The sequence below is a fragment of the Mustela putorius genome, unplaced genomic scaffold, assembly GCF_011764305.1.
Source record: "Mustela putorius furo isolate JIRA1106 unplaced genomic scaffold, ASM1176430v1.1 tig00003846_pilon_pilon_pilon, whole genome shotgun sequence".
NCBI lineage: Eukaryota > Metazoa > Chordata > Mammalia > Carnivora > Mustelidae > Mustela > Mustela putorius.
In genome coordinates this window covers 7491152-7635330 of record NW_025421999.1, presented here as the reverse complement: position 1 = coordinate 7635330, position 144179 = coordinate 7491152, and the positions used below count along the sequence as shown (strand labels likewise).

Genomic DNA, 144179 nt, shown 5'->3' with positions numbered 1-144179 from the left:
CTCTCCCTATGGGCTGCAAGCTGCCCGAGAACAGGGTTTGTGATTAGTCACCTTTGTACTCTCAGAGCCAAGTGAAGTGCCTGGTGTCCTAGAAACAGATGCCAAGTGTTCACTGATTCACATTAGAGATTAACTCACAAAGCTGTTTTGATTTCTCAAGAAATCCATATGTGAGCAAGTTTCCAGTAAATAACTATAAAGAGTTTAGGGTACAAACCGTCCAGCTTCTGAACTGGTATAAGTGCCTGGGGAAATAATTTCAGATGATATGTATTCTAGATTTACTATGTACCAGGCATTGGGCTTAAGCAGTCGGAGTGCGCCCTCTCCTTTAATCTCCACTAAACCCCAAGAACAAGTACAATGATGATCATCCTTATTTTACTGATGAGTAAAGTTAAGACTAGAGCAAGTGATTTTCCATAAAGAAGCAGAGCTGGGATTCTGACCTTCCATCTGGCCCAAGTTCACACACTTAATCCCTACATGCGACTGCCTTCCTTCAGTATCAGAAATGGCTGTGACCATCTCATCGCAGGAGAACTGCTCATCTTTACGGACAGCGGGAAATCTGAGTAATAATAGGTCAAAGAGAAAGAGGTGATTAAAATGAGCAATGGAACTTACTCTTTCGGGCAAACGCCAGAAAGACGAAATTCATTTGAAAACGTGCATGACGTATCTATGATTCAGTAGAAACATGGACCTGAGGGAGGAGATGAGGTTGTGAGAGCCTTGATGTTCTGTGCTAACCATCAGTCAGCATAAAAATTACCTTCTGAAGAATTGCAGCCAGGGACACACACACACACACACACACACACACAGCCTGAAAAAATTCATTTTTGCAAACATGTTTGCTTTTCCAAAACATTCTGTGCGCCTTGCATTTTCTCAGCACATTTCTGGGTTAAACAGCAAGAAGTTGGAGAGCTTTAGAACAGCCAGCACGATGCACTTTGGAGCTGACTATCTGCAAATGTGGCACTTCCTTTGGGACAGCCTTGCAGAACTACGATCGATATGTAACTTTGAGGGGGACCAGCAATTCAATTGCACCTGAGATAAATTTCAAATTGTCTAAGACACATTCCAGAGTGATGGCTGGGTGGCGGACTTCAACATATAGAAAGCATAATTAGCATAAGCCTTGGGCTTAGCCAGCTTCCAGAAGAGAAGAGAGGTATTTAAGAGCCAAGATGATCCTAAGATCACTTCCACTTGAACTATTTCCTTCTGAGAGGCCGTGGATAGAGCACCAACCTTGCTGACGTTTTACAACCTCTGGGAAGGCTGAGGATCAGAGCGGGGGAGAGGTAGGACTGGGGTTGGTGACTTCTGACATTGCTTAACCAATGTGCTGTCATTTTTCTTGCTGTTATGCAGGTTTTTAAACTGAATTTCAAATACTCAAGCTCATGCCTAGAAAATATAATCAATCAGAATTGGGTATACTTTAACACATATGATGAAAACATGCTATAAGGGTGATGCGGTGAGAATAATTGTTGATTAATGATGTTTTCTGTGAGGAGGAGCATCCAGAGGCCCACCATGTACAAGCTCTGGGTCCGAGGTCACTTCATGAGGCTGGATGTAGAGGCAGGAGGCCACTGCAGTAGCTGAAACTAGAGCTGTACCAGACAGTGAATTGCGTGAGGGGTCCGGAGCTCAGCTTCCTAGCGGTGCCCTGTCCCATAAGCTCAGAAAAGTGACTTCATGCACTTCTGTCTCCGCAACCTTAATGACCTATAAAAAAACATTTCTATTGCTCCCCTATACCTATGATCCTTGAACTTTGGACAACACTGCAACTTGGTTTGACTTCACTGAGATCCCAAAAAGTAAAAAGAGAGAGAGAGGGAGATTGCCCTTGAAAATGTGGGTGGGACTCAACCAATTCATTGAAGGCATTTTGAGCAAAATCTGAGCTTTCCCAGAAAAGAAGAAGGAATTCTCCCTCAAGACTGTGACAGAGAGATCCTGCCTGAGTTTCCAGCCTGCCCGCCAGCCCTATGCACTTCCAACTCAGCTTCCAGCTCATGGCTTGCCCTGCGGATTTAGAATTTGCCAGGCCCCACAATCACATGAGCCAACTTCTTAAAATAAATCTGTATCCATATATTTTTTAAAGTTCCCAAAGTACTCTTCATGCCGGATTCCCTCTGTAATCTTTTTCTTAGAAAACTATCTTTCCTTTTGATTGAACAAATAAATGAAACAAAAAAATCTCAAACAAACGAAACAGCAAAGGCCTTCAACTTCATATTTGTCTCCCTCATCTGTACCGGGCTGTGTTCACGATACCATTTACTCTATTTCTAGATTGTTTGCTTTGTGATTGTCTTCTGTAATGTTACAACAGAACCAGGAATGAAAGCACAATCCTAACTGGTTCAAGATTAAAATCACCACAATGTGTGTAAATACATGTAAGTTAAGCAATCACTGAACAAAAAAACTGACATTTCATTTGCTAACCATTAATCTGTAGCCCTGCAACTGCAGATAAATGTTTGTATTAGGGAAAGAGCTATGAATCAGAGAGTTTGATTTCATATTTGTTATAATCTAGAGTAATTTAAACAACCTTCCCTTTCATAGTTCTTCTTTAAGATTTTATTTATTTGTTTGTTTGTTAGAGAGAGGGAGAGAGAAAATAACCTGGGGGAAGAGGGCAGCAGGCAGAGGGAGAAATAGACTCCCCTCTGAGCAAGGAACCCGAAGGGGGACTTGCTTTCTGGACCCTGGGATCATGACCTGAGCTAAAGGCAGACGCTTAACAAACTGAGCCCCCCTACCAGGTGTCCCTCATAGTTCATTTTGACTTCAAACTAATATCTGATGATCATATATAGTCAGAGTTGTAGTGAATATAAAAGGAAGGAGTGTGTACTGGGTATTTACACAAAGATACAAATGTAGTGATCCTAAGGGACACCTGCACCCCAATGTCTATAGCAGCAATATATACAATAGCCAAACTATGGAAAGAGCCCAGAGGCCCATTGACAGATGAATGGATAAAGAAGATGTGAGAGAGAGATATATATTCATGGAATACTACACAGCCATCAAAAATGAAATCTTGCCATTTGCAATGATGTGGCTAGAACTAGACGTATTATGCTAAGAGAAATAAGCCAATCTGAGAAAGACAATTATCATAGGATCTCACTGATAGGTGGAATTTAAGAAACAAGGCAGAGGACCATAGGGGAAGAGAGGAAAAAATGAAACCAAAGAAGGAGACAAACCATAAGAGAGTCTTAATCTTAGGAAATAAGCAGGGTTGCTGGAGTGATGGAGTAATGGAGTGATGGACATTGGGGAAGGTATGTGTTGAATGAGCACTGGGTATTATGTAAGACTGATGAATCAGAGACCTGTACCCCTGAAACAAACAATATGTTAATTACTTGATATTAAACATTAAAAAAAAATTTTAAAAATGAAGGAGTGTGATGAGTTGAACTGTATCCCTCAACAAGATATGTTTATATTATCACAATGAGCAAATGAGGCTGAAACTACTAATATCCATATTTCATAGCTAATAAAATTGTGCACAGACAGCTTACAGCCAAGGTCATATTAGCAGGAAATACAGGGTATTGTATTTTTTAATACAACCATCTTAAGTCAAACACAAAATAATAAAAGAAACATACTGGCCTTGGGAAAAAAAAATACAATACCCTGTATTTCCTGCTATGACATGTTTTGTCTTTAAAATTTATTAAGTGAATGCGAAAACATATGCATGTTGACACAGTCATTCATTGGTTTTGTTTCTAGTATTGTCGTCCTCTTGAAATATGAACTCAAATGATCCAACAGAGGATTGAGAAAGAGAGAAAGAGAGAGGGAGAGTGCGTGGTGGGGCCAATGCAATCCTCAACAGACTAAGAAATAGAAGTACAAGCCTGTCGTATTCCTCATGTAATCATCACAGGAGAAGAATTCATAATCTCCAGAGTCACATCAAACTTCTGTTTTGAGGTGATTTTCTAACGTAACATCCATTCTTTTTCTTGAAATTCTTCAGTTCTTTGTGGATTCGGCATAGACTTGCCTCCTTCCCATCTTCTGTGTTCGCCCTGGCAGTGAGTGAAGATGGGCTTCGTGAAAATGATTCATTTCTTCCTGATAAAATGGGAGGAAATGTTTTTCATTCTTTTTGCCAAAAATCCTTTCTGCTTATTTTGTTTTGTTTTCTCTTCTTCGTTAAACGTGTGGGATGTCCAGGACTTTTTCCTGGAGTTATGGCTGTCTTTGGCAATGCTAACCCAGCGTCTTAACCAATTGCTCACCCTCCACTCCTTCCAAGGAAGGAGGAGACAGAGATGAACATCTGTTCTTCCCCACCATTTCTTTCAAAGCTCTTTTTTTTTTTAAGATTTTATTTATTTATTTGACAGACAGAGATCACAAGTAGGCAGAGAGACAGGCAGAGGGAGAGGAAGGGAAGCAGGCTCCCTGCTGAGCAGAGAGCCCCATTCAGGCAGGACTCGATCCCACCTGGGATCATGACCTGAGCCGAAGGCAGAGGCTTAACCCACTGAGCCACTCAGGTGCCCCCTAAGTTCTTCTGTTACAGACTTTCTTACCCATGGCCTTCCCTTCACCTAACAACAACTTCTTGAATTTTCTAAGCCACATTGTATAAGCATTTGTCTATGATTCTCTGTTTACTTGCATGTCTTAGCTCATTTGATTCTTTCAGTATTATGATGACAAGAGTAATGACTGCTCCAAAGTAACTCCAATTTTTCTGCTTCACAGTGACCAAAAATATGATTTTCAAAGCTTTTAATTGTCCCCCCCCAAACAACTGAGACAAAACTACTTGTATTCAGATTTATGATCTCAATGAAATTCAGAGTCTCAGGGTGACAGCCATGCAGACTCACAGCTGTGTATCCTCCATCAGGATTTCATATAGAGCCTGGGAAGGATTATTTAATAAGGTCCCTGAAAATCAAGACTCATTTCTAACTTTAGCAAATTTCTTTCTTTTTTTTTTTTTTTTAAAGATTTTATTTATTTGATAGAGAGAAATCACAAGTAGACGGAGAGGCAGACAGAGAGAGAGAGGGGAAGCAGGCTCCCTGCTGAGCAGAGAGCCCGATGCGGGACTCGACCCCAGGACCCTGAGATCATGACCTGAGCCGAAGGCAGCGGCTTAACCCACTGAGCCACCCAGGTGCCCCCTTTAGCAAATTTCTAATGAGGTAGCTCTGGAACAGAACAATGACTAATTCAGGCTTCATGGGTCAGGAACTGGATTCTGAAGTGCACTGAATACATCTTGGATGGTAGATAGATCTTTCATTAGCAAATATTTATTGGGCATTTCCCTGTACTAGAGGGACTGAGCTAAGAACCTTACGCACACTATCTTAATCCTTACTCAGCTCCATGAGGTAAATAATATTATCTTTATATCCCTTTCACAGAGAGATAACTGAGGTTTAAAGGGGTTAGTAGTCTACTGGAGGTGGAGTCAGGACTCAATCCTGGACAATTTGAAGCCAAACTTTTTGCTCTGAACCACCGTCCTCTAGTGCTGTCTTTTACTAGAACTCCACTGAGGGATCAGAAAGCCCGCTAGTGCATTTGAGACACATTTAATTGCCAAAGTAACAAAGGCAGTCACATTTACACCAAATAGTTTCCTGCTGTATTTTCTAGTGTGAGAACCTCAGAAGGGAAGATTTCACCAGAGATATGCTGGCCAAGAAATGTATCTCCTGGAGCACCTGGGTGGCTCAGGTGTTGGGCAACTGCCTTCAACTCAGGTCATGATCCCGGCATCCTGGGATCGAGCCCTGCTTTAGGCTCCCTGCTCAGTGAGGGGCCTGCTTCTCCCTCTCCCTCTCCCCCTCTTTGCGTTCCCTCTCTCACTGGGTCTCTCTCTGTCAAATAAATAAATAAAATCTTAACAAAAAAAAGCATCTCCCTGGAAGTCATTAATTGCCCTGCTATTTTTAAGTGGACAAAATAAACTATTTTTCCCATTGCCAATGTTGAAAGCTAATTCACACATTTCTTACTTTGGCTTACACAGTTTCACAAGTCCACCACAGCCCTGCCTCCCAGGCTCACGTCTCACTACCCACTGACTGCCTCTACCGCATCCTCACACCAGGTCTCTTTCACACTCGGATGACTCATGGGGCTTCAGACCTTCATGCCACTACGTGTACATTTCTTCGTGTTCCTTCTGCCTTCTTAGTCAGGGTGCAAGCCCTCTATTCATCCTTCAGGATCTGCTATGAGATCATTCCCTCTGTCCAACCTCCCTCGACTCCCCAGTACAGAATTAATCTCTCCTCTTACTATCATGCATTTTTATGACTATCACAATCATTGCTCTTATTTGCTTTATTATTATCTTTTCAGTTATCTCTTGTCCCAAAAGCTTGCCAGTACATACTGACAAGATTGTAAACCCCGCAAGAGCAAATCGTGATTGCAACTGTTAAGCTCTGCATTTCAGTGTCCCCCTTGCTGATGTAGGCCTCTCTATTTTTCATGCTTGAGAAACAGAAGTCTTATACCCACAAGATAACAGATGCCTTTTTTCCCTATCCCAGTTTCAACCAGTCTATTGCTTTTAAAAATAAATTTATTTTTCACCTTCAAGATCATCACCAACCTCCTGTGGGTGGATAGTTTACTTACAACTTAATAATTAGAACTCAGAAAGCCATTAAGGAAATTTGTCCTGAGCTGTGTGGGTTTGAGTGAAGCCAAATAAATATTTTCAAACATTGTCCTATTCCCAAAGAACCGTTGGTTTTTTAATATAACCACAGCTGTTAGCTAACAGAACCATGTCTTTAAAAGAGCAAAGTTCATTAATGCCTTCACATAATAAATGTTTAGACTGTCTGCCATGTGCCAAGCATTGTGTGAGATCCTGGGGAAACAAGAGCTTCATAGTGTACTGTCTAGAGGAAAAGAAAAAGAAAGGTTTAATAAGCAATCACTCAAATAAGCATGTATTTCCAAATGTGCAAGCACAGTAACAAGTAATATGGGTCCTCTGAAAAACAACAGCAGGGATTCTCAGCAGGTCTCTCAGAAAAGGACATTTAAATTGAGGCAGGGAAAGTGAGCAGTAGTTAACCAGTCAAGAGCAGAGAGAATGTCCCACCAAAAAGGGGCCAGCCATTGGTCCAAGATGCCAGCTATACACATGGCTTATGTATATATTTAGCTATGTGTATAGATATGGCCTCTAAATGCAAAGAGGTATTTCAGAGACACTGAACAAAACTCACCTTTTTTTATTTTTATTTAAAGAAAATATTTGGGGGTGCCTGGGTGGCTCAGTGGGTTAAGCTTCTGCCTTCGGCTCAGGTCATGATCTCAGGGTCCTGGGATTGAGCCCTGAATTGGGCTCTCTGCTCAGGGAGCCTGCTTTCCCCTCTCTCTGCCTGCCTCTTTGCCTACTTGTGATCTCTGTCTGTCAAAAAAATAAATAAAATCTTTAAAAAAAATAAAGAAAATATGTTACATTTAATCATTCCTTAATTAGGTGATTATTATTCAAGATAAAAGATAGTTACACAGAAAAGGAATGTGAGAAAGAAACATAGGAAAAGAGAATACAGAGATGATAAAATACAAGAATCTTCAACTTTTTTTCTTTTCATTTTTTGGGGAAAGAGAGAGCAACAAGGAGGGGCAGAGGGTGAGAGAGAATCTTCAGCAGGCTCCACACCCAGCGCAGAGTCTGACGCAGAGCTCCAGGTCACAACCCTGAAATCATGAACTGAGCTGAAATCAAGTGTGTTGTTTAACCTACTGAACCACCTAGGCATCCTGATTTTCAACTTTTCATATTGCGGGCCCTGCTCCGGGCCTCCCAGGGAAACTATACTTTTACCAAGGTCAAAAAGATTCCTCAATGTCAAAGCATGGGCTCAATTTCTGCCCTGGGCATACACTTTACATCTGCTTCATTGAAAAAAAATAACCAAGAAGGAGCATTCCAAGCATAAAGGAAAGGAAAAAAAAAGAAAAAAAGAAAGAAAGAAAGAAAGACCCTCCCTGGTTCCCATAAGATTGAAGACACAGATTCTTGTGCGCAATGTAAACATTAAGAGAAAGTCTTTAGCTTTCTGGAGTGTCCTGTGTTATAACAATATGTAACTCTTTATGTTTAAAAAAAAAAAAGTATTTAGTTCTGCACCAAATGTTCCTTCCCTGGAGCATCCTCTTCTCTATGAAGATTGTGTATTCTGGGCAGCTGTCCTAACTTGGGCTCAAAAAAAATTTTTATTCCAGGGATGCTAGGGTGGCTCAGTTGGTTAAGCCTCTGCCTTCGGCTCAGGTCATGATCTCAGGGTTATGGGATCAAGCCCCACATCAGGCTCTCTGCTCAGCCGGTAACCTGCTTCCCCCTCTCCCTCTGCCTGCCTCTCTGCCTACTTGTCATCTCTCTCTGTCAAATTAAAAAAAAAATCTTAAAAAAAAAAAAAAGCAGGAAGAGGAGTACGTTCAATACAAAAACAGATACACACGTGACCAGAAAGACTCTACCACTGAATTATCAGAAATGTCTGCTCTTGGCAACTTTCTTTCTTTCTTTCTTTTTTTAAAGATTTTATTTATTCATTTATTTATTTTTAAAGATTTTTATTTATTTATTTGACAGAGAGAGATCACAAGTAGGCAGAGAGGGAGGCAGAGAGAGAGGAGGAAGCAGGCTCCCTGCTGAGCAGAGAGCCCCATGTGGGATTCGATCCCAGGACCCTGAGATCATGACCTGAGCCGAATGCAGCGGCTTAACCCACTGAGCCACCCAGGTGCCCCAAATATTTTATTTATTTATTTGACAGAGAGAGAGATCACAAGTAGACAGAGAGGCAGGCAGAGAGAGAGGAGGAAGCAGGCTCCCCACTGAGCAGAGAGCCTGATGCGGGGCTGGATCCCAGGACCCTGGGATCATGACCCGAGCCAAAGGCAGAGACTTTAACCCACTGAGCCACCCAGGTGACCCTCTCAGCAGCTTTCAATCAAGCTTTGGTTAATCTGATGCTGACAATAGCATCCTGTAGATGTCTACATGAACTGGGAGAGGGGAGACTATTTCTAAGGGATAGTTTTAAAATACAAATTGATGTCATTGGATTAAAGATAACTTCACTAAAATGACTCTCCTACTAGTGAATTCCCAAAGAACATACTCTTTTTTTTTTTTTTTTTTAATTTAGGTTATCCTTGACAGGCAAAAGAAACTTTCCACATTTAATGTATAGATCTGGAAGAGTTTGACCCCAAGTATACACCAGTGAAACCACCATCATAAACACTACCATAAACATAAGCATCATCTCTAAAAGCTTTCTTTCCTCTCTCTTTTCTCATAAAATAATTTCTATCTCGGGATGCCTGGGTGGCTCAGTTGGTTGGACGACTGCCTTCGGCTCAGGTCATGATCCCGGAATCGCAGGATCGAATCCCACATCGGGCTCCCAGCTCCATGGGGAGTCTGCTTCTCCCTCTGACCTTCTCCTCGCGCATGCTCTCTCTCACTGTCTCTCTCTCAAATAAATAAATAAAATCTTAAAAAAAAATAAAAATAAAAATAAATAATTTCTATCTCATATTGTAACTTTTGGAGACCAGGAGGTCAGGGCATGGGGATCAGATTGATGTGAGGTGGAATGTGGGAACTGGGCTGGTGAAAGGAAAGACTTTTCAAAAGAGGGTACTGGGGGCGCCTTTTGCCATGGGTTCCTGAGCAAGTGGCAATAATGGAGAATATGTTGGCATTGTCTGGAACACATTCTATGTAAGCCTCTTGCTGGCTTGGCAGCCACAAAGAGCACCCACTCTGAGGACTCACGAGTGAGACCGCCTAACCTAAGTGGTCATATCACTACGGATGGGAGGCGGAATCGTAAGAGGAGAGTGTTTGAGGAAAGCATAAAACTTGCATTTTCTGCCAACCTGTAACCTTAGACGAGGTGGGAATTTCAGGGAAATTGTTTCACCTTCAAGAAAAGAAAGTGCTGCAGGGCCATCCCTCACAGCTGACAACCTCCTGATTGTGATAACCCAGGCTGGAGAGGCCTGGAAACCAAAGCTCACGCCACCTGAGAACACCATCATTTCCTTTACCTTCTTCTCATTTATCTATCTCAAGGGTGTTTCTTTTCCAAATGGCAAAAAAGGACTTCCAGTCTAAGTGGTGGACTGAGATCATGGGGGAGGGGAGCGGAATCACTCTTCTGAAAACGTGAAAATTCTGGAGATCTTATAAGAAGGAAGTGTTTAGAATACTCGCCTGAGTGCAAAGGGTGTGAAACACTTCTCGGGCACATTTTAATCAAAGCCAAAAGCGGCTGCCAGGGCAATGAGCAGAATCATAGCCAGAGAAGCCTCTGGATCTTTGAGCTAAACTAGAGACTCAGGTTGGATGTGAGCTTTGAGCTTCTGTGAGATGATAGTCCCCTCAATATGGAGGGGATGGGGTGCTCGACTGAGGGATTTTTCCGTGCAAATCCAGAAGTCACAAAAGGCCACCCCGTCCCAAGACTGGGAGTCTTTCAAGTTCTAATCTTAGTTTAGAAACTGACCCACTCACAGTTTCAGGCTCAGGGACACAGCATGAAAGGTCTTTGGGTAGAAGAAGACTCGGTCCTAAGGAATCAGACATCACACCTCCGCCCCGTAAGAGTGTGGGATCAGACTTGGCACAGACTTGCCCAGGCAAATGTGAACCTATCCCTTAAGGACACTTTCGCAGCCCAGTGTATGGGACATGTAAAATGCCCATGTAACATGTATGTCTCTAGTCCATTTTTGAAGATTATATGGAGATTTATTATATGAAAGTAAAAAGAAAATGTTGACTTTATAAACAGTGCCTTTCCTTAATAGAAATTTTCAACCTCAAGCTTGGGTTTGAACCATTATCACTCCAGAGCGCCGATATACCAACATAGGAATATCTTATGGCGCCATCTAGTGTCTAAGGATTACATAGCCAATCTGCTCTACTAAGAATAAGCAGCCAAGTGATGAGTCACTGAATTCTACTCCTGAAACCACTATTAATTACACTGTATGTTAACTAATTAGAATTTAAATAAAAAATTTTAAAAACAGTAAACATCTTTATCATAGGTATCTAGAGATTTCATGAGCCATTGTTTGGAAGGACTATGAATGCCTACAATGTTAGGTTATCGGTTCTATATTTCTGTTAAAATCACGTTCTATACATATTACCAGTGGAATCCATGTGTTTTTGCTGCCCACATGTCCCTACCCATTTCCACTGTCTGCACATGCCGGAATCCATTCTCACTCATGTCTGTGGCTGCCATGCTATATACAAACTAAGAGGTAAGTCAATCTGCATGGATGAGAGTAGAAATATCAACAATTTGATAGAATTACACTACCATTTAAAAGGAAAAATTTTGATGCCCAAAGAGATTGTCTTATAAGTAAAATGTGTATCTTTACAAAGAATGGCAATAGTCTCTCGTGGTAAAACTATATATAATAATTTCTTCTGTAAATTGCTCAACTGAGGCTTTCAGCATTTGGGGCTTGATAGCCTGCTTATGTTGTCAAGGGTCCTTCCTTATTCACAGAAAATGCCTCACATTTGTCTGGTGCTCTGGAGGGATGAACTGGTGTCAGTGAGAGCACCTGCCCAATGAGAAGCATGTGATCTCTCTCCTTAGGACCGGCCTGCCCACTTTCAGGGAAGAAGAAACCCATTCACTTCGTTTGCCTGGGCTGGCTTGTTTGTTTTTCAGGGGTAGGAATTGGCTTCCTAATTATAAATTGAACTGTTTCCGATATTTCAACAAAACAGAGTAAAAAAATTGATATTTTCATCTCTTGTGAGAAGTTGCCAGCTACTGGTAATAAGGGTTTTTACATTTTCCATTTCTTTCATAAAAAACTGCCTGTTAGAGACCAATAACTTCCCCCCAATTGAGTAAAGACACTTGACCGAAGCTTACCTAAAAGTATACACTAGTTGTCAGATCCACAAAACCGGGTGAGAACAGTGGCAAACACTCCACAGTAACAATAAGGCCAATTCCTTTCAGCTCACACAAACGTGGGAGCAAAAAACGGGCTAATCCTGCCGCTGCCTCCAAGTGAAGGTCATGAACCACCACTGCTAATGTTCCTCCAGGCCTGAGTTCAGACAGGTCTCTACCTTGACTAGGAAGTGCCTCCTTAGCCCCATCCAGGCTCTGAGGTGTGAGGCGCACAGTCAAAGGCAGGACAGGGTGTTACCAAGAATACCTCTTGAAAATAAACCATTCTGTACTATTTGTCAATAAATTATAGAATAAGCTATTACAGGTCTGGATTTGTTTGTCTTATTCCTGGTAGGCTAACAGGGGTAGAGGTAGAATTTTAAAAGCTTGTCAAATTATACATTATCCTTTCATACATGTCTGTCTTCTGTTCTCTACCCTCTAATTCATCTTTGGGATCATTTGCAAGTGGAATGGAAAAGAACCCAAATTAAATCAAGATATCATTTATCATTTATTTGAGTAAGATTCTTTTTCAATTACTAATACCCAATATTTTGGCAAGGGTGCAGGAGGTATAAATTTATACAAGTTTTCTAGAGAGTAAAAAAGCGCATGCCCTTTGACCCAGCAATTCCATTCTGGAGATGTATCCCAAGAACAAATGTGGAAAGAACAGCACCAGAATTTTTATTGTACTATTATTTACAATAGAAAAACTTTGGAACAACCTAAATCCTCAAAATTAAGATAATGGTTAACTAAGGTATGAGGTGGCCACCATGCAACCATTTAAAAAATATATGGAAGATTATTTAAAGAGATAGAAAAATGTCACAATATAAAAGTGGAAGGAAAAAAACATACCACCAAACAGTGTGTACATGTTAATAAAATATGGCAATGTGAGCAATAGATATCTCTAGGTATTGGTATGGGCAATTTGATTTTCTTCCTCGGGTTTATAGATTTGTCTAATGAGCATGACTGCCTACTATAATCTGAAAAATAAACAATAGGTTATGTATAAAAAATGCCAAAGTAGAAGAGTCATGTGGTGGATAGAGTCACAAGCCTGAGTGAAGAAACAAAAATATCCATTGTTCTTCCAAATAATCATGACTTTGTAATTGCAACTCAGCAACCATCACAGGGGCCAGCCAAGTGTCATTGCTAATCATAATTTATGTGATAAGATTCCAGGAATCTACTTCAGATTTTCTTTCATAACTTACACTAGAGTCCTATGGAGAACTACATTAAGGCATGCAGATGTGTTAGATAAATTCGATTCGGTCGTGGTGAACCATCCTTTTAATATACTGTTGGATCCTTTGGTTATATGTTGGTGAGAATTTTTGCATCCACATTCATCAGGGCTATTGGTCCATAATTCTCCTTTTGGGTGGGGTCTTTGTCTGGTTTGGGGATCCAGGTAATCCTGGCTTCATCAAAAGTGTTTGAAAGTTTTCCTTCCAGTTTTTTTGTTTGTTTGTTTGTTTGTTTGGGGCTTTTTTTTGTAAAGTTTCAGAAGAATAGGTATTAAACCTTTTTTTAAATGTTTGGTAGAATACTCCTAGGAAGCCATCTGGCTGGCACTGGGCTTTTGTTTCCTGGGGGATTTTTGATGACTGCTTCAATTTCTTTGTTGATTATGGGCCTCTTCAGGTTCCCTTTTCTTCCTGGTTCAGTTTTGGTCATTTCTAGGTTTCTGGGAATGCATCCAGTTCTTCGAGACTCCCTGATTTGTTGACTCAGAGTTGCCATCCTATGTTCTTACAATTGTTTGTATTTCTTTGGTGTTGGGTGTGATCTCACCTTCTTCATTCATGATTTTATTGATTTGGGTCCTTTTCTTTTCTTCTGGAGAAATCTGGGGTGTATCAATCTTATTAATTCTTTCCAAGAACCAGATCCTAATTTCATTGATCTGTTCTACTATTCTTTTGGTTTCTACTTCATTGACTTCTGCTCTAATCTTTATTATTTCCCTTCTCCTTGTGGGTGTAGACTTTCTATGCTGCTCTTTCTCCAGCTCCTTTAGGTGTAGGATTAGGTTATATATTTGAGAACTTTCTTGGTTCTTGAGAAAAGCTTATAGTGCTATATACTTCCCTCTCAGGACCCCCTTTGCTGCATCCCAAAGATATTGAACAGTTATGTTTTCATTCTCATTTGTTTCCATGAATTTTTTAAGTTCATCTTGAATTGACTGATTGACCCATTCATTCTTTAGTAGGATGCTCTCCAGCCTCCATATATTTGAGTTCTTTCCAAATTTCCTCTTGTGATTGAGTTCCATTTTCAAAGCATTGTGGTCTGATAATCAAGAAATGATCCCAATCTTTTGGGACAAGAATGAATATGGCTGCCTTTCAATCTCTGGCCCTGGAGCTGAGACCTTGGGGCCCCACTCCTCAGTGTGCCTCACAGAAGAGCGGTCAATCCTTCATGTCTCCTTGGTCTCGTCTGCACTCTGTGCTGACTGGTCCTGTGACCAAACATCTCTATCTCTGGCCCACGACCCTGTTTGGAGTCTCCAAACCCAACAGACTCCTGCAGCATGCTCAGGCACCACTCCTCCTGGGGGAAGAAAGGGGCTCTCTCCGGTTGTGCCTCTTCTTGGGTCCCTTCTCAAAGAACAGTGGCCAGACTGTGCTGTGGATCACAGTTTACGGCAACCTCCAGCTTAGAGGCCACTCCTGGGCTCGCTCTATACAGCTGGATGCCCTGCTTCGATACGTGGGAGCTCTGCTGCCCTCAAGCACCCCTGGTCTTCCTGGGACCCCAAAGATCCTGAGAACACACTGTTCCATTGAGGGTTCCACCCCTTGCTTTGCCTCCAGAGCAACGTCCCTCACCAGAGCAGACTTCTAAAAGTTCCGATTTTGTGCTCTGCTGCCCTTAGCACTTGGCAGTAGCCGGCTGATGGAGGATCCCTCCCTCCACAGTTTATCTTCCTGCCTAGAGACTTAGACTCACTTTTCTGTACCTTCTACCTTGCGGAAAGTGATCGCTTTTCTGTATATAGAGTTGCAGCTATTCTTTTCTTTGATCTCTGCTTGAATTTACAGGTTTTCAGAATGGTTCAATAGCTATCTAGCTAAACTCCTTAGACCAGATGAAATTAAGATCTCCTACTCCTCTGCCATCTTGGGCTCTCTCTCTTCTTCTTTATCCATATTTCTTTGGGTGTTTGAGGTCTTTTGTGATTCCATACGAATTTTAGGATTGTCTTCTATTTCTTTTTTTTTTTTTTAAGATTTTATTTATTTATTTGACAGACAGAGATCACAAGTAGGCAGAGAGGCAGGCAAAGAGAGAGAGGGAAGCAGGTTCCCTGCTGAGCAGAGAGCCCAATGCAGGGCTCAATCCCAGGACCCCGGGATCATGACCTGAGCTGAAGGCAGAAGCTTTAACCCACTGAGCCACCCAGGCACTTCTTGTCTTCTATTTCTTGGAATCATGCCATTGGAATTCAGATGGGGATTTCATCACATCTGCAGATTGCTTTGGGTACAATGGACATGTTAACAGTATTAACTCTTTCAGTTAATGAGCATGGTGTATGCTTCCATTTATTTGTGTCATCTTCCAAATCTCTGGTCCATACATTCACCCACCAACACACACATATTTTTCCTTCCTTCTCTACCATGCATTCGGTATACCAGGTCTTTCTCATTCTTGGTTACTTTTATTTCTAGATTTTCTTTGCTTGATGCAATTGTCAATGGAATTGCTTTCTTAAATTCTTTTTGTGAAAGTTTGATATCAGTATATAGAAATACAAGTTGGGGTACTTGGGTGGCTCAGTCAGTTAAGTGTCTGGCTTCAGGTCAGGTCATGATCCCAGGGTTCTGGGAATGAGTCCAGCATTGGGCTCCCTTCTCAGCAGGGAGTCTGCTTTTTACTGGCCCTCCTCTGCTCCCCCTGCTTGTGTTCTCACTCTCTCTGTCAAATAAACACATTCTTTAAAAAAAAAAAAATGCAACAATTCTCTGTATATTGACACTGTATCCTGCAGCTTTACTGAATTTGTTTATTCTAACAGGTTGTGTGTGTGTGTGTACTCTAGGGACTTGTACATATGGTATCATGTCATCTGCAAATAGTGACCATTTTCTTTTCCTATTTAGATTTCATATCTTTTTTGTTTTTGTTTTTGTTTTTGTCTAAATGGTTTGGCAAGGACTTTCAAAACTGTGACGAATGAAAGTGGTAAGAGTGGGCATCATTATCTTGTTCTTGATCATGTAGAAAAATTTTCAGAATTTCACCCTTGAGTATAATGTCAGCTGTGGACTTTTCATATAGGGCCTTTGTTTAGTTGAGGTATGTTCGATCAATACCCAGATGGTTTAAAGTCTTTATCATAAATGCGTATTGAATCTTGTCAAGTGTTCTTTCTGCATCGACTGTAACAATCCTAGGATTTTTATCTTTTATTTTATTAAGGTGGTATATCCCATTGGTGGATGTGAGATGTGGAATCATCCTTACATCCCTGAAATAAATCCACTGGATCCTATTGTGTGACTCTCCTGATGTATTGTTGAGTTAATTTTGCCAGTAATTTGTTGAGGATTTTTGCATCTCTGTTCATAAGGGATATTGGCCTTTCCTTTTCTTGTAGCATCTTTGTCTTGTTTTGGCAGCAGAGTAATGCTGCCCTCATAAAATGAGTTTTACAGTTTTCTCTCCTATTTTTTAAACAACTTGACACAGGGTTGGTATTAATCCTTCTTCTACTGTCTGGTTGAACTCTTCAGTGCAACTGTCTGGTCTTAGGTTATTTGTTTTTGTTGGGATGATTTGATTATCAAATCGAAGTTTTTACTAGTGATCAGTCTCTTCAGATTTTTTATTTCCTTCACAGTTCAGTCTTTCTATGTTGTTGTTAGGAACTTACCCATTTCTTCTAGGTTGCCCAAGGTGTTGGCCTCGCCTTGTTCATAGTACTCTCTTATGATCCTTTGTATTTTTGTGGTATTCATTGTAATAGCTCATCTTTCTTTCTTTTTCTTAAGTTTTTCTCATTTTTTAATTTAAATTCAATTAGCCAAGTTTTAGTTTTTGATGTAACGGTCAGTGATTCATTACTTGTGCATAACATCCAGGGCTCATCACCACATGTCCCCTCCTTAATACCCATCACCTAGTTACCCCACCACCCAGCCTACCTCTCCTCCAGTTTGTGAGATCGTGCTGTCCCATCAAGGGACATCGTGTGTGTCATATGGAAGAAGAATTGAAAACAAAGGAACCAGAAGCAAACCTACTCGTATGAAAGGTACTGCAGTAGGAATTTAGAAAAATAAGTGAAAATTCCTGAAATGGTAGTTGGACAACAGAAATGGGAAGAAGGAAACATATTAGAGAGCCATTATGGAGGTAGAAGGAACAGGGCTTGATGACGGAGTGGAAGCAGAACGTGACTGAGAAAACACTGTTCAGGCTGTGATGGTGCAGCTAGCGCAAACCCTGGATGTGTTTACCCTCACTGTCTATCTGAATAGGCAATTTCCACTAATCTGTTCTCCTTTAACAAGTGATACTGTGCCACTCCACTCCTAATTTACTACAGCTACAAAAAGCCCCTTCCAACCTGGGAGGACATGGCATTTGTTACAATATGTTATTATATATGCTATTAAGTATGTTACATACTATATGTGTTACCATATATGCTCTATGAAGTCCAGCTACCTCTGCAGTAAGCACAAGGTTAGAGGAGCAGCGGTATGGATAGTTTAAAAATACGATCTTTTTATTTTTTTTATTAATTTTTTTTTAAAGATTTTATTTATTTATTTGACAGAGAGAACTCACAAGTAGATGGAGAGGCAGGCAGAGAGAGAGAGAGGGAAGCAGGCTCCCCGCCGAGCAGAGAGCCCAATGCGGGACTCGATCCCAGGACCCTGAGATTATGACCTAGGCCGAAGGCAGCGGCTTAACCCACTGAGCCACTCAGGCACCCCTTTTTTATTAATTTTTTAAAGGATTTTATTTTATTTATTAATTTGAGAGAGATAATGACAGAGATAGCGAGAGAAAGCACAAGCAGGGAGGAAAGAAAGAGAAGCAGGCTCCCTCTGAGCACAGAGCCCAATGTGGGGCTCGATCCCAGGACCCTGGGATCATGACCTGAGCCGAAGGCAGATGTTTAACCAACCCAGCCATCCAGGCACCCCTAGGATCTTTTAAAAATACAGCTTTAGAATATAGGTATGTTTATAAAGAAGCAAATTTTGACCTAGAACCCCCCCCCCAAAAATCATTGTATTTATATTTTTAGTTTTTTGCTGTTGTTCATACTGCTGTTGTTGTTTTTCTGTTGAGTGATGTGTAAAGCAGATGTTCTCAGCTCTTCCCTGAGCCTCATTCAGGTGCAGAACCTGGATGGACCAGACAAAAGGAAGTCAAAGGGTCGGGTGCAGGGCTGGGTAGTCATCATCTGGTAGATAAGCCACAGGTGACCAGGAGTCGTAGGTTTCACTGGCTTCTCATGAAAGGGTAACCATTTCTCAGCAAAGTGTGTATTTTCTGGTCATTGACTTTTATAGGCCACATCTCCCTTTTCATGTTCTTCTTGTAGGTTTACAATGGAAATGGTCATTGACTGAACAAATTTCAGAACTGCCATATCTTTCAGAGCACAGATTGGTGGTTGTCAGAGGTAGTGGGTAGGGATATGTGAAATGGATGAAGGTGGTCAGAAGATGCAAACTTTCAGTTATAAAATAAATAAGTCCTGGACATGGTGACCACAGTTATCATACTGCAATTGATATTTGGAAGTTGCTAAGAGAGTAGATCTGAAAAGTCCTCATCATAAGAAAAAATATTTTCCAACTGTGTGTAATGGTGGCCATTAAGTAGACTTATTGTGGTCATCATTTCTCAATATGTACACATACTGACTCATTCTGTTGTACACCTGAAACTATAACAATGTTATTTGTCAATTATATCTCAAAAAAAAAGAGAACTGGCATTTTTTTGAAAGTATAATATTTATAATATTTATCATTGTTTGGAAATGATACTGCAATCCAATGAAGACTTAAAATAGAACGGGTAAGCATACAGTTATATTTAAAGTTTGTTTTAACAAAATAAAACGTTTTCAGATATAGTCTTAAAATAATAGTGCTTTGTATATGGAGAAAACTTTAAAAAAAAAAAAAAAAAAGATACTGATTGATTAACAAGGTGATATTCTGCTCCCAGAACAACTGGAAGGAAACTTGGGCTTCTGTCTCACCTTTCTCATTATCTTTGTAACATCTACAAGTTGGTTCCTTCTCTCTGTAGCTAGAGGAGGTCTTCCCCATTTTTAAGAAAGTGATCAGTTTCCTAAGTAAAAAACTATTAGCTTATTAGCTGCTACAAAGAAAATAATGCCATTTTCCATTTTCTCTTCTTGATAAATGTTAATAAAGTTGTGTTCATCAGTTTCCCCCTTCTTCAAAGACTTGAATGGGTGGAAATTTTGAGGACCCCATTCTTGACTGAATTTTTTTGCCCATTTTCATTCTTTTTCTACCCAGTGGACACAAAATATTCTTTAAAGACTTTAAAGAAAACCCTATTTTCAGAATCACCCCTATCTGAACATAGAAAAACAGTTGCTCTGTCATACTATCTTCCATGAAAAACAGTTCCCATGGGGACAACCCAAGAAGACCGTTCTCTGCACTGGCCAGGGGGCTCGGGACTTCACAAAGGGTATTTGTGCACTGTCATGTTCTCAAACCACCCTGTTCCTCCCTGGCTTCCCTGCCAAAGAGCAATGAGCATGGCCCCTCAGTTGTTAGTGTCTCCTGCTTTGTCTGCAAACCAACTGAAACAAGTCCCCCCTTAGAAAGATGCCAGTCCAGGGCCCTTTGTCTTAGCAGGACCCTGAATTGGTGAAAACCTGCAACCCGAGCTGGAATTCCCAGATTACCCGAGAACAGTTTCTCCATTTTGGAGGGAGACTTTGCTTCAACCTGATTCTGGCTGGGAAGAAGAGTCTCTCTGTTTCTTTAACAACATTGGAGTATATGCTAGAAAGGGACCATGCCCTTGACTTTCTTCCCTTTTATTTCCTGTTTCCATTTGGAGCATAAATTTCTCCTAAAAGGCCATGAAGTTCACTCTCACACACCATTCATGCCCTTCTCACTGTTCAGCTTGTCCCTAACCCATGCTGGTGGGTATGGATAGATGGTATTTCTTACGGCAGAGAATGTTCTTAGAAGAGAAGTGATGCTAATGCAAAGCGTCTAGCCCTGACCTTCACTAATCACTTTAAAACCAAGGCCAGCTCTCGTATGGAGTGAAACAAGGTTCTTCTGAAGTTCCTCTACACTGTGGCCAGAGCTGCCTCTCAAAGCTCATACCATGAGAATTCCCTGGTATGAATCTACTCTTAGATGGTTTGTGAGAACAAACAGAACTCTGCCTCTAGGTCCAGAGGAAAGCTACCCGAGCTCAACCCTGCAAGCTAGTCCCACAGACAGCCCACAAGTATCAACAGCATCTGCACCAATGCCCAGGCTCTCTGCTCCACTATTTTAATACTAGAAGTACCTGGTATTAGAGGGGGCAGGAGGTGTGAGCGGTCAAGGACCCAACATAAAAGTCTATGATCCTTCCACTCATCCCAAACCATTGCAGCATCATGGAAAACAAATGAAATTGGCTTTTCTGTGGACTTGCTCTGGCATAAAGTATCCAAGAAAAAGGGTCTTGCTCTTTTGCTAAAACAAAGATTTTCCCTTCTCAGTGAAGAATTATCTTCTATCTATAGCTAGATCACTTATTTTTTAAGCAAATGTGTTAATAATTGGTAAGGAATCCAATATAAAATAAAACCAGGGGCCCCTGACTGGCTCAGTCAGTGGAGCCTGTACCTCTTGATCTCGGGGTTGTAAGTTTGAGCCCTGTTTTGCTTGTGGAGAGTACTTAAACATAAAACCCTAGAAATAAGCAAACAAAACAAAGTCATAGGTGGTCACTTTTTTAAATGTAGCTTAGGGGCGCCTGGGTGGCTCAGTGGGTTAAGCCGCTGCCTTCGGCTCAGGTCATGATTCCAGGGTCCTGGGATCGAGTCCCGCATTGGGCTCTCTGCTCAGTGGGGAGCCTGCTTCCCTCTCTCTCTGCCTGCCTCTCCATCTACTTGTGATTTCTCTCTGTCAAATAAATAAATAAATGAAATCTTTAAAAAAAAATAAAATAAATGTAGCTTAGAAGGCCCTATTGTCACAAACTAGGTATGATTTTAATAGATAAATGATTCTACCACCCGGCATCTGATGGAAAGAAGAGCTGGTGATCATTTAAAATCAAAGTGATCCTTTTTGTCAAATAATCCTCAACTTTTAACCAGAATAAAGATATTAATTCTAGACAACATGCTAATTTATTGTTACCTTACAAAGAGTTCTTGATGCCATTTTATTACAGAAGAAGGGACACTAAGAAGAGATAATACCACCCCTCTAGCTTCTATGAAACAGGTTGACATTTTTTTTATATCTGAAGTAAATACTTTTCCACAGCCATTTAAAGATTTTTCAAGTATAAAATTATTCACACCATGTGCTGTAGAGTTGTGGTGGCCTTGTTGCCCCTTCCTCAGGGCAGTGTAGCAGGCTCCAGTTTCTTTCCTGTGCCTTCAACCTGTCTTGCCCTGGGGGGCAGCTTCTCTTAGCATGTGGGCACCATAGCCTGATGGTCCAGCCCCATTGGCTGCCAGCTTAGGGTCTGTACCTGGACCATAGGCTTTTGAGCACACTGGAGCTATTTTCATAAATTACTCCTTGGCCTACATTGAGGGACATCACAAACAAGGAACTTGTTGAGTCTCTCAGTGTGTTTACTGTAAAGAGGTGCTAATTGCATTGCACCCACTAATTACGTTGCACATCCTCTCCAGGAGATCCCAAAAGAAATTTTACTTTGAGTCTCAGAGTCAGGAATGAATATGGCTCCTCTATGTAACTAATTAAAATTAATTTGTTTTAATTTTATTGTCACTTTGAAGCATATTATCTATCTTCTTTGAATGGACTGCTAGAAAACTGAGAGTCAGCTTTTCTGAAGTTTATCCTTAGCAAACCATCCTCTACAATATACAGTTTAAATTTTTAAAAAATATTTTCTGCACAGTGAAGGTAACAATCAATAAAACTAAAAGGCTGAATGAAAGATGATATTTGCATATCCAGTAAAGGTTTAGTATCAAAAAAATATAAGGAACTGACACAACTCAACAGCCAAAAACCAAATAATCCAATTTAAAAATAAGCAGAAGACATGAAAAGTCATTTCTCGGAAGAAAACAAACATAAGGCCAATAGACACATTAAAAAAAGAAGATGCTCAACATCACTTATCATCAGGGAAATGTAAATCAGAACTACAATTTAAAAAAAAACAACTAAGTGAGATATCACCTCATACTTGTCAGAATGGCTAAAATCAAAAACGTAAGAAACGAGTGCTGGCGAGGATGTGGAGAAAAAGGAACACTCTGGCACCATTGGTGAGAATGTAAACTGGTGAAGCCACTGTGGGAAACAGTATGCAGCTTCTTCAAAAAATTGAAAATAGATCTATCCTATGATCCAGGAATCACACTACTGAGTATTTACCTAAAAAATACAAAAACACTAATGAAAAGGGATACGTGCACCCCTACATTTATTACAGCATTATTTACAGTAGCTGAACTATGAGAGCAGCCCAAGTGTCTGTCAACAGATGAATGAATAAAGAAGATGTGGTATAAATAGGTAATGGAATATTACTCAACCATTAAAAAAAAAACAATAAAATTTTGCCATTTGCAACAACATGAATGGAGTTAGACAGTGTAATGCTAAGAGAAATAAGTTAGTCCAAGAAAAACAAATGCCATATGATCTCACTCATATGTGGAATTTAAGAAACATAACAAAGAAGCAAAGGAAAAATGAGAGAGAGAGACAAATCAAGAAACAGACTCTTAACTATAGAGACAAATTGATGGTTACCAGAGGGGAGGTAGATGGGGGATGGGTGAAATATGTGATGGGGATTGAAGAGTACACTTATCATGATGAAAATAAAATAAAATAATAAAAATTTTTAATATTGTCATTTTTATTTATAATTTTATATACTAATCTTACCTACTAGTTTTTCCCTATTCTTTCTACTCTCATTTTAATTTTTTTCTGCTTTTCTCTTCCATTCAATTCAGATTTTTACCTCAGCTTCATCTATTTATATAACTAAAAACCTTTGAAACAGGGAAAAGAATAAATTAAGACTGGAATACCCAGTTATTTCCCAATGACAAATAAAATATCTCTTTTTTTCCTGAACTGATATACCAGGAAAGAGAATGCAATTATAGAATTTTATAAAGTTAGAATAATTATAGAGAACAGTGTTGCAAACAAATCCACTAGTTATTGCTCAAAGAACCATTGCATGAAGGACTGAAGTGAACCCAAAGTCAGGAGCAAATGCTGCAGAAAGAGTAAGACAATGGTTTAGGAAGCCAGATCTAAAGGAAGATACCCAGCATTACCTCCAGAGTCACAAACCATATGGGTTAATTTCTATCTGTAGTGAATTGAATAGTGACCCCTTAAAGATATATCCAAGCAGAACCTTAGAATGTAATCTTGTCTGTGTTCAAAGGAAATGCAAACGGAGACCAGACTTGAAAATACCCTGAGCAGACCAAACCAGCTTGGTCATACAAGTGAAGCTTAATTTAGCTTATTTTGCAAGACAAGCAAGGCTAACTTGACCCTGTGTCACTTCTTGTTTGTGCCTGTGAAGATCATAAGTAACAAATTGTTCCCAAAAATTGATATGAGGTAACCACTGACCAATTCCTTTTCATTTAAGAAGATTTTAATATTGTAACCAGTCACTGTGAAGAGTAAACAGCTACTGCCTCCAGATTATGTGAACTGTGTTCTAACAACATACCTCTGAGCATCATTCCATGTTTTGGTTTGGATGCTCCTGGTCAGCAAACTGTCTATTTGATGTATACACAATACATTTTTACTAATTACTACTTCAGTGATTTATTGGTTTTACATCTCTTTTTTCCTGAACTTTTGGAATAAGTGTCTTTCAAAACGTAATGAAGGAAAGGATCTAGGAAGGAAATCATCCTAAATTAAGGTGGGTCCTACCCCCAGTAGAAGCATCCCTGTAAGAGACAGAAGGGAAGACAGAGGGGAAAGGCATATGAAAACTGGAGCAGCAATCAGAGGGCAGCCACCAGCTAAGGAAAGCCAAGGATTGCCAGCAGCCACCAGAAGATAGGAGAGAGGTATAAAGCAGATTCTCCCTCACATTCTTGAGGAGGAATCAAACCTCTCCATACACCAATTTTGGATATCTGGCCTCCAGAACCACGAGAGAACAAATTTCTGTTGTTTGAAGTCATGCTGTTTGTGGTAACTTATTACGGTAGTCCTGGGAAACGAATGCACCATCTTAAGTCTCCAGATTAAAATTCACACCAGTTTGAGATACCTAAGTGGGCCAGGTCATGATCTCAGGGTCCTGAAATTGAGCCCCACGTCCAGCCCTGCTCTAATCTCCACGCTGGGCACGGAGCCCACTTAAGATTCTCTGTCTACCGCTCCCTCTGCCGCTCCCTGGCACATTTACGCAGGCTCCCTCTCTCTCCCCCTCCCTCTCTCTCTCAAAATAAATAAATAAATACAAAAATAAATATCACACTAATTCATGTTTTAGGTTTTAAAGAATTTACCTGTGAATTAAACTCTTGGTTAAAGTGACTTTTTCCAAATGAAGTAGTTTAAATATTAAATATTTAGAAAATACATTCCAAATACAAATCAGTAATTATTTGTGATATTAAGCTGAAGATGTTTATACTTCAGCCTAAATATTTTAACTTTCCAGGAGTGTATACACATAAAGACTATTCGCCATCACATTTGTATTTTAATAGACAATGGTATGATATACAATACAAGGAAAAAATACAACTCATGTGTGCATGATTTCTATTATTCAGAGTATGTCAATCAAGTATAGAATTCCTCAAAATATGGTTATTAACCTCGTGTTTATATCATGGAATGTAGATCTTCTTGACAAACACTTTTAAAATACACAAGCAAAGACATTACATGCCCACTAGGAGAAAAGGAAAAACTACCGGTAAGAGAGAATTTACTAACAAAAGAAAATTCAGGACATATAATAACACAAGACAAAATCTGAATGGATACTAGACAGTAATGAATACTATTGTTAAGGATAAACTTGTTTTAGAAAAAATGGAAATCATCTCGTAAAAGAAATAAGAAGAAAATACGAGGTTTCTTGTATTTTTTTTACAAAATAATTCGGTGTTCTTTTTACTCTATTCATGTTAAGCTCAGAGAAGTAAGAAAAGAATATCCAAATATTTAGAAATTAGTTTGCAATACCTAAATTCACCAGAGGATGGTAGAATAGGGTCAAAACATATGAAAAATACTACTTCATATTTTTCTCCCAGTTCACACAATGAAATCATATGATATGTCTAACTTGCAGAACTATCAAAACCTTTTTATTCAAAAACAGTTATTAGTGGGGCACCTGGTTGTCTCAGTCAGTCAATGGAGTGTATGACTCTTGATATTGGGGATGTGTGTTTGAACCTCACATAGGTACAGAGATTACTTAAAAAAAAAATAGAATCCTTAAAATTAAAAAAAAAATAGGTAAATAATACATACATACAGTTGGCTGTTAGTTTGATTGATTTGCTTGTTAGTCTGATTCTTCTGGGGTAAGGGGAGAAGGGTGGGGAACACTCCACCCTGGGACATTACAATATGACCTACAAGTTCCTTGTCACATCTAATCAACAAGAAATTAAGCCTGTGAAAGAACAGTTTTCAAAGAGACAGTTATAAACAGAGTTGATTTCTAAGAACTTTACAAAAGTTGGAGGGAAGGGAATTTATTACCCAATCACAATCTTCCATTCAAAACCCTTCAAGCGTTTGGGGACACACTGGGAGGGGCCAGGAGCAGCCAGCACAGAAGAGAAGGGTATTTTTTCCTACTCATGAAAATTCCCCGTGTGCACCCCACTAGGCCTCTTACAGTCTTCTCATCTCATGCACCCAACTTCTACCAAAAGATCAAGAGATTTTGATCTTCAACAGGAAATTTTGCTGCTGAATGGGGGAAAACTGGGGGGGCAAGGGCAGGCAGTAATGTGAGGTCCACATCTTCTTTTCAAACAGTAACTGAGGTCCTGTTAGCTGCAGCCTACCACATTCTGGGGTTTCAAAGATAAGTAAGGTCTGGTCCCTGCCCATAAGAAGTTAAAAACATTGAGAGTTGGGGTGCCTGGGTAGCTCAGTCGATTATGCATCTGGCTTTGGCTCAGGTCCACTGATCACTGCCCCACATTTGGAGGCCCCATCGAATGGAGAGGCACCCCTTTCCTGACCCTTCTTGTCTGGTTCCTGCTGCCCCAGACAGCCTCCCTGGATAACTCCCTGTCTGCCCATCTCAGAGACATGACCCATCTTCCTAAGCCTCTCCTAAACCTGGCTCTGCACCCTGCAATCAGTTTCTTCTGGTCACTGCAATAACCTAGTCCTGACTTTGGGCCAGAGGATGCCTGCAGTGGGCTCTTGAAGCGTTGCCTGGAGAGGAAAGCACCTCAGCATAACCTGCTGTTCTAAGTTTTAAGCAAAGGACATGAAAAGTAAACTATTCATGGAAATGACAAATATTTACATCATAACTTCAGGCAACATTGTATCCCACTATTTTTTGGTGTCAATATGGGCAGAATTGAAGGCATCAGGGCCTGCCTTTTGCATTCTTATCTCCTGGGACTGATCCAACATAGAGTCTGAAGGAGGAGTTCTGAGCTTCTAATTCCAGATCTGCTATTTTCATGCTGTGTCACCATGCAGAAGTTACCGCACATCTCTGAGCCTAGGCTTCCTCATATGTAAGATTAAATTAAGAATAATACTCTCTTCATAGGTTTGTTATGGGAAGTAAATACGATAATATAGGTTAAGGGTATTGGGCATAGTACTTGGCACAGAATGAGCAATAAATGTTAGGACAGAATAACACAGCTACAGTTTAAAACTAATTTCTTTTTACTTAAGAAATCTGAAAGTACTACCATTAGAATTTTTATTGTTTGTATTTTTATTCAGAAAGCTTCAAGTGGAAAATATATAAACTATCCCATTAGATAAAGAAAAAGTTTCACATCTGATTATTCACTCCCCAATTTCTTGAGGGATCCATATTCAGGCTTCTCCTTTTTTATATGTTCCCTCATGCCACTGCATTTTTAACTGGCTTTTTTTTTTTTTTACTATAGATTTAAAGAAAATGCATCAATTTTAAAACTTTTAAAGTAAAAATTAGTTTAAAATGAAAAATAAACTTTCTCTTCCACCAGACTTCCTCTTCTTTTTCCCCTGAGATAATAACTCTATCAAATTCTTACAAATCTTCAAGCTTCTGAAAATATCTCTCACACAAATAAGATCACATTGTAATACCTTTCTGCACCTTGCTCTTCTATTTAATACAATGGCATATCATATAACAAAAGATACAGAGGTACCATGTCATTTTTAATGTATGGAAGCTCTTTGCTTAAATGTAACATGCTTTATTTGAGTTCCCCTATTGATGGAAATTTATTTGTGATTCTTTTTTATATAAATACCAATGTTTTATATGCTTTTATACACATGTGTTTGCACACATTGGCAAGAATATGGGTAGAACAAATTCCTAGAAATGCCACTATTAGGCCAAAGGGTCAGTGCATTTTTAATTTGACTATATTGCTGCCAAACTTTTACCCTCTGAGGTAGAACCAGATTGCGCTCCAGTATCTCAATGGAGCATGACATTATCTTCTTTCCTGTAACCTTTCACCAAATGTATTATAGAAATTTTAAACTGCATTAATCTGATAGATGAAAAGTTATTATGTCTTTGTTGTTTTAATGTCCTTTTTAATTAGGAGTGAAATTGAGTATTTTTTCACATGCTCATTAGTCATTTAGATTTTTATAAACTACCTGTCAAAATATTTGTCCACTTTCCTATTTTTTTAACGACTCTGACTTCTTTTATATAGTAAAGTAACTAAACCATTGTTTGCCATATGTGGTGCAGCATTACAATTTATAGTGAAAATACTGTTGTCATATCTCTATATCATATATCTCATATCTCTATATCACATATAATTGTTCCACTTATGAAACCTAAAAGAGAAAAATAAAACAGAAAACTAAGACTGATTTTATAGTTATAGAAAATGTCACTCTAGCATTTTATTATCGTACTTCATTAAACAAATTAAGTGATGTCAGCTGGTGAATCATTATTTACTATATCCATTCATACGAGTGTCCCTCAGATATACTTAACAGTAATATCACAGTCTTTGTATCACTTTATAAAAATTTACTGTACTAGGGATCGGACCATAAGTGCCTTGCCTGGAGAATGGAGTTGTTTTTTTTTTTTTTTAAAGATTTTATTTATTTATTTGTCAGAGAGAGAGTGAGTGAGAACGAGCACAGGCAGACAGAGTGGAAGGAAGAGTCAGAGGGAGAAGCAGGCTCCCTGCGGAGCAAGGAGCCGGATGTGGGACTCGATCCCAGGACGCTGGGATCATGACCTGAGCTGAAGGCAGCTGCTTAACCAACTGAGCCACCCAGGCATCCCGAGAATGGAGTTTTAGAGCTTACTTCTTTTTTTTTTTTTTAATTTTAAAGATTTTATTTATTTATTTATTTGACAGAGAGAGAGAGATGACAAGTAGGCAGTGAGAGTGGAGGAAGCAGGCTCCCTGCCGAGCAGAGAGCTTAATGCAGGGCTCCATCCCAGGACCCTGAGATCATGACCTGAGCCGAAGGCAGAGGCTTAACCCACTGAGCCACCCAGGCGCCCCAGAGCTTACTTCTTTTAACACACCATTTATAATTATTCCATGGTAGGTATTTAAGGCTATCAAGGTATTTGATTAAATGATTCTAGAAGAAAGCTGTTATATCCAGAAAAAACTGACAGTAGAAGAATGAAGCAAGATGGTCACATACTGTTTTGTGAACTATAGTGTGTGATAAAGGCTAACTATAAAAAAAAAATCACTATTGTCTGATTCCACCTAACTCCCATGTTCCCGTGAATAATGCCCGAATTAAACTGAGTATCTTAAGGATAGAAGAGATATCTTAAGATTCTTTTTAAAAAATTTTATTGTGGTAAGATGACACCTAGCTTCTTAACAAAATTTTAAGTGACCAATACATTAACATGGACTCTAAGTACTAGGCTGTACAGCAGATCTTTAGAGTTTATTCATCTTGTTTAATGAAAACTTTATACTCATTAATTAGTAACTCCCCATTTTCCCTTTCCTCGGCCCTTAGCAATGGCCTCTGAGTTTGACCATGGTAGATGTCTCATACAAGTGGAATCACATGGTGTTTGGCCTTCTGGGACTGGCTTCTTAAACTTTAGCATAATATACTCCAGTCCACCCATGTTGTCACATACAGCAGAATTTCCTTATTTTTTAAAACTGAATGGTATCCCATCACATGTGGATGCCACATTTCCTTTATGCATCTGTTGATAGACGTTCAGCTTATTTCCACATAGTGGCTTCTGTGACTAGTGCTGCAGTAAGCATCGCCTTGCTGATATCTCTTCCAGATCATGATTTCAATTATTTTGGACAAATACCCAAAAGTGGGATGGCTAGGTCATGTGGTATTTCTATTTTTAATTTTTTGAGTATCCTGCATGTCGCTTTCCACAGTGGCTGCCCCAATTTGCATTCCCACCCACAGTGTATATCCACATCTCACCAACAATTCTGGTTTGGTTTTCTGATAATAGCCCCCCTAACAGGTATAGAGATATCATTTGGCATTTGACCTCTTCTTTGGAGAAATATCTATTTTAGTCCTTAGCCCATTTTTAAAATCAGACTATTGGGTTTTTTTTTTTTTTTTTTTTTTACTAATGAGTCTTAGGAGTTTTGGAGATATTTGGGGGATTAACCTCTTATCAGATATGTGGTTTGTAAATATTTTCTCCCATTCCATCAGTAGCCTTTTCATTTTGTTAGTAGTTTCCATTGCGTTAGTTGTTTCCATTGCTGTGCAGAAGATTTTTAGTTTGAGATAGTTTCACTGTTTTATTTTTGGCTTTCTTGTCAACTAAGTTTTTCTATATGCTTTATAATTAGCAATTTCCATTAATAATTGCTGACTAGATATGAACTTAAGAGGTATTTGTAATTATCTTGTTATTGTAATTTGTAATTATCTTGTTATTGTAATTATCTAGTGGTTATTAACACCATGCAGTGGTCATAAATATAATTCAGTAACTTCAGTATCAGTACATTTAATTCCTCATTTCTAACTATCACTATGTCTCTGATTCTTCATTTCTTCATATATATATCCCTTATTCCTATTATCCCCTACTTTACTTATCTATCAACTCTCAAGATATTTTCTTCATTTATTTCTAATTGTATAAACATATTTAGTATTTACTATTTATCTTTCACAGAAGTATATTTTGGGGAATAAATACAGACATAGGAAACATTACAGACAAAAGGTGTTTAAAATGAAGGTCTACCTTTTCCAACAATAACCACATGTTCCCAGGTCCATGGAGCTCTCTTAGGTGCTTTAATCCTGATAGAATGGTCCCTACTGACCTAATGCTATTCGTGTTGATCTGCCTTAAAATTGGTTAAAGTGGCTTTGAAGGTTATCTGTTCCCAAAAGTGCAGACAGTGATGATTCCTCTACCCTTATGTTTCTCATGTTCCGTATGTGCTTCGATTTGTGATAAGAACGCGACCTAGAAGACTGTGCAGACTCAGGACTCTGAGAGGAGAGAGACGCCCTCCGCATGAGGTTCCTGGATATGACCCTCTGAAGATTCTTCATGGAAGACCCGGCAGCCCTGGTGATCACCCAGGGATGATCCAGGGCCTGCCCCGCTGACATGCGATGACCAGCCTCGAACATCAGCAATTTGTCTATGAAGTCCTTCGCCAAGTGGGAAATATTCGGCCAAGGCTAGGAAGAAAAAATAGATAAAATAGAACATTAATAAAATAAAAATACACAAACACACATAGAGCATCATCTTCTTAGTTACATGATTAACACATATCAAACCTGGAAGACTTTTTCAAATAAGCAATTTAAATGCTATATCATTATATATATTATTGGGAACCTGAAAATCTACTTTTGAGAGAGCCAAAAAAAAAAAAAATCTATTTGCTAAAAGGAAGAGCCAAACACAAATTGTCTTCCAAATTCTCTGTTCAGTGAAGGAAACTTCCTTTCCAGAAATCTGTCCAGTGTGCTTCAATTAGCAATGTGAGTCCCACATCACATTTATGTGGGCTGGACAAGGCAAAGCAGCTGTCGTCTATGAAGTACACCAGCCTTGGGTTAGTATTTACCACACTCTGGTCATCTCCTAGAGTTTCCAAAACTCCAAGAATCAGCTAGAGCAGAAAGTGGAATGGATTGAGAAATCATCAAATTTTCTTTCTCTTTGAAAGCTTACTCCATACTTAGGATTCTTCCATCTCCCAGCCTCCAAAAAGAAAAGGCAGAACAAAATGGCCCTTCAGGGAAGACTCCTCCTGCTGTGCAGATCCTCAATACACTCCCCATCAGGTAGCTCCAAGTGGGATTCAGCATGGAACAGAGATACTGCAGGGTGCAATGTGTATACCAGCTACTTGATGTTTCAGGGATTTGTTCTGGTGACATTTACAGCTTTTGCACATATTTTAAGTACAATAAGAGCAATTCATGGTGACTTTTGTGAGGATGGAGACAAGAGAGCTGTTGCTTTACACTTGTTTTCTGCATTATCTATCAACACATACCATAGACCAAACAAAACAAAACTGTAGTTCTGTATCCTTTGTCATCTACAAAGCAGAAACATTGACAAAATTACCAGTACATTTGTTGTATCTCAAACATTTTCTGGTTGACATGTGTTTTTAAAAAGTTGCCTTTCCCAAGAAAGATAAGGAAATCCTTACAACCTATTGTCTTTGTCCTTGTGTCAGGAAAAATCAGACTCAATTCAGATGTCACACTCTCCGATCTCTTAACAGTCTATTAACCTAGAATTTGAATCAAAAGAAACCAGTAAAAGAACTGCTCTTTTTTGTTCCTTCAGCCTATTTAGGCAAATGAGAGCTGAGAAATACTTTTCCCCAAAATAAAATGCATGAAATAAATGAGCACATTTGCCAAATACTCAAAACACAGGGAAAATAAAATGTAAACACCACATGTCTAGACAAAGTACGTCAGTGGCTGACACTCACAATGGCATATCCTTTGCTTTGGCTAGACATCTATTTGGCTCTGGATCTAGACACATTTATCTAGGCTCAAGGTTAAGCTAGATGTCTCTAATGGAGCATTATAAGACAAGCAAGTGAATCTTTCTGGAAAACATAAAATATGTGTAATGAGATTTATGAAGAGCTCATTAAGAAGACCCCCAAATGAATTTATACTTAAAATGCAGTTGCAGAAAAAAAGGTAACATAGAAAAAAGTTCTTCAGCCAAAGTGCATTATTTCAACATGGGTTAGAAATTACAGGATTCCTGAGCCATAAAGAACAACTGGAGAGTACCTAGAAGTCAATTATATATTACACAGTAGAAAATGACAGGTTTAGGAAAAAATGTCAGAACTATTTATTTTTACCTTCTTAATCTAAAATTTATTTTTGTCTATGTTGTATCAAGTATAAAATAAATTAATATACTATATGTATGTATTCTATAAAGGAATACGAATTGAGTGTGCATGCTCATAATTTTTTGACTAATAGAGGTATATGATCAAAAAAAAAAAAAAACAAAAACGATTTAGAAGGGCACCTGGCTGACTCAGTCAGTAGAGTATCCGATTCTTGATCACGGAGTTGTGAGTTCGAGTCCCACACTGAGCATAGAGATTACTTAAAAAAATTTTAAAAATGATTTGGAGGCTACACATTCAATCAAGTTCATATCATGAATCAAATGTCACTTGATGATATTATTCAGTCCCTTCACCAGTTTGGGCATCCACCTTGCCATTCCCACTCTTTACCTTGAAAATTCCTCTGTTCAGCTTTTCTCAGCAGTCTCAAAGAGACACTGCCATCAGTAGTAAGCTGGTTACCCCATCTTAATGTGAAGAAAGACTGGGAGTGATGTGAGTGGATCTGGATTACAAGGCTGCCCAGTCCTATACAGCTCTAAATATTCTCAGTTTCTTCATCAAAAAAAAAGGGGGGGGGCATCATATCTCTTTCAGAAGATCGCTATTGGAACCAAATTAGATCAAGTATGTGAAAAATGGTTTTCAAAATATAAAATATAGGGTAAGCTTTAATTGCTCTTGTTCTTTTACTATTAAACCACAATGAAACTCCTTCAGTTCTTTTGTGGACATATCCACCTACTATATTCAGAGGACTGGAAGATGAAAATTACCTAAAACTTCTCATATTGAGTTCACTTACTATTGTCATGATAAATGTGTGTCCTCAAAACAATGTTCTGCGTTCAGAGGTAATGAACCAAATAAGAAGAAAGGTATCCAGAAATACAAATGGCTAACGAACACATGAAAAGATGCTCAACATCACTGATCATCAGGAGAATACAAATGAAAACTACAATAAGACATCACCTCACGCCTGTCAGAATGGCTAAAATTAACAACCCAAGAAACAACAGATGCTAGCAAGAATGTGGAGAAAGGGGAACCCCTTACACTGTTCTTGAGAATGCAAGCTGGTGCAGCCACTTTGGGAAACACTATGGAGCTTCCTCAACAAGTTAAAAATAGAGCTACTCTCCAATCCAGCAATTGCACTACTAAGTATTTACCCAAAGGTTACAAAAAAGCTGATTTGAAAGGATACATGCACCCAATGTTTATAATAGCATTATCAACAAGAGCCAAATTTTGGAAAGAGCCCAAGGGTCCACTGACCAATGAAGAGGTAGTATATGTATACAATGAAATAATACTCAGAAATCAAAAAGAATGAACTCTTGCCATTTGCAATGGTGTGGATGGAGCTAGAGTGTATTATGTTAAGCAAAATAAGTTAGCCAGACAAAGACAAATACCACGTAATTTTTCATTCATATGTAGAATTTAAGAAACAAGACAGATGAACATTGGGGAAGAGAAAAGAAGAGGCAAATCATGAAACAGACTCTTAACTGTAGGGAACAAACGGAGGGTTGATGGAGGGAGGATGGGGGATGGGCGAAGTGGGTGATGGGCATTCAGGAGGACCCTGGTGATGAACAGTGGGTGCTATATGTAAATGATGTATCACTAAATTCTAGCACTGAAACTAATGTTACACTGTATTTTTTTTAAATTTTATTTATTTATTTGACAGAGAGCACAAGTAGGCAGAGAGGCAGGCAGAGAGAGAGGAGGAAGCAGGCTCCCCGCGGAGCAGAGAGCCCACCCGGTGCGGGGCTCGATTCCAGGACCCCGGGATCATGACCTGAGCTGAAGGCAGAGGCTTTAACCCACTGAGCCACCAGGCGCCCCTGTTACACTATATTTTTTAACTAACTGGAATTTAAATAAAAACTTCAAACTACAAAAAAAAAAAAAAAAAAAAGGTAGCACTAGGGGAGCCTGTATGGCTCAGTGGGTTAAAGCCTCTGCCTTAGGCTCAGGTCATGATCCCAGGGTACTGGCATCAAACCCTCTTTGGGCTCTCTGCTCAGCAGGGAGCCTGCTTCCCCCATCCCCCGCCTGCCTCTCTGCCTGCTTGTCATCTCTGTACATCAAATAAATAAATAAAATCCTAAAAAAAAAAAAAAAAGGAAGCTAGATACTACAAACACACACAAAAGCACACACAGAATATACATAGTTCCTAAAATTCTAGATGCAACATCTCAAATTTTAAGGATCATAATTAATGTTAAAATTTGCTAAATATAGAGCTTACTGAAATACAGGGTAATAATTATTGATGGATTTAATTATAGAGTTTTCAGAAAACTACAAATATCTATTTTTAAGTGAATGGATAAGCTATCATTCAAATTCTTGGGCTAAGAGCACTCTAAGTAGCATTTATCTCCTTAAAAATAGTAACTTTTAGGAGCACCAGCTGGCTTTGTCAGAAGAGTATGTGACACTTGCTCTCGAGATGGTGAGTTCAAGCCCCCCACTGGGTGTAGAGTTTATTTAAAAAATTAAATAAATAAAAATTTTTCTTAAATTTTCAAATAGTAGCATTTATCATAAAACTTCTACTAGGGGCACCTGGGTGGCTCATTTGGTTAAGCATCCAATTCTTGGTTTCAGCTCTGGTCATGATCTCAGGGTCCTGGTATCAAGCCCCGTGTAGGGCTCTGCAATCAGCCCAGTGTCTGCTAGAGATTATCTCCCTCCCCCTCCCCTGCTCCTTCCCCTGCTCACCCTCTCTCTCTTTAAAATAAATGAATCGAATCTTAAAACAACAACAACAACAGAAAACAAAAACAAACAACAAAACTTCTACTGATGACAGTTCTCTGACTAGCATTTCTCTTCCCTTGAACTTTAGTGTAGGGCCTTGGTAGGACTTCACTTAAGCTCTGCAATGAAATTTTATGTAAATGTGCCCCCAAAGTACCAATGAACTCTCTATAACTTTATTACTTGAGACCGGGAAAATCACTCTTCCTTCTATCAGAAAGCAGGAGATTCTGTACATCATTATGTTATAAATATTTAAAAGTTAAAATGTTTTCTTCCCAATCTAAGAGCAGACTTTAAGTTGTTTTATCTTTGCCAAAGCTGAAATTGTTCAAAGACAAAGCTAATTATGTCCAAATGCAATATCCATTGGGGCATTTGTAAAACCTGGGAAAAGTCAGGAGATACATACAAGTTTATTACAGGTAACATCAAATTAAAAAATGGTAAAAGAACCAATTAATCACATACCAGGCTCATAAAGAGAATATTTTTGTGAGCTAAGGAGTTCTTGACATGAGAGAAATGATGCTTCCAGTTTTTCTTATAAGGAAAACACTGAAATTTAAAGAGGATGGGACAAAACCTAATTTGTTTGTGTACCTATCATATTTCAAAGCACTCAAGGTTAAAAAGAGATGTGTTCCATATTCTTCAAAAAATTTAACAAATGGGGTGCCTGGATGGTTCAGTGGGTTAAAGCCTCTGCCTTTGGCTCAGGTCATGATCCCAGGGTCCTGGGATTGAGCCCCACATCAGGCTCTCTGCTCAGCAGGGAGCCTGCTTCCCTCTCTCTGCCTGCCTGTCTGCCTACTTGTGATCTCTCTGTTTGTCAAATAAATAAATAAAGTAATTTTTTAAAAATTAACAAATAAAAAGTAGTAGAAGAAGAAGAACATAAGAGCAACAAAAAATTCAATTGGCCTTTGAAACCCACCATATATAATATATATTAGAACTAGTTCCTATTATAAACCCTATAAGCCAGAACATAAACAACATAAGCATAACATTAAAATTAGATATTTCTCCGTTAGCAAGAGCTTTACACAAATAGTTCTTTTCTCTTCAACTCCATGAATTCTACTGATGATATCAAGGTCAAAAAGTGCAACATAATTAAGAAAATAGATAACTACTTTCCACCCTAATCACTATTCCTTACACCAAAGGTAACATCTACGTAGCCAAAGTGAAATGCACATGGTCTCAATTCCAAGAAGCACTCAGTGTGCTTGAGTTAAAGGTAAGTAAGATAGTATATACTTACACAATTTAAGTCAGAGACAATTTAAGTCAGAGAAGAGATAAAGAAAGTGATAAGCAGAAAATGAAATACATTATGAGAGATTTTATAGCCATTAAAATTATTTTCTGTAAAACTTTTAAAGTAAAAATATCACTGAAAAAATTGAGCACCACATTTTTGTGAGCATAAGTGTTTTAAGAACTAAATCACAGGAATGGGAACCAAGTTACAAGAAATATGACCTAACTAAAATGTGGTTCATTTCATTACTGAAATTCTAGTCATGATGGAAAGAGAATAAAAGGGAATTAGGGAACCAGATCTTCTGCTCTCTTTTCCCTTTTTCCTACTTAATAACCTGAATGAAAAAGAAATAGAGCAAAGAAAAAATAAGAGAAATTAATGGAGATAAGGATACAGAAAGAAAATTGGGGTCATAGCTGGTGAATAAAATTAATTAGATCTATTCCTTCTCAGGGAGTGCATCAGTAAATTTTTCCTACCAGTACGGCAATCACAGGTGAATCTAAGAACATGGGGACCATTTTCTATCAATATCTATATGGAATTTTTTTTCTTTTTTTTTCCATGTGGGATTTTTTAAAAATATGTTTTTTTAAAGATTTTATTTATTTATATGGCAGACAAAAATCACAAGCAGGCAGAGAGGCAGGCAGAGAGAGAGGAGGAAGCAGACTCCCCACTGAGCAGAGAGCCTGATGCAGGGCTCAATCCCAGGACCCTGAGATTGTGACCTGGGCTGAAGGCAGAGGCTTTAACCCACTGAGCCACCCAGTTGCCCAAAAGAATATTTTTTAATACCAGTGTTTATCTTTGCTGGCTGGCTAATATGGCTATAAGACTCATTTTATTATCAACTTTTTTCACATCAAAAAAAAGATTACTGTGATAGAGTGCAATATAATTGGACAGTAATACATGATTTCCAACTCATGGGCAAGAATGTGTAATTTTTACTAGCATTAAAATGTTAATACCTCACTTATCTCACCATTCCATTTAAAGGATGAAAAAAGGTATACTTGGCATTGTAATAATATATTTATATACTTTTATCTATAATAGTTATTTAAACAAAAGTCAAACTTGTATTCCCACTGTTTCCCAACAGAAAGAGCTAACACATACATAGCCCTATGTATTAATATGTGAACTATTCTAAGCACGTGACATCTTTTAGCTCATTTGATCTTCACAACAACCTGTTAAGTAAACACTATCATTATTACTGTTTCACAGATGAAGGAACTTAGATACAGGGAAATTAAGAAACATGCCCAAAGTTACAGTTAGTAAGTGCCAGAGCCAGGAAAGGATCCAGCCAGCATTGCTCCAGATCGTGCCCTTTAACCAGGACACAGCACTCCTTTACAAAATATCCACATAACTATACACTCACCTACACATAATGCTCCAAAATTCTTGTTTTTTACTACTATGCAACATATCCCTTTTATGTGCTTTTGCATATGTTGTTCTACTGGGAATGTGCCCATCTCCCTTTCGGAAACTCTTTTTTTTTTCCTTAGTATTTTTTTAAAGATTTTTTACTTATTTATTTGACAGGCAGAGATCACAAGTAGGCAGAGAGGCAGTCAGAGAGAGAGGGAGGAGAAAGCAGGGCTGGATCCCAGGCCCGGGAGATCATGACCTGAGCCTAAGGCAGAGGCTCTAACCCACGGAGCCACCCAGACGCCCCTCCCTTTCAGAAACTCTTACCCCTCCTCCAAGACACAGCACAAATGTCCTCTTCTTCATGAAAGCTGACCCAAATTTCCTAACCAGTAAGAGGCTATCTTCCCTTGTTCCATGGACTTTCCACCTTTGTTCCTACATGTATCAAAGCACTTAGGTTTGAAGAGATACATAAGAATGCTTGGTCTCTCAGGCACCTGGATGGCTCTTGATTTTGGCTCAGATCATGATCTCAGGGGTGTGAGATTGAGCCCCGCATCAGGCTCCATGCTCAGCAGGGAGTCTGTTTGAGATTCTTTCTTCCTTGTCCTCTCACTCCTGTTCGTTCTCTCTCTCTCTCTCTCTCTCTCATTCAAACAAATAAATAAATCTGAAAAAGAAGGAGGAGAAGGGAAGGGGAGGAAAAAGGAGACAATGACGACAACAACCTGGTCTCTCAGACAAGATTACTTGAGCCCACAGAGCAGGGACACTGAACATTCTCACGTGGGTGTTCCCAAAGCTAAGCATTATTCCTGGCTGTAGGAAGGCCAGATAAGGAGAGTGGAGACCTCCTAAGGATGCTTTCCAACAGTCTCTGGGAGAAACAATGGATGAGTCTTACTCTCTCCAGCATGAACCCTTTTCAGCCACCAAGCTGAAAAGACATCATGATGGTATTAGTAATCAAAAAGATAAGTAAAGGCCTCCTTCACCCAGTAGACACAGGGTTTCTTTTTTCTTCACCATGTGCTGTGTCTTTCTAGCCTGGTTGCCTCTCAGGCATTGTAGGAAACAACCAGAAAGGGGAACTCCTACCCCTACTCTGCAAAGCCCAGTGAGTAGAGTAAATGTACCCTGCCAAACCACCCTAACATTCCAGAATGAATCTAATAAATTTAACAATGGAAGTTATTAGTTACCTAAAATCCACCTTACTCACCAAAGATAACAAATGTAGTAATCCAAAGGGGCATCTGAACCCCAGCATTTATAGCAACAATGTCCACAATAACCAAGTTATGGAAAGAGCCCAAATGTCCATCAACAGATGAATGGATAAAGAAGATGTGGTTTATGGGGCACCTGGGTGGCTCAGTGGGTCAAAGCCTCTGCCTTCAGCTCAGGTCATGATTTCAGGGTCCTGGGATTGAGTCCCGCATCGGGGTCTGCTCAGCAGGGAGCCTGCTTCCCCCTCTCTCTCTGCCTGCCTCTCTGCCTACTTGTGATCTGTCTGCCAAATAAATAATTAAAATCTTAAAAAAAAAAAAAAAAGAAGATGTGGTTTATTTATATAATGGAATACTACTCAGCCACCAAAAAAATGACATCTTTCCATTTGCAACAACATGGATGGGACTAGAGGGTATCAGGCTAAGCAAAATAAGTCAATCAGAGAAAAACAATTATCATATGATCTCACTGATATGTGGATTTAAGAAATAAAAAAGGATCATAGAAGAAGAGAGAAATAAATAAAAGAAGATAAAATCAGAGATAGACAAATGATAAGACACTCAATCATAGGAAACAATCTAAGGGTTGTTGGAGGGGAGTTGGGTGGAGGGATGGGGTAACTCTGTGATGGACATTAAGAAGGGCACCTGATATAATTAAATAATGGGTATAATATAAGGCTTCTACCTCTGAAACTGATAATTCATTATATGTAATTAATCGAATTCAAATTTAAATTGAATTTAAATTAAAAACCAAAATAAAATAAAAATAAATAAATAAATAAAGTCTACCTTACTATAAATTAAAATTTGTATTCTATGCTCAGTGCAATTATAGTTGAGCTACATTTATTCATGCAGAATCTCTTAATTTTTTAAAAGCAATTCTTTTTCTTAAATGCATTCTATATACTTAACTTTTCATGAAATCTTATTGGATATAAGGGGGAAAATATGATACAGTCCTAGCCTTCAAAGAGCCAACAATGTCTTAGAAAGTTGACATACAGATTGAATGTCAAAACAAAAGAAATTTATTATAATCCTAAACACTATTCAGAAAAAGGAAAGAATAACACAAGTGGAATGGTCATTAAAGCTCCGTGAAAAGTAATATATTTCACACCAAAATCAAGAAGAATTAAACGTTAATATTATAGCTAATTTTTTTGCTTATACATAGTTGAAGTCAGAGTATATACCTGCCAGGCATCTACAAAATATTTTCTATAAATAATAAACATCATTCCTTTTCATCATAAGAGATCTTAAATCTTAAATCTTAAATCTCTGGAAGTTTTGTCCCATTTATTGCACTTCTTCACCTGACTTCTAGAGAAAAGAAGTGATTCACACTATGTGTCATACTTGGAATTTTAATTATAGACAAAAGAACTTTCATAAACAACCCACAATGGGATCCCTGGGTGGATCAGTTGGTTAAATGCCTGCCTTCGGCTCAGGTCATAATCCCGGGATCCTGGGATCGAGCTCCACATCGGGCTCCTGGCTCGGTCGGGAGCCTTCCTCTCCCTCTACCTGCCACGCCCCCTGCTTGTGCTCTCTCTCTCTCTCTCTGACAAGTACATAAATAAAATCTTCAAGAAAAAACAAACAAACAAAAAAGAACCCACATTTATCTGACAGTTCTGCAGGTCAAAATGGGTCTAACAAGCTAAAATCAGGTATCAGCGGCACTGCCTCTTAACGGCTCCAGGGGAAGGTTCTTTCCTTGCCTTTTCCCATTTCTAGAGATTGCACATATTCCATGGTGCATGGCCCCTTCCTCCATCTCCAAAGCAAATCATTCCAATCTACGTTCCCTTCATCACATCTCCTCTACTTTTGAGTCTCCCGCCTACCTACTGTAAGGGCCCTAGCGATCACACTGGGTTCATCCAGATAATCCAGGATAATCTCTTCATCTCAAAATCCTTAGTTTAGTCACATCTGCAAATTCTTTTTTGCATGTAAGGTGGCCCATCTACGGATTCTGGGTATTAGGGTCGGGACATTTGGGGGGGGGCTAGTATTCTATCTACCACACCTATGCTTCCAGAATTGATGGTCACCCCAGTATTTAAATAAAATTGGTGCATTTACAAATTAGTATGCTTGTTAATAAATGTCAGGTATACAATAATATGACTGAGAGAACATGATGATAGGCTTTTCTAAGTCTATCAGTCTGTTACCCTGACATTATGGACTGAATGTTTGTGTCCCTCTGAAATTCATATGTTGAAGCCCTAATCCCTAGTATCATTATAGTTAGAGATGAGGCCTCCAAAGAAGTAATTAAGTTTTTAAATGAGTCATAAGGGAGGGGTCCTGATCTGATGGGATTAGTGAACTTTTAAGGAAGACACCAGAGTTCCCTCCCTTTCTCCCTCTCTGCCTCTTTCTACCCCATCTCTCTCCACACACACACACACACACACACACACACACACACACACACACGAAAAGTAAGTCACATGAGCACACCATGAGATGGCAACTGCCTACAAACCAAGACAAGAGGCCTCATAATGAAACTTACCTTGTTAGCATCTTGATTTTGGACTTCTCAGCCCTTAGAACTATGAGAAATAAATATCTATTAAGTCAGCCAGTCTGTGGTATTTTGCTATGGCAGCTTGAGATGGCTAAGACCTTTTGTAATATTATAAGAGAATATGAAGATGATAGACATGGGTGCCTGACAAACACAGGAAAGAAAGCCAAGGGGTTATTAACCGAGTATTACAAGCAGCCGCAATCCTATTCTGTTGCATGTTGTCTGAAGTTACAAATAGGCACGTCCTCAAGAAGTAGAGATTGCCACCATGGAGACAATGCAAATGCTCCATCCAGACCCTAGCCCCTCTTTTCTGTATGTACACACACCCCCTTCCTTGGGAGTTGTTTTCCTTCTAAAAACCAACACCTTGTTGTTGTTGTTGTTGTTTTTCTCAGTGACCACCCTGGGGCTCCTGGAGCCACTTGCCTTTGATCCCTAGAGAATGTAAAAATTTACCACCAGCTCCCTACCATCATCACCCATTGACTAACAAAGAGTGATAGGTGTGAAATCCCGCTTGCCTGCCTCCGGTTGGAAGAATGCTGAAGAATCCTTCCCTGCAAGATGAGGCTTACCTTTAGGGCTCTGGCCTCCTCATCTTCCTGGCCCTCTTTGCCCCCCTCCCTTACCTGTCTTCCTGGGAGTCTACCCTTACTAAGTCACTTGAACATGAATTGTCTTCTCATTTTGGGGGAATCCAATCCTAGAAACCCTCTGAATTAAACCTGATGGAAAGGACTTTTAAAACAGCATTCTGCTTATTATTTTTGCACATTGAAAAAGTAATCGTGATATCTAGTTCAAACATGACCCAATAAACCACACCCCCCGTAGTCAGACTGTGTGTGATCTCTTTCCACCTTGAATCTGGGCTACCCTAAGACTCACAGAATTCATGACAGAATGAGGCAGAGGTAATGCTGTGCAATGTCCAACCCCAGCCTTGAAAAGCACTGGCAACTTCCACTGTTTGCCTCTTGGAATACTCCTTTTTGGAAGGCCTAAACTTCCATGTAAAAAGTCTGACCACCCTGCTGGGAAGACGCCATGGAGAAACCCTCGTGAAGAGAAGGCCCTGTGAAGCATAGAGAGAGGAGGGTGAATAAAGGTTTCAGTGACCTAATTGACTCCAGGTTTCCAGCCATCCCCACCAAGATGTCAGCTATTTGAGGGATCATTATGGACATTCTATCCCAGTCAAACCCCAATGACCGCAGCTCCTCCCAACATCATGTAGAATAGAAGAGTCACCAAGCTATAACCAAAACTGAAATATGTATTCTTTGTAAACAAAAGAACAACAGAAACAGAAAGATACTCGAATTATAAAGAAAAAAAAAAGAGCCATAATTCCCAAACCAGGAATAAGTTCTGTTAACATTTATTGTATTTATTTTAAGCTTTTTTTCCCCCTGCATACATTTTTCCACATGATTGTGATCATGCTCTATACAACTTGTATTCTGCCTTTTTATTCTCACTTAGTAACATACTGTGAACATTTTCCAAAGTCCGTACAGTTTTTTAAGCATGCATAATTTAGGGACTATCACTCTATTATATGGATGTCCCATAATTTATTCAAACTTTCTTTTAGGGGTTGTTTTTTTTTTTTTTCCAATTTTCCACTTGTATAACTATAGCTCAGATGAACATCTTTATACTGAAACCTTTGCTGGATCTGGTATTATCTCATTAGATTCTTAGAAGAGGAATTACCAGAACAAAATATATAAACTTTTAAAAGTTCTAGGTGCATATTTTCAAACTGCATTCCAAGAAATCTGTAAAATTTGCCCTCTACCAACAATGAATGAGATGATTGATCGCTTAACAGCAATGAGTAGAGTTGAAATGGTTTTTTTTTTTTTTTTTATCTTGACTGAAGTTTGTTTTCATTTGTATTTTTTGGTTATTAGTGAGGCTAGACATCTTTTAAACTTCTACTAGTCAGTGGTACTACATTGTCTGTTAATCCTCCCCACCCTTTCCTACTTTCTCATGTAAGTCTTAGGTCTCAAATACCAGTTTAGATGAGTTTTTTTTTAAAAAATGTACATATATACGATAAGATATTAAAGCTCTGTCAAAGTATGGAAAATACAATATTTAAATTAGTTATCTAGCTTTTGATTTTGCTTAAGATACTTACATATAGATGTTATCCCTTAAGAAGCTATCATCAAACTATCAATGTTTTCCTTCATGACAAAAAGAACCTTTTGTAGTTGAACATATATTTGATCACTTGCTGAACATGAAATGAATTTCCCCTTTTGTCAAGCTTCCTACACATAAGCATCAACAACTTTCCTTCTCTACCCAAAAACAACAGGAAGTGAACACATTCATAAACATTGGGAGTTCCAAGTTTAAACAATGGATAAATTTTTTTTTTAAAGATTTTATTTATTTATTTGACAGACAGAGATCACAAGTAGGCAGAGAGGCAGGCAGAGAGAGAGAGAGAGAGAGGGGGAAGCAGGCTTCCTGCGGAGCAGGGAGCCCGATGCGGGGCTCGATCCCAGGACCCTGAGATCATGACCCAAGCCGAAGGCAGCAGCCCAAACCACTGAGCCACCCAGGCGCCCCAACAATGGATAAATATTTTGCACAAGCTATGAGGTTAAACATTTCACTAAGGAAACATTATAGTACAGAAAGGGCTTGGATCATCTAGACTCAAGGCAGAAAATCTCTCACCAGACACCCAAGCGTCATGCTGAGCTTCTGGGTACACACCAGTCTACTCAACTGATGTAAGAAAAACTACAAACTCCCTGGTCTACTTATCAATGTCATGTGCTAACCACAGACAACTCAGTAACACAGGCTCTTGCTACCTTGAGACCAATGGCTCTCAGCCAGGGGTGATTATGCCCCGCAGGGGACATTTAACAATGTTTGGAGACAATTTTTGTTAGCACAACTTGAGGAAGGTGTTGAATCTAGTGTATTTACTAGATATCCAGCACCTACCAGTATCTACCAGTAGCGTATGGAAGGTGGAGTAGAGGCCAGGGCTGCGGCAAAACACCCTGCAATGCACAGGACACCCCCACTCCCACACCCTTCCCCCCAACTCACCCCGGCTCTGTAAAGAATCACCCATCCTGTCTCTCCCGCCCCGCCCCCGCCCCACAACCTCACCAACCTCACTGTGTGGCTCTAGGCATAACATGTACCCTCCAGAACTTGTGAGTAATAAATTACTAAATCTTATTTTTGTTCAAAGTTTAAAAAAAAAAAAGAAGATTCATCCAGTCCTAAATGTCAACTAAATATCAATAGTGCTGAGGTTGAGAAACTATACTAGGCTAACTCAATAGGAGTGAAATTATTTCTTACCTCTCCTGTGTAATTATATTTGCCCTTCAGAATCTTCCTGTAAAGTCTTGTATGGCTTTCATCATCAAAAGGCAGGACTCCGCTAAGTAAAACATATGTGATTACGCCAAGAGCCCACATGTCCACTGCACTGGTATATGGTTTCCTTAGCAAAATCTCGGGGGCTATGTACTCTGGGGTCCCACAGAATGTCCTCATCGTCCAGTCTCCACTTTTGTTCCCAGAGTGTGCCAAACCAAAATCTGTAATTAAAATTTTCGACTCAGCACCTGGATGATAATATAAGAGATTTTCAGGTTTTAGGTCCCTGTGAGTTATTCTCAAGGCATGCAGATACCTGATGCCATCAGCAACCATCTGGAGAATTCTGACAGCATCCTGCTCTGTAAAGGAGCCCTGAGTCATGAGTCGGTCCAAGAGCTCTCCTCCTGTAGCCAACTCCATCACCATGTAAACTCGATCTTGGGCCTCAAAGATCTCCACGAGCTGAACAATGTAGCGGTGTCTAACCCGCCTCAGGATGGTGAGCTCGGATTCACATGCTTCCCGGCCTTCCCTCACTCTGGTTTCCACCACTTTTATTGCAAAAGGTTTCTTGGTGGTCTTCTGCTCCGCCCTGACGACTTTGCTGAAACTGCCTGTCCCAATTAGAGCCTTGATGTCGTATCTGTCAGGAAGAAAAGCCAAATCTGTTATCCTCTGAAGGGAAGATTCTTAAAATTACCGAAATTGGTACTTTCTATCATCTCTTTTTATCTTTACATCCCCCCATCTGACTTCCTTACTCATTGTTGCTTAATTGTATTTCTTATTTTTGAAAGCCTCCCCAGATTCTTCTTTGAAATGGAGGTAAGTGATATAAAAGTAACTAGTTGGTGGAAAGGTAACTATTAAGACAACAGACTTAATAACAGCAACTACCATTTATTATACATTTATTGTGTGCCAGAAAATTTATTTTTTGAAAAAAATTCTAATGACAATATCCCTATTGGCTAACATAATACTATCTCCCTTTTTCAGATAAAGAAATTAAGAACAACAAAAATTAAGTGATTTTCCAAGGTCACACAGATTATGGTTGAAATGGATAGGATTTAAATCCAACCCCTTCGAAGGTGTTTCACCGATTGAGTACCCATGCCCTATCTCGTCCACAGCAGCACCTTGATAGACAAGCACTGATAAAATAAACACATCAGGTGGGGACAGTGTTACAGCCACAGTTTTCTCCCGGCTATCCTCCTGCACTTGAAATTTCTACACAAGAAACAGACTTTTAACATGGGATATATGTCAATGCATAAAGTTATTTTCTCTCTCTCTCTGGGAAAGGCCAGGAGGTCAGCTAGGATTTCAAAGACTGGTGATCTTAAACTTGAATTATCCGTGTAAACGCCTATATCAATTTGAGAATTCTACTAAGTTCAACCCTCTATTTAAGAAATGTTGAGAAAGGGGAGCCTGGGTGGCTCAGTAGGTTAAGCCTCTGCCTTTGGCTCAGGTCCTGATCCCAGGGTCCTGGGATTGAGCCCTGCATCGGGTTCTCTGCTCAGTGGAGAGCCTGCTTCCTCTTCTCTCTCTGCCTGCCTCTTTGCCTATTTGTGATCTCTCTCTCTCTGTTGAATCGATAAATAAGATCTTAAAACAAAAAAAAAAAAAAAAAAAAAAAAGAAAGAAAAGAAAAGAAATGTTGAGAAAGTGCTCCACTTAGAATCATGATTTTACAGCTGGAAAGAATATTAGAAAAGGACTTACTCCAACCCCTCATTTGACAAATGAAGAAATTTCAAGATCAGGTTAGCAGATTGGTTGTTTAAATTCTACGGTGAGGATGAGAACCCAGGTCGCCTTACTTTCATTGTAATTTGCTACTCTTCCGCTTTGTTAAAACTTCTCCCCAGAAAGGATGCCAGCAAGTGGAACAAGCCTGGGAGTATATAGGGAAAGGTAATGCTTTCAGTTTCATACTCAGTAACAGAGATTCAAATGCAAACTTCAGTCTGTGCTGAAAATAGCCTTGCTTCTTTTTGCTGAGTTTATTCTTCCAGTAATTCTTCCCTCTACCTATCTATTCCTTTTAGTCCTGTGCTTCCTGAATAAAAGTGTCATTTGGCTGTACCAGCTTACAGAAAACAGCTTTGTTCTATGCAGTGCATTTAATTTTCTGGCCAATTACTTTATCAAAACAGAGAGCAATTTACTCATCGTAAGTGGATTCTGTCGCCTCTTCGCCTTCCAACTTTGCTTTTTTATTCACATGCACTTTCAGGTTGATTTTGAAGATAATCACGGGCATTTCAAATTCTGTTACTTTGCAGACTAGCCAAAATTTACATTTACCTTTAATGGAGATGAAAGCACTTTGCAAATACTAATTTATCACTATGCCTTCAAAACTGCAGGCAAATTCATTTGCTCATGAAATTAATCATCAGCTATCAGATGAGTTACCATCTCTGAGGAACTACACTCTTTTGTTTAAAGAAAAGGAGCTTTATTCAGTACTGCTAAGGGACCTTCATACACCAAATACTTGAAAAAAAAATGATAGTAATTTGGCACTGAAGGGAAATGTAGAGTAGTAGAAATAAATGGTTTCAGATTGAATAACCAATGTCTCATAACAAATTCCTATAACTGCAGCCTTGCTTGTGATCCGCAATGGCCATGGACGGTGACTATTTTTATGATTTGAGTGGCTATATCTTCTGCAGCTCCTGGCACAGAGGTACAGCAATAAATGTTGAATGAAAGAATCACTCATTGAATACATATTATTTCCAAATGACCACTTATATTTTGAAAACATTAAGGATCAAACCAAGCATTAGAGAAGGCATTTACAAGGCCAGGCCATTCCTTGCCCTTCCACTGCTCCACTCCTACCCACCGCCCAACAGGGCAGCCTCAACATTACTTTTGTAGGTGGTGCAACTTTACATCACCCTCGAAATTGAAATTATTACTTTAACTACAGCTGCTACAAACCGGGAATTTTTTTAACGTGTATAAAAAAATGAAAGCCAGAAACAATAGTAATATCACAACCTGTTTGATAGAAGCAATCGAGAAAGGGCATACAGTCAGATTTAAATTCTATTGTCTCTATTCTGCAAGAGTTCTAAGTGGATCACAAGGAAGAAGAAAGACAACTGTATTCTAGACTCAATTCTGTCACTAACTTGGGCAAGTCAGTTAATCTTTTGGGACTTAACTCCTCATCAGGTAAGGAGCCTTGAGTTAGTCACTAGGGCCCTTACAATGTTGTGACCTTCCACCTCTCTGACCCCTTCACACTCTAAAGGACTAGGACTACCCCGCAGATGGAGGTTATGAGAGTAGATAAGACTGGACCACAGCAACCTCATTCTCTCTGGGTGTGGATAACCAGAGATGCCATCTAACCAATTCAGTCATGATAAGATCCCATGTCCATTCTGATTCAAGTTCAATTGGATCAGCCAACTTTGTCTCTAAGCTTAGCAGCTACTGGACTAATCCAAAACGTTTCCTTGTATTAGAAGTTCCCAAGTAGGCTGGGAAGTGGCTCTGCACAGACTGTGTTCACAGCACTGCAGTAAAATAAGCATATCATTTGAGGGCTAGAAATGTCCCTTGGGGGCGCCTGGGTGGTTCAGTTGGTTAAGCCTCTGCCTTTGGCTCAAGTCATGATTTCAGGGTCCTGGGATTGAGCCCTGCATAGGGGCTCAGCAGGGATCCTGCTTCCCCTCTCTCTCTCTGCCTGCTGCTCTGTCTACTTGTCATCTCTCTCTCTCTATCAAATAAGTAAATAAATAAAATCTTAAAAAAAAAAAAAAAAAAAAAGGAATGTCCCTGAGAAGCCAAATGAGCCACCCACCACTGTGTCCCACCAAGCCCTGCAGAGTGGAAGAGGACTTCATGATTTCCTTCCTCTTTATGGCCAACATGGTATGTTCTGAGGAAAGTAGTTTTCAGGTCCAACCAACCTGTCATCCTCACTCATTTCTTACAGGGATCAGCTAGGTCTTTTTTTTCAAAAAAATATTTTTTTATTTATTTGACAGAGATCACAAGTAGGCAGAGAGGCAGGCAGAGAGAGAGGAGGAAGCAGGCTCCCCACTGAGTAGAGAGCCCAACGATACCAATGCCACACTTGATCCCAGGACGCTGGTATCATGACCTGAGCCAAAGGCAGAGGCTTAACCCACTGAGCCACCGAGGCACCCCAAGTCAGCTAGGTCTTACGTGTGCCTTAAGAAGACAATAAAAAATACTGTACTAATACCTCAATACAGACTTGTGTCATGCACTGTTCACCACAATTTGCATGTATTACATCAATTATCCTCACAACATTTGTATGGGGTAGATATTATTATTATTCCCACTTTACTGAGGCAAAAACTGAAGAAGGAGAAAGGCTAAGGAACACTCTCAACCACACATGATAAAACACATAAGAGTGGATCACAAGTCTGGCCGATTCAAAGACTTGTTTCTATTCCATGATTTATGGTGTCCTTTTCAAGAATGTGGTAAAGAGGGACGCCTGGGTGGCTCAGTTGGTTAAGCAGCTGCCTTCGGCTCAGGTCATGATCCCAGCGTCCTGGGATCGAGTCCCGCATCGGGCTCCTTGCTCCGCGGGGAGCCTGCTTCTCCCTCTGACTCTGCCTTCCACTCTATCTGCCTGTGCTCACTCTCGCTCGCTCTCTCTCTGACAAATAAATTTAAAAAAATAAAAAAAAAAAAAAAAAAAAAGAATGTGGTAAAGATCCTTCACAAACATGCCTGTTTGGCCCCAGCTCCAGCATATCTGTGGCAAGGCTCCATCAACCCTGGAGGGGTTGGGAGGCCTTCCTCCTTCCCTAGCTCTGAGCTCAGGATTCCCTCCCCTTCCTTGCTCCTGTTCCTCCTCTACTTTCAGTCTGGAATTTTCCTAATCCTCTGCCCTCCCTGCTCAGAGGTGTCAAAGAGAATTTGTCCCAACACTTGCTAAAAACAGTGGAAAAGACTTTATTCCAGACTGTTACAACTGGAGTCAAAACTATTGCAGTAGGGGAGAGAGACTGACTTCAACTCTGTTGAAACAAAAGGCAAGAAAGTACTCAGCACTGGGCAAGCTAGTATAAAAGTCCTAGAGGAACTCCGTGGGGGGGGGGGTGTTGGGGCGGGGCAGGGAGGGGAGATTGGTAGAGTGAGGAAGCCACCTGTGTTTGCTAATTAGTGCTTGGGGAAGTTGGGCTCCTGCCTTCCCACAGAGACTGGGAGAAAGTGGCCTCCTGATTACATTTCAGAAGGATGGCCCCCTAGTCCTTGGGGAAAGACATTCCTAGCTTGTAGAAGACTTACATCTCAAAGAGGCGGAGGAAGTAGGGACATCAGGGACCTGTCATCTGAAAGAAGGCTGTCTAAGGTTTAATCAAGCTGGGGCCATTAATCAAGCTAAGGCCATCTTGATGGGTGCTTGGTTTATCTTCCTCAACCCAGTCCCAGGCCATTCCCTCTGCTACTGCTTCACCTGGCGCTTTACCTGGCAAGGACACGGGGGTCGAACCTGGCGCGGAAGCGGGCCACCTGCATCCTCCAAGCCGCCTCAGACACCGCCTCAGGCCCAGGTCCTACGTCTCTGGAGTTGCCCTGGCCTTGACCCTCCTGCTTGACCGGGGCCAGCACAGGCGACCCTGGGACCACCTTGGTGCTCACACCACAGCCCATGCCTTCTCTGCTCTGGAGAGGGGCCAATAGGCCAGGAACTGTAGGTAGGGCTGAGCAGTTTTTTCCCCCTGGAGCTTGGGGGTGGTGGGCGGAGAGGGACCCAGGACAGATCAGGTCCACCCCCAGGGCCGGCCTAGAAAGAAACCCCGCTGTGGATCTTTGTTAGGAAAATAACTTTCAAAGGGTCCTGCTGCCATGAGGCCACCTTGATTGTCACTAACGATTTATCTTTCGTAAAGTTTGACCTGGTAAAAGCAAAGCATACAGAGAAAAGGCAGGAGCCTCTCGTGCCTCGGCTTAATTCTCTGGGCCTTAGTTTTCTCATCTGAAGATGTGAACATACCGGTGGAATTTTGATCGGAATGGCATTAAAAGTATAGATGGCTCTAAGCAGTATAGACATCTTAACAATGTTTGTTCATCTGATCCAAGAGCATGGAATGGTTTTCCATCTTTTTCTGTCTTCTTCCATTTCTTTCATGAGTGTTCTGTAGTTCCTCGAGTACAGATCCTTTACCTCTTTGGTTAGGTTTATTCCCAGGTATCTTAAGGTTCTTGGTGCAATAGTAAATGGAATCGATTCTCTAATTTCCCTTTCTGTATTTTCATTGTTAGTGTATAAGAAAGCAACTGATTTCTGTACATTGGTTTTGTATCCTGCCATATTACTGAATTGCTGTATGAGTTCTAGTAGTTTGGGGGTGGAGTCTTTGGGTTTTCCATATAAAGTATCATGTCATCTGTGAAGAGAGAGAGTTTGACTTCTTCATTGCCAATTTGGATACCTTTTATTTCTCTTTGTTGTCTGATTGCTGTTGCTAGGACTTCTAATACTATGTTGAAGAAGAGTGGTGAAGATGTGAACATAAAAATTATATGAGCCAACGAAGGATATCATCTCCTTCATATCATATCATCTCCTTCATCATCCTATCCTAAAGAATCTTTATGTTTCCAAGGCTGAGCTGTATCTAGATGACAGGAACATTAAATATATATGTATGTCTTAAACTAGAAGAACTTATAATATTGGATGTATGTAATATTATTGTACTCTGTTGCATTAATTAAACATGCATTAATTAAGCACACTCATTTGTTTCTGGTATTCCACTAACTCTCCTGCAGCTAGAAGAGCCTTCCTTCTGGATGATTCAACTGAAATAGAAAGACTGGGAGAAAACCAGGTGTCTAGAACCCAGCGCAACACGCTGTGCAAATACAAGAATAAAATATGTAAAAGTAATAAGAAGAAAATTATATAACCTTTCTATTATGTAGAAATTGTATAATCTTATAATATATAATAATTACTATATTATTAATTATAATTATACTATATATTATCTTATGTTTTATATATTTCATCTTTGCATTTATAATTATCCATATATGCATTATATGCATGATATGCATATTTTATATATCTGGTAAATATCTCTTTTTGATAAATAATAGTATTTTATGTATTGAGTAGATATCAAGATATTGATTATATATCGTTTACCTTGCTAAATTTTAAATAAATGCTGTGTGGAAAGTGAAATCCAGTGAAGACCAAGCAAATCAAGATGAGGGACCCCTAGCAAGTTGTAGAACCAGTACTGCAGCCCAGTCTCCCAACGCCTAGGGTCGTGCTCTTTCAGTTATGACATTTCCTTTATATTAACACAATATCTGTGATGAGTCAGTTACTCATGGATTTGCCCAGAAGAACTGTATTTTGAAGGAAGATTTGAAATATGACTTGAGGGTTGCTGAGAGAAAAATGAGCCTATCCTGCAAAGGGAGCTGAACTACCAAATAGTGAACTTTTCTTAATTAAGAACCCTCAGAGGGTTGCTGGGGGGAGGGGGATTGGAAGAAGGGGGGGTGGGGTTATGGACATTGGGGAGGGTATGTGCTTTGGTGAGTACTGTGAAGTGTGTAAACCTGGCGATTCACAGACCTGTACCCCTGGGGATAAAAATATATGTTTATAAAAAATAAAAAATTAAAAAAAAAATACACACAAGAACTCTCAAAATCCTCTGAGTACTAGGAAACCAAGAGAGAGAAGATTGATTTTTTTTCTTTTTTTTCTAAAGATTTTATTTATTTATTTGACACATAGAGAGAGATCATAAGTAGGCAGAGGCAGGCAGGGTGGGGGTGGGGAGCAGGCTCCCTGCTGAGCAGAGAGCCTGATGTGGGGCTTGATCCCAGGATCCTGAAATCATAACCTGAGCCAAAGAGACTTAACCCACTGAGCCACCCAGGTTCCTGAGAAGACTGGTTTTAAGCTGGTGCTGGTGGCTCAAGCTTTTAAAATAATTCTCAGAGTAAACAATATAAAGCAAAATGAAAAAGAATAAAAGGACAGAAGTAAAATGTCAAGGTGATGCTCAAAGAACTACATTTGTTACTCAGAGGGCCCTCGAGTATGGGTCATTTGGATATGTGTGGCCCAGCAACTAGGACACATCCATTCTAAGTCGGGAACTTGGGCAGCAGGGAAGGAATCCAGTAGTTAGGAGGCACCTCTCTGGTGTGTCCCCCGTCCTTCAGGTCTCACAGAGCTCTGGTCTCCTGGCTGCAGCTGACCACAAAGCAGGAGAAGCTTTGTCAAGAGCCTCTCACTAAGCCTGAGCCACATTCCTTGAAAATTGGCTAAAATAGTCACTGATTTTAAAGCCTTTTAAAATGAAAACAGTAATGGAAACCATTGATGAGCTCTCTTTTGGGAAAGCATCAGCTATTAACTAGAAGTGTTATTGGTGAAATAAATCTTGTGCCTGGAGAAAAAATGAACTACTTAATGCATTCAAAACTGCTACTTACTCTTAATCTCACAAAACAAACCGAGAGTTGCTGGGGGGAGGGGGGTTGGGACAAGGGGGTGGGGGTTATGGACATTGGGGAGGGTATGTGCTATGGTGAGTGCTGTGAATTGTGTAAGCCTGATGATTCGCAGACCTGTACCCCTGGGGCAAATAATAATAATACATTATATGTTAATAAAAATAATTAATAATAAAATAAAATAAAATGGGGGGAAAAACTGCTACTTTTAAAGCTTTCACTGAGTTTTGAAATGTTGAAATGTTAAAGTCACATCGTAAGTAAGTTCTTTTAGCCTAAGTAACCCTCGAGAAAAGGTGATAGCTCAAGTAACGTATGGCGTAACGTCATACGACACAATCTCTTGCGTGTATTTCTCTTTATCATGTGTAATCGCTACATTATTTAGGATACCTCTCAAACACTGCTTGGGATACGTGCTATGTATACATTAATTAACTATTTGTAGTTATTTAAATTACACATTTTATCTTAGTTGAAATAATAAAATTGTTAAAATGAGCTTTAGACTTAAGACCAGTTTTAAATGAATTTTTATTTTTACATCAAGTATTTCGTGCCTATGGGTGGCTTCCTATAACACTTATACCAGCTGAATACATCGAAATGGTGTCTAGCATCTGTTTCTGGGCTAAACTTGACTCCAGTGGTGTTTTCTGAAGAGGATTAAATGAATTGAACCTCCAGCTTCCAGAGGAAAACACCTTACCTCATTCTCAACTTCCACTCATTGCCCCAAAGTCACAAATTCTTAAGAAATGATCATCTGTAACGTTCCTAACCATATGTAAATACTGCTCCAATCACTTCTGCCAGGTTCCATCCTGTAACTAGTTTTTGTTTTGTTTTGTTTTTTTAATGAGAGAGAAGTTAAATCCTAAAAAATGAGGATAAATCCTAAAAACCATTCTGGAAATACATATTCTGAACCCATAGAAACTTCCTAAAATAGCCCTCTGGCTTATACTTCATAAATAGATTTATGTAATTTGACCTGTGAGAGCTATACAGTTATAATCCAGCTCTTAAAGAGTATTCCACTGAGAGCATGTAAGGAATTATGTCAAATCAAAACCCATTAAAGACTCATATTATCATTTAGAGAGAATTCATTTAACTCTTACATGAGCAAGATTGGTAGAAAACATGAAAAAAATTTTAAACATTTTTGTATTCTAGTCTATTCTCAATCTTCGGTACACTGTAGTAAAGAAGAGCAAAAAAGAAAATAGGGTTATCACAAAGAGTGAAACACTGGAAGCCCCGCAATTCTATGCCCTTCCATATCTTAAAAACAATATATATCTATAACCAAAATATTTGTTTATAACCAATATATATATATAACCAAAATATGTATATAAAACATATATATATATATATATATATAACCAAAATATATATATAACTAACCAAAACATTTTAAATAGATAACATGAAGAATTTGTTTCATTTCGAATTAGATCCTCCTGGAATAGCTGCAATTTGGCTGTGGTTATTTTTCCAGTCTTGCTTCTCTTTAGAGCCCTCCTGCTGGGATCCATTTTCCCTAAAGTGATCTCACGCCTGAAACATCAGTCTGAAGGTGCTCCTCTGATTGACTTCCTTTTTCCCAAGGTGTAGGATTTGTGTTTGTAATGACAACTCGCACAGGGCCCTTTCAAGCCAATTTCACATACCCAGCGATGCCGCGGCATGCAAGCAAGAGCGCAAAGCTGCTCGCTGGGCTTTGTTCCCATGAACAAATAATACAAGTGTCTCTAAGTAGGATGCCTTTGTGTGGAAGTTCCAGCTTCCCTTGGCAGATTATTTCTCACTCTCACAACACCTCACCAAAAAAGAAAGAAGAAGCTAAAAAAAAAAAAAAAAGACCATAATCCAGACAAGTCAGGAAGAAATTTTCAATGACTGAAAATGTTTTTCCTTCACTACAGTAATGAATTATTCATGTTAACTTGCCTCTCTCTGCATTGGACACTAAATAAAGAGGACTTAGCTTCTGTACGATTTCAAGTTTAAAACATTCTTTATCTTGCAATTACAAAAAAGAAGACAAATTATTAGTATATATAGTACTATACTGTAGGTAAGAACTCTGCTGTTAAGTAAAAATACAACTTTCACTTTGTTTATAGTAGCGAACCAAAGAAGTGGACAGACATCATGGTGAAGTTTCCCTATTTTAATGCATCAGTTAAAGTGGGAAAGTATTTAGCTGATTCGCCTATTCTGTCTTTTCAAGGTGGCAATTTGAATCCAAAGCCTTTAAAAAATGATGGTTAGACATGTTTAGTTACATCAAAACATATTTACAGTATGTTGGTGGGTGGAAAAAAAAGCCCTATATGATGTGATATCATTTTTAAACTCACTAATGAGATAAATTCCTGTGGTGAGGAAGGAAGCCTTTGGCTAATAAGCAGTAAGGAATTAGGCCTGCTGACAACTATGTGAGTGAGCTTGGGAACAGATTCCTCTAACCCCACTGAGCCTTGAGATGGCTAAAGCCCCAGCCTATAGCTTGATGTGAGCTCCTGAGAGCTTTGCTCAGAAAATAGAACTCAAATGTTTAAGTCCCAGTGACACTCTCTACCAGTTCTATGACCTTAGGAAGGTTACTTAACCTTCTGGGCACCCCCCGCAATTTTTCTCATCTAGTAACCTGAAATAATAAAAATATAAATGTCATAGGATTGTTGTGAATAACTTAACTCATGTAAAGCCCTTAGAGCAGTGCCTGGAAGAGCATAGATGTTCAATAAATATCATTTTTGTTATGTATTATATATAATTACTATATGTTACATTAAAAACAAATATAAGTAAATGACTTCAAAGGATATTATTAATCTATTATTATGTAACAAACTTCCCCCAAATTTAGCAGCTTTCAGACAACAAGCATTTATTTTTCCCCAGTTCTGAAGATGAGGCATCTAGGAGGCGTGCTCCCTAGCTGGGTGCGTCTGGCTCAGGGTCTCAGGAAGTTACCATCAAGCTGTCTAATGAGGCTACAGGCATCTCATGGTTAGACTGAGCCTGAATGCCCTTCCAATTTTATGTCTGTAACTATTAGCAGGTCCCGGTTCCCTGCTGGTTATTGGACAAACAGCCTCATCACATGCGCTTTTCCACAAATTGCCTGAATGTCCTCTCCACACAGCAGCCAGCTTCCCCTACGACAGGGAAAGAGAACAAGCGAGCATGCACGGGTGAAGGAGGAAGAAAGTACTGAAAACAGAAGCTTCAGTCTTGTATAACTCCTTCTCAGAAGTGACATCCCATCACATTTGCCATGTGTTCTTGGTCACACAGCATCTCTGTTCCCATGTGGGCAGGAAGTGTGCAAGGCTGTGACTACCAAGAGGTGAGTATTTGAGGGGGCCATCTTGAAAACTGGCTTCCGCAGAGGTAGCACTCAAACCAGAGAGGGAAACTTCATCATGAAGAGGGATATTGAAAGTCAAAGATAGCTAGAGATGAAATTGTAGGCTCTTTCTCTCACTGGAATGAAGTAGTCTTGCAAGCACTTGGCCTTGTTGGGGAAGAGAATATTCGACATGATTGGACGTGATGAACATTCAAACCTCTTCAAAGCGTGGGTTTCTATGATCTTTCATGTGGTCAAGTCTAATCACTACTAGAGAGTAAGGCTCTTGAGGATCCGGATCACTGTGTCCATCCTGCTGTTCAAATAAAAGGAAGATCTCTGTAAATTCATGTTAATTCAGTTTGTAACCAACAGACATTAAAACTACTATCAGACTGAATCAAAATGAATGTATGCACATCTGTATGTTTAATACATTTTGAAATACATTTATATCCATAATTTTGTAATCAAACACTTATTTTGCCATAGTAAGTCCTTTATATTCACTTCTTTTTTAAAAAAAGATTATTTATTTATTTATTTGAGAGGGAGAGAGAGAAGGAGAGAGAGCAAGCATGCGCTGGGGGAGGGGCAGAGGAAGCACAGGAGAGAGAAGCAGACACTCCACTGAGCGGGGAACCTGACATAGAGCTTGATCCCTGGACTCCAAGGTCATGACCTGAGCTGAAGGCAGACACTTAACCAACTAAGGCACCCAGGACCCCCTTTCTATTCACTTCCATTGCATTTCTCTAGGGACTTCATTTTATAAACTTTTCAAAGGTCTGAGTCTAACTACTGAAATAAAAAAAAAAAAATTAAGTTGTGATAACTACAAACACATGGGATTTCAGATAAAACCCCTCGCAAGGAAAATATGCAGTTGCTAGGAGATAGAGAAATAAAAATTTCAAAAAGGATCCAAGATATTTAAGAGGAGAATAGAAATACAAAGGGGATAAATGACTACCAGTGGCATCTCAGCAGAGTAGGACATTTTGTAATTTTCCATCCCTGCAGTCTAGATTCTAGCTCCATATTCTTCCATTATGAAAACAAAGAATGCATGTCTACTCCTACGCTTCAAATTCAACCACTTTAACCTCCCATCAGAATGCAGTTCTGAGGGGCACCTGAGTGGCTCTGCCTTCAGCTCAGGTCGTGATCTCAGGGTCCTGGGATGGAGCCCCAAATCTGGCTCCCTGCTCAGCAGGGAATCTGTTTCTCCCTCCCTCTCTGCTGCTTCCCCTGCTTGTGTTCTCGATCTCTGTCACATAAATAAAACTTAAAAGAAAAGGGAAAGAAAAAAAAAAAAAGAATGCAATGCTGAGGGAAGAAACCAAAGAGATATTGTGTTATTCCAGTCCCTTCAAGAAGCAGGTGCCGAAATAGGATTAAATGTGCAAGAATGTTATGTGGTGAAATGCGTGTGCAAAAGGAAACAGGGAAGGAGCCAAAAAAGACTAAAAGAGTCATTACAAAAGGCTGAGTTCTAAAGCGCCATGCAGAGTGTCATCAGGAAGTCCTTGAGCCAAATCATCTGAGAAAAGAGTCCCCTATCTCTCAGGAACAGGTTTTAGGATTATCCACCACAGCGATGTTGGGGGAGCAGGCGGCCTCTGAGCAAACACAGTGGATTTCAAAGTACAGAGGCTGGACCTCAGTCAAGTTCCTGGAAGTAAGAGGTTCTCAAGGTGCAGTTCTCATGGCTGCCTCAGATACCAACTATCCATACAATTACTAGGGGGAAAAAAGCAGTATTTGAATTATCTAGACAAACAGTTTTCAGATGAGCATTTTAACAAAAATCAAAACTTGTATTCAAAGAATTTTTGCAAAGTTTTCATAAATATCTCAAACACCAGTCATTTAGAGACTGATTTCTAACTTAAACCAACATTTTGCTTCCTATTTACTGAAACATGCCTTGGATTTCCTTGCTGTAATATTTAAACCAAACCGAACTCTTTAAAAGAAGTTAACAAGGAAAAGAACCTTGGTTCTTTTTTTTTTTTTTTTTTTTTTTTAAAGATTTCCTTGGTTCTTGATTGACTTGTGGTCTCGGGGCCTTTCCACAGGTATGAGATAACAATTCTCACACAAACCTTTCTCTCCAGGGAAATAGCTTTCTCTTCCTACAACACAGTCCACTGCATTCTTGGCAATACTTTTCTCTCCAACTGTTAGTCTGTGACCAATGTTTTCACGCCGGCATTTTGGAGAAACCTGCTGTGGATTGAAATTGGAGGTCACAGTTTCCTTCCAAACATTACTCTCAGAATGTAGGACAAAGCCCTTCTACCCAAGAGGAGCCCATGGTCAAGCTGAAGCCAGCTGTGAAAGCTTTCAAGACTAATTTTCTTCACTCTATTATCAACCCTTCCGGTGTCCAAATGTGTCAGGTGCTGTTTGGCTTCAGCTATAAGAGAGAATGTTTAAGTCCAGATTTTATTCCTCCAGTATGTAAGGCTTTATTTCTGAAATGCTGTTTTGTGTTGTTTTTCAAGACATTCTTTCTTGGTTTATTCACTTCAATTTCCAAATCATGCTGGTGCTTTAATGAAGTAGTAAATTGCTGGGCTGCCTGATGGGAAGATCTCAGGTTATTAAAATTACATGATTGGTTTGTCCCTATATGTTTGTGCCTTTTAAAATGTTAAGCATAGAACCATTTGCCAGAAAAATGGTTCAGACAAGAAGTCTGATAAATAAAATACAGTGCTGAAAATCATTCACTAGTTCAAATATTTTTGCTCTCATTTTTCTCATCCTTGATCCCAAGCATTACCAATCGTTCTCAAACTCTAATGTACCAAAAACCAACTCAGGGAGCTCGTTTAAAAGGCAAATTCCTGAATGCCATTCTCCAAATTTCAGATTCATTGAGCCTGGGAAAGAGCCCAAGAATCTGCATTTTTTTTTAAAGATTTTATTTATTTATTTGATAGAGAGAGATTACAAGTAGGCAGAGCGAGAGAGGAGGAAGCAGGCTCCCTGCTGAGCAGAGAGCCCGATGCGGGGCTCGATCCCAGGACCCTGAGATCATGACCTGAGCCGAAGGCAGCGGCTTAACCCACTGAGCCACCCAGGCGCCCAAGAATCTGCATTTTTAACCCAGTGCAAATGGTTTATAAACTACAGTTTGAAAATACTATTTTAGACATTCAAATTTAAAGGTCATTAAAATGCAACCCAAAGATTCACGGCACCCCCCCAAAAAAAAAAAATTACAGCCATCCTCAGTACTATAACTCATAAATGACAAAACTGGCCATCTAGTTCATAAGCCCCAAATGCCTTATCTTTAGGGAAATGAGGATATTAGGTAGCCACCACAGGACGGGGGATAGAGAGGAGTGGAGAGAGAGAGAGAATCAACTTTAACTTATAGATGTATATAAATGTCATTCATTTCCATGTTTGTAACTTATTATTTATTAAAAATATGGTGGTGTATATAATGCAAAGTAACATTTTTTCTGCCTGTCAGTATCCTTATTTTCCCGTGCCAAAAAAATATATACATTTATCTAAAGGATGATTTGAATGATTTTTTAAAAGATTGTATTTATTTATTTGGAGAGAGAGCCAAAGATAACAACTGAGAGCAGGAGCTGGGAGAAGAGGAAGAAGCAGGCTCCCTGACCGCAGGGCTCTATCCCAGGATGCTAGGATCATGACCTGAACCCAAGGCAGACACTTAACTGACTGAGCCACCCAGGCACTCCTCTAAAGGATGAATTTTAAATGGCTGACCAGCATTCCATCATGTACACACTCTACAATGTGATTAAGCATTTTTTGTTACTGAATATTTCATTCCACTGTGTAGAGGACACTAGAATGTGCTACCAACATCACCTACAACACACAGGATTTTTTTTTTTTTTTAACTGTGTGCTAACTAAGCCTGAGACCAAAAGTCTCCTGAACTAGGGACTGAGCCAGCCAGGTGCCCCATTATAAAAGTATTTTAAATATTTGTGGAGAAGTCTTTTCAATTTGTTCCTTTTTTGTTTCTGTCCGTTACACTGTACTGAGAAAGGTCTTCTACAGTGGGAACATTCTGATGCCAAAATGCACTGTGTAATCAGTCTCTGTAATTTTGATCGAAACTTCTCGTTTTCTACTCAACACACAGACGTGAGATCACCAAAGCAAATTGTGTCTCAGCGTTCAAGAGTCATTGGAAATGGCTCTCATTGCTTTCCGTCTGAAGTGAAGTGGGGGAAAATGATGACCTCACTCTCAGCAAGCAAATCCCTTTCACCTAAATCTTTACAACTTCCTATCTTTTGTGACTTTGCAATTCACTACTCTTGTCAATGACCCTAGTTCCCGCTCTAGATCCATAGGAGGTCCCGAGCATATTGTGTGTCATTCAGGAACCTTCCATCTAGTGGTGCGAATAGAGAAGAAGGCTTTTCTCCCGCAAAGAACAACTCCATTTCAGAATATAGCTCTAAGGACAATTGAATAATAAACTCATATTGTGTAAAATTATGAACAATTCACTTTTAAAATAGTGGAATGAATCATAAAACCTGTTTTCAGAACATCTTTGCTCTATCCCCAATTCTGCCATTAGTGGTTTCTCATGTCTGTTTAAAAAAAAAAAAAAAATCCTCAACTCTTTTGAATCTGTGTTTCCCTTTTTTTAAGATGAGAAGGATGTTTTTCTCTGTCATATCCCTATATGTTTTATAACTCTATTTCATGTGGCATTTGAAGCACTCTTACATCAAAAGGTTTCTTTTCCAGAAAAAAAATAATCATATATCGAATGTTTTTTAAAAGCCATTTTGTAATGGTGAACTAAATAATCTTTAAAAAAAAAAAAACCAATCTTGCTGAAATAGAACTAGCGTATTGGAGTTCTATGAAAGCATGATTTTCTTTACTAGAAAATATGTATTTTTAATACTTGGAAATATCTGAAAATGTAATGATTAGCCTCAAAAAACCATGAGTTCCTCCTTATTTCTGCAGTTGGCTTGTCAAATGACATCCAAGATCCCATCTTATTCTATTCTGATTGTAAGGTTTATTAGTGTAAAATCTTTTCTGATTATAAATCTTTCTTCTGTGACATTTTTCTAGCCTTCTAATAATGTAAAATAATGACCTTTCTACCTATAATAATCTATTTTTCTCAGTTCATACTTTCTTATAGAAATAATGTTCTTGGCATAATAATGCCATTTATTATATCTAGTGGTGAATTTTCCATCATTAGTTCATGTAATTACTATAGGAGCTTACTGCTGTAGCAAGACAGGTCCTGGGATTTCTGCCATCAAGATTGAAAAAATTTAAAAAAGGGAAATACTTGTAGGAGAGAAGAAAACACTGTAAGGTTGTTACATATTAAAATACATGTGAATTCAAAAATATATATAATTTCTTCAAGCTACAGATAGTTTTTTTTATATAATAGTGCAATATGAGCTTTGTAACGTTTAAAAAATAATTAATGTTATAAATAAGGATTTCCCTAACGTTCCAAAGAATACTACTTCTGGCTGTTAAAGGCATGAATTACCCAAAGAAAGGGAGCCATCGTCCAACCAGCTGTTTGAAATATGCTGTTTTAAAGTTAACCATCTTTAATCACCAAAGGACTTCTCAGAGACTTTTTCTGTTAATATGCACTTTGTCCAAGATGGAAAACACTTATCTCTTGCATTTCTCAAACCTGTTTGTCCACAGAGATTTTCTTCCCCTTCCTCCCCCAGACCATCTCTCAAGGATGCTGAAAACAAGATAAGTTGCTGTGAATATAAAGGTTAAATGAAACCAATTTGTGAAATAACAGATGAAAAGGTAAAAAAAAATAATTTGTAGTCTAGAAAGAAGAAAAGAAGGGCTTGCATTTAAGACCAATGATGGCTTGGGGAATGGAGTAAAAGACAGGTCATGGCAAGACTCTTTGAGCTTAGTGAGATGTCTAAAAGAAATCTTTTAACATAAACAACTGGAAGTCACTTGTTTAAACTTCGATGTGACATTTTTCAAAGAAAAGATTTACAGGTAAGGTAAATCAAACAAAGAGAGGCTTACTTTAATGTTATGGTGACCTCTTGTGGTTCAAAACCAAAATGACCCTCTCTTTGAAAAATCAAGTCTGGCACCATAGCGGTAAATATGTTGGAGCTTAAATAACCTTTTCCAGTGTCCATCCAAACTGTTATCAGTGGTTATCTCTTCAGAGTGGTATTAGAAGAAATTTCATCTCATGTATTTCTGTAATGGCTGAAGTTTTGCAAAAACGATGCGTTGCTTTGGTGAGTAGCAAAGAAAACAAAAAGAACAAAGCATAAAATGTAAGAGGAAATGATTTTTCTCAGGTAATTATTCAGAATATGGAATTTGGATTAAAGTACTAGTTAATGTCCTTAAGCTCTGGAAACAAATATTCATTCCAAGATTTTGAACCTTTTAACTTTGCATAGTCATACTTACGTAAATATTGTATCTGGATATTATGAGTGATGATTGATTTTTGTTCTTTTCTAATCGGATTAAAAATTTTTGCCATAGACTGGGTTTTGTAATAAGAAATGAAATAGGGCCACTGAAGAACAATGAGATATTATGAAGGAAGGCATGTACTGTCTTAGATCCAGATTTAATTAGTATATGAAAGCAAAAATACTCTTTTGTTAAAGTAGAGAAAGTGAATCATTAGGGCAGACAGCACTTTGCAGATCACTCACATAACAGGTTTCAGAGCCAGCCAACACCTGAAATACTTGTCATTTTCTCTTCAGGAAGAACAATGTATTAAAATACCCTTAAAACTTTGAATTTCCAAAATCAACAAAGCACAGATAGTTCCACTTCTGATCCCAAGAGTAAAGTAGCCTGGAAAAGTCAATGATTCTGATGACAGTTTGCAAATTCTCCTGTTTGTAAGAGGCAAGTGAGCCCAGAACCGTCTTCTGGCGGGATAACATGAGAGCTGTTCTGTTCGGAATCAACGACAAGGGAGCAATCTCGGTTTGCTTACAGCGTTCCTGAGCCGAATTCAGAATTCAGTCACGTGCTTTCTGTTTTTTCTCACCATCATCCACGTTAATCAAGTTGAGATTCTTGAAGAACATACAGAAGAGTTCAGTTCATGTGGCCTTAAAACTCATTTTCGCCAGGATAATGTTTTTCTTGGGCTGACATGGGAGGTTTGCTTTGTTTTGGCAAGTTCTGATTAGAACGGCTCAAGTGCAGGGGAATGTTACAGAAAGGTAATAGCAAATGCATCTACAAAAACACGGGGCATCTAGAGAGAGCATCCGCTCAGCAATCCACAGCCCCTGGTTACTGACCTAAGCTTCTGGTGAACAGTGTGGGGCCATCACCACCTGTACTGCCCACTAGGCTGCGAGTGCCTTTTTCTGCACGCAGTGTGAAACCAGAGCTTTCTGGAAAATGGCTGATTCCAGGCCTGGGCAAAAACTGTAGAATGAGCATGGAACATCCTGTCGTTACAGAAAGCAAGGAAGCTGTCAAAGACTACCAGAGTTATAGCAAAAGAACATGCTGACTATGTTTAAATACATAAATTTAAAACACAATTGTTTATAAAAAATAAAGCTCTTATTGGTCATTTTTGAAGGATGCATGAGAACAAACGCATTATATGGGAAAGTGGTAAGTAGTAGTTAATTAAGCATTTAGCTTGCCTTTCTATATAAGAACTATAAGTTAGGGGTCCCTGGGTGCCTCAGTCTGCTAAGCATCCAACTCCTGAGATTACTTAAAAATAAAAAAATAAAATCTTTAAAAAAGAGAAGGGAGAGGCAGATGTTACACGTATCCTCATGGAAATATTCAACACTGCTGTGATATGTTGTTACAAAACAATCTAAATTTTAAAAGTGATCTGGCTTCTGGATCTAACTACCAATGCATATGAATTACAGGAGACAGAGCAACAAGTTAAATGACACCTCAGGTGCAATCACCAAACTGTGGAAACCTTTACAGAACACGTGACCCAGCTTCTTAAACAAAAAAACAGCATGAGCGGCAGAGAAAGTATTCCTGGAAGTTAAGAGACATGTAAACCAATTGTAATGTCTCCTCATTCAAACTAACCAAATGTAAAAAAAAAAAAAAAAAAAAAAAAAGCTGAGATAATTTGAACAGTGGATATTTAAGATTAATAAATAACTTTAGTATTTAGTTTTTAGTATTTATTATTTAATAATAAATAACTTTAGTATTTAGTATTATGATATCACTATAATATAGTGATATCATAAAAGGGCCCTTATCTGTTAGAGATCCTGAAATTTGTGCACAAAATAATATGCTATATTGGGTTTACTTGAAAATGATTCAGGGGGAGGAGTAAGTGGTCAAGGTTATAGCTCAGGCGGTGGCAAACTATGGCCAAGAGGCCAAATCCAGCCCACCACCCCTTTTTGCAAATGAAGTTTATTAGAACACAGTCATGCTCATTTGTTTATGTGTGGTCTGTGGGCACTTTCCTGCAACAATGGCAGAGTTCCGTAGTTGCGATAGGAACAATATGGCCCACAGTGCCTAAGATATTTGCTGTCTTGCCCTATGCAGAAAAAGCTTCTGAGACCCAGTATAGCTAAATCAAAATGGGCTATGAGTAGATTATAAGCACAGCGGGTGATGCTTATATGTCAATGAGAGACTGTATTATGGAACATGCAATGTTTTAAAATCTAAACCAACCAACCAGTACATACAGCTTTAGGAAAAGGCTTTGACTTGGTCCTTGACTTTATCACTGAGGATGGCATCCTTGTTCCACCCCATAGTGCATCCTCCCCAACACTCAAGACACTGTCCACCTTGAGAACTACTTCAGAGCTTAGCAAGACCTTGGCCTGCCTTAGTCTGCCACATCAGAATGTCCAGTGACGCCTGGGTGGCTCAGTCGGTTAAGCATCTGCCTTTGGCTCGGGTCATGATCCCAGGGTCCTGAGATAGATCCCCGCCTCGGGCTCCTTGCTCAGTGGAGAGCTTGCTTCTCCTTCTCCCACTCCCACTACTTGTGTTCCCTCTCTTGCTGTGCCTCTCTCTGTCAAATAAATAAATAAAATCTTTGAAAATAAAATAAAAGAGAAACAAAAACATCCAGAAGATTTCGTAGGAAGCAGCTTGGATCGTCTTTGCTTACTCACTGTCCTAAGAAACCCTTTGTTTTCAGGATAACAGACACTGTACCTCTCCAAGGAGTATCTCTATTTCTTGGAAAAATAAGTTGATCCTCTAATGCTGTGAAGCTAATGACACGAAAGCTATCAAAATTGAAACAGAGTCACCATAAATCCTATATATCTTATAGATAAGTATACACACGTATGTATCTGCTGCAAAACCCCCAAATAACCTCATTCCTCAAATACATTGACCAAATACGGGGTTTCCTAGAGAAACTTAGGGCTAACGACTGTAAGAGCAAGTTAGGTCATTTTAGAAGTCCAGTTCTGGTTGCTCCAGCAAACAGGTCCTCTCAAGGTGTGCTACTGAGCTGCTGAGAGCCAGAAAGATGAGTGAAACACTGTTCCTGGCCTGAAGGGTCCGGTGGTAAAGGATTAGGATTGCAGCAGTTGGTAGAAATGAGAGGAAGAGGCAAAGCCATCGCAATGGTTTCTCTTATTACGTACTTAGTACACACACCTGCATGTGTTAAACATTCTAAGGATTTTATCTCACTTCATCTTTACAGTCAACTGTGAGGTAAGTATTATTGTCCTCATTTTACACATGGAAACACTGGTGCTTAGAGAGAAAGTGACTTACACCCATGCTCTGCCGCAGTCCAAGCTGCTCTCCTAAACTCTGTTGGTCCTTTAAACGCCGAAATGAACATTTTTCTTTTGTTTGCACCATGGGGACGCATTTATAAAGAAGCTCCAGATGCGTGTCCCTGCACTGGGTTTCCCCTCATCTCTCATGAGTTGGATCTCATCTCTGATGAGTAACTTTAACAGGAATGAGACTTTTGTTTAAAGATTGATTATTTATTTATTTATTTATTTGACCGAGAGCGACATAGCGAGAGAGAGAACACCAGCAGGGCCAGGGGAAGAGGGAGAAGCAGGCTTTCCGCTGAGCAGGGAGCCCGATGTGGGGCTCGATTCCAGGACCCTGGGATCATGACTTGAGCTGAAGGCAGATACTTTGTGATGGAGCCACCCAGGCGCCCCAGGAATGAGACATTTTTGTTTGTGCAAAGTTTGAAGGATTATGTGAAGAGAAGAAATTGGCCTGCCTCATTCATGAATTTTGTAATCACAGGGGAAGTTGGTGTCTATCATTGTTTTTTTATTCTGTAGTCTTTTAAGTAACGTCTACACCCAACGTGGGCCTGAAATTCGTGACCCTGAGATCAAGATCACATGCTCTGTGGACTGAGCTGGCAAGGAGTTCCTCTATCTATCATTTTAAAGAAACACTGGAACTTAGCTCTCCATATAAATGTAAAAGATGGCAAATTAAAAAGTCTTTTTGGGGACACCTGGGTGGCTCAGTCGGTTGGCTCAGGTCATGATTCCAGGGTCATGGGATCAAGTCCCACATTGGGCTCCATTGGGCAGGTGGGGAGACTGCTTCTCTCTCCACCTCTGCCAGCTGCTTGTACCCTCGCTCTCTCGCTCTCTGACAAATAAATAAATAAATAAAATCTTTAAAAAGTCTTTTTGCACACACACATACACAAAATTCTCTTTTGAGCATGTTGACAAGCGAGGCTAGCTCTGGGCAAAACTATCATGAGGGTTGCGTGTTGTACCATAAGTGTTTAACAACTGGCTCTCCTCCCAAAATATGTGTCTATATGTTTAGGATAATTTTTACTATGATAAAGAATGTATGCCAATTTACAAATAACAATAAAATAATACTCTGTATTGTAAATTCCATACGGTCGATCAATTTTCACAGAATGCTTTCATTGATCTTTGTTCAACTCCAGTATCTCTAGTCAAACTTCGGTTTCAACCAACAGATAAATTCAGTTACAAGATGAATGGTGGTTGATGGGTTTGTTTACACTAAAGAGTAGAATGAAAGTGAAACAATAAAGACATATATCAGGACTTCACTTAGTCCTTATTACCGGAATCCTGTCTTTGCTAAATCATGTAATGGTTTTTGAATACTGAAAGACTATTTCCCCCAAATTTGTGATTCACAATCTAATAGCTAGAGAGATAGCACATACTTTTGAGTTTAATTTGCATTGTTAACATTTTCTCAAGTCTAGACAAACAACCAGCAATAAATCAAGCCCTGATTTATACCATTTGGCTACTTCCCTGTTCTAAACACTCCCACCATGGTAAACTTCAAACTACAATAATGTTATCATTAAACCTTTACTTGAAAAAAAATGCTTGGTAACAAGCCATTACACAGAAATCTATCATATATCTACAACAGACATAACCTCAAGTGCATAAATTATAGTAATATGCTGAAATGATTAGGGAATGATGAATTTGTTTTATAATTTATTTAATTGTAAGTTTATATTAAATTGAACTGTATAAAATTACTGATAGGCAACCATTTTTTTGATCTACAAAGGTTAAATTCATACAATTCAACCTAAAACATACTCCGGGAGTTTGAGATGGTGGAATTATTGGAGGGAGGGTTGGATAATGATGATGGTAATCAAAAGAGCCTTTACGGTTTATTAAATTAAGCTTTCAAAGTGCTGGACACTGTGCTAAACCAAGTCTGGCTATCTGTGATTTTTCAAAAACTACAACAGAATTTCTTATGATTCCATCTTATCTAGCTTCTCCCAGTTGGAAAATATTGAGACAGAGACTGGAGAATTTCTAACACTTTTAATTCAGTTAAGAATTTGACACAATATATATGAAAGTGAAACACTGTATATGTAAAATAGCATTCAGGATATTTGACACAATTTTTGAGCTAAGTATAGGAGAGAACAAGCACTCTTTTTGGAGCATGAAACTCAGTAATTGTCCTGGCTTAATTAAGTACTTACTGTCTTACCACCTGTGCATTTTGAGCTGTCTCACAGATTCTAAGATCTTGTTTCTTATCTGTGATTTGGGTAATAATATTATCTGCCCAGATACTTGTTCTAGTGATTGTGACATTTAAATGGGAAAAGAAAATAAAGAGTGCCTTATGAATGGTCCAATTTTGCAAAGGTAGAGACTTATAGAATCACAGCTCTGTGTATTTGCCTCCAGGATATCTTTCTGGGCTCAGCTCCCAGACTTGGGGCTGGGGGCAGGGGCTAGTTGGGGTGGGGGCGGGAGCGGGGGATGAGGGGGGTTAAGAGCTATCAACTTTAGCAGTGTTAAGACATTACTAAACATTTATTTTATCAACAACTGCATTGCTGAATTAGCTTCTCAGGATTCTTCCAACTGCCTGCTCCCAACAGATCTATTTACAAAACATAATTTTTAAAAAGAGAAAAAAAGCCCTCAAGAAATTCAGGACAAATGCAATTCACAATGGAAAAGCTCCAAAGCTCACATGGGGGGAGGTATGTTCACGGAGGCTTCAGGTGTTTCAGGACTTGCAAGGGCACCGCTGGGAGGGGACCAGCTCCCCTGCAAGGGAAAGAGCAGAGACCTGACCCTCCCTCTCTCCTACTCCACTTCTCCCTGTGGCGGTTTGCTTTGGGTTTATTGGACTTATCTCGCTGACTCACTGTTGCTGTGAAAACATGGATGAGCATGCTGTTGAAAGTGGCAGAAACCAGAGGAAACTAGTCACGAAAACCCTGACTCTCAGCTGATAGATTTTTTTCCTGATAACTGCCACTCCTACTTTTTTCCAGACTAGAAGAGGGTTTCAGGAGCAAACCAGCAGCCAAAGCTGCTTCAGCCCAAATTGACTGGGATCTCTTTCCCCATGCTTGAGGGCGCCGAGTTCTACTTTAACGTGGACCATGGCTACCTGGAAGGCCTGGTGCGAGGGTGCAAAGCCAGCCTCCTGACCCAGCAGGACTACATCAACCTGGTCCAGTGTGAGACCCTGGAAGGTACGTGCTGCTCTTCTCCCCTTTTACAAGGGGGAAAAGGGAAATGAGGCTGCTCATTGGAAGCATGGAGAAGGGACTGTGTTCCCATGGCCTGAGAGTCCAGAACAGGTTCTTATTCCCTGGGTCCAGACTTCAGGGATCCATGAACTTGGATGGGGAACAAAAAAATTACATCTTGCTTTTCAGTTTTCTCTAAGTAAAATTTCAGCATTTCTTTTTATTATGAATGGAGGCAACAAATCACGGTGGTTAGTACTTTGTCAACAAACAGTAAAAATTCGATATTTTCATATCTCTGTATAATTCTTGCAGATATTTTGAAATATCATAATTTCACAGTTTCATAATTATACTAGATATTAACTTTTTTTTTTTTAATTAGAAAGAGAGATCACAAGTAGGCAGAGAGGAAGGCAGAGAGAGAGAGGGAAACAGGCTTTCTGCCGAGCAAAGAGTCCGATGCAGGGCTCAATCCCAGAACCCCGAGATCATGAAGGCAGAGGCTTACCCCACTGAGCCACCCAGGCACCCCAGTATTGCACTTATTCTTTAATCTTGGTATTTAATCTCTTAAGAAAGAAGTACAATGTCATGCTTTTTTTGGGGGGGGGGGTAGAGCACAGGAGCAAGAGAAGAGGGAGGTGCAGAGGGAGAGGGAGGGAATCTTAAGCAGACTCTGGGCAGAGCTGGATTTCACCCTGAGATCGTAACCAGAGCCAAAATCGAGAGCAGGATGCTCAAACCACACATCTTAAAACATCTTGATAACCATAGTTTAACATATTGTTTTTACTTTGTAATTGTATGTATTTTCATTTCATTATTTATAAATAATATTTGCAGAAGGACTTAGTCAAAGTGCCCAGGGGTGAATGTCCCCCCACCAAATGCTAAGAAACTTGGGCTAGTTTCTTAGCATTTGGTGGAGAAGTGGAGAAGTGGAGTAGGAGAGAGGGAGGGTCAGGTCTCTGCTCTACAGTTTCTCAGTATATATTGATAGGAGATTTATTTGAGGTTTCTCTTTAACTGAAGCTTCAGGAAAAAGCCAAGAGATGGGTGGGTGGTGAGGCCAGCCCTGTATTCAAAAGTACTGACCTTGACCTCTGCCCTATCTAGGTAGGGTGACCTAAGGCTCCTGGCCTCTGAGGCTGAGTCCTCACTTGTAAAATGCAATGGTAATGTCTGCTTTGCTTGCTTTGTTTGGAGAAATAAATGAAGTAATACCTGAGAGATACATTAGAAACCATGAAGCACTATGTAAATGGAAAATACTTTTTTAAAGCACTTTATTGAGGTATGATTGACAGACATAAAACTGTATATATTTAATGTATGCAACCTGATGAGATTAGAGGTAAGTATACCTTCATGAAACCATCAGCATCATCAATGCCATAAATCTATCCATGACCTACAAAAGTTTCTTCCTGCCCTCTGTTATTTTGGGTGTGTGTGTGTGTATTAACTACTTTCTGTAGGCTATCCAGTAGCTTTCTGGGACTTATTTACCTTGTGTTTCTGAAACTTCATACCTATTGACTTATACCTCCCCATTTCTCCCTTTATTCTGGAAATCATCTTTCAGCTACAATATTTTCAAAACTTCACCAAAGATTTCACATCTGTAATACAGTATTTTTATTATTAAAACAGCTACACTAGTTCATTTTGAAATGTACTTATAAAATCAACATATGTCAATAATAAGGTGCTTTAAGACCACAAGATTATTCTAGAGAAAACAGGGAAGCAATATGGATCAAAACTCCTAGGAAAGGTGTTAAAAGCAAAAACAAAACAAACCTGAAGGTGACTTGGCAGAAGCTGGGGGTCCTGGGTCACTTGTTTGTGGTTCTGAGCAGTTAGAGCCAGAGTTAAGGCAGAGCTGGTCAGTCTGAGTTAGATGTTCTCCTTTCCCTAGCAGTGGAGGCAGCTAGAAAAATCTTTCAGATGATAAATAGTTCTGTTAGCTGCAAATAATCACAATATAATTCCAACCTCTAAACCACATTAGCTTATTAAATGAGGAGTTTGGTGACTGGAGAATGTGAATCGTGTACAGAAAATCTGTGCAAGTATGGTGGTAACTTCATAGTGTGATAGATAGTAACTACACTTACTGCAGTGAACATTTCATTAGGGTGTATACTTGTGGAATCACTGTGTCCTAAACCTGTAACTAATATAATGTATGTCAGCTATACTTGAATAAAAAGAGAAAATGTACTTAAACTGAAGTACAGAAAGTGAGTGAATGCAGGGAAGAATGAGTGTTTCTAACAGAAGCCACTTGAAAGAATTGTACTTAGTTTTCAGTCAAGCTTTTACTTTTTTAATTTTTTAAAGTTTCTTTATTTAAGTCATCTCTACACCCAACATGGGGCTTGAACTCATGACCCCAAAGCCAAGAGTCTGAGCTCCGCCAACTGAGCCAGCCAGGCACCTCCAGCCAAGCTTTTAAATGAGCTAAAGAATGCAAATTTTAACACAAACAATACATAAAATGCCTAAAATGTGATACGAAATCACGTTTAGCCAACTCACTAAATAACCCTCCGCTTCAATTTGGGAGAGAAAAAAAAAAGGTTTCAGACCCTCTTGAAGACGTGAAGAAAGAATCTTCTTAGAAAATACAGAGGTGCATGCATACAGAATTTTCCATGTCCTATCAGGGGTCATGGACAACCCAGAGCTGTCCCTGCGCCCTCTTAAGAAACCCTGGCACCTACACCATTGCTTTCTTGTCCTTGTGCCTCAGCTTTTATCTTACTTCCCTCCTAATAATATATTTTTTTCAACCATTCATTTCACAACTATGTTTGAATCTGTGGGCCAGTCTGTTTGGAGACTCCCAGGAATATCAGGTGTGTGAGTCATTAGCCGCACGTTCTAATGGCTGCTGAGAAAAGAAATCTAAATAAGGATTTCACGTCTGCAGGTGACAGTTGAGCACACCGATGCTTAAAATGGTCGCGGCCGGTCTGACACTCTACTCAAGGAGTGCAGGCATATCCACATCTCTTTTTCCACTAAAATGTCCATGTCTCCTGAGCATGAACTGAAAATAAATGATTATTGTCTATGTTGATACTATTTTTTTTTTTAAGATTCTATTTATTTATTTGACAGACAGAGGGAGAGCGTAGGAAGAGGGAGTGACAGGCAGAGGCAGAGGGAGAGGGAGAAGCAGATTCCCTGCCAAGCAGAGAGCACTGTGCTGGGCTGCATCCAAGGACTCCGGGATCATGATTTGAGCCTAAGACAGACACTTAACAGCCGAGCCACCAGGCACCCCAGCTCCATTTTGATAACGAAAATAATAAGGTCTGCTCTACTGATTATTCCATAGGATGTTGGGAAATAACTTGTGAAAAGCAATGCAACTGTTGCATATGCAAATGTGCTGAGAGAAACCCAACCGTCTCCTGAGCTGGATTTCTCGAAAATTGAGAAGAGGGGCAGCAGGCTGGCTAAATCAGTAAAACATGTGACTCTTGATCTTGGGCTTCTTAAGTTCACGCCCCTTATTGGCTGTAGAGATCACTTAAAAATAAAATATTTTTTAAAAGAAAGTTGGAGGGGCTCCTGGGTGGCTTAGTGGGTTAAGCCTCTGCCTTTGGCTCAGGTCATGATCTCAGGGTCCTGGGATTGAGCCCCACATCCGGCTCCCTGCTCAGCAGGGAGCCTGCTTGCCCCTCTCTCTCTTCCTGCTTGTAATCTATCTCTCTCTCTCTCTGTCAAATAAATAAATAAATCTTTTTTTTTTTAAAAAAAAGAGAGACTTGGAGAAAAGAAATCAAGGTCATTTATTGGAACAGATGTTAAGGACTTTGGGATTTCTATTTACGTTTGCACAAAATATGCCTTGTACCAGTAATGGATGAAGAAGAGTAGGTAAGACTGTCGCTGTGGCACCCTATGTTGACACAGACACTTTCTGCAAAAGAAAAGCTAACGTAGCAAAGATTAAATTTGCCTTTAGTCTTTTCAAGTTCTCTAGACTTCAGAAGTGTTCTGATACTGACAAATTATTTTAGAATTACTTAGAAAGAATACATATGATTTCAGGTAAATTTAGAAGAGAAAATGAAGATTGTCTAGCAAAGCTTTGAAACGTCCTAGAATTCATTCTTGTGCTTAACTGCGTATATAATTGTGCCAGTGTGATCAGAAATACTCATCTGTTCCAAGATCTGCCCCTGACTCACAGTGACCTGAATCAGATGCTAGGACACTCAGTGACTCAGTCCTTCCCAGAGACAAAAGAGCAAGGCTAGTGCACGTGGCGCGTCCCACTGGTAGTGCTAGAACTCTGTACCATATGGAAACTTTAAAACCTTTAAAAGTGACTTTGCAGCGAAATAATAATGCTAAAAGGACATGAAATACTCTTTTAGAGAATTAACACTTTTTTTTAAGAATTAAGACTTTGTTTTTTTAGAGCAACTTTTTAAGCTAACAGCAAAGTTGAGGAGAAAGTACCGAGATTTCCTGTACACCCCCGGCCTCTACACCCGCACAGCCTCACCATTGTCAGCATTCCCCACCACAGCCTAGGGGCGCATTTGTTATAATCGAAGAACCTGCACTGATGCATCATAATACTCAGAGTCCATAGTTTACCTTGTGGTTCACTCTTGGTGTTACACACTACGAGTTTGGACAAATAGATAATGACATGTATCTGTCATTATGGTATCATACAAAATACTTTCACTACCCTAAAAGTACTCTGTTGGACCTATTCTGGCAATCACCAGTCTTTTTACTGTCTCATAGTTTGCCTATTCCAGAACGTGGTATAGTTAGAATTATACAGCATGCACCCTTTTCAATTGGTTTCTCTCACTTAATAACATGCATTTTTTCCATTTCTTTTGATGGCAATATGGCTATTTTCATTAGAATTATTTTTTAAGATTTTATTTATCTATTTGACAAACAGAGATCACAAGTAGGCAGAGAGGCAGGCAGAGAGAGGGAGAGAGGAGGAAGCAGGCTTGCCGCCAGGTAGAGAGCCCGATGCGGGCTCCATCCCAGGACCCTGAGACCATGACCTGAGCTGAAGACCGGCTTTAACCCACTGAGCCACCCAGGTGCCCCCATTAGAATTTTTTAAATGACAAATAAGACTGTTAAATATTCGTTCCTCTTCAAAAAAGACAAGATGGTAAAGTTAACACTTTAGAGCTCTAGAATTTAGTACTTGATATTTTCTAAAATACATGGTGAGAAGTGTCTGCTGGCTCTGTGGATTGAACCTTTCCTTTGTCCTCTCTGCTATATTTTTTTAAAAGGGGATGAGGGACTCTGATTCTATCGTACTAACAATTACGTCCCTTTAGGGGGCACGACCTTCCTTCTTTTCCAATAGGAATTAATTTATAACAACATGTTAAGCATTTCTAGCTAGAGTTGAGGAAGTAAAACTAAATAAGATATAATCCCTGCCCTAAAAGGGCTCCCACTCTGGAGAATAAAAATATTGAAAAATAAGAACTCTTAATAGGGGCAATTTGGGCAATACCTATCAAAATTCCAAAGGCATATACACTTGGCCTAGGATTTCATATAGCATTGTTTAGAATAGCCAATGATGGAAGCAAATCAAATGTCTATCTGCAGGGAACTGATTAAACAAATTATATAACATTCACATAACAGAATATTCTGCAGCTATTAAAGGAAAAAAAAAAAAAGGCATGAGGATACCCCCTTAAGAGGACTGATATGGAAAGACCACCAAGCTCTATTAAGGGAGGAAAGCAACAGGAAGAACTATGTGTGGTATAGTACTCTTTAGTAAAAAGGCAGATAAATTTAAAAATACATTTTCTATATGATGGTCTAGATACTGAAAGGATCCAACAGAAACTAAAAATAGTAATTACCTGCACCTAGGAGTGAGTGGGTGGCGGTGGTTGACAAGTTTAGACGACTTTTCACTTTTTTACCTATATTTATACCTACTATCTATTTTTAAAGGAAAAAAATATATATATAGGAGGAAGACTTAATTCAAAGAACTTTCTTCATGCTCCCTTAAATACTACTTGTGCCTCTAATTATAGCACTTTTCCACCTTGTATTAAAAATGCATATCCAATGCCGTCACTTTCCTGTTCAGAAATACTTCAATGGCTTTCATCAGGCAGGATCAACTTCACCCTTGGTTCAAAAGGGTGGAGGAGTCTTGCTGATCTCTACCTTGCAAGCATTTCCTCAGACCCCTCCTACCTTTTGTAAAGTTCTTCCTTCAGTCACAAATTCCATTCTCTATCCTGTTTGCCTAGAGAACACTCATTCCTCTTTCCAGTCTCCACTCAGGTTACTTCCTCTGTAAATCGTTTCCTACTGCAGACATGTTGGGGTACAGTTGACAACCCCTAACTTCATACTCTGTTGTACCTTATGAAGGACCTGATTCTGTGACATTTGTATAGATGTGTCAGACCAGGGGTGTACCTTTGTCTTGCTTGATTATCTTGCACCCTGAATTAACAGTTAAGGACTTAACTCATAAACTAATAAATGAATCTATCTCCTTCTGTGTTACAAGCTTCTTTAAGGGCAGTAAGCATCAGTATGTGAGGCCACTGAAGTGTCAGATAGGTTGGGGGGGGGATACTTTTATGTTGTATATGTTTATCAGATGTATACTTGAAATACCTTACAGTTTTATTTGTCAGATGCACTTCAGTAAAGCTGAAATTTTAAAAAGAAATACCCATTTTTTTAAAAAGGGGGTAGAGACTGTCTACTTTGCTGTCCTAGTTCCCTGGCCCTAAGGCTATGTTTTGCACATAGAAAGAATCTGAAAACTCACATTAGAAAAGTGTACATGTTTGGGTTCAAGTCCTAGCAATTCCATTCTCTGGCTGTAGGATATTAAGCCAGACTGCTTAACTTTTAACATGGTGTTTTCTTATCTGATCCTTAGATTATATCTCCCTGGCCTAACTCCCAGTTATCAGGAGCATCAGAAATTTCTGAAAATGTTTTGTAAACTGCTAATCATAAGAATTCCTAGGAATTCATAAGCCCCTCCCTGAACAACTGTGTGTATACAACAAGAACTAGTTTTCCCTCTTTTGCTAGACTTTTGAATTCCTCAAATAATTCTTCCCATCTCATAGTTATGATTAATGGTGTTTCATATATGGTCCTATGTAGCTGACTGTGTTCTTCAGAGAGCACCTGTTTGGTGCATAAGAGCCAGAATGAGGAGTTTCAATCCTGATAACATGCATGGAATTATATAATGAAGTGCTATATGGCCCTAGGTGTTTTGTTGTTTAGGGGTTTTGGGGGGTTTTGTTTGTTTGTGGTTTTTTTAAAGATTTTATCTATTTATTTGACACACAGAGAGAGAGCGCGTCTGCGAGAGAGAGATCACAAGCAGGCAGGCGGGGGTGGGGGGCGGGAAGCAGGCTCCCTGCGGAGCAGAGAGCCCGATGCAGGGCTCAATCCCAGGACCCTGAGATCATGACCTGACCAAAGGCAGAGGCTTAACCCTCTGAGCCACCCCGGTGCCCCTGTTGTTTTGTGTGTGTGTGTGTGTGTGTGGTGTTTTGTTTTGTTTTGTTTTTAAGATTTTATTTATTTGAGAGAGAGAGTGTGTGAGAAAGAGAGTGAGCGAGCCCAAGCGGGGGGAAGTGGCAGAGGGAGCGGGAGAAGCAGACCCTGACTGAGCAGAGACTCCGATGTGGGACTTGATCATGAGGATCATGACCTGAGCTAAAGGCAGACATTTAACTGACTGAGCCAGCCAGGAACCCCAGGGTCCTAGGTTTTAATCAGAAATTAAAATCTACTGGGACACCTGGGTGGCTTAGTTGGTTAAGCGGCTGCATTCGGCTCAGGTCATGATCCCAGCGCCCCACATCGGGCTCCTTGCTCGGCAGGGAGCCTGCTTCTCCCTCTGCGTCTGCCTGCCACTCTGTCTGCCTGTGCTCACTCTCTGACAAATAAATAAATAAAATCTTTAAAAAAAAAAAAAAGAAAGAAAGAAATTAAACCTACTAATATTTGAAGCTAATCTATGTGATAAAAATTGTATTGGGTGACATAAAGAATATGATAAACAAAATATTATGCACTCCCTAAACAGCTCTCTAGTTGAGAAGATATCATAAATAAGTAAAAACAATAAAAGTTCTAAAATACAAGAACAATTTAAACCTATAGATCAAACATATATTCAAAAGCTAAGTAGATCTCCAGGGCTATAAGCTAGGAAAATGCCAGTGAGATGTTAGCAAACAGTGTTGAGGTGGCTGGGCGTTCTGGGCCGGGAGGGAAAATTAATGAACTACAGATTCCTGTATTTAAATAAAAGCATATGGGTGAGGAGTAAACCAGTTTGGCTGCAGTACTAGAATACCTGAAGATAAGGCCGGAATTTAGGCTGGGAAAAAAATCTTGAAGGACCTTGGAGATCTGATTGTGGAGCTTTAGGAAAATGAATGAGGCCAAGAGTCATGTCTGAATCTTCAGTCAAGTACTTGCAAGCATAGAAAACATAAACATACTTCTCTGGGCCTCAGTTTCTTCATCTATGAAATGGGAATATTTGCTCAAGTTAAGAGATAATGTCCATGAGAGCCATTCTGTCAGTAGTAAAACGTTACAAATTTAGCAAAGTCCTTTTAATCTGCCTACAACTGTCAGTGACTCCAAGATTCCAAATAATTCTTAGGAAAGATTGAGTTTGAGGCAGGGAGTGCAGGAGGAGAAGGGAGCTTGGGAGATTCAATTTAAGAGCTCACGGCAGTAATCTTGATGTCAGGTGGCCATTCTAAACCAGGGGCACGTGGAGTGGAAACCAGAGAGGGCAATAAAGAACAGTGCAAGGGATTGGGAGTAAGAAAGCTCTATCACCGTAAGAAATGCAGTAAATTAAGCAAAAATGGAGGGAGACGTCCTGGTTTTACAGAAATTGGTATATGTACTAAAATCCGAGTAATTACAAAATCTGATGGCTGATGCCAGTGTATTCGCTGAGAATATTCTGGTGTAGACAGTAAGAACCAAAGTCTTTAGCCTGCTGAATCAGATGATCGCTGAAGTAGGTGGGTAAAAGGGAGAAGAGAAAAGGGAACATCATGGAGTAGCTCCTCCATAGGAGTGCTGGCTCTTCACTTACCTCCACTTGTTTAATCCCCACATCAACCCGAAAGCATGGATTCTGTATCCATTTGATAGGTGAAGAAACAGAGTTCAGAAAAGCCAGGTAACTTCTAAAGTTCAGCGCCTGCAGGGTGTAGGGAAAAGGCAGGGGATGGCTCAAGAAAACACCCCTTGTGGGTTCTTCTCGAAGGTGTTTCCTTGGCATAAAACCTACCTGGAGTGTGAAAGGTTTGGATGTTCACTTTTAGAGAGAGCCCCAGACTGGAAGCTGCACAGGGAAAAAAAAAAAAATTACCATGTTCTAAAACTAATCTGACCAGCAGGTTAGTAGAATTAATCATGATGTCCCAGAGCCTCAACCTACCTCACTAACCAAGTGATCTCCAAGAATTCACTGACCCTAGTGACTGCAAGCCACAGAGGACACATTTTTATGCTGCCCCATAGACACACATGCACATGTGTGGGTGCTACGCTGTGTTATATGCTCATATTGTTACAATGGCTTAATCTAATACTTCCATTCTTTGCCATTTGGGACCTATTAAATTGATTCAGTTGGTAGTGATCCCAGTTTGGAAAACATTCCATTTCCTTATTTGAATAAAAAAGAAAAAACGTCACTTCTCTGGATAAAAAAGTGGTGTAATTTTCCAAAGTGTGCTCTGTGGTGGCTTCATTGTTTCCTAGTGGCTTGGGAGGTTCTGAACATACTCTTCAAAAAATCACTCAAAGTAATGTGTTAAAGGCTTTCAGTTCCTACAGCTAAGAAGCCTGTTTATTCCAAATTTATTTGACCACAGAGTCCTTTTTATTACATACCTATTTAAATAAGCGCTTGGGGAAATGCAGAGAAAAAATTACGTGAGCCCATTTTGAAAACTATACAACTATAAGCATTGTTGATATTATTAGCAGTCTGTTACCATCTCAGAGCAAACATTTCAGATTTTGAGATTCTCTGAGAATCTCAGTGCAAGGGTCCTTTGGATTGTTTTGGTGCTGGGGAAAAAGGGTTCCTTCTATTTCATTTGTTTTTCCATTGACTACGGTATTACATGATTGCTGTGGGGTCTGAAACACTTGAGACGTTGAATTTCAGGATCTCACTGGCAGCTGAAAGGTTTGGGAGTTATTTTGCTTAAAAGAAACATATGCCGCATGAGCAAAATATCATGGTTTTGAAAGAAATAACATTTGTGTTTCTTCTGTTGGCAAATATTCCTCAGTGCTGAGAAAGCAAACTGTCAAACTGTATAAAAAATCTGAGCTGCCAAAAGAAAAGCCAAACAAGACATGCCCCCCCCCAAAAAAGTATGTATTTTGTTTAATTAAATTAATTAAATAAGTACTTGACCTAGTAAATTCTGCAGTCAGATAAAGAATATTTCAGTGCATAATCTTCTCCAGGTACTAAGGAAACATGCCTGTCCTCTGAAACTCAGATACTTTACAATCACTTGAGAGCCTAATTGCAAATTCACCGTCTGATCAGCTAATGTAGCAATCAGTTCATAGCCAACAAGGGCTCCCAGTAAGCCTCTGGATAAAAAGGAAGCCATGCCAAGGCCAAGCCCCCTGTTCCTGGGGACAACCTCCTGCTTACTGGTCTTTCTTACCTCTCCTCCTATCCCACATAATGCTTCAGCACTTACCTAGCATTGAAAAACATTGGCATTTACAGGATGCCTGGTGTGGTCTTCTGGAAATGATGTTGGGTTTTAAGAGTAAGGAGAGCCATCTCCCAATTCAACCCTTATTTCTCTACAACTCTACCACTTAGCCCCCACTGAGACTCAATTTCTGCATCTATACTAAAAGGATATTATTGATTGCCCATTCCACCTCTCGTACCCATGGTAAATATTACTAATAAATTTCTTGTTTCCATCAAGCAAGATGAAGCTTTAGGATTCTTCTCAACAGCTTTCTGAGCAGTTAGTCCCAAATGACTACAACTGGCTCAGGTAAACTTAGGACTAGGTGGTTGTTAGTGTTCTTTTCAACTGTATTAAATAGTTCTAGATTGTTTTGATAACTGAGTTTGTTGTTTTTGTACTAGAATATCTGTACTAACACTGAATTTTTTATTGCTTTAGAGAGTGACACTCAAGGCTAAATCATACAGAGGCATACACATCTAATAAGATAATAATAATTTAATATACATTTATCATAAAGTCACAATAAATTCAATTAATGTTGCAAAAGCTATGTATGCATGTTCAAACTTTAATCTGATTTGAGGTTTCATTTAATTTTCAGATGTGAAAATTCATCTCCAGACCACTGACTATGGCAACTTCTTGGCTAATGAAACAAATCCACTTACTGTTTCCAAAATTGACATGGAGATGAGGAAAAAGCTATGCAGAGAATTTGAATACTTCCGGAATCATTCCCTGGAACCCCTGAGCACATTTTTTACCTACATGACGTAAGTGGTAGCAGGAAGCCCAATTAATCTCCCGTGTGATTGTGCAAATGACTCCTAACAGTTAGGAGTAATGCCCTCCTAACAGGTAGGGCATTAGGCTGGCATGAAGCTTAAAACCCTTTTTCTTTTTTGTAAGTTTGAATACATTCAGATTTTCACAACTAATAAACTCATGGAGCCACATATTCACTGTTGGAAAAGAGATTTCATTCATTTCTAAACATGATTATGTAGGTGATGGCAGCCTCCACATAAAGGCCTGGTTTCAGGGCTGGCTGGCTGGCTTGGTTGGTAGAGCATGCAACTCTTGGTCTCAAGGTCATGAGTTCAAGCTCCACACTGGGCCTAAAGATTAGTTTAAAAAAAAAAAAGTGTTTTCAGTTTTCATTTTAAGAAAAATGGTAAGTGTGCTATTAAAAGGTTCTGCCTGCTGATACTGAAAGTAAATACTATGTGACATTTTGGATCACTTGTCAGGCTAGAGCTGAAACATCAAAGTTGTTGGTAAAGCCATATCTACCCTTTCCTGATTCCCCTTGCAACAGCAGAATAACTCCCATCATAGTTATATATGTTTCACTTTTTTCAATTTCCATAACCAGTAGTTTCAATATCTCACTGTCAAGGATTTTCATTCTAAAAATGCTTCAATTTCCATATAGTAATGAATTGTACTTCTATTAATCCAGTTAATAAATCCTGTCCAGGGCTCAAAACTTTGGGCCTCTCCAGTTGTTCTAATAGATAGCCTGGGAACAAATGTCCACAGTAGATGAGCTGATTATTATGTATATACCATTCCAATGTAATATACACAGATATGTATACTAGACCTGGGCCCTAGACTGGATTAGAAAAGTATAAAATAAAAATATTCCTCTGTTCCACATGTCCCCTTCTGCACTCGATTCCTTTCCCCAAAAGTAAATGCTTCCATTTCATATGTATTTTCTAGTAAAATACTTAGAGTTGAGTATGTTCATTGATACTCACTCAACCCACCCCACTTCCATACTTCAAATTTATGCAAATGGGGTCATATTCTTTCTACACTTTTTTCCCACATGGTACTTCTTAGACGTATCCTTGTCAATATCATTCTTTTTACAACTGCCTAGAATTCCATTTTGATATATATCATGACTCAATTTACCAGGAAACTATTAACAAATAACTCATTTTTTTCCAATGCAAAAAGTATTGTAACTAGCCTATTACTGTGTAGGTCTTGAATTTATTTTTAAGATATATTTTTAGCAGTGGAAGTAGTGAATTGAAGGAGTGTTCTTTTTTTATTTTTGTAAATTTTGCTAAGTTGTACTCAACAAAAGTGGCACCAGTTTGTACCCCCAAAACAGTGCATGAGAAAGCCTGTGTCCTTACACCATTACCAAGATTGAATATTATCTTTTTAGTTTTTGCCTGTCCAATAGGTTAAAAATTGTATCTTTTGCTTTCATTTATATTTCTTTATTATCAGAATCGAATAATTTTGTAGTTACTAATCATGTGTATTTGCTACCTGACCAAACACTTTGTATTTTTGTTATTAATATATTCAGCAGTTTTTCTTGATAGGGAAGAGCTCTTTGTAAATTAAGAAAGATAGCCCTTCATAATACAGGTTGAAAAATTATTTCCTCAGTGTGATATGATTTAATTTTTATAGCCTTTTTTTTCCTGTAGAAACATTGAATTTTTTCACTAGCTATACCCATCAATCCTTTCATTTGTTGACTTCTGATTGTTGTGTACTGCTTAGAAAGTCCTTCTCCACTCCCAATTTGTAAGTAAATTTACCTTTTATTTCATTCATTCATTATTGTTGATTTTTTTTCTTTTCTTTTCTTTTCTTTTTTTTTTTTTTGATGTTTCATTTTTAACATTTAAAACCTTTGTTCGTCTAAAATTTATTTTAGTATAGGGAATGAGACTAGGGATTCAGCTCAAATTGTTTTTCCCCAATAGCTATCCATTTATTCCTATACCATGTCTATAAATAAGTAGAAGAGATGACCATAGTTTGAGGCAGGAAGTAATCGTTGGTATACCTGAGGTATGTGATTAGTGCCTATATACCTTGTTTGTGCAATTAGACCTCCTGTCAGTGCTAGAGGCTAAGTTTTTATTTATTGGCAAGACCCCAGGTGCTGATTTTATAAAGAATCACAAATACACAGCTGGTTAGAGATGAAAATTAGGTGTGAACTTGGGTCTACTCAGTCTGAAGCCCAAGCACTTTCTTTGGGAAGGATTCTGGGAAGCCTTCCAAAGATCTGACATTCCTTTTGATCCTGGAAATAGGGTGAAATTTGGATATGAGGGAGAAGGCTGAGCATCTGGGGTTGAAGCATGTAGATGGGAAGGGCATAGCATGCATGGTGAATAACAGGTCAGTTTGGGCAGGAGTGGGCTGCACCAGTAGTGGAGGGGAGCAACAGGGAGAGGAGGTTAGAAAAGTCAGTTCCAGCTAGATAATGCAAGTCTTCAATGGCAGGCTAAGGAAATTGGGCTTTATCACATTGGAGAGGTGTGTGTGTGCGTGTGTGCATGCGCACGTGCACGCGTGTTGGTATCTCCAAGACTCACCCTTAAAAATCTGAAGGGGTGCCTAGCTGGCACAGTCAGTAGAGATTGTGATTCCTGATCTTGGGTTCATGAGTTCAATCCCCTTGTTAGGTGTGGAGCCTACTTAAAAAATATTTTCATACATATATACAACTGAAGCAGAAACCAAAATGCAAAAGAGACGAAAGAAGAGGCCAGGTCTGCTCATAGGACTCTTACCTCCTCGTAATGGTTGGGGTGAAGAACAAAGTGCTTGGGCTTAGGCTGAGTTAGCTCTGGGTTCATATCTAATCTTCAGTGACTGCCTGGGAGAGAGGCTTTCGAAGCAGCGATGCCTCCGCAAAAATGTCTGACAAGGGTAGTTATGGAAACATCATTGAAGATTGTTCAGACAAGCAAGAGGGCCCTATCTGTGTGGAGGTAGAAATGACAATCAAAATACTGGACAATATTTATGGAATATTACTGCATGCCAAGGCTCTGCTAAGTGCTTTGCAAACATTGTCTCCTTTAAAGCTGACAAATCAGGGTACCTGGGTGGCTCAGTCGTTAAGTGCTACCTTTGGCTCAGGTCATGGTCCTCAGGTTCCTTGGATGGAACTGGATCAGTTCAACTGGATTGAAGTGGATCAGGCTCCCTACTCAGTGGGAGGCCTGCTTCTCCTTCTCCAACTGCCCCTGCTTGTGTTCCCTCTCTTGCTCTCTATCAATAAGTAAATAAAATCTTTAAAAAAATAATAATAAACCTGATAAATCTTAGTTCTTATCCTCACCATTTTAAGGATGAGGAAACTAAAAGTTAATTGCAGCAGCTTGCCTGGGTCACGAATCAACAGATTAAAAAAAAAATTTATTTTAAAATAAAAATAAAATAAACATTGGAAATAGGCTTTGTAAACATCTTTTGCTCAGATTTTAGACAAGTTCAGAAAATCTAACCCATGATAGTAATAGAGGACAGTCCAATTTTGATGGAGTCAGAAAGCTGCCACATTTTGTACTTTCTGCATTGAGAGACGAGTCTCACATGACAGAAACTTGCTCAAAATGTATTAAGAAGTACTTTAGCTCTAAGAATGACTCTGAGTCACTTGGTTAGTGTTTCCTCTTATGTGATGACTCCATGGTTTGGTGTTTCCTAACTATAGAATCTTAAACCTGGGAGAAGCCTTAGCATTAATTAAGCAAGCTTGCTTATTTCACAGAAAACAACCATGTTGATCTAGGTAAAATGTATTCTGTTTCTAGGGGCACTTGGGTGGCTTAGTCAGTTAAGCATCCAACTCTTGATCTCAGGTCTTGATCTCAGGTTGTGAGTTCAAGCCCCATGTTGGACTCCACTTAGAAAAAATAAATAAATAAAATTTAAAAAAGGAAAATCTACTGTTTCTAAAATAAAATTACTTGGGGTGCCTGGGTGGCTCAGTTGGTTGAGCAACTGCCTTTGGCTCAAGTCATGATCCTGGAGTTCCTGGATTGAGTCCCACATCAGGCTCCCTGCTCAGCAGGGAGTCTGCTTCTCCTGCTAACCTCTCTCCTCATGCTCTCTTCTCTCATTAATAAATAAACTCTTTTTTTTTTTTTTAGATTTTACTCATTTTATTTGACAGACAGAGATCCCAAGTAGGCAGAGAGAGAGAGGAGGAAGCAGGCTCCCTGCCAAGCAGAGAGCCTGATGCGGGGCTCGATCCCAAGACCCTGGGATCATGATCTGAGCCGAAGGCAGAGGCTTTAACCCACTGACCCACCCAGGTGCCCAATAAATAAACTCTTTAAAAAATAAAATAAAATTACTTAAAATTCCAAATATTAACAATGTTTAAAAATTACATATAAGAATACAGGTGGTCACAAAGCCTTGCATATAATATTAATGCAAAAGTGAAAGTAGAAACGTAATTTGGGTGGTATCAGTATTGTTAGTGGTATTGGTAATGGACATGTTTTGACTTATCTACTCTCTCTCTCTCTCTCTCTCATCTATAAATTCTTTGAACTAATTCTTTTAGTATCTGTATCTGTACTTACTAGTATGTAATGGGCACTGAATATTTGTTGAATCAGTAGATAATCCCATATTTAGCCACATCTTACACAGAGCTAGAAAATATTTGCAGACTACTCAGAATTTTATATTTTATATACCACTTGAATATTGGATATTTATTGGCCAATGTGTTAGGAGTAAAAACCAGATATCATGCCTGCAGATACATTTTGTATAACAGGGTCAGTGTTTAAAGTAATTTAAAAAATGTATTTAGTTGAGCTTGCATTCTTCAATTAACCACAGTCTCTAACAGTTCTGTCTTTTGTCTTATGATCGTCTGTTCTATGTTGTGTCTTATGATCTTAGGTTACATATCAGATCCCTGAAGATACTTACTCTCACTTAAATGTTTTATATACATCTCCACTCAAGAACCCTGCAAAGAAGGTGTTTATATCTCCATTTTTTTCAGTTAGAGAAACTGAGGGTCAATAAATTAATGAATTTTCTTCTCTTTTTCTTTTTTAAGACTTTATTTAACAGAGAGAAAGAGATCACAAGCAGAGGGAGTGTCAGAGGGAGAGGGAGAAGTAGGAGGAGCATCAGCAGGGAGCCTGATGCTGGACCGTGGTATCACAGCCTGAGCGGAAGGCAGCCGTTTAACTGACTGAGCCATCCGGGCACCCCAATTAATGAATTTTCTAAAGTCACAATACTATTAAGAGATTTGGAAGGGTTTTGACTCCGGGTCCATCCGTCTAGAAAGCTAAAGATCTTGCACTTCCCCAATAGTTTATTAAAAGGCAAGTAATTCAGAATTGTCTGTGGCCCTTCAAATAGTAAGTATATCCCTGATCCTTATTCCAGAAAATTCTGACCTTGTTGGCCTTGGAGTGGGACAGACACCCTTTTGGAAGACACCTGGTTTATTCTGATGAACACCTTTGATTAACAATGTCTTATTGTGGTGCTTCAACTTTATGACTTGGAAGTCACTTTCACAATTATTCTCATGAGTTTCTCTCTATTGTTACCTGCACAGACAGCATCACCTCCCAGTCAGAGACCAGATAGCTCAACTGCACCAAAACCTAGGTCTTCTAAATCTTAGTCCATGATTTGTCCCATCCAGTCCTGTGAGTTGCCTGCCCAGGCAGCATCCAGTCACTCTGGGCAGAACTTAGACATGTGTCACCACAACAAAAGGTGTACATACGGAAAAGAGTCCTGAAACTACTTATTTCTCTTCTAGAATGTTTTCAGAAGTCAGGTGTCTAGCACCCACAAACTTCCATCAGGTAGGATTACTTTCTGTTCTATCAGGAATTGCCCAGGGCATCCTTTTGGAAATGGGAAGTCAACCCTAATAGAGATGGTCTAAATTTAAGTTGTTATGATAAATACAATCTAAGTATTGCACATTTGTGTGATATAATTACTGTACATGTGAAATTTATTTTGAAAATCTGGAATGGATATTTTTAAATGCTTAATAGCAGGAAGATCTGGGGGGTTTGTATACTATAATTATACACAGTTGTGTGAAACAAAGGAATGAATCCATAGCATTTTAATGAAGAGACTATTTAATATAGGACTAGATTGTTTTATTTTCTTCCCTCCTACTCAGCACTTTCTGGCAGCCTTTCAGCTTCCCATCCCTTTTGAGATGAGCCTTCTTTTAAAAATAATCTTTCAATATTCAAAATACTCCACCTCAGGGGATGTACATTTTCTGAATATAGGAAGATCAAGGAAGAGCATGATCAAAGTCAAACATAGTCTTAAGTACTTGAACTATTATTAGCCAAGAACTGTAGGTTAAGGACCACACATTGAAAAAAATCTTCAAAGATTTATTCATAAAGGCTAATCAAAGTCCTTGACTATTCAGATGATGTGTTACAAACCTTCTTCAGGCTTTTTACTGCACTATACATAAGGAGGCTGTATACCCTCATTTGCCCGGAGGGGTTTCTCAGGACACGGGTCTCCCCCTGCTAAAACCAGCAAAGTCCTCAGCTGGCAAGTCTGTTTCTTCCTCTCCCTGCCACTCGTGCGCTTGTGCACTCTCTAAATAAATAAATAAACAAATAAATAAATAAAATATTTAAAAAAAAAAGATTTGCAGAAAAAAGTCAAATTTGAACCAAAATATTAAATGGGCATTACATTGAAGGACTAACTTACACATTAGTGAGGCATGAGAAGATGTTGTGTTTGGAAATGACAAGTCAGCTCAGATGTGGCTGGAGCCGAGACAGGAACAGGAGCATGGGCTGGGAACAGAGAGTCTGGCCAGATTAAGGGCTCTGACCCTAAGTTTCAATGAGTAAAAGTCATAAAAGGAAGGCTTTTCAAAAAGGGTTCCACCACCGGCATATTCCTGTGTGCAATTGACTGAACGCCTCACCAAATGGTCACCATCTTGTCAGGTGGGGCATAGTCTCCTGGGAAGCCATTTGGAAGAGCCTTTGAACACCTACAGCCCCTCTGCCTAAGGCAATGAAGCATGGCATTAATTTCTCCTCTAACCGATAGAAAGCATCTGTTCTTATTATCTACATAGTGTTTGTTCAGTAATTGGTAATTGTTATTATGATGCCCATTTTCTGGGCCACGTGAGGACCTTGTAGCTGGTAAGTAGAGAAGCTAAGTAAGATGTGACATGAGGTCACTCCTGACAGCATTCCCTAGGTGCTACTTTCTCTTCTTTGTTCATTTGTTTTTACTTTTCAACACTTAACACTGCCTTGAAAAATGAGGGGACTGATCTTAACGTTTATTTTAGAAAGATGATTCTGCTGGAATTGTGAAAGATGCTTGAAGGGATGGAACTGGAAACAGAGAAGCCAGAGGGAGATATTTTAAAAGTTTAGACTAGAAATAGCAGCCAAGATAGAAAGGAGGGGACAGTGGTTAGTTACATTTGGGAGATAGACGTAACACAATTTAGCATCTTGATATATGATCAGTGAGAGAAAACAGGCAATAACTCCTGCAAATTCTAAGCTAAGGAAAGAGAATCTGCAAGTTAGAGAAAGGATTTTTGTTTTTATTTTTATTTCTAGTCAAAAAGAATAAGAAGCCCACTGTAAATTAGAGAAAGTTATACAAATAAAGCACCCTTAACCTCACTATCATTTTCATATTCTTTCTTTCATACATTTTAAAAGAACTAAAATCACTCAAAATACAATTTCAAATTTTAACTTTTCTATATATACTATCAGCATTTTTTTCTATGTCAAAAATTTTTCTGACATTTGTAAATGACTATATAGCCTTCCATCTGTTCATGAACATTTTAGAAGGGCTGAGTTTTGTGTATTCCTTACCTAAAGTCCCCACAGTATTTAATTTATTAAATTTTGATTTCTGTAATCAAGTTCCCAATAATACTATGAGATTGACCATTTGACACCACTTTGCATTTGTGATTCTGAATCTCTGGCCAGAAAAGTCCTTCTGAAATCTTAAGGACTGCAACATTTTAAAGGTTTTCTATCCAGAGATTCCATATGGATGTTCAGTGGCAAGCAAGTTCAGGGCAAAAATGTCTCAACCGTAGCTGCTGATAAGGCCTCCAGCATTTAAAACTCTCAGCACTTTGAGAATTGAAAACCCTTGTGCTATCTTGTAATAGCAATACTTGATCTGTCTGGAATTGAATGACATTCCCTTAATCAGCATACCGTATACTAAGTGCTAGGAGTGAAAGCCTATGCTAGGTTCTAAAATTAGAGATGAATTGAACATAAACTTGTCCCTTAAGCCAGTGGGATAGTTACTTAAGGAGCAGATTCCAAGACCATTTCTCTAAAAACTATGTTTTATTAGGTCCTGGAATATGGTCTGTGAATCTTCTTTTTTTTTTTTAAGATTTTATTTATTTATTAGAGAGAGAAACTGAGTGAGTGAGAGAGAGCACTAGAGGGGGAGGGTCAGAGGGAAAAGCAGGGAGCCCGACAGCATCATGACCTGAGCTGAACGCAGTCGCCTAACCAACTGAGCCACCCAGGCACCCCTCTTCACTTTGAATAAGCCTTCCAGGTGTCTCTGTTGCAGGTGAGAAAGTCTCAGAACCATTTGGTAGACTCTCACCTGAGTCTACAATAGGCCAGTTATGGGATCTTGAAAAAAAGTTCCTTAGTCATTCAAATCTTTGGTTTCCTTATCTAGAATACTAATAATTGTATTCAAATTGGAATTGTTAATGTAATTTGAAAACAGGGCCAGCTATGTATTTTGCAAGGCCTTGTGCAAATGAATATACAGGGCCCTTGTTTTTTAAAAAAAACAAAAACAAAAACAAAAAACGGTTAGTAATTTCAAAGAGAGCAACAGCAGAGAATTAAACCAAGCATGGGGCCCTTCTCCACATTGGGCCCTGTGGTGTGACTACACAGATTGCACACCCATGAAACTGGCTGATAGACAATATATGAATATATCTACACAGTATAGAATATATCCATACTTACAACAAATCCACATACACGTACTTTTAGAAATGCAGCAAATTTTTTGCATAGAGTATCATCACCAGTGAAGGCGAGAAAAGATTGCACAAAGGAGGTGATGCCAAAGCTGTAGACTTGAAGGATGAGACCGTGTTTGCACACGGACGTGCCTGGGAGGAGGCAAAGCAACGGGTGCAGGAGCATGGAACTGCTTACCCAGTATTACTGTTGTGTTTCCCGTGCCACGTGACATCGTCAAAATTAGCGTCTGCCCGTTAGGGATGTTAAGGTAATGGATGTAAAAGAGCTTAGGGTGCTATATTCCTACAACAGTTCTCCCTGAAGGGGAAATAATCAGGGCCAAGACAGACCTGTTTTTTCACTTCATTCTTCGTCCGCATTTCAGGTGGGGGATGATAATCAACCACCAGGGGGCATGATTGATCCCAGTAGCCTGTTTTCCAGAGCATTGCTCCCTCCCCAATAATTGTTTAGTAAAAGAAATTTGAGACTGTCTCATAACCTGGAAGGATTGAAATCCACCCTGGTACTGATCCAGATATCCACTGCCTCAGTCGTATTTTATTTTATCGTGTTTATTTTATTTTTTTAATTGAAAAAGAAGCCCGTGCTTGTGTTTTTAGAGTTTTTTTTATTAAAAATTTTTTAGTGTTCACTAGGAGCCAGCACTTATATAATGACTTTATGTGTATTAAATTCATTTAATTCTCATGACATCCTTATGGGTGGCACTAATATTGGTGTTTTAGGAATAAGGAAACAGATTAAGTAGAGACTGTATTTTGGAATGCAGTTCCCAAAACCCAGAGGCAACCCTCATAGTGTTTTTTGCTCTTGTTTTTATTTTTATTAGTTTTTTTTAATTTTCTTTTTTTTTTTTTAGATTTTATTTTTAAGTAATCTCTATACCCAAGGTGAGGCTCCAACCTTCAACCCTAAGATTAAGAGTTACATGTTTTACCGACTAAGCCAGCAAGGAACCCCAACCCTTTTGAGTTTGATGCATAATTACTTCCTATGCAAAAAAAAGTTTTATATGTATGCAAATGTTTATATGTAAACAAATATACATAGTTGGTTTTATTGTTTGTCTTAGAACAGCAATATCATATTACATGTATTATCTATACTTGGTCATTTTTTACAAAATCTAGTCAGAATTTTCTACATAAGCATACAAGGTCTGTCTTAATTAAGGCATATATTGTATCCCATTGTGTCTACCATCGTTTGTTTAACCATTTCCCTTTTATCCATTTAGGTCATTTTTTTTTTTGCTATCCCAAGTAATGCTGCAACAAACATCATTGTACACACATCTCTGCTTTCTCACGCCAAAATTTCTCCGACATGGATTCCCAGAAGTGAAATTATCAGTAGACATGCAGGTCTTAAGATTGTGATAGATGTTAGCAGATTGCTCTCTCATCCTCCAACAATCAATGAAAGTTTTCTTCCTTAGGCTCTCAGCTGTTTTTTTTTTTTTCTTCTTCTTTTCTTTCCCCATCGGAAGACATGAGATTTCCCAACTTCTGTTGTGACTAGTGTTTTGAACATGATAAAGATGAGCTCCATCTATTAACTGTTCTTGACCGAATGAATAGGCTGTGATAGACACATCTTATTTAAACCCATCTAACAGGTGAGAAGAATCACTCCACTGGAGTTTTCCTGTGAATTAGCATAAATTTACATGCATGGTGAGCGAAGGGGTGGCAGTGGAGGAATTTCCCTAGTGCTACATTCTCCTCAATGGAAAAGCATAGAAAAGGCAAGGAAGAGACAGCTATGACCCCTAGAAAGGGAGCTCAGGCTAAGCTACCAGGTAGGCAGTTATCTCCTTCACTTCTGTTTACCGACTATCAGAGTTAATGTACTTGAATGACCATAAAGAAGAATTTATTCATTGACTGAAAAAAAAATCATTGTGTCCCTATGCTGTACAAGTATGGTTCGGGCTTCTTGGAGCCCACAAAAAATGTAACTAAGAAAGACCGGTAAGGATTATCGACAAATAACTGTATTTGAAATGAATATGTAAAATGACTTACCTAAAAGCACACAGTTGAACAGTGGCAGAATTAGTATTACAGTCCAGGTCTTATTTCCTCAGATATGCAGTAAATACTTGTGAATGAATGAGCCGATGGTTCATGTGCACCATTGGTACTGCCAATATATATTGAAAGTTAATATCACCCCAGGATAAATATAAATACAAAAATTTAGAGAGAGGAAAAAAAGATCACTTCTAGCTGGAGATATTAAAAGCTTAATGAAAAATGTGGAATTTAATATGCCCTTAAAAAATGAGAAGGATTTTGATTTCTAGCAACTGGTGGGGAAGGAAGGTCTTATGCATCTGAAGAATAAGAACAGAGACACTGATGTAGAAAAGGACAAGTATGTTTGAGGAATTTTTAAATCCAAACAGATGGGTTAAACCAAGATTATAGAAAAGTACTAGAGAAAAGAGTTTTCTAAAGATTCCAGATCTACCAAGGGTTTGAGAAATGCATAGTGATCAGCATTCTCATTCTAAATATGCTATCATAGGCAATGCTGACTTCTGAGCAATTTTTTAGTATTTTGTGAGAAGGGGGGAAAAAATGAGTGTGACAGCAAAATTAATTGCTTTTTAAAATTATTTTTAATTTTCACTTCTTCTATTTTAAAAAAGGGAAACTTTAGGGAAGTAAGAAATGCTACCCAAAAAAGTCCAATTTCAAGAGGGAGCAGATGTTTATGGGGGATATTCTGAATCTCAACAGTCTATTTAGCAAGTCAGACAAAATAGCAGAACTGCCCCCTGTGAGGATATAGAGTTAGCCTGGGATTAAATGAATCTGGAGTAGCAGAAATGTTTACCAGTGTGATCGAGGAAACTTTCATTTGCAAATACTTCCCACATGGCCCTATTGTTCATGTCACAATAAATACTGTCAGGCCTGTTAAGCACGGATCAGCAGCACCTTTCATGAGGAAGGAAATAACTTCAAGTCCACCAAGTGTATTTTGCCCATAGCCTAGTCCTTCCCATGAAGAGTTACTCTTGATTTTTGCATTTCGTGTCCCTCTCCCGGGATATTCCATACGTGCAAGTGTGACCTAGCGATCATATTACAGTTCTAGTCACCTAAAACAGAATCGTTGTCATCAAAAACGCTGTATATCACGTGTTGCAGATGGAAGGATGCTGACCCAGCCTCTTGGTAGGAAGGAACCTACAGCAATCAAGTCCTGATACCAGGATGTGGCTCTTGGGATGAAGCCAGGTCGAAGTCATTCAGTGGCTGTCAGATAATGAACCTGTTGTAATCACCAAGTCACCGAGTTACTTACTATCCCACTGCACCCAAATGGAGAAGTTCAGATGGAGTCTTGAAGAGCCTCCTTCTAACAAAGGGATTTAGGCCTTTTAGGATACAAAAGCAGTTACCATTTATGACCACAGTTAAGGGATATTGTTTTGAGATTAATGATTACATTCCCAAAAGATAAACATAAACTGTTTGAAGTGCTGATATCTTAAAGGAAACATCCTAAAGTAATGACCACACAAGGCTCATTCTAGGGTTGTGTGATGCAGAACAGGATGGGAACAGGTTTCCTAAAATCGGTATAAGTCAGATTTAATATCCCAGCAGAAAACATAATTTATGGTCTTGTGGATGATGCAGTCTTCCCCTCAGTTCCTTGACTCTACACCACAAAAAGGTTGATAACTTCTTATCTTCTAGGAGCAATGGGTAAATTTAGAATAAAGATTCTATTGGCTAGAACTAAGTGTAAAACTACAAAGATGTAGAAATCTCAGATGATAAAAGAATTTAAACATTGTACATTTTTTTATATCAAAGATTAGGTGGCTTATAATTTCCTGTTCCCCTTCCTCCAGAGTCTGGTTTATTATCTTCTAAGAGCTTATGATCACACCCTCCTTCTTTATCCAAGGCACTCTACCAGGATTTCGTATGTGTTACTAATCCAGTGCCAACCACTCAAAGTAGAACAAATATTTCCATTTTAAGCCTGGGAAAATGGAGCTCTTGTTAAACTGGTTTTTAGGTGACAGAGTTGGGATTTGAATTAGGCTTCTCTCTTTCAAAGCCTGCGCTCCTATTGTGACAACTTAATGATTTATAAAATGTCACATGTATGATTTGATTTAGTTTACACAAAGACTGTATGAAGGCAGTGATATCCTACCCTTTCCCACAACTTGATGCTAAACTTCTTAAAAAGGATAGACTATACTCATCTGTTTTCTCACTTGTTTACTGAAACCAATTCAGTCTTGTTTGCTTCCTCATTGTACCCCCCAAACCACTCTGGTTGCGAGGTCCCGTGGATATATTTTTCAGCCCTTCCACAACTCGCTGTTGTAGTCAGTTGATGTCCTTGTCCCATGCATTCTGGGATGACACTTTCTCTTTCTGCTCCTTTTTCCATTCTGGCCCTTCCTTAGTCTTCCTTGCAATTCTTCTTCCTGCCCCTTAAGAATTTTGGGGTGGTCTGTTCTATTCACTTTTCTAAAATGCATACTTTTTTTTTTCTTTAAAGATTCTGTTTATTTGACGGGCAGAGATCACAAGTAGGCAGAGAGGCAGATGGGGTGGGGGGAGCAGGCTCCCTGCTAAGCAGAGAGCCCTATGCGGGGCTCCATCCCAGGACCCTGAGATCATGACCTGAGCTGAAGGCAGAGGCTTTAACCCACTGAGCCACCCAGGCGCCCCTAAAATGCATACTTTTTTAAAAATGGTATTATTCACATCCATAGTTGAAGAAATAATCAGAAGCCAGGTAATAGAGAGCTTTGCATACAATGATGAGAAATCTCTATTATCTAGAGGCAAAAGGAAGCCATTGACAGATTTTTGGGAAAAAGAGTAGTGATGCTGCTGATAGAGATAGGGATTATAGAAGAAGGAGAGACACTGGGGGCTTTCAGGTTTTGAGATAATGTAACTGAGGTGTCTATAAGAAAACCAGGCAGTCGGGCCACAAGGAGGAAGTAAAAGAGTCTGGACCTGGGCTGGGCAGAGAGGTTTAGACTAGAGCTGAAGAATAATTTCTCTAACTCAACAAATTACGGCTCTACATTGTCTGACCATTCAGCTGCTGTTGTATAGCCCAGAACTGGATAGTTAACATACAGGAAATGTATTTTAGTTAGCTTCAAGATCCTTTATAAGTTCAGGGGCAAAAAAGAAAGAACAGAACCAAGATCAAAAGGAAATGTTAAAATATCACCTGCCTTGAGTTGTTTTTTTTCCAAATCTGATAGGAGCCAGAGTTTTGGCTTTGGGGTGCCAACTCTGCCTCCTTCTCACAGTGTGATCTTGGACAAGGTATTCAAAGTGGTGGTGATAGCGGTCCTTACAGTATTGAGTTGTGAGGCTTGCATGAGAACACACATGTAATGCCTGACACACAGGAAAAACCTCCAAGAGGGCTGGCATTTTAAAAATTACAATTTTTAACAGCCTAAAATTTTTGGAGTAACTGCATCCCAGTTTTCGGTGACTTCATGATTTTCACAGGTGCCAGTATTAGAGTTACAGAATAAAATATTTAGCAGGGGCTATAAATGAGGGTGTGTGTCTAGACCACTAGTGAGAGAAAAATTAGCCCAGCTCCTCCTGGCTCTGTCATTACATACGAACACAATTATCTAAAACATGAGGACTTTGAACTAGTGGAACGCCCCACTGTCTTTAAAGTCAAAAATTACTCAAGCAAGATCAGCAGTGATTTTATTCCTAACCACTCTGTGTGTGGCTCTGAGGGTCTACAAAGGTTATAGGCAGAAGAAAGGAAACCATTTCTGGCCGCATCACCCCCCCTGCCACCCCAGAGAGCCAACGAGAATTATATACCCAGTGCATATGTGCGATGTGGATAAGGAAGGGGACAGGACTCCTTCTGCCTCCCGCCATGGGCTGAGTCCTGTGTTTTCACTCCAAACCCTGAACAACACTACAAGAACTGGTGTCACTGTTCCTTCTTAGAAACAAAGCAGTTTAAATAGTGAGTTGAAATAAAACAGAATCCAGGCCCTATAGTCCTTGCTCTTTGCAAAATATAGAGTCTAGCCTATTAGTAAAAAATATTTTTTGATTCTTATTTTATTTTTTAAGTGAACTCTACCCCCAATGTGGGCACAGATTCAAGACCCCGAGATCAGGGTCTCATGCCCTATGGACAGAGCCAGTCAAATGCCCCTGAAAAGGATGTTTAACTCAATACAGACATGGGCACACACACTGCAAAGACACAGGCATGAGTGTTACATGTGGGTAAATCCGTATAGCATAGACATTGGTTGCCCGTCAGCATGGTCTAATAGTCCTCTGCAAGTTGGGAATGTTGGCAGCTCATATGCTTTTACATTACAGAGGTGCTGTGGGGAACAATTAAATGTCTGGAGCCTGCTAAGGATTATTAAGTGCTAGCGATTCTCCTCTCAGGTAATAGCTTTTGAGCCATAAAGGGACAGTTAAATAAGCACTTCCTTTTTAATATCATTTTCAAGAGATAAAAAGGAGTCTAAAATTCTGTAATGGCTAAATTTGGTACTGCTGTTTGGGAGATGAAGAAACTTCAGAGCCTTTTGTAAAGAGATAATTGCCTGCTTCTAAATTTCTTCAGATAGAATTTTTTATTGGAGTAAATTGTCGAAGGTCCACAATGAGGGAGACTCTCTTCCAGCTGGAAATGCAGTCTTGCGCGCAAGGTCTGTAACCCATGCAGCCAGACTCCAGTGACAGTGCTTCTAAGGGGCTCGGCTGATTTTTACCTGGTTGTTTTTCAAGCCTGCGTTGTGGCTGTGGTTTGTCCCATCCCTGTCAGACCTGAAGGACCTCAGCTCCTCAGGTGACAGCCCCTTCAGTGTCTTGATCCAAAACCTCACCCTCTCAGGTTCTCCTTTCTTCACAGCACCAGAACACCTTCTCTTCTCTCCCATCTTAAAAAAAAAAAAAAAAGACCAAAGTTCAAAGCCCCTTGGCCCCTGGGTCTCCATGGAGCTATCTTTCCCTTCCTTTAAGGTTAGCTTATAGTTTGAACTCCTTGTTTCTTTTTAGACCTCTATTTCCTGGTCACTTTATTTATTTATTTTTTTAAGATTTTATTTATTTATTTGACAGACGGATCACAAGTAGACAGAGAAGCAGGCAGAGAGAGAAGAGGAAGCAGGCAGGCTCCCTGCTGAGTGGAGAGCCCAATGCGGGGCTGGATCCTAGCACCCTGGGACCATAACCCGAGCCAAAGGTAGAGGCTTTAACCCACTGAGCCACCCAGGCACCCCTATTTCCTGGTCACTTTAGAAATACACAAGTCAAAAAAAAAAAAAGAAATACACAAGTCACATTTCTGCCACCATCTCCCCTTTCCCTTCCACTAATAAACTGTCCTGGAAGTGTTTTGACTGTTGACAAATAACCTCTAAGTTGCTGCATCTTATGGACATTTCAGTGTCTACCTTGACTTTCTTGTGGCATTTGAAGCTCTGGCCACTTCCTAGAATTTCTAAAATTTCCCCCCACCCCTGGGTTTTCCTTCTATTTTCTGGTCTTTCCTTCTCAGGTTCCATCAAGGTTCTCTCCAGGGTTCTCAGGGCAGAACTCTTCATGTGCACGCTAAGATGTGATCCCAACCATCCCAAGACTTCTGCTTCCACCATTAAACGTATGCTACTAAACCCCCCCAAATGTCTGGTCCTGGCTGTCTTCAGAACCTGACTTCTGAAACCTACCTAGTATCTCCTCTTGGATATCTCGCAGGCATCTAAGCTCACTCTGTCCAAAGTATCTGCTCCCACTGCAGCCTGCTCGTCCTCTAAAACTCTCATCTCAGTAAATGACCCCACGATCTGTTAAACCTAGAAACCTATGGGTCATCCTTGACAGCTAAACAAACCCAGCATAGTATAAGGGCTAAGAGGAAGATTCCAAAAGCAGACTGCTTGAGTTTCTCAGTTGGCTCAGTTGTTAGCTGTGTCACTCTGAGTGGAATTTTTACCTCTCTGGGCCCGTCTGGTTCCTCATCTATGAAGTGGAGAGAAGAGCAGTACCTGTTATCATCATAGTGTTGTTATCCTGATTAAATAACTTTTGTGAAGCACCTCACTATCTGTTTATCCCTTCTCCTGTTTAAATCATTATTCTGCAAGATCGTAACACCCGCTTCTAATGTTTAAAGGCATTCAGAGTCTTCCATCGCCATTCACCCCCAAATTCCTCATTTTGTCTGTCAAAACCCTGCATGCTCAGCCTTGGCCCCACCTGCACTGCCCAGGACCAGGCAGAAAACTCTTCTTTTCTTTTCTCTGGGGCTTTTTGCATGCTCTTCCTTCTGCCTTGAATACTTCTCTCCCTCAATTCCCAGCCACTTTTGCCTGAACAGCTCCTACTCATTCTACAAGTTTCAGCTTGAATATCACTCCCTAGGAAGTCTGATCCCAGACTGCTTCAGTGCTCTGATCTGAATCTCCACACCACCCTATAATTTGTCTAGCATCCCCGTGCTTTGTTACAATTTACCATAATAGATTCTTTGTCAAGTTCCTCCCTCAGACTACATTCTCCACAAAGTAAGGAACTCTTTCTTTTGCTTCTCAGTCTCACTGCTTGGAATATCCTGGGTGATGTGCACATGATCGAACAAGCATATGCACCCAGGATATCCCAGACAGAGCTTATACTGAGCAACATAATCACATAAAATATGAACCTATGGACTTTTGGGGAACTTGGGAGAAAACAGCTAGAAAGTTCACTACCTAGTCTTCATAGGAGGAAAAGAATATGGACTATTTTAAACTTCTAATAAATAAAATATTAATATTTTAATATTAAATTTAATAAGTATTTTATTTATTTTAAAATATTTTAAATTCTGAATCAGTGATGGGCTTTATTGAGATCTAAAAAGTAAGTTTTTAAGATAGAGTGAAATGCTCCGGGTCTTTGTTTCTCTACTTCCTAATGTTCTGAGAAAACACTCAATTTCACACTCATCCTCACCCTACCACATTTGACAATTAAAATATATGGGTCGTTTTCTGCCTATTACCACCAGCCTAGGTTTTATTTAGCTTTACTTAGTTACAATAACATTGATTTTCAAACTATGCTATCTCCAGAGAGTCAGATATTTTACCCCATTCATAGCTCTTTTTTTTTTTTAAAGATTTTATTTATTTATTTGTCAGAGAGAGAGCGAGCGAGAGCGAGCACAGGCAGACAGAGTGGAAGGCAGAGTCAGAGGGAGAAGCAGGCTCCCTGCCGAGCAAGGAGCCCGATGTGGGACTCGATCCCAGGACGCTGGGATCATGACCTGAGCCGAAGGCAGCTGCTTAACCAACTGAGCCACCCAGGTGTCCCCCATTCATAGCTCTTAAACCCCAGAGTTTAAAAGAAAAGAAGACTCATATATTTCCGTAATGAAAGAGTATGTGCCTGATATATATATATATATATATTAACTTTTGGTATGCTTCATATTCTCATACAGTTGATTTCCTAATGCACGAGCCTTCTTCTAAACCAGGTGCAGTTACATGATAGACAATGTGATCCTACTGATGAATGGTGCATTGCAAAAAAAATCTGTGAAAGAAATTCTGGCCAAGTGCCACCCTTTGGGCCGTTTCACAGAAATGGAAGCAGTCAACATTGCGGAGACACCTTCTGATCTCTTTAATGCTGTTCTGGTGGAAACACCACTAGGTATGAACATGTAAGCAATTATATCACTCCTTATGCATGCTTCATAGTCATCAGAAAATGTACATTCAATTCCTTTTCTCCATGAGTCCGATGTCATACTGTACAGATTCCTAGGCATGGAAGGGACATTAAGAAATAATTTAGTCCAGCTCCCTCATTCACAACAAATAAAAGTAACCTTCCCAGAATCACATAAGAACCATTGGTAGCTAAGTAGGAGCTGGGGCTCACCTCCCAACCTCCAAACCTTTGTATGTTGTGCCAGATCATAGTAAATAAGTGATAGAACTTGTAATTTTTCAAAACAATTAATTTTCTAATTCGGTTTTTTATGATTAATTCCTTATCCTTTGGTTTTAAACTTCTGTCTGAATAAGGCTGTATTGTGGCAGTGTTTTGTTCTAGGAAGTTGAGGAATGCCATTTTTCGAGATGCTTGGGGCGCCTGTGAAATGACGTGAATCAATGATGAAATAAATGCTAATTTCATTATAATTTAACACTGATAATATTTCTAGCATTTTAAATCCTAGCAGGATCATTTTATATATGTTATTGTCAGGAAAACTGGAGGGTAGCGATTCATAGCAATTCACTGTTGACCATGTGTCAAAATTTTTGCTGTTGAAAACAAATTTTTTTAAAGATTTTTATTTATTTATTTGACTGAGAGAGATCACAAGTAGGCAGAGAGGCAGGCAGAGAGAGAGGTGGAAGCAGGCTCCCCTCTGAGCAGAGAGCCCGATGCAGGGCTTGAGCCCAGGACCCTGGGATCATGAACTGAGCCGAAGGCAGAGGCTTTAACCCCCTGAGCCATCCAGGTGCCCCGAAAACAGAAATTTTAAAAAGTAAAAAAAAAAAAAAAAAAAAAATGGCCATCATTTAATGTATGATGCTAAGGGAGTGTGGTGGAAAGAGGGTAAGTCATAATCATGGATATTTGACTCCAGGCTCTGCCTGGTCCCAACCTGGTGAGGTAGAGCAGTGCAGTTTTCCCTCAGTTTTCCCATTTTAAAAATATTAGTATCTTAGTATAAAAGCGCTTTGAAAACTAAATACGACACAGTTTTAGTACAACTCAATGCTTAGCACACAGTAAGGCTGCAAATGATAAATGCTGCTATGAGATGATGGGTAAGGAGGGGGCTTCCAAAAGTAAGCCATAAAGTGACTAGTTCCGAAGGTGAAATAGATGCAGTGTTCCGTGACCAGTTGGCACATAGTAAATACTCAGTAAATAATGACTCTTATTCTCATCGCTACTGGTAGCTGAATCCAGTCTGTGGCTTGCCCCTGCACAGTGTTCTGGTCAGCTCAGGGTAAGATGTTCAGGAAATCGTTTCTACAGTTAATAATCATGCTTTCAATTAGTTTATTTTGTGTGATAATTTCTGCTTTCAGCTCCATTCTTTCAAGACTGTATGTCTGAAAATACCCTTGATGAACTGAATATTGAATTACTACGCAACAAACTGTACAAAGTAAGTGTCTCCCAAAATACTGTGTGTTTCTTTATGATATAATACATCTTAACCAGTGTTCTTCATTAAAAGTTACTTTGCCCATTAGCCAATTTCTGCAATTTTGAAGCTTTGTGGGCTTGGAATACAGTTTTTATGGTCCTGGTCTTCTAGTTCAGGACATAAATGTCAGCTTCCCCTGAAACAGCAAGATTTTTGAGAGGAAGTATGTGCCCCATTCTTCTCTTCATTCCTAGCTCCTTGCCTGGTGTGCCTGGGACATAAAAGGTAGCAGTTGGATCGATGGATGTGGGTGGGTAGACAGATGAGGAAGGTGAACCTTATCCATTTTTTAAAAACCTGCATACAGGGGTGCCTGTCTGGTTCATTTGGTGGAGCCTGCAACTCTTGATCTCAGGGTTGTAGGTTTGAGGCTCGTATTGGCTGTAAAGATCACTTAAAAATAAAAAATTTTGAAAAATGAAACATAAAACAATGAGCATACCTGTGATCCTTGTGTTACACAGTATCCATCTCTTTCCTCCTTGAATTTCACCTTGCCAACCTGGCCAGCTCTGTGTCTGAACTATGTTGCTACCATTTGTGTAGCTCTATGTCCTTTGGGCTGAGCAAAATCTGGCTATTTTCACTCATACAACCATAGCATCTTTGGACAATCTCACAGAGTAACTAAAGGAGTGTCTGCTGTCATGCCATTTATATAACTGGTCATGCTAAAACATATGGTCCTTTCAAAAGCACTGTGTTGCAGGTAATTTTCCTTTTTGTGAAGAAATGTATGGACTTAGAGAAGGCATCCTTGAGATACAGCTAAGAGAAGGCACTGCTCTAAGCAGATTATAGGCATTAATTCACCTTATCTAGCCAGCAAAACTCTCTGCTCTCCCCAGTCCTCAGAGGAGAAAGCAGAGACATGGGGAGGTAAGATTTACTTGGCAGAAGTGAGTTAGCTAGTAAGTAATTGAGTTGGGATGCAAACAGTCTAATTGTTTAGCCCAGACTCTGCCTTCCAATGTGTCCTCCATGTTCAAAGCCCATGTCTCCTGGGCACCAAGAGAGATTAAGTGTCAGCACAAGACCAAATCTAGAACTCCTTGGTGAGTTCATAAAAGAGCTTGGCACTCTTATTAGAGTACCAAAAGTTAACCGTGTGAAATAAACCCAAGAACCATGCAAAAAAAGTGCTTATTAAGGAATCATAAGGTACGATAAATACAATTTTGTTCTTTTTTAAAGCTGTGCAGCATGCTTCAATGTGAAAGTTTGTATCAAATTTTTAATAAAATATCGCCCTACGGGACAAGTAATTCAACCTCCATTAAAGTATTTAATAAGCCATGAAAAGCTGATCTACAAATTTCCAAAGGAAATTACCTTAATTTATTGTTTTATGGTCTTTCTTCTTCTTAAGTCTTACCTCGAGGCATTCTATAAATTCTGTAAGAATCATGGTGATGTCACAGCAGAAATCATGTGTCCCATTCTTGAGGTAAGAAAGTCCTTAAATTTCTTTATGCCAAATAATGTGCTTACACACTTTTCATTTACATAATTGTACTTATATATCTTTATGTTAGAAGCTCCTTTATGTTAGAAGCTCCTGCGGGTTCCTTTGTGGCTGTCAGTTAAGCATCTGCCTTCGGCTCAGGTCATGATCCTGGGTCCTGGGGTCAAGCCCCATGTTGGGCTCCCCACTCAGCAGGGAGCCTAATTCTCCCTCTCCTTCTGCCCCCCTGCCCATGCCTGTTCTCTCTCATGCTCTTTGTCTCTCTCTCAAATAATAAATAATTTTTTTTTAAAAAAGCTCCTTTATCTAAAAATAAAATAGGGGCACCTGGGTGGCTCAGTGGGTTGAAGCCTCTGCCTTCAGCTCAGGTCATGATCTCAGGGTTCTGGGATTGAGCACCGCATGAGACTCTGCTCAGCAGGGAACCTGCTTCTCCCCCTCTCTCTGCCTGCCTCTCTGCCTACTTGTGATCTCTGTCTGTCACATAAAAAAATAAAATCTTTAATAAATAAATAAAAATAAAATAACATATTTTATCATATATATCATTTGATGCCTTCAGTTAAGAGTGACATTTTCTAAGTTTTCTACATAGAAATTCTAATTTTGAAATTAGAAAAGAATGATGCTTATAGTAGTTTTGTCATGATTCATTTTGATGTAATATAAACGAAGTAGATTGTAATTAGTTAAAATTTGGGTATACTATGAGCAATTGGTAGACCATGAGGACTTGTAATAATAACGCAACCCCCTCCAACATTGGGCAAGCTGGGAATTCTCACAGTGTGGAACCAAAGTCCACTGTAGGCCTTGTTCCTTATATAAATCCTAAAATAAAGGAGGCTCAAACAATCCTCAAGTGTTCTGCTCTGGGTAGGAAAACTCTTCGGGTTAGGTGATTCACAGATGGCCTGCTCACTACATTAGGTTTCAGGTGCCACTACTGCTTTCTTTCTTTTTTTTTTTAAAGATTTATTTATTTATTTGACAGATAGAAATCACAAGTAGGCAGAGAGGCAGGCGGGGGTGGGGGGAGCAGGCTCACGCTGAGCAGAGAGTCCCATATGGGGCTCCATCCCAGGACTCTGGGACCATGACCTGAGCTGAAGGCAGAGGCTTTAACCCACTGAGCCACCCAGGCACCCCCCACTACTGCTTTCTAACCTGCCTCTCTGACTGATGCTATAATCTTTTTAATTCTTCTTTATCATCACAGATTTCATCTGTGCTCAGAGATCGTCTTGCTTGCATGTGTGGATCTCAGAGATTCAGGCTAGAGATCAGAAGGATCTGGGGATATCCTCGGCATAGTCTGTATTGTGTTTCATACAAATCTCTTCTGCTGGTTTCACTTGGATAAGGGGCAGCAGGGAGGCAGACACCATTGTAGACTTTTTAAAAAGCCCTTTGCTTTGCCCTGTGAAACTCAGTTTTTTCTAAAGAATGTCTTTAATTGGGGCACCTGGGTGGCTCAGTGGGTTAAAGCCTCTGCCTTCAGCTCAGATCATGATCCCAGGGTCCTGGAATCGAGCCCCGCATTGGGCTCTCTGCTCTGTGGGGAGCCTGCTTCCTCCTCCTCTCTCTCTCTCTGCCTGCCTCTCTGCCTACTTGTGATCTCTATTTGTCAAATAAATAAATAAAATCTTAAAAAAAAAAAAGGTCTTTAATCATTAGATTACCTGTCACAGTGACTTCATTGGTAGGTAGATTAAATAGTTCAATGACTTCTGATTTCAAGAAAAAGCCTGATAAGAACTGCCCTTTAGGCCAAAAAAGGGAAAAAACAAAAAACCTGAATAACTTCATCTGCATATATTTTAAATTAATTTCTAAAACTGTATATGATAAAATTAGTTCCCTTCAAAACATCTAATCATTAAAATTTTACAGTTAAAGATACTTTGCTATGCCTTGTTGAAACTCTTCAAGCAAAAGCAGTCCTTGAAGTAACAATTTATCACTGGAAGACTCCAAGAAATCTTTTTTGCCTTTATCTATATTACACAGAAAGTGGGCATGGATAAATAAATAACATTTTTTATGGTATACTAAATGTCAGAAAGTGAGCTAGTCTCTTTCAGACATTCTGATCACATAACATAAGTGACCTGCTGGCCCTGTGAAGCACTCTCCTTGTCATAAATTTTTAACTGCTAGCTACCCTATAAGAAGCCACAGTAATTTCTACTGACATAATTCCTGTGGTTTAGAAATGGCTTGTGTGCTTTATACGTACAAAATATGTGAAATAAGAGCTATAGCAAAACTCATAACCTTACAGAAGATGTAAAATGACACTATTAATAATTAACATTTATTATGTGCCAGATAATATCCCAGGTGCTTTATATACTTGAATTCACTTGGACTTCAAAGCAGCACAATGAGGGCATCTGGTTAAGCATCTGCCTTCAACTCAGGTCATGATCCCAGGTCCCGGGATCAAGTCTCACATCAGGCTCCCTGTTCGTCAGGGACCCTGCTTCTCCCTCTCCTTCTGACCCTCCCCCCATTCGTGCTCTCTCTCTCTCAAATGAATAAATTTAAAAATCTAAAAAAAAAAACCAAAAAACCAGCACAATGAAAATCTAAAAAACAACACAACAACATGGGAGTTTAGTATCTATTTCTCAGAACTGGCAACTGAGGTGCAAAGAAGGCTAGTAACTTGCCAGAGGACACATAGCTGATAAGTGGTAATGTCAGAATTTGAACCCAGGTAGCCTAGTCTGGATCCTCTGTGTTTGTCCACTATATTACCTCTACATTAACTTCACCATTTGCAATTCTTGGATAAAAGTAAGTGCTAATTCGAGGCACCGGGTGACTCAGTTAAGCATCTGCCTTCCCCTCAGGTCATGATCCCAGGATTCTGGGATCCAGCCCTGCGTTGGGCTCCCTGCTCAGTGGGAAGCCTGCTTCTCCCTTTCCTCCCGCCATGCCCCCTGCTTGTGCTCTCTCTCTGTCTCTCTCTCAAATAAATAAAATCTTTTTTCTTTTAAAGTGCTAATTCATGAGCAAGATCATATTGCATGTGCTATAAAAATCAGAACTAGGTAAGAATTATGTCTCTGTAATCCTCAGTAATGTAGAAAGGACAGCACAGTATTAGAAGAATCTTTATCACTGCAAGGGTTTGATCAAACTATATACCCAGTGTTCCCATTATCCCTTTCCTATGCCCATGATACTACCACATTAGATTAGGTTTTCTTCAAGCTGTGTTAAAAATAAAAGTACATTTAACTATCTTTATGTAAAAGCGTTGTTACACTAGCATGCAGTTATGATGTCTCTAATGATATGATCAGAAGAGAAGTGTCAGATTTATATAAATTGATGTATTTTTAAAAATAAATAAATAAATTGACATATTTACATAAATATATCAGATCATGTAATTAGCCCCCGTTTTACTCGTGCACCAGTAGCGCACTTCCAGTTACAGAATTTTTCCAGTTACAGAATTCTTCCATGTCTGTCCTTATTTAATCTTAGTTGACAGGATACTTCAGAAAACTCAGTATGGTAAAAGAGAGCACTGTTAACCTGGCCTTGCATGCAAAAATTTGACCTAATTACAAGATTATGACTTCATATGAAAAAAAAAAAGAAAGAAAGAAATTGACTTATGTTCAAGACAAGTGTACTGCAGTTTAACGTTTGCCTTTGTGCCTTTTATTATTTGTCTTTGCCTTTCTGACAACCTGTATGTTTAACGAAACAGTGAAAAACAAGCTTAGAATAAGTGTGTTTCATCTTCCTGAGCTAGCAAGGCTAGGTTCGATTCCCATTCTCTTCCCTCTCTTCCACGGCCATCAGCCCCTCTACCCACTGCCCCCACGAGGTATTCCTGCCCTCCAATAATGAACCGGCATGAATGTGTCCTGATCAGCCCAAGCCCAACTCGATCATGTGCAACTGATAATGATTTTGAATACGTCAACAGTATACTTTTGCAACAATAACAAAAAATAAGTTATGGTTTCAAAATGAATGCGTGTAAGGAAGAGTGAAAGGACATAGGACATCTGGCATCATCTGTGCCACACAGGAAGCCAGCCCTCCATAAATGACAGAGTGGGCTTAAGTGAAATCGAATACCACCCATTTACTCTAGTCCATAATCAGATGTTGTGTCAAACTGTCTGCTTAGGGATGGTCAAACACAAGATAGCCCTTTTACAATTTCAAGATTATAGCTCCTTTCACTAAGAATACACACACGCACGCACACATGCACGCACGCACAGAACCTCCAGACTAGAAAAAATTACTAAGGTAGATACATCAGGCAGTTATAGTAAAAAGGAAATTAAAGGATAATAGGATTTCAAAGGAAATCATATCAAATTGGGGAGGAAATAAAAGGGCTTCTTGTTAAAAAAAAAAAAAAGAAAGAAAATGGCATTTGACGGGACCCTCCAATGCCCGTAAGGTTTCAACATGGAGGTTTCTGAAAGGAAGGACACACACTGTAGGCAAAGAGAAAGAAGTATTTACAAGAAAATGAAGTTGGCAAGTTCAGAGAACCTATTGTGTCAATCAAAGTCCTCTCTTGGCATAGCCTGTGAAGCCTTTTCTCTTCCCAACTACCTGTCCAGGTACCCGGTGCAGCCTACTTCTTCACCTGCTTTCCTAGTGCTTTGCCCAAGACCGTTCCTCCACGCGTCATGTTTTAACTTAATGCGCCTTCCTCCTCTACAGCAGCCTCTGCTGCTTGGCACGTCTGTAGTGCTGCCTAGTCTACCCTGCTGCTCCCCATGAAAACCCTAACATCTTCTACAGCAGTGCATGTCAAAAACAAAACAAAAACCTCCAACGTCTTAGAACTAGAAAGCACATTAAAGGGCATGGTGGGGCAATTAACTCTATTGTTGGTCCTCCTGCTCTAATTTTTATTTCAAGGTTTCCGATTGCCTTGAAATCTCTCTCTTGCATTTCTTCTGTCCCTGGAAGGCCTAAAATTCCTGACAGTTACATTCAGTGTCCAGGGGAAGCTGCCTTTGCTTTTAAATGAGGTCTCTTCCTGCTGGTGGGTCACCTATACTTGGTCATGAGGTCAGTCAAAAGGATCAGAAGGAACCAACTCTCACCCTCCTGATAGGAAACACCTGTTCTAACCAGAGAGTTCCAGTAAAATCTGTGGCAAGTCTGGATTTGTTAATTCGTCAAAAGTAAGCTGATCAAAGTAGAGCAATTTATTTCAGCTATTGTTTGCATACAAATAACCTTAGAATCCTGTTAAAATGCAAGCCCTGGTTTAGTAGGGCTAGACAATTGCCTGAGACTCTGCATTTCTTTTTCTCATGACCTGAGTCAAAAACAAGAGTGGGACGCCTAACCGACAGAGCCACAGCAAAACTGCATGTTTAACAAGCTTCTAGGTGACATCAAAGCTACCCATCCAAGAAACACACCTTGAGTAGCAACATTATAGAGAATATTGGAGAATTTTGAAAGTAGTAAAATCACAGATCACTGTACTGGATTCAGTAAATAGTTGTGGTCTTTGTATATTTCAAGTACTGGATATTAAAAAATAAACAATAAACAAGAGTGACATGATTTCCCTCAAAGATTTTACAGTGTAGTAAGGAGAAAAATAATTTCCAGATCTTAAAATACTGTAAGTGCAGGGTGTTTCAGGTAGATGGAGAATTTCTCAGCTCAAGGACACTATGAGAAACTCCCATGATAGGCAGAGAGGATCCCATGAAGGACAGACTAAGAAGGTATGGTCAGAGGAGGTAGGAAGAGAACCAAGAGACAGAAGAAACATGGAGTTGAAAGGAATAGTAAGAAATTTCAAGAAAAACTGAGTGGTTAGAGGAAATCGGCCTGACATGGAGCTGGTTGCTCAGGTGCCCAGTGGTGCTCAGCACAAAGACAGGGCCTGAGTATATGTGACCCACCTGGGAGAGCATGAGGTCCAGCCCTGTCACCTTACAAGTGAGGAGATAGGCCTGAGAGGAAGGTACCTTGTCCTGGGCTAAATGATCTTGAGATACACAGTTAGACTGATTGATGTCCAACCTAGGACTTTCAAGAAGAAAACCAAAACCACCAAAGTACAAACAAATGGTAAGTAGCACAAAGCTTCATTAGGTTAAAAAGAAAAAAAAAAAATCCTAACCTCAGGAACCAGAAAGAGATGTTAACATTTACAACACGCACTCTTTGGTCCAGACACCCTGCCAGGCACTTCCACTTATCTTGTCCTATCCCTGGACAGACCCCAGCAAGTAGGTACTATTCCCATTTTTATGGAAGAGACATTTGAGATTCTAGTGACCTATGTGACAGAAATCCATGAGTAACTAATTGCAGAGTGCCTGGGAGGTAAAGTTCAGTGGGGTTTCAAGAGTCATGGACCATTAACGCTGTGTGATCCTTCTCTGGCAAGCAAAATTACTCCATTAAGGGTTGGGGCACCTGGGTGGCTCAGTGGGTTAAGCAGCTGCCTTCGGCTCAGTTCACGATCCCAGGTTCCTGGGATCCAGCCTCTCCTTGGGCTCCCTTCTCAGCAGGGGATTCTGCTTCTCTTTCTCCCTCTGCTATTCCCCCTGCTCATGCTGGCGAGCGTGCGCTCTCTCTCTCTCTCTCTCAAAATAAAGAAGTAAAATCTTTAAAAAAAAAAAAAAGGCTAAGGGAACATTAATAACACATGTTTGTATTATAATTAGACAAAAATCTGGAAAGAAAAGCAAATCACTGTGGAAATGAGTTTGTCTACTTAGGGTTCTGTTTATAGTATTTCGTACATGGTTAGATTTCACTGATTTTATGTCTTGCAAATTCAGTTTGAGGCTGACAGGCGTGCTTTTATCATCACTCTTAACTCCTTTGGCACTGAACTGAGCAAAGACGACCGGGAGACCCTCTACCCGACCTGTGGCAAGCTCTATCCTGAAGGGTTGCGCCTTTTGGCTCAAGCTGAAGACTTTGATCAGATGAGGAGAGTAGCAGAGCATTATGGGGTACGTAACTACACCAGGCACCCTGAATTTGTCACATTTTATTACCTGTACTTTTAAAAGTTCACACATTAAATTTACATGTCTTCTCTAAAGCCATTATGTTCTTAAGGTAGAAAGCGATGTCATTCTAGAACTTCTCCCAAAGAAGTACTTCAAATTTCCAAGCCATGTGGGTTTTTCTTTCTCTTTCTTTCTTTCTTTCTTTCTTTTTCTTATTGAGGTTCCTGCCAAGCAAGTACTTGTTTAAATCTCCAAGGAGCAGTCATTTGAGCAGGTCTTTTGAAGTGCTTCATAGAGCAAGTTCCCCAAGGGACTGGTGCAGTGTTCTGGATATGTGAGCTCATGTCGAACTTACAAAAAAGAGCCTGACCCAGCAGTCCTTACCCATTGGGTAGACACACTCAGGTACAGGATGTCTACTTGAAATGCAAGGGAGAATATGGACACACTGGTTTCTACCATTCCCTTTAATCAGGGCCAGAAATCGGGGATGAAAGGAGGGCTCTATGTTGTTCCCCTACTCCACATCCAAATGCTCTCTTAAGAGCCTGCAGCTTCTCAGCTCATCCCCTAATTCCATTCCTTCTGACTTACGGTGACATGATGCCCTCTGGATAACTTTTCCAGAACTGGGATGACACTCTTACCTTTTCTTATGGGTTTCTGAAGACTTCTGGGAAAGAGAAGTCAGCAAACTGCATAAATCTTTGTAGTAGCTTATAAATCTTTGTAGTAGCTTATGTCATCACAAGAGGCTTTTTAGCATAATATTAAATTTTGAGCTTCTCCCCAGTTTCCACCCCTTCCACACTTGAAATTCCATGTGAATTTTATCAACTGTCATTTCAAAGAACCCATGAACCCATTCTGGTTAAACCACAAGCATTCATTTATCCTCTATAATGTGCCCAGCCAGCCCTAAGAACCTAATGCAGAAATTAGCTCATCTTAAGTATATCCAGAGTAGACTTGCTCTTGCCTCTTGCCCTGTAGGCCTGAATAAGCCAGTAGGCTAGATATCCATCCATACTCTTTTATCTGGGTTTTTTTTTTTTGGTATTGTTTTCAGGAGGCCAAAGATCTCACAAGAAAACATTCAGTCCTTCTGGGTAGATGAGAAGAGAGACATCATTTCTATATTGCTAAGAAAATATCTTCATACCTATTTATAAGAAATGAGAATCTGTTTAAAAATAGCCTCTGTTTTTTAGGTATACAAGCCTTTGTTTGAGGCTGTGGGTGATGGCAGTGGAGGAAAGACATTGGAAGACGTGTTTTATGAGCATGAGGTAGGATATAAATGGAAATGCTATTAGCTGATGTGTGCTTTTACTCTCAGTTTTAGATATTTCTTACTTTGGGTTTTCTTTTGGTGGGACTTCTTGTTTCAGTTGATCAGTTCAGCTGATTAAGTACATTCACAATTTGACAGCCAAATGGGTATTAGTGTCTCTGCCTTGGAGGCCCAGTGGTTCCCATATGATGGCTTCCTGTTGACTTGTCCTAGCCAAAAACATAGTGTGTCTTATCCAGGACACATAGCAAAGCTCTGGAAAGAATGCAGCTGTTCCATAATTAACTAAAGAATCAGAAGTAGGACATTCTTATGGTCATATATGGATTCTCCTCATAGTGTACACTCTGTGATGTGCATCTCACCCTAATCCATCCCTTAAGAAGGACTTGTCTACAGTTATAATACAATTTAGGAACACAGTTATAACACTTAGGAATTATTTGCATAGAATTCTATCTGGAGAGTCTAGACTATTTTCTTTACCTGAAAAACAGAAGAGTCTTTAATCCATTTATAGTCAATTCCTGGGCTATTAACTATTCAACAGAGGGCTTTTTTTGAGGGAGATGGGGATACCAGATAAGGTCTTTCAAATCTGGAGAATTTTTCTAGTGTGTTTTATTCGTTTCTCTAAAACCACTGGCCCTTCCCTTTCAGTTGATTGAGAGAAAATCCTGAAATTTTACCCAATTTTAGAGTAGGACTGGCTCCAGAAAGCAGTTCAGGCCTCTTCCTCTAAGTCCTGCTCCAGACATCTTCAAACCACTCTCTAGTGTTTGTCATACAAAGAAGTAAAAACAATGCAATTTATCCCATATATTAGGGAGGTTTTTAAAATTTCACACTGTTGCACAACCGCTTCAAAGAAGGCTGTTAAGAAAGTGGCCCTTCACAGAAAAAATAAGTGTCTGTTACTGAAAGCAAGGACTTCCACTTCCTGAATACTTAGCTTGACGCTTTCAGAACTGCAGGAGGGACGCAGTACCTCTCATCCTTTTTTCAAAATGGAATGGAATAAAAGAATGGTTCCATTTCAGACTTTACATGAGTTACACAACTTTTTTTAATTTTTAATTTTTTATAAACATATATTTTTATCCCCAGGGGTACAGGTCTGTGAATCGCCAGGTTTACACACTTCACAGCACTCACCAAAGCTACACAATTTTTTTTAAGTTGTCTTTTACTGTTCTACCTTCTGCAGAAAAACAACAACAACAACAAAAACATAAATTTAACCGAATGTCAAATTGCTGCCAAGCATCCTAAGAAAGCTCAAAGTTTTGGTCTACGGAAAATGGTTTACCTAAATGAGGCAAGCCCACTAGCTAGAAGCCACCATATTTTTACTACAAAGTTCCACACATACATACACAAACACTAGATTTTCCCAGGAATCTTTGTGCTAGCAGTGCTGTGAAGATTTGGAGTTTATCTACTGATTCTATAAACCTACTTTATTTTACTTATTTTTTATAAGGTTACTTTTTAAACTACTATTGTCTATCTTTATCTGTAGAGTGACACTAAAGTTCCCTTTAGAACTTGCTGAATTGCTACCATTTTCCGGTATTTGGTCCAATTTGGGCATTGCCTCTTTGTTTGTTTGTTTATTTTTAACATTTTACTATTTATTTGACAGAGAGAGAAAGATCACAAGTAGGCAGAGCAGCAGGCAGAGAGAAAGGGGGAAGCAGGCTCCCTGCTGAGCAGAGAGCCCGATGAGGTGGTTGGATCCCAGGACCCTGAGATCATGACCTAAGCTGAAGGCAGAGGCTTAACCCACTGAGCACCCCCAGACATTGCCTATTTAAATACAAATAAGCACTGTACAAATACAAGCCAGGCTGTAGTTTAATATTATTTCGTAAATGTTGTATACTCCTGATAAGTGATGGTCTTTATTGTTTTTTCCTTCCTCAGGTACAAATGAACGTGCTGGCATTCAACAGGCAGTTCCACTATGGCGTGTTTTACGCATACACAAAGCTGAAGGAACAAGAAATGAGAAATATTGTGTGGATAGCAGAATGCATTTCACAAAGACATCGAACTAAAATTAACAGTTACATTCCAATTTTATAAGCCAGTGTGGAGCTTCCAATGCAGAACATCTTAATTATTAAGAAGAGGTTCCAAGGAAATTAAAAATTGTGTTATATTCTCCGGGTTACACAAAAATAATTTGCACTGCAGCTTCATGAGTTGCAGATCCACTAGGAACCTAGTAAACCAACAGAAACAAAGTGATTCTTTTTTTTTTTTTCCAGCAGCCTTAAATTGTTTTCCACATTTATGTCTCACTCTTTTACCAGACCTTAGACATTAGTTCTAATTAACCTTATGGTACTTTCCCTATTTTTGTTTAGTTGTATTAACAATTAGATCTAATTAAAGTGTTTTACTCTTGCTTTCCCTTGCTTCTCTGTGGGCCCAAATTACTATCTGCTTCACTTTTCCTTCACTTAGGTCCACAAAAATCCAGGGTTGTGTGAGGCCAGTATTGACCATATGTGCTGAAAATATTGTATTTCTTTTCTTTTTAAGATTTTATTTTATTTTATTTTATTTTATTTTATTGAGAAGAGAGAGAGAAAGTACATGTACACACAAGTGGAGGGGGTGCAGAGGGAGAGAATCCTAAAGCAGACTCCCTGGTGAGCATGGAGCCCAATGTAGGGCTCAGTCCTATGACACACGAGATCATGACCTGAGCTGAAACCAAGAGGTGGATGCTCAAGTGACTGAGCCACCCAGGCTCCCCAAAATTATAAGATATTTAAAGTATCAATGTGATATTTTAAAATCAATTTAATTTAAAATTTAATTTAAAAATCATATCATCACATTGATTTTTAAATCAATCTTTTGATTGATACACACACACACACACACACACACACACACATATGGTGAAAAGACTCCCCCCCATCAAGTAAGTTATACATCCATCACTTCACATAGCTGCCTCCCCAGCCCCCCTGCACTCCCCATGAGGACATTTAAATTCCACTCTCCTGGCAAGTTTCAGTTATACAGTAATGTTATCAACTATAGTCACCATGTTGTACAGTTAGATCCTCAAACCTTATTCATATTATAACTAAAAGTTTGTCCTCTTCTCTAACCTCTCCATATCTCCCCATCCCCCAGCCTCTGGCAACCACTTTTCTTACTCGCTATTTCTAGTAGTTAAACTTTTTGCCTTTTTTTTTAGATTCCACATAGAAGTGAAAATTAAAAGGAAATGTATAGCTAAGATTTTAATAATCTCTATGATTAGAATTTTTAATTCAGTCATATTTTTCTTAAGATTTATGGAGGCATGGAAGAGTAGACAATGGTGATTCTCAGCTCTCAGTGTCCAAATCATGTGGTTGTACACAAGGATTCATCTTGGTGGTGTGATGACAGTGATTTATATTGAACCAAACTTTCAAAGCCTCAAAGGCTTTTCAGTAGAAAGATCAGAGGAAAGTTATGCAATATCCACACATGCAAATACATAAACATAAATCATGTTATAGAGAATTAATACTTCACAGTTTAATTGCCCCTTGTGTTAGGTATAATTCTGTGAAATATCAGAATTATCTGAGCCATAGAATTTAACATGAGTGGTTAACAGTGGCTTTAATCATTTGGGTTCACAAGACCCTTTAGGAATCTGATAAGCACTACGAACACTTTCCCTGAGAATAATAGACATCTGATCCTCTAAAATCCATTCAAGTGCAACCCAGCGGTCCACAGACTCCAGGTTAAAAACCTCCATTGCATAGGCAAGGAATAAAAGAAAACAGGTTAGAAAGTAATGGATGAGAAAGGATTTAATTTAAATAAAATATAAGTACTCATATACCTCTCCATCTTTTGCAAGGGCATCCTGTTTAGCTGAGCAAGCATTTTCAGGATGGAGCCACATGCTTGGGTAGAAAGGGCTCCCCACCTGGCCAGCAAGGTCAGTCATGTCAATCTCGGAGACGCTGGAAGGACGGAGGTTACAATCAGTTTGCCGTCATACTAACCTGAAATTATTATTCAAAACATGACCCAACTTTCCTTTTTGAAATGATTGATGTTCATATCCATCCAATGCATTAACCAAAGTTACTATTTTTGCAAGAAGAGTAGGTGAAAACTTCGTGGATTGGTTAAAAAATAAATGCTCATCTATAAATAGAGTCAACTGGTCTTGGACAAAGAAGCAAAAGCAATACAATAGACCAAAGATAGTCCCTTCAACAGATGGTGCTGGAACATCTGGGCATCCATATGCAAAAAAAAAGAAAAAAAAGGCACTAGACACAGACCTTATACCCTTCACAAAAATAACTCAAATGGATTATGATTTAAATATATGACCTATATAGTGACCTAAATATAAAACATGAAACTATAAAGCTCCTAGAAGATAACATAGGAGAAAACCTATATGATCTTGGGTATGGTGATGCCTTTTTTGATACAACACCAAGGACACAATCCAGGAAAGAAAGAACTGGTAAGCTACAGTTTGTTAAAATTTTCTGCTGTGCAAAAGATAAAATCAAGAGAATTACAAGACAAGCTAAAGGCTAGGAGAATATATTTGCAAAAGACGTATCTGATAAAATAATGCTATCCAAAATAAAAGAAACTCTTAAAAACTCAAGAACAAGAAAACAGGGGCGCCGGGGTGACTCAGTGGGTTAAAGCCTCTGCCTTCAGCTCAGGTCATCCCAGGGTCCTGGGATTGAGCCCTGCAACGGGCTCTCTGCTCAGCAGGGAGCCTGCTTCCTCCTTTCTACCTCTGCCTGCCTGTCTGCCTACTACTCTCTATCTGTCAAATAAATAAAATCTTAAAAAATAAGAAAGCAAACAACCTGATCAATAAATGAGCCAAAGAACTTTTTTTCAAAGATTTTTTTTGTTTATTTGAGAGAGAAAGAGAACACAGGCAGAGGGAAGAGCTGAGAAAGAGAGAAAGAGAAGCAGACTCCTTGTTGAGTGGGGAGCCTGACAAGGGGCTCAATCTCAGGACTCTGAGATCATGACCTGAGCTGAAGTCAGGTGCTTAACCAACTGAGCCACCCGTTCACCCCGAGCCAAAGATCTTAACAGACACCTCCACAGTGAAGACATACAGGTGGCAAAGAAACATACAAGAAAATGTTCCATGGCATACATCATCAGGGACATATAAATAAAAACAACAAGGTACCGTTACACACCTATTAGAATGGTCAAAGTCCAGGACATGGGCAATTCCCCAAGCTGGCAAGGAGAGGGAGAAACAGGAACTCTGATTCATTATTGGTAGGAAGGAGTTGGAACTTAGGTCTACAGAAAAACCTGCACATAAATCTTTATAGCAGCTTTGTTCATAATTGCCAAAACTTGGAAGCAACCAAATGTCCTTTAGTAGTAGATAAATGGATAAACAGGAGTACATCCAGACAATGGAATATTACTCAGCACTAAAGGGAAAAGAGCCATCCAGCCATGAAAAGACAGAGAAACCTTAAATGCATATTGCTAAGTGAAATAAGAAAATCTGAAAAGGCTATATATTATCTGATTTCACCTATATGACATTTTGGGGGAAAAAAAAAAACCAAACAAAAATGAGTGATTACCAGAGGTAGAGGGGATGGGGGGGGGGGGAGATGAATAGGCAAAACGGGATTTTCAGGGCAGGTAAAATACTCTTTATGGTACTATAATAATGGGTATGTGATATTATACATTTGTCCACAAGCTTATCATATACAACACCAAGAATGAATGTTAAGGTGAACTACGAACATTGGATGATGATGTGTTACTACAGGTTCACCCTTGGTAAAAAGGGAGAAAAAAAGGACCACTCTGGTGAACGATGTTGATGACAGGGGAGGCCATCTACGCATGGGTGGGAGCGAGGGCATACTTGGAAATCTTTGTACCTCTTTCTCAGTTGTATTACAAACCTAAAACTGCTCTTAAAAAAAAAAGTCTTAAAAAATAAATTCTAAGCAGCTGGTATTTCCTGAAGCTTATCTTCAGGATTGAATGATCAAATGGAAGAAATTACTTTTAAACCTTCATCTTTGGTGAAAAAGGAGAAAACTGTGCTCTCACATTTCCTCATGGCACCTAGAAATGAATCATCTCTATCTTCTTCATCACCTTTTATTGCTTATAGCCAAGTAAAAGTAAATCATGTAGAGTAGTGAGGAGTAGGCAGGACAGATGCATAACCTCCTTGGTAAATAATATAAATCCAAGAAGAGCAGGTGGAAATTTAAATCGGTGTATTTCCTAGAAGGAAATGTATATCTCTATGCTCACAAAGTAACCTGTGCTATCCTGCATTGATGAAGCCGTTTTGGGGCAAGACTTCGCAGAGACAAGTCGTATGTAAATCCAAAACAGCTGGGCATAGGCTAACCCTCTCCGGAGCCGCATAGAAAGCATAAATCGACTTAGGACAGGCGTAATTATAAAATACGGGAGGGCAGCAGCAAGGAGAGAAGGGAGGCCTCTGTAAAAATAAAGCAAAGGTCAGCACTCAATTTGGAGAAAATGACTTCTTTCAAAATCAGCTCTCCGTTGAAGTCTGGAGAATAGACTCCTTTGAAAGATAACTTACCCCAGGAAAAATAAGTAAAAGTAAATGTCATGAACGTTGAATGAGGAGCATATTCTTTTAAACCCAAATTAATGCTTTAACCTTTTTCTCCCTTAGTCCTTTTAGGTTTTCCCTACATATTTTCCCAGTAGGATATAAACATTATAAGCACTAAGTTAATTAGGAAAGAATAGGCTCAGAACAAGAAAATAAATGCCAATTTCAAATATAACTCACAGGCACTATGGAAACAGCAGGGTTTAACCTCTTGGAGACCAAGGTAAGGCAGTATGACATCTTTTGTTGTGCATCCAAAGGAACTACCCTAATAGCAACTTAAGTGTTCTACACAGAGCTTATGAAGGCTTATCTCAAAATCAGCAAGTGGTTAATAGAAAGTGACCCCCTGCCTCTGGCATTCTATGAATGTGTTTGCAGGTATAAAGGAAAAGCTCCCTTTTCATTAAACAGACATCACAAAAGAGCCTGCTTATTGTCTAAAGCTGTTGCCAACTCAGGGTCTTTCTCTTCCAGATTGCGAAGTGCTAACATCCCTGCTAAAGTGTTTCAGGGACCTCTGATACTATACCTGATGTAAGCCCAAAGCAAGAATTTAAAGAAAAAGGTTTTTGAACGTTCATTAAGAAAAGTAGTAACCATGGGGACATATAAGTCACAAATATTTTTTAAACCGGAGTTTCTCAGCCAGAATGTCAAAGCCCACAGCTCTGCCTCGCATGGGTGATGGGGTAGAGATGGTGATTCCAATAGCCTTGGGGTGCCCATGGTCTCCAGACTCCTCTGATCCGCAGCAATCTTTGCTGGTTGTCGCAGATGCCAAACAAATGCTATCATTTTATGTGTACACAGTGATATGGAAAGAAACCAAGTAAGATAACAGATGAGTAACCCCTGGTTCCTCTAAAGAGATAGAAGCAATACTAGCAGAGCCCATTTTTATATTTTTATGATACCTTTTATGGACTTGAGAACCCCTGGTCCGCACAATTTGATTTGTATGTTGCCGAGGAATTAGCATTCTCCCCATTCTCTGCAGCAGAGTCTTTGTCTGACAGCACAAGTTCAAACTACATATCAGCACATCTCCATTAAAAAAATGACATATATGTATGATCCACTAATTTTTACAGTAAATTTCTCTACTTTAATTGTTATATTCTAATCTGACCACTTAAGTACATTAGGGTGAATATTCTTTTGTTTCCTTATTCAATATAGCCCTCTAAGGAACACATTTTTATTTCCTCATTGGTGTATCTATCCTAAAAAGACCAAGAAATAAGATAGATGATTTAAGCTGGTTACTGAAATACTAAAACTGGCAACAAGAAACAGAGTTTCAGAAACAGAGTGGACACTAGTTTTCCAAATAAGGGAACTATAGTCAGAAGGGCTAAGAGTAGACGAATCAAAACTGGATTTCAAGTGTCCTGACTCTTCCATTGTGTGTGTGTGTGTGTGTGTCTGTGTCTGTGTCTGTGTGTGTCTGTGTGTGTGTCTGTGTGCGTATTCGGCTTTCTTTGTGGTGGTTTCATTTTTTACTTTCTCCTTAAGTTACAGCCTCCAGTCTCAGACTAGGGTTCTTGTTTGGTCCAAATACATTTTGTGAAAAACAACAGAAATCGGGTGTGCCAGGCTGGCTCAGTTGGAAAAGCATGCGACTCTTGATCTCAGGGTTGTGTGTCTGAGCCCCACATTAGGTATAGAGATTACTAAGAAATATAACCTTTAAAAAATGATAGAAATCCTATCAAACCAGCTTGAAATCCAAAAAGGAAACGTATTGCCTCGTGTCACTGGGAATTTGAATTGCTCATGGAACTGGATCCAGGCCATCAAAGATTTCATTAAGAATTGTCCTTTTGTCTTCCCCGTGTACTGTCACAGGTGACCAGCAGCAGCTGAGGGCCACATTCTACCAGCTACTCAGCCCAGCAGAAACTGTCCTTCTTGTCCAATACCAACAAACCTATTCTGGATTTTTACAGTGATTGATCTGTCAAAGCGTTTCATGTACAGTTTTGCAATTATAGTATTTATTACTCTAATACTGAGAAATCAGGAAGAATTATTAAAAGTATGTTAATTTACTTTTATAAATTATTAGAGTAATAGAAACACTACCTACTTTTTGTAGTCATTTAGTATGTACATGAGCATTGACTTTTATAAGTTATTAGAATAGTAGGAACACTACTACTTTAATTAATCATTTAATATGTACTCAGAATACATATTATAATATACTCAGTATAATTTAAGACTTCCAGTTGGAAATAATTTTGCTATTGTTCAATGCTGACTGCTAAATACATAAAATTATTTGGAATGCTAGTTATCAAAGCTTTGATTTATTAAGATTTTAAATTTAAAATGTTAATAATTAAGTTACATCATGACATCATAATCTCCCTCATCTGTCATTTACAACCCATTAATAATAAATTCTCCCAATTCTACTAAAAAAATATTTCTTTAACCCACCACTTAAATCCAATCTCATTTAAAAAAAAATCCAATCTCATTTTTGTGTAGACTAGGGCCATAAACCTCTAACTGGTCCCTATCCTGTCATTATCCCCACTACAACTGAGAGAGCTTTTTATTTTTTTTAATTTTTTTATTTTTTTTAAAGATTTTATTTAGGGACGCCTGGGTGGCTCAGTTGGTTAAGCAGCTGCCTTCGGCTCAGGTCATGATCCCGGCGTCCTGGGATCGAGTCCCACATCGGGCTCCTTGCTCGGCAGGGAGCCTGCTTCTCCCTCTGCCTCTGCCTGCCATTCTGTCTGCCTGTGCTCGCTCTCTTTCCCTCTCTCTGACAAATAAATAAAAAAAAATCTTTAAAAAAAAAAAAAAAAAGATTTTATTTATTTATTTGTCAGAGAGAGAGCGAGCGAGAGCAAGCATAGGCAGACACAGTGGAAGGCAGAGTCAGAGGGAGAAGCAGGCTCCCTGCGGAGCAAGGAGCCCGATGTGGGACTCGATCCCAGGACGCTGGGATCATGACCTGAGCTGAAGGCATCTGTTTAACCAACTGAGCCACCCAGGCGTCCCTGAGAGAGCTTTTTAAAACCAAGATCTTATCACTCTCTTATTTAAAACTCTTCTATCAACTTTGAAATAAAAGCAAAACTTTACTATGGCCTATTAGGCCCAGATTAGTCAGGTCTTTGTTGCTTTTCCATTGTCTTTATTGGCTTCTCCCTGTCCAACTATTACACTCTCACTGGCCTTCTTCCAGATTTCAAATACCCCAAGCTTTGTCCATTTTGGGGTCATCATACATGTTCTTCTCTCTACAGGGAAACTTTTTCATTGTATGTTCACATGGTAGGGCCCCTTTCCTTCAGGTTTTTTGTTTGTTTGTTTGTTTGTTTTTAAATTTAATTTAATTTAATTTTGTGTGTGTGTGTGTTCCAAAGTTCATTGTTTATGCACCTCACCCAGTGCTCCATGCAATATGTGCCCTCCTTAATATCCACCACCAGTTTTAATGTCACCGTGTTACTCAACTCAGTGGGCACCTTTCATAACTTTGGAATTGTGCAAACCACCAGTACACAATAGTAATGCATATTCACTTCCTCAAAGAGGTTCTCGAGTCTTAAGGAGATCCCTCAAATTGGTCTCTTCACCTCATAATTCTTCTCCCCCCCTTTTTTTCACTTCATAATTCCTACCACAATTTGTAACCATGAATGTGTTTGTTTTGTAATGTTGGTCTTCCCCATCCAACTGTGCTCTATGAGACTAGGAAACTTCTCTTTTTGATCACTGCTGTGTCCTTCATAATTGGCATAGAGACTGGCATATGGCAACATTTAATATATATTTCTTAAAGGAATGAGCAAATTCTTCCACCAGTAAAATTCTGTAAATCAAGTCATAGAAGTGCTAAAAGATAAACTGAAGCATATTACAAACTTTCTGAGTTTATTTAAGCAAAAATTGATTACAACTGGGCAGCTCCATACAGGAAGTAATTAGAAGCACTCCAGTGACAGGAATGAGGAGAAAGACATACAGAAAATGCTGAAGAAAAGAAGGAAATGATTCAATTGGCTATAGCTTAAGCATTTGCCGTCTTTGGAAAATCCTACTGGCTATTTGTGATCTGTCCTTGGGTTCTGATTTTTTAACCTTGCTTCATTTATAGGACTAAGTTTGGGTTTCCCTATATAGGTCTTAGAACCACCTCAGGCTAATGGCCTCCTTGTTTAATACATTTAACAGAGGGAAGGACCAAAACATAACTAGGCTAGAGGACCCATAAATTTCCTTTGGGCACAGGTATTTTCAGCACCCAGGAAGACAGAAAAAGCAAAACAATTAGACTGAAAGAATGCCACAGTCTTACTCAGTGAAAATACAGAAACACGCGGAAAGGTGGAGACCTTGCTGGCTCATGCACTGAGGCACGTGGAGCGCACTGCAATACTCCGCCCCCTCATAGGCATACCACATGTATCCGTTAAACGAATAAGCCTCTATGTGAGGCAAGTATTTTATCAGTACCCACATCTGACCCTTGCAGCAAAAGGGGGAAACAGTGACGTGGGATCTGTATCAAGCAGAGCATTTGCTGAGCAAGAGGAGCAGCCAGATTGCCATTGTTGCCTGCACTCACATCTGGCATAAGCACTCACAGTCAGAAGCCAAGCCAATTTGATCACAGAAATAGACTTTGGCCAAGAACTACTTAACTAAATGGAGCCTACTTCCCGTGGTCTTACAAACACAGGTGTTTACAAAGGACAAATTCAAAGGACAGGGAAATTCACTAAAATGGCTTCATGGTGTTCCCTGAACACCAAGATAAACCTGAGTAATGATTCTCAATCCAATCTGCCTGCCTGCTTAAATACCTACATTTACTTTGAAATTTATTGGAGTCCAAGAATTTATAAAGAACTGGTTAGTTCCCCTGATCTGAAGTGTATTGAAAGGAAAAAAATTAGACTGAATTATCAAGTGAGATTTACTCTGCATTGCACTGTTTCTTCAACTATTATCTCTATATTATCATATATATGATATATATATTATAAACTATATCAATATCAATATATTATCAACTAATTATATTATCTCTCTCCTTCAAAAGGGTTCAACACATGTAGATAAAAGCAGAAGTACAGAATATTCCATTTCGGTGATGAAAATTAATCAGTATATGCAGCTCCTGGGTGGCTCAGTCAGTTCAGCATCCCGCTCAGGTCAAGATCCCAAGGTCCTGGCATGGAGCCCCACACCTCCCACCCCACCCTATGTCCTGCTCCTTGCTCAGCAGGGAGCCTGCGTCTCCCTCTTTTTCTGCCCTACCCCTGCCACTTGTGTTCTCTCTCTCTCAAATAAATATATAAAATTTAAAAAAAAATCAATATATTAAGAGGGTAAAAGGTAAATGATATTTAGAAAAGGAGAGAGAGAGAAATGATCTCAAACTGCAAATGGCATTCAAGGTTAATTGCAAAGTCCCCAACATTACTGAAACCAGTGTCTGTCGGTCTACCAGGCACCGAGCCACACCCCATTCACCCTATCAAGAACGGAAAGGTATTCATAGAGGCTACTCTACTTTCAACTAGAGGAATAGCAGAGGTGTTCTGAAATAATTGTTCTGGGGGTTTCACATTTATTACCTACTCTTAATATGGTCTCCTGATACTAGGCAGCATTTAGACATCTGTTCAAAACAATTTTCTTTACTTAAATATGGAACCCTTGGAGAGAACAGGAGAGTTATCCTACAATAGCGTCCTTCAGGTATAGGTGAAGATTAAGTAAACCATGCCCAAACACAGACTAAAAGCCATAAAAATGCATGGTGTCTTATGAAACCTCTGTCATTCTACAGTACTTTTTCAAGGTGAAGAATGCTAAAAATGCACTCACTCTGGACTGTCATTGTTTCCTAATGACATCTGCTCTTCCCAGACACTTAAATAATATATCTAATCTGCTCAATGTTTCTCAGTTACATCATTCCAAAGAAGAGAGCTTCAAGTACCGCTCCCCAAGTTAACCAGTTCAATAGGATTAATACTTTAATTTACGTCAGCTTAGGAAGATGTGAAGCATAGACCTAGGTGCAATAAAGTAATCAAAGATATTTGAACTTCCTGGTCATTATTTTGCTATTTTTCTAACCTTCTATCATTAACTCCTTTCTCCAGAACCTACTTCACAGTCATGGAGAAATATTCTGAGATAAGGCTACCTCAAACACTATTATTTGCCTTGACAGTAGGTGGGAGTGGGGAGTTAAAAAAATCAAAGTGTAAAATGGTTTCAGAAGTAAGCTTCATTTCCCATATTCACCCTTCAGGATAATGATCCACGCTCCAAAACAGATTGCCTTTACTCTGGTAGGCAGAACTCAGTTGATGAAGGCCTCAAAAATAAATATTTCAAATCTTGTCAGACATCAAACAAACACAAGTTGACTCTAAGAAATTAATTGGTTAGAGCAAAAAGCCTTAAGGAATGAGTAGGAGTCAGAGGAATTTGAATCTATCTTCTCTAATTTCTAGAACATTGTGGCCCCAGGCAAGCTAACTGACCTTCTAAGATTCAGTTTCCCCATCTGTGAAAGTGAAATAATTATATCTACTTCTTATAATTGCTATAAGATTTAGATAAAATAATTTATTTAAATGCTTAGTACACAGCCAGGCACAAAGTAGAAGCTCAATAATTGTTCTATTCTTATTCCTTTGGACAGACTTGCATTAGGCTGATTTGTGCATATGCCTCTCCCAGTCACTCAACTGAAAGGACCCGGAAGGTGAAGACCATCTCTTTGTGTCTCACAAAACAATGTTTGCTTAAAATAAATCATACATGCTTTTAAAATAAAGTCAAACATTTGCTGCATCTCAACCAATATAGACATATGACTAAGTAATTTTACTTTATTCTCAGATTACAGTTGGCTAAAGATTAATTAATTAAAATAAATGAGGACTACTGCCTCTCCTATCAACCTGCACAACCCTGGATGGTCCCTTTTATATACAGTACTTTGTTCTGCTTCCAACCCAAGGCCTCCCCTCCTAAACTCCTAGAGCAGGTCCTGGGCTTGCCTTACAGTTCCAGTTACTCTGCCTGGCTCTCCTTTCCCAACGCCTGCTGCTGCCCTCCAGGGTGGGGGACATAGTCAAGTCTCCTATTTTGTTTCTGTGGACTCATCACTCCTCTTCCTTTTTTTTTTTTTTTTTATTCCTTCCCTCCCCATTCCTCAATTCAGTTCCACAACCAATTCTAATAGAAATTTAGGCAAATATATCCTTATTTCTTAAATAGAAGCCTCCATGCTGGCTATCAACCCTTCTGGATAGCTCAAGATGCTTTTTTCCACTACCTCTACCTCCATTTTTTTGTTTTCATAATTTATATTTTTATGATTTGCCTTTTTAGGAAGTATCTGCGGAGCCCCAAAGACTGAGTTGAAGAGAGGTCCCAGGGAATCTGGACAGGTAGAGTCCTGCCCCTGCCTAGTCCTTAGGGACATGGAGCACCTCCCTGCACCAGGAGCAGTGAAAGGGTCCATAGGGCCATCAGCACCCTGAATGTGCCCCACTACATAAGTACATCTCACTGTGTCCCGAGCCTCCTGCCCAACACTTGGAGGCAAGTCCCCACACCAGAGCCCACCCAAATGCAAGCACCTTCTCCACAGCCCTCCCTTTGACGGCTTGTATATATGTGTGTTTTATTTTCAGCGCATAGTATTTACTTGTGTTCAAGAATTAAATTTATACTTTCCTTCCAAAAAACTACTGTTAGAAAGTAAATATCTTCATTCTAATTTTCAGAATATAAAAAGTCATAAAAAAGGCAAAATAATAATAACACAGTGTTGCATCAGGGGCTGCTAAACTGAACAAGCCCATTTGCCCTTCTTTATTGTCGGGTTTTTTTAAGCGGGCTCCCTACACAACATGGGGCTTGAACTCTTGACCCCGAGATTAAGAGTCACATGGTCTACCAAGTGAGCCAGCCAGGCACCCCTGTTCTTCTCTGAAATGGCTCCAGACAAGTAAATGTTTTATAGTTTGGGGATCCCTTTTTCTAGGGATCTAACTTCCCCTTCCTTTCTCTGACTGTCAGTGTAATAGAAATTACATGTGTTTTTTTTTTTTTAATCATTTTCTCTATTTTCTTTTTATTGAACCTGATTTGCTGCTCACCTAACGGGGAGCAATAAAACTAAACTTTTATACCGACTCAAATTAGGTCTAAACGAAGAGTAAATAGAGCTCAGTGTAAACTTTAATTCCTGGCACTGTGCTGCAGCTTTGAATTCTCAGTAAACCCTTTGGCTTGATGGATTATTTTCTATTTCCTGAGACCTGAGATTACTTTGTTAAATAACTGCTGGGTACGTGAAGAGTTTTTATATTAACATTCCTGTTGACAGGAAGTGGTGGGGCTGAACAGCAGACTGATATGTCCTCTAAATCAGTATTAAATAATGTCTGTGTTGGTACGTAAAGACTTGTGGGTAGCAGACATGCCAATTGCCAAATGGCATTACAAAACCAAGCCTTTAATTCCTTCTGATTATTAAGTATTCCGCTGAGTGTGTGATAACAAAACAGGAGAGGATATTTTCTTCCCAGGGTTCTGCCAATTCTCAGCTTGGATTTAACACTTTGGCTGAGAGCATTTCCCCTTTCTGTTTCATCTGGATAAATTCTGCTTTTTTGGTTTCCTGTCATATGAGGTTCTGTTTACAAAGGGGTGGTATCATCTTTGGGTAGAAGGTATTTCACAGGGCGCTGTCAGGCTAATTAGCAAGGAAAGCTGCTTAGTGCAAGCTGCTATGGAAACGTCAGATACTACATTATGTTAGACCCTGTCATTTTAATTGGCATTGAGGGAAAGTAGAACTAATCTCTAGGAACAATTTAAGCCAAAATCCTTTACTAACTTGACACGGCATTTTAAATTTGAGGTGGAAATTCGGTTTCTTGAAGGGGAAAAAATATTCTTTTTATAAAAAACATGAAAATGGGACACCTGAGAAGGAAAAAAAAAAGATTTAAGTTGAGTTGATATGGTTTGTAGAAAAGATTATTGTGTATTTGCCCGCCTTAGCTTCTGCTCAACCTAATCCCTTCAGGGGCTATCAAATCTGTAAACTCAAAGGGCTTCACTGCGTGGGATTAGGAGAATCTAATCTTTAAACCACAGAACAGAGAATCTACCAATAGTGTTCGCAATCCTTCAGTACTTTCCTAGTGGATACTCTGGTTAAGATTCTTTTATTTGCAAGCAAAAGAAACTGACTGGCTAATTCAAATGAAACACAACATTATGTTAAAAGGGTTGTCCTCAAAATCAAAGGAAGGGCAGGATTCATCAACCTTGAAGAAGACAGAAATCCAAGCAGATGCAGGAAAATCACAGGGATTGGTTGTTCCTGAACCTTCTCTCCAGGACACTCACATCAGATGACTCAACTCTAGAACCTTCAGTTTTTACATATCTTAATTTATTTTCAAATGTCTGGGGAGGGAATATCCTCTGGGCCCAACTAGATTTAGCACCTCTAGCTTTGGATTAACAACACAGCCGATGCCAAGAATAAGGGGAGGAATAAGCAAAGACAGTACAGTCAGGACCAACTGGAGAATCACTGTGCACAGAGCAGCAACCCCACTTATAATCAGGCTCTAGATTCATGTAGTTATCACAGAACATTGATTTTCCTATATTTTTATCTTTTAGAATTAATAAATAATTTCAACACTTTAGTAAGTAAATACAGTATGCCAGGGAGATGACAAAATTCCAAGCCCAAAAAGATAAGCTCGTCCTCCAGAGCAAGACATAGATGTGTAAGTGATGTAACTTGCATCATAAGAAATACATTCAGGCTTATGCATATTTAGGGAGTTGCAAGAAGTCCCAGAGGAAAGTATCAATCCAAATGCACCTGAAGATGTCAAGGAAAGCTTCCTACAGGAAAAACTACCCGAGTTGGGTTCTTAAAGGATCAATGGGAGTTTGTTATGTAACAGGGGAAGAGAGGCATGTCCTATAGCAAAAGGACATTTTTAAAACATGCAGCACCAGGGCACCTGGATGGCTCATTCGTTGGGCGTCTGCCTTCGGCTCAGGTCGTGATCCCAGAGTCCTGGGATCAAGCCCCGCATTGGGCTCCCTGCTCCTCAGGGGGCCTGCTTCTCCCTCTCCCACTCCCTCTGCCGTGTTCCCTCTCTCGTTGTGTCTCTGTCAAATAAATAAATAAAATCTTAAAAAAAAAAAAAACGCACAGCACCTACAAAGGATAGAAGAAAAGGACAGCATGGCTCATTTGGGGGCTGTGAATAGTTTGGTATCATTGGAATTTCAGAATCTGAAGGAGAAATAAGTCTGAAAAGAAAGGCAACTCTCTGAACTTTCTATTATGAAACATTATGGTGTATGGACTAAATGCCTCAGATAATGGAGATACTAAATGATTTATGATTTGGTGAGTTGACATAATCAAGGTTGGTTTTAGGAAAGCTACTTTGGCAGTAAGGTGGAGGAGAGTCTGAGTAAGAATACCAGCTCGAAGACTACCACAGCAGAGCAGAAAAGGGAAGTCCAGGGAAATTCAGTCTTCATGCTCAGGCGATAATCTAGAGAGTGGGGTCACCAAAGAGATGTGGAATTAATGAAAAGAATGTTCAGAAGGTCAAAGTATTCAGAGCTCAAGTGCTGGGTCAGCAGTCAAGAGAAGATAGGAAGACCAGAGACTTGTATTTCTGAGTTAAAAACACAATTTAGCTATTAGAGTGTGGATATTTATGACGTTTCACTTGTAGAATACTAAGAATAAGCATAGGCCTCACGATGGAACCCTGGAGACAATTAAGGGGGGTAGATCAAGGAAAAGACAGAGCTGGAATTTAAGAATAATAGGAAGAAGACCAGTAAGGAACAGAAATCAGAGAAAGTAAACAGAAGGAAAGGAGAGGAGTTTCAAGAAAGAGTACTCATCGGTTAGGATCAGACTTAGTGGCAGGTTGCAGGGCTTTCTCACATAGGTGGAGTTAGGCAGCTGGTGCTAGTGCAGGGGCTCAGTTATCATCCAATTCTTTCTCTATTATACTCAGCATCTTACTAGTCTAAGTGGGTTGTCCAAGATTCAGGCCAGTATGAAGGGGGATATATTGAAGAAGGGAGCACCACTCCCTTTTAAGATAGTTACTCTACACTTTGTATAACACTTCTACTTCCAATCCATTGGCAGAATTTAGCCACATGGCCACACCGATTTCAAAGAAGACTGGAAAAGGCACATCATATTTTGGGCAACCATGAGTCCGGCTAAAAATTTTATTTACTAAGGAGGACAGGGGAATTGGATCCAGGGAAGCAACTGGAAGTCTCTGCCATATAGGAATTGGTGAATAATGACATAAACTGAAGACAGTTCTTGTAAGATAAGGATTTAAATTGTTTACTGTTATTAGTCAGCAACAACCTTGGCTAAAGTAATTTCTTACCTCGTGAAAATGTGAGTCAAATTACAGTAGATAGAAGCCTGACATTATGATAAGGAAAATGAAGAGGATTATAGATTCCACTTTCAACAAGCTGGCCTGTGAAAAGGAAGGTAAGAGGTTAAGACCATAGTTAGCTCAGCACTGTCGAGAACGGAGTTCATTCTGTGCAGTCTGAAGGGCAGGAAGACAGTCATGAGAAAGAGGACAATGGAGCGATCCTCTTCTTCTAGAAACTGATTCCTCTTCCCACCTCCTCCTAGTTTTTATGGCTTTTTGAGATCTTATATTCTTATATGACCTATTTCTTGGCCTAATTGGTAGAGAGGGTAAATCTAATTGAAATTGATCCAAAGAATCCTACTTCATGAACCAGTTGAATCAATGAGGAATGGCTAAGTTGCTCAACTGAACCAAAGTGTCTCTACTGTAGGATTTTTATATTTCATACCAGAGGAAATATTGAGTCAATATCATTCCATTGATTGAAACTATAAGCTGTAAAAATAAGTTTGCAGCCATGTTTTTTATCATGGGTTGAAAAGTAACCTGTGATGAGAAAGACAAACGAAGTCAAGATTAAAAGGAATATAAAGGCACAAAAGTGACAGAAAAAAGAAAAGATCAGAGTCTTAGAAACATTTAGATCCTTGTTTCTGGTTGTTCCTGACATCCAGCAACATTCTTTCTCTTGAGATGTATGAGATCATTAGGATCCTTATAATAAAATTCCCCCTTTCTGCTTCAGTGAATGCTAACTGAGCTTCTGTGGTTTACCATCATCAGAAGCGTTCAATTAATACTGAGAGGAACGTGCTTTTATGTTTAGGAAAGAGGCCCAAGAGAAAGGTAAGATATGAAAGACAGAACTGAGAGTGCATCCCAGACATCAATCCTATTTCCACATAGCTCCCTTTAAACTAAAAGTCCCAAATCCCTCCCATCTTTGTGACCTCAGTCCCTGGCCACACAGCTGTTTGGATCATGAAGCGGCACCTGACTTCCATATATGTCTTAGATGAACTTGTCTGATTGAATTCTTTTGTGGGGCCTAGAATTGAGATGTGTAGAGACTGAGCTCATAAAAAGTAGAGGCTAAGATAAGTTGAGCCCTCACTCCCTATCAACTAATGTAACCTTGCAGAAGTTATTTAACCTCTTTAAATCTCAGTTTTCCCATCCATAAAATGAAGTTAATAGTAGCATAATTCTCATAGAGTTGTTATTAGAATCATAAGAAAGATGTCTATGAAGTACTGAGCAGGGTCTGACCCACGGTAAACTGATAACGTTAATCACATGTTAAATACAATATGATAATCAAAATGATGAATAATAAAAATTATCTCTTAGTTCTGATTCCCATCAATCACAGATCTTTTCTTCATTTCTCAGTGAAATCTACGTATCCTTATAATAATCTTTCTTTCCGTTTGATCTGAATAGATTGAGATTTTGTTCCTAACTAACACGAAGTTAAGAATGCTTGGCTCTCCATCCCCAGGGTGAGTTTGGAAAAGTTACTCTCTGTATAGTCATTCAGCAGTATTGCCCTCCCAAAGCACTCTTGCCTTTGGCCTCTGTGACCCTACTCTCCTGGCTTTCCTTCTACTTCTCTGGCCATGGTATTCCCTTGCTGGTTCAGTCTCTTCTGCCTGCCCCTTAAATGCTGTAGTCCTCAAGGCTTACTCCTATGTGTCCTCACTTTTCCTACTCTGTATTTTCTTCCTAGACAATGAATGATGTAAACTCATGGTGTCAATGATCACCTAATTGAACCCTTGACTCCCATAGGGTTATCTTTATCCCAGACCTCCTCTAATCTCCAAATCTACATATCTCACTGCCTACTCAACATTTTACTTGGAGATCTCAAAGGTGACTCACAACCTCCACGCTCAAAACTGATCTAATGATCTTTTCCCTCCAAAGCTGGTTTTCCCCCAGGGTTTTCTGTCTTGATACCACTACCCACCCACTTATTCAGCTTTGCAAGCCAGAAAACTCTAAGTTATACTACAGACCATTCTCTTCCTTATGCCGTGGTCCAACACTAAGTCTTGTTGATTATCCCATCAAAATATTTCTTGAGTTTTTCTACTTCTTTTTGTCCAAGCCATCATTGTCTTTCACAGGACCCTGCAACAGTAGTTATTTCATTACACGCTATCATACTTTTCTACTATCTTTTCTTCAGACTATAGCCAAAGCTATATGGCTCTCTGTTGTTCCTTAAGATAATAAACTCCTTATCACAGCCTATAAGGCTCTGGATGATCTGGCCCTTGTGTGAGAAAAGGCGCGTATTGGGGTGGGCTCATACTGGCTGGCAATGGCATACAGATGGTTAAGTTCTCCAGAATTTTGCAAACCGGTTTTTGAACTGTTGCTAGTTCAAAGTTGGATGCAGTAGGAGAAATAGGCAAATGTTACAAAGCAGGGTTTTCTTTTTCCCCTGGGAGAACCAGTTTACCAGCACACTGCTTTTCTCTCTCTTCAGCCTCAGACTCCCATTAGAATTCTGTGCTTTCAGCACACTAGCTAACTTTAAGTTCCTCTAATATGTCCTACTTCCTCCTATATCAAATCTATTGGCCCTTTAAGTTCCTCTAATATATCATACTTCCTCCTAATACCAAATCTATTGGCCCTTCTTTCCCAGGACACTATAAATTCTAAAAGGTCAGTGACTCTACCTATTGGCCCAACATTATATTCTCAGTGCCTACCAGTACCTGGCACAGGGTAGATGCTCAATAAATACCCTGTTCTCACATGGATATTATAAATTTCAAAACAAAGTGGTACCTGTGATAATGATTTGAAAATGATAAAATAATATTTAAATATGATGCATAGTAAAAGATGTGTTGTTTCTTGAACAAATGTATTCCTATTTTTACTAGCTTTTCTATTTTCCATTTAAGATAGTATCACAATTCATTTTCTATATGATGAATTTTTATTTCTATGAAACAGTCATAACTGAACCATGATATTAATGTTTATTTAACTTGAATTATATATGCCTTTTATTATCATAATAAAATTACATAAGATGAGGGTAATATTTAACAATGAATTCTTTGAAATTTCTTCTTTCCCATTTCAAAAGTCAGCTTTCCAGAAACACATATTCTTCCCCTTTATACAGTGAGGTAGTTAAAACATAATGTGAACTATTTCCTCTCAAAAGAGATTGTTTAAATTATCAGAACTGTCTTGGAAAACATTTCCAGTAACTTCTAATGAAGTGAAAATTGCATCATCATCATAATTATTAAGATTATATCCACCAGTAGAATTTTCCATTTACGTGAAAAAGAAATATGTTCATGACTATGTCTCTATCAATGCTTTTAACTATTCATTCATTTTTCATGCTACTTTTTTCCTAACAATGAATATTTTTCTTTTGTCCCTAAGGCACTAAATGCAAATCATATTTATTTTAGCATGTGAGCTAATGAGCCAAGGCAAGACTTTGTTACAAACATCATAGTTTTTTTAAAATATATATTTTATATTTTATAATATATATTTTTCCAAATATATATTATATTTATTTATATATAAATATATTTTTAATAATGTATTATATATTTTAAAATATATATTATATCCATTTAAATATATATTATTTTATATATATTATTTCTTCCACCTAATTGCAACTTAATTTTGGGAAGAACAAGTTGCTCCATCATAGAATAATATGGGAGAACATTGTAATATGTAAAGTAATATGGAGTAATTTGCTACTCTTTACCATAATCACTAGTTTTGTTGTTGTATTTAATGTTGGGACCAGGTGTGATTGAGTTGGTATATTCTTGGTTAATATTAGGGATCTAGTTAATCTTCTGTAGTTCCAAACTCAAAATATGCCCATATTGGGCATAACAGAAATAAAGATTCTGTATGGAATAATCATCTCAAGCTCACATGGAACACTGAGCAAGATAGATCACATTCTGGGCCATCAGATGTATCTTAACAAATTTAGGAGAATAGAAATCATACAGTGTCTGTTCTCAGTCCACAGTGGAATTAAACCAGAGTAATCAGATGTGGTAGATGTGCTCAACTCTTAATGCATGTGTTGGTCTCTCCCGACTGGTTTTCTTATTCTTATATCTGAATGTGATTCAGCAAAGCAGTGTTGCTTGTAAAATGGCATATTTGTGCATCACCTTATTAAAGTTGCTATGTCTCTATCATTTGAAAAGTGTCTTCTGTTCTTCAGTAAAACATTTGTTGAATTTTATGTTGTCTTTCCCTGTTTGTACACACTATTAGTTGTAATTAGTCTCTGCTTCCAAGTGTACATGAAGCGAACAGACCGTTGCACAGGCCTTCAGTTGTATTTGATCATTGTGGACAATGAGGCAACAATTTAGACCAAAAATAACTTCATTCTTTTCCTTAATAAGAGAAATAGCTTGAAGTTTCTGTTTGAATTTCTTATGCATTTCAGCTGTCCTCATACATTTGTCTATGTTGATTTACCTTACAGAAACTTCTTCCCTGCTTTTTTTCTTTTTAAACTGAGCCTTATAATTTAAATACTGATAATGTTGGCCTGGTAAGAATTTAATATTTTTTTCCTTTTAAAAGACCGATAGCTTACATAGCTTCCTAGACACTACTCTTTGGAACTTCGTCCTAATTCACTGTCTTATAAGATGCTAGATACTTTTGGGACGCCTGGGTGGCTCAGTTGGTTAAGCAGCTGCCTTCAGCTCAGATCATGATCCCAGCGTCCTGGGATCGAGTCCCACATCGGGCTCCTTGCTTGGCAGGGAGCCTGCTTCTCCCTCTGCCTCTGCCTGCCACTCTGTCTACCTGTGCTCACTCTCGCTCCTCTCTCTCTGACAAATAAATAAATAAAATCTTAAAAAAAAAAAAAAGATGCTAGATACTTTTTAGCTTATTATATTACTTCACTTGGTTATTCTGTATATACTAACATTTGTAATTGCTTCCTCAAGTCCAAGGACCACATCAGGCAGAGAAATTCATGCAGAAAAGTATTTAGGCCATGGCCTTCCAAAAGGCTTATTGTAAAACCACTGTTTTACAAGTTGTCAAATACTATACCCAACATATCTCTGATGCTCATTTCATTCCTGATCTTTCTGCAATCTTCCCTGACCCCCAAGACTAAGTCAGATCTCATGTTATGCTCTTAAAACACCACTTCCTTTTCTTACATAACTGTATCTCAGATTGTAATTATATACTTATTTTGAGATTCACTGATGAACGTCTAAGATTCTTTGCAGATTTTAAGATCCACAAAGGCAGGGATTGTGTTAATTGGGGTACAGACTAAAATGCTTTCACAAGGAGAGCCTCAAATAATGAAACTTATACAAGTTGCAAGCCTATTTCTCTTTCATATAACATTCCAGTTAAGGGCAATGTGGAGCTGGTGGGATGTCTCTCCTTTTCTCAACACATGGCTTCCTTCTCTTAGTCAAGGGAACTGATAATTTCTTACTATCTTCCTCTCAATTAAAAGAGAAAAGGGCCGGAGCAGCAGCACAAGGTCAATACTTTAAAGGGTGAGACCACTAAAGCCTACACTGCTTCTACTCACAACTCATCAACCCTAACTTAGTCACAGAACCAAAAGTAATTACAAAAGAATCTGGGAAATGTAGTCTTTAGCTGGCAATCACCTATCCTAGGGAAGAAGGGGAAATTAAATAGAGGAGGACAGCAAGCAGTCTGCCACAATATCTCTGTTATTACTACACAGTCTACCTCCAGAACCTACTCCAGTGCCTGTCCCATAGCAAACTCTCAGTAAATATTTGTAAGGATGAATGGAGGAATGGATTTCACATTTTTATACCATCACTGACTTTTCCTCAGGCTTTGATAGCTGTGGACCCAGAAGATCAGGAGGCTCAGGAGAGTTACAGTTTTGGGGAAGTAGCTAAACAAACAGCCCAGAAAGTAGCTTTTTTTTTTTTTTTAAGATTTTATTTTATGGGACGCCTGGGTGGCTCAGTTGGTTAAGCAGCTGCCTTCAGCTCAGATCATGATCCCAGCGTCCTGGGATCGAGTCCCACATCGGGCTCCTTGCTCGCAGGGAGCCTGCTTCTCCCTCTGACTCTGCCTGCCTCTCTGTCTGCCTGTGCTCGCTGCCTCTCTGTCTGCCTGTGCTCACTCTCGCTGACAAATAAATAAATAAAATCTTTAAAAAAAAAAAAAAAGATTTTATTTTATTTATTTTAGGGAGAAAGAGTGTGTGAGCAGGGGCAGAGAGGTGGGGGGGGTGCAGAGGGAGAAGGGAAGCTGACTCCCCACTGAGCACAGAGCCCAACATGGGACTCGATCTCATGACCCTAAAATCATGACCTGAGTCGACACCAAGAGTCTGAGGCTTAACTGAGTGACCCAGGCGCCCCCAGGAAATAGCCTTTTTGCAAGGCAGAAGCTGATGAGATAAACTGAAACTCAGGCTGTGTGAATCACTAATCCCTAAGATAAAATGAAGATGTTTCAGAATCTACCCAGGTGAAGCCATCTTCCACTGGGCCATTACCCATCACTCTTAAGTTGAAGGGGTGCCAATTTCTTCTTCCAGCTGAACACACAGGATTTTCGAAAAGGACACACATATCTCCAAAAACCATAGATTAATTCTGAGAGATAGGCAGTAAACATACAATGGGAAAAGAAACATTTTTCTCTTTCACAACTGAATTGTTACTTCCCATTATCAATTGAAATAAATGAGAAATAAGGCCATGACTCTCCAGGAAAATTTAATTGTGACTTTCTCTATTCCCACCTAGGACTTCTCTCTAGCACTTATCACAGGGTATTATAGTTAACTACACTATGGGATATTTGTGGACTGAGAGCATATCTTGTTTATATTTATATAATCCCCCCAATACCACATAGCACACAGTAGTACTTAAAAAATATCTGTTAAATGAGTCACTGAATGAGGAATTAATGACTGAATAATGAATCTCCTGAGTTGTGTTACTGACAGAATAAAAGGTAACTTGAAAAATAAAACCTTCTCCTCTCTTCCGTCAAGAGAGGGAGCAAGGGAAGCAAAGGAAGAAGAAAAAGATTATTTTTTTTCTGCTTAACCTAAAAACTGTGAAGTATTAATTTGGTTATGGATGAGAAAAATGTTTCTCTATTTTATTATAGGATTGGAATTTACCATCTCTCAGAATTAGGGTGTGCTTTGGGAGGTGGTGAGTGGAAGTATTTTAAGCATTTCTCCAATGCAAGACTGGGGGAAGAAACTGTCATTCCATGAACTCACCGTGCTTTCATGGAAAACTCAATTATCTATTCTGGCTGTTCCCCAGCTACTTAGGGAGTGTCCGCACAGATCATTGACTCCCCACCTCCCACCCACCCACCCAGAATATTATTTTCAAATGGATGACTCAGATTTGGGAAAATGTACTTTCAGTGAAGAGAAGAATGGATTGTGGCAGGAGATCAACCTCTATAGCTGAGAGGCATGATTTCTCAAAAGGAAGGTAAAGATTTGCAGGGCAGAAGTCAGATAAATGAAGCGTGGGGTGTAAGAAACCAGATAGAAATATGGATGTGGGGGCGCCTGGGTGGCTCAGTGGGTTAAAGCCTCTGCCTTCAGCTCAGGTCATGATATCAGGGTCGTGGGATCGAGTCCCGCATCGGGCTCTCTGCTCAGCGGGGAGCCTGCTTCCTCCTCTCTCTCTGCCTGCCTCTCTGCCTACCTGTGATCTCTCTCTCTGTCAAATAAATAAATAAAAATCTTTGAAAAAGAAGATTTAAAAAAAAAAGAAACATGGTGGGGCGCCTGGGTGGCTCAGTGGGTTAAGCCGCTGCCTTCGGCTCAGGTCATGATCTCAGCGTCCTGGGATCGAGCCCCGCATCGGGCTCTCTACTCCACAGGGAGCCTGCTTCCCTTTCTCTCTCTCTCTGCCTGCCTCTCTGCTTACTTGTGATCTCTGTCTGTCAAATAAATAAATAAAAATCTTTAAAAAAATAAAAAATAAATTAAAAAAAGAAACATGGATGTGTCAGAAAGGGGTCCTCTATGAGGAGTTTCAGCTTCTTGGGTGCTGTCTCTATGGACCTTGGGAAAGGTCATATTTGGTGCATACTTGGTAATACCCTTGACTTACAGCGAGTTATGTAATCGAGTGTGAGAAAGTTATTCTCTGTACCATAGTGGTGGTCACAGTGTAGGCCCACTTAGTTAATCTTGCCTACCTTGGTGCCCCATGGACAGAGCCCTGTGGCTTTTCCCCAGGCCTGGGATAGAGCCAGAAGTGGGCAAGGATGCTATGGGGGCCGGGGGCAGCACTCCCACACAGAAGGACGCAAGATTTCCAATCAAAGAAAGCAGCTCTCCTTCCCCAACAGGCAGATAATTTTTCTCTAAAATGCTCCTTGTTTCAATCTCATTTGGGTTAACATGTCAAAAAGTTCAGAGATTTCAGAATTCTGTTTATCTATTTTTAATTTATGTTCAGTTAACCACTGTATAGTGCATCATTAGTTTTTGATGCGGTGCTCAATGATTCATTAGTTACATCTAACACCCACAGCTCATCACAGCATGTGCCTTCCTCAATACCCATCACCCCTCCCTCCGCCCCCTTCCCCTCTGAAGCCCTCAGATTGTTTCTCAGGGTCCATAGTCTCTCATGGTTTGTCTCCCTCTCCAATTTCAGATTTCTGAAAAGGATTATAACTATAGCTCACTTTGTTCTCAACATCTTCATTTCCAAAGTGTTTGCCTAGAAGTAAAACACCAGAGAGCCTACAGATATTAAACAATTTATGTTTGTCATTGTTATCTAAGCAGTCCCAGAGATCCATGAGATCATTGGTGGGAAGCTAGGTGTCATAATAAAGCTCTGCGTTCACAGAACATAGTACTCTAAGGATCTTAGGCAGTTTCATGGTGGATTTGTATTAAATATCATTTATTTCCTAAGCTTAACATCACAGTAAATAGTTCACTAACTATTTAAGAAGATTATGAAAGGCTTTTTAAAAGTTATATTGCTTTCCATGTAAACTCATTATTGCCTGTTCTCAATGTGAACGTATCATCTCCAGTCTGGACACTCATTCAAAGCTAAATTAGCCATTTGGTTATCAATATGCATTCTTTATACATGGATGTGCGTATTTACATTCAATTTTTATGTTTATGTTTAATACGTGACTGCTCATTTCTCTGTTAAGTCTCCTAGAAAGTCCCGATCCCTCTTCTGTGATTTATAAAGGCTGCATATTCCTGGTTAAAGGGCAGCTATCCAGAAGACACTCAATAATTATGCACTGATGATGACCATGCTAATGGTAATTTAGGAGGTAAGATGAGTTAAATTCAACATTTTCTTCTCATCTGGCAGAGATGGATCCTCTTCCCCATGGCAGAATTCCAGCAGCAAAAATGAAATCTCAAGGCTCCCACAGCAGAATTTGCTCCTTATTTGTCTGCACTTCTCTTCCTTTTGCTTCAAGACTTTTCCCAGGGTTTCTTACAATAAGCTGTACTTAGGGCCACGCCTGCAGCCCCTCCTCTGTTTGGAAATGGGTTCACTAGCCTCAGGCGGGAGCAGCTCCCCAACCCTCACCACCACCATCCCATCAATTAGAAACAACTCCGGGGACTACCGTTTGCGAAGGTGACACATGGCCCCAGCTCCTTGAAAAGTTCTCTGGCTCCTACATGTTTAGTTAGATGGATAGATCAATGCAGTGCCATCACTGGTTAACACTCAGAGAAATGTGAACCAAGTTACACAGAGGAATTGCCACCTTCGTGTCTGACCAGATCCGTCTTTCCACCCACTATTTGGCAGGAAGTCCGTTGTGAGACGTTTCTTAAAACTTGAGCCAGTTTAAAAAAAAAACAAAAAACTTTAGCCAGTTAATCTGAATTTTCCTCTTAAGCTTTAAGACAATAAACTTAGATTCTCTTCTCATGAATTAAGTAACTTTTAGCTGGACTAATTACAGAAATAAGTCTGGTCCTACACAAGGCATAATGCTGACCTGGTCTCTTTGGTACATCTGTCTGTAGTCACAACTGAAATTCCACACTGACTCATGGCATTTTCTCCAGGTACCAGGAAAGCAACACTGCGGAGAGAGGATTAATCATGTTGGATGGGGCATGATATAATCGCCTGCTATTTATTCAATTACTTCCCATTTCTACCCTCAGAATACATTTGAAGTCTTAAAAAGGTTTTGCCTGGCAAACAGTAGGCCTATAAATATTCCTAAAATAAGAGAATCATCTTGGTTTTATACTTTCTAGGACAAAATTTTTTTCATTTATTAGGTTATGTGTAGGCTTTCCAAATTATGTACCATTTTGTTTTAATCAGTAGGACAATTAAAAGACTTTCTGTGACTAGATATTTTTGAGAAGACTCAGGTAAGTTAACATTAGAGAAGCTTACTTACTGAAACTTTTCAGAGAACTAGGTTAAGGTTATAACGATCAAAATAAGATATTTTGCAAATGTTCAGAGCATGATTTATTTTATTTTGTAAAAATCAGTGTTAATTTTCATTGGCCATCATAATTCAATATACCCTGGCTGAGCTAATTAAAAGCAGATAAGTTGGGTTTTCCCACTCTGTTTTCAAACTAAGAGTTTTCAAATACTACTAAAAATCATTCTAAAGTTATGGGCCTGCTAAGTTAAACTTTAAAGATAAAGTTTCAAATTCAATATATGGCCTAGGTTTATTAGAAAATATAATAAATATACTTCTAGGAGTTATCTAATTGTGGAGCTTTTTTCCCACATTTCTAATTTGTTTTATATTTTCTACACTGCCATAATCACATTTATTCAATGATTTATTGTTTTCCAGTATGGTCTTTACAAGGCTCTGGTTCTTGGCGTTTTATAAGAAATGAAGATGGATAATATGAAGAAAATTTATCAAAGACTTGGAGATGGCCAGGAGGTACTACTGGGTGTCCCTTCAGGGGAGCCCTGGGTATTAGAAGGAAGACCCTCTAGGGGTTATCTGATTGTATAGACGTGCTGCCTTTGACTCTCTTTGGTTGACTAGTATTTTGCAACTCAAGGAAGACAGAAGCAAAAATGTAGAAAACTGATAAACAATGTAAATTACTTCTGTTCCTGCCAGTGCAAATTAGTTTTATTCTGTGAAGAATGTAAATCGAATTCTTATTTGAAACACTTTAAAGATCATACTGGTTCTCTCATTAATGACCTAAATAATTTTTCTACATGTTCCTTTTTCATTGGTATATAGGTCATGATTTCACTATTTTGAGAAGTATACCTTAACAGTGAAATACATCCCTGCCCCTAGAAGCTTATAGTCTGAAGCGAGGAAATATACATATGTACTATAGCCATAACACATGTCAGAATTTGGGAAATTCCCTATAATAATTGTGTATTCATTAGAACGATTATTTTTACTTAGAGCAGAGATTTCAAGCAAGGATTCAGGCCAGTGTATTCTGATGACAAAGAAATAAAGGAAAGCATTCCAGGTAGGGATATTATAAACAAATACATGGACACAGAGAAAATAAACTGAATGTTGAAGGAACAGCAACCAGGTCAGTTTAATCAGAGTATGGGTGTACATAGAAGGGTTGTAAAATGAAAGCCAAAAAGGGAGACGGGGCAGGAGAGAAAGAGCAATTGTTTCTTTTGGGCATCCCTCCACAATTCATACTGTTTTGTGGTTTTTAAGGTAACATGTTCACATAATGACTTTTAAGATTAAGATAAAAATACGTCAGAGGGAGAAATGTGAAAGCAGCAGCAGCCTGAACACTTAAAAGTCAGAAGTGCTGCCATCTGTATATACAGCACATCCCAATCCTTGAGCATTTCACACACACACCCCTACCATCAGTGTAACCTCCCTTTCCAGGCCCAGACACCCCTTCTCTAATGTTACAGTCTGGCCACCTCAAGGTAAAAGTAATACCATGATGGAAATATTACGAGTGTTGACACAGACAGATTTCAGTTCAACTCTTGACTCTGTCACTTACTAACTCTGGTGTTGAGAGATTCAGGATCTTCTGTAAAACAGTTGCATCTGAGTCTTGAGGTCCTCACTTCTGGCCTTAGGGTGGCAAGTCTGGGGGATAGGGAAGCTGGGGAAGGAGAAGTTGGGTCATAGATTTGGCATTATTTTTTTTCTAGCTCAGCTTTCTCACACAAAAATGGAAGAGTCCCAGTACCCTGCTATTCAATTGGCCTCTGGGCATAGTGCGGAGTTTCTATTACCCCACAGAGAAAATTCCAAGCCAAGTTCAAGAAGCCCTGTCTACTATGCACAAGATTCCAGGGATAAAATCCAAATGACACAGACTTAGGGAGAGGGGTGGTATTTCACAATCTATTCTAGTTATCTTATAAAAAAATAGTTGACCAAATTTCCATCCACAGATGAATGGATGAAAAAAAAAAAAAAAGATTGGGAAGGTGAAGCTGAAAGGTCTGAGATTCTAATTAAGACCCAGTGTTCCTGGGACGCCTGGGTGGCTCAGTTGGTTAAGCAGCTGCCTTCGGCTCAGGTCATGATCCCAGGGTCCCAGGATCAAGCCCTGCATCAGGCTCCCTGCTTCTCCCTCTACCACTCCCCCTGCTTATGTTCCCTCTCTCACTGTCTGTCTCTGTCAAACAAATAAACAAAAAAATTAAAAATTAAAAAATAAATAATTTAAATTTTTAAAAAATAATCTAAATAATTTGCATCTGTAGAATGACTATTTTTGCTGCATATGTATATAACAATATATATATATAACTATATATATATATATATAACATTTGTGGGGTACTTATTATAGGTTCTGCAACTTACATGCATAATTTTATTCAAGGCTCCAACAATGCTATGAGGATGGAATATGGTCAGACACACCGCCATCATCAATGTGAATCTGCAAACAAAATCTCCACCTCCAATATGGAGAGTGATAATTGTCTTTCTCAGACTTTTTCTATACTCTATTTTTTTTAAAGATTTTATTCATTTATTTGACAGAGAGAGATCACAAGTAGACAGAGAGAGAGAGTGGAGGAAGCAGGCTCCTTGCTGAGCAGAGAGCCCGATGCGGGACTCGATTCCAGGACTTTGGGATCATGACCTGAGCTAAAGGCAGAGGCTTAACCCACTGAGCCACCCAGGCACCCCTATACTCTAATTTTAAAACTCTGACTGAATATTCTCTCACACTGGAATCCAAGCCATCATTTTACTAGTTGTACCATAGCTAAAATCTCCTCAATGTTAACTAAATACATCACACCATCCCTCCTGTCATTACTGATTCACCAGTTTGTGAATAAACATTTTCCCTCATCAGTCCACAAGTTGTGTCTTCCAATGACTGGGGTTTAAAGACTACTCATCCCATGAGACTCCACAAAGGCCATTTCTCAGCTCATATACAAGATGAAGAAAGCATATGGCACTGTCCCATTAGTGGCTTTTTTTCCCTCAACCACAAATGTGTGCCCATAATCTTTCGATGGCTTTCCAGAAGAGTGACCAAAGAAACTATGGCATTAATTCTTCGATGGCTTTGGCTTTTCAAAACCGAAAGTCTCAGATTATGCCTTTAGGCTCATAAAATATTTAGACATAAATCATTTACTTGTTTCCAGCAGATTTTACACAAGTTTAATCATTGGTTTAGGTCATTTCCTTTATATTGACCTGAGGTAACTTGGATGCTGTTGAACCAGAATCAAAACATCACAAAGTCTTGAGCTCTTACTTTTTAAATTATGATTTCTGCACAGCTTGCATTAAGCTTTTAAAAAATTCCAAAACAAGAATGGACTTTGAATTCAGTTGTGACATCAAGAGTTATGTGAGCCAGAATTTTTCAGTGAGAAACACAATGTGTGTTTCCTGTAAGCAAAAGAAAATAATATTATCTTTCAATTTTATGTAGGTCTTTTAAAAGTACAGACTGCTGTGATAAGATTGAGACCAACAGATGATGAAATTCAAGTTGGAACTCTGGTTGCTGCCCAGAATGAGCCCATCAATTCAGAAGAGGAAGAGAATTATAGAGGCCACAGG

The 144179-nt window shown here is 39.2% G+C and overlaps 2 protein-coding genes across 2 annotated transcripts; one reads left to right on the top strand and one right to left on the bottom strand.

Annotated features, from left to right (window-relative positions):
- Positions 1 to 30820: 30820 nt before the first annotated feature.
- PSKH2 (protein serine kinase H2) lies at positions 30821 to 51133 on the bottom strand. Its single transcript, XM_004766985.1, has 3 exons — positions 50949 to 51133; positions 45434 to 46100; positions 30821 to 31162 (listed from the first exon to the last, which is right to left on the bottom strand). The coding sequence occupies exons 1-3, from the start codon at positions 51131 to 51133 to the stop codon at positions 30821 to 30823; spliced, it is 1194 nt and encodes a 397-aa protein (XP_004767042.1).
- An 18876-nt stretch (positions 51134 to 70009) lies between these two features.
- On the top strand, positions 70010 to 114382 carry ATP6V0D2 (ATPase H+ transporting V0 subunit d2). Its single transcript, XM_004766965.3, has 8 exons — positions 70010 to 70365; positions 81760 to 81931; positions 100526 to 100704; positions 102105 to 102184; positions 103596 to 103673; positions 110498 to 110674; positions 111886 to 111963; positions 113895 to 114382. Exons 1-8 carry the CDS (start codon positions 70236 to 70238, stop codon positions 114054 to 114056), a joined length of 1056 nt encoding a protein of 351 aa, XP_004767022.1. The 5' UTR covers positions 70010 to 70235; the 3' UTR covers positions 114057 to 114382.
- The last annotated feature ends 29797 nt before the right edge of the window (positions 114383 to 144179 follow it).

Coding starts and splice junctions, on each gene's coding strand:
- PSKH2 (XM_004766985.1), bottom strand. CDS start 51,133: ATGGGCTGTGGTGTGAGCACCAAGGTGGTCCCAGGGTCGCCTGTGCTG. Junction 46,101..50,948: donor GACCCCCGTGTCCTTGCCAG/GTAAAGCGCCAG, acceptor TCTTCCTGACAG/ATACGACATCAAGGCTCTAA. Junction 31,163..45,433: donor AATATAATTACACAGGAGAG/GTAAGAAATAAT, acceptor TTTTCTTCCTAG/CCTTGGCCGAATATTTCCCA.
- ATP6V0D2 (XM_004766965.3), top strand. CDS start 70,236: ATGCTTGAGGGCGCCGAGTTCTACTTTAACGTGGACCATGGCTACCTG. Junction 70,366..81,759: donor CCAGTGTGAGACCCTGGAAG/GTACGTGCTGCT, acceptor TTTAATTTTCAG/ATGTGAAAATTCATCTCCAG. Junction 81,932..100,525: donor ACATTTTTTACCTACATGAC/GTAAGTGGTAGC, acceptor CTTCTAAACCAG/GTGCAGTTACATGATAGACA.